This window comes from Pristis pectinata, chromosome 2 (genome assembly GCF_009764475.1).
Source record: "Pristis pectinata isolate sPriPec2 chromosome 2, sPriPec2.1.pri, whole genome shotgun sequence".
Taxonomy (NCBI): Eukaryota; Metazoa; Chordata; class Chondrichthyes; order Rhinopristiformes; family Pristidae; genus Pristis; species Pristis pectinata.
In genome coordinates this window covers 79,158,393-79,286,262 of record NC_067406.1, presented here as the reverse complement: position 1 = coordinate 79,286,262, position 127,870 = coordinate 79,158,393, and the positions used below count along the sequence as shown (strand labels likewise).

The window sequence follows — 127,870 nt, the reverse complement described above, 5'->3', positions numbered from 1 at the left end:
TCTTGTGCCTCTGTCTGTAATCAGATTCAACAGCATTCTGCTGGGAAAAGCTGATATTTTGCTCTCCTGGGTCCAAACTGACAGAAATTTCTCCTACTTAAGGATTCAATATCGAAAGGCAGTGAAAAGGTAGCCATCAGCTTTGGCTATTTCACAAAATGGGCATGGATGAATAACAGCTGTTTGGAATTTTGATTCATAAGTTTTATATTCTCAGCATATTGCTGTATGGTAGTGAAATATGGACTAGACATAGCTGCCAAACAACTTCAAGATCTTATATCTTTGATGTCTGCTCTGTATTCTTGGCCAATCCTGGAAGGAAAAATTTCCATAATGATAGCCCTCTCAAAACATAATGCCAAGCACTACAGCATTCGTCTAGAAAATAAGATTTTACCAGCTTGGGCATGTGACAGGACTAAGGGTGCCTGTATCCCCAAGGATGCACTTCACAAGGAGGTATCCTGAACCAGAAGGCCAGTAGGTTGACCAATGCTCTGTATTCAGGATGCTACTACAGGAGAAAGGCTTTAACGCTGATGTGAAAGCTGTAGCTGATGATGGAAGTGAATGCGACATTGGCTGCGGGGAAGGCTATGCCCCCGTGACAGTGAATGGTTTCAATAGCTCCATTAAGGATGCCATTGCTTCAAAACCATAGAAAACCTCAATATCATCAGCCCTTCAATTGTCAATCTAGAATCAGCTTATTCAGTCATCAATGGAAATACAGTACAAACAAAGTTTGAAAGGTGCCGTCTGTCATCTGATGTGGACAGAAAGATGCCAACTGAATTTTCAAAAAAATTTCAATGAGGCACAAAGCAATAGATTTTTATAAAGATTAGAGCTTGTGGAGTCATAGATTCATTGAAATGGAAATGTAGAAACATATCATCATAGACTTTCTCAACTTTAATCAGTTGTGCCCATTGCTGGCTCCTTGAAAGTGCGGTTGTGCTTGGTTTGGCATCCTTGCATTTTTGAAACATGGGACTTGGATTTATAAATAGAGGCCAAGCTGGAACTTTATATCTCACAGATTAGACTTCAGCTGGAATACCGTAGACAATCCTGGGCACCACACTTGAGGAAAGACACAAAGGCCTTAGAATGGGCACAGAGTACGTTGTAACAACTTCATCTCATACACCGGCCAATATCTCTTAAATGTAATTCTGGAATCAGCTTCCTCAATCCTTTCCAGCAGATGTCCCAGATCACAACAAAAGTGAAAAAAACCCATCTATATCTTTTGGTAAATTCTAAAATCTACAACCTCTGGTTATTGAAATTTTTCCTCTATTTACATCATCACAACCTGTCATCTTGAAAAACCTCTTATTTTTTTCCTCTTTGCTAAGGAGAACAGTCTGACTTGAACAACCTGTCCTCAAATCTTAAAACACTGTGGGAAGAGGCTTGGCACGTTTTAAAACAGAAGCCCTGTGACTTTAAAGGTAGCACAAGAACAAAGGCTCGGTGAGTTTAAGGTATGTGCAGCTGTCAGCAGAGTGCTTGGAAAAGAAGCTAGCTCTGTTGGTAAGTATCTGTTGAGTGGTTCAGGTCTATTCTATGCCTAAGGTTTGAAATAGTACAGAACTGATGGTAAGATAATAAAAATACACAACAAAGAAAAATAACTATTTGTATAATTAAGTAGCAAATTAACGTACATTAAGGATGGCAGGATAGGTGATGTGTAATGGCTCCAGCAATGTGGGAGCTCCCGGACACCTGTGTAATCCAGGGCAAACACAACTGCAGTGTTAGTAGCTCATGGAATTTCAGCTGAGTCATTGAGCTAGAGGTCAAGCTACAGACACTATGACAATGCATCAAGCTGGGTGAAAATTACATGGTAGTCATACCCCTTAAGAAAGGGTCTTCTGATTTTGTCAGCGGTGAGGGATAAGGGGGTGTGACCGTGAGTGAGGCAGGAGTCTCACTCTTTGCAATTGTCCAGTGAGTTTGAGATTCTTTCAGCTTGTTTGTATGATAGTAGAGGCTGCAGGGCAGATGAACTAAGTGATCAAGACACCATGGTGCAGGAAGTCATTGAAAAGGTGGGGGTGGGGGTAAGCAATCAAGAAAGCAGAAGTGGGAGGGAGCAGTATAGTGAGGAGAATTGATTCTTTCCTTGCAGAAAAAACGCAGAAGCACACAAGGTTGTGTTGTCTGCCCAGTGCCAGGAACATCTGCTCAGGGCTGGAGGGGAACTTGCTGTGGGAGGGGGACGATCCAGTTATCACAATGCATACAGGTATCAATGACACAGGGAGCATAAACAAAGAGGTTCTGCATAGTTGGTATGAAGAGCTGGTCACCTAATTATGAAGAAGAACCTCAAAGGTAATAATCTCTGGATTATTACCTGAGCCACAAGCAAACTGGCACAGGGCAAATAAGATTAGACAAATGAATGTGTGATTGAAAGTCTGGTGGTTCAGAAGTAAGTACTGATTCATGGGCAGTGCCACTGGTATTGGGAGCTATGCACTTTGGAAGCTTTACATCTGAACTGTGCTGGTACCAGTGTTCTAATGAGCCACATACTTAGGAAAATAGAAATTTTAAACTAAATAGAGAAGAAAGTTGGGAAGATATTTAAAATCAAGGACTAACAGACAGGATACAGAGAAAGGTATTAACATGGGAAATGATAGAAAGGGAGGTGGCAGGAAGGGGTAGATAAGAGTATAAAACTGAGAGTAAATTAGCAGGTAAAGCCAGAGATTACAAAAAATAACAAAATAACAAAACTAAAGGCTCTGAAGCTGAATGCATGTAGCATTCAAAATAAGACAGATGAACTGAGAGTGCACGATGAAATAAATATGACCTGATAGCCAATGTCATGGCTACAGGACGACATAGATTGGGATCTGAATATTAAAGGGACCTGATATCTAGGAAGGACAGGAAGCCACGAGAAGTCACATTAAGGATGGCAGGATAAGTGATATGGGCAGGTGTAGAGGAAAGGCTCTGCTAATTAATGATATTCCTGGTACAGCAGAGAGAAATGACCTAAGTTCAGGAAACCAGGATGTAGTTTGTAGCAGTTTGGATGGAGGCGAGAAAAAATAATGAAGTCACTTGTGGGAGTGAGGTGCAGATGCTAAAGGCAATCACGTGGTAGGATGAAGTATAAAACAAGAAATAAACTAGCTTGTCAGAAAGTTACAGATTATCACAGAGGATTTTAGTGCTTGTATACACTGGAAAAAATCAGACAGGTTAGAGGTAGCAAAGAGTGTGTTCAGCATAGTTTCTTAGAACTGCACATTCTGCAGCCAAACAGGTAGCAGACTAGACTAGACCTAGTGTTGTGCAATGAGATAGAAAGGTGCCAATAGATAGAAATGATTATAATTGTAAGCAATCTTATATATATTCAGATTGAGGAAGAGAAAAATGAGTCCACAACTAGTATCTTAAATTTAATTACAGACAATTATGAAGGCATGAAAGCAGAGTTAGATCAAATGAACAGGCAAATTTGGTTAAGGGATCCATCGATCGAAATGCAGTGCCAGACATTGAAAGAGATCTTTCAGAACACACAGGATATATTCCAAAGAGAAATTCTAAGTGGAGGACCCACCTTGGGAAAACTAAATATAAAGAAAAAGCATATGACTGCTCAAAGATGGGGAGCTGACCAGAAGATAAGGTAACATGCCTTAATGACAACCGCCCGGTGGCTCTGACATCCACCATCATGAAGTGCTTCGAGAGGCTGGTCATGGCATGCATCAACTCCAGCCTCCCAGACAACCTCGACCCACTGCAACTCGCCTGCCGAAATAGGTCCATGGCAGATGCCATTTCCCTGGCACTACACTCATCGTTGGAGCATCTGGACAGTAAATACACCTATGTTAGACTATTGTTTATTGACTAAAGTTCTGCCTTCAATGCTATAATTCCAAGCAAACTCATCTCCAAACTCCTAGACCTGGAACTCAACACTTCCCTTTGCAAATGGATCCTTGACTTCCTGACCAATAGACCATAATTAATAGGGATAGGCAGCAACAAATCTGCCATGATAATTCTGAACACTGGTGCCCCACAAGGCTGTGTCCTCAGCCCCCTACTTTACTCCCCATACATTCACGACTGTGTGGCTGGATTCTGCTCTAACTCCACCTACAAGTTTGCAGATGACACCACCGAGTGGGCCATATCTCAAATAACAATGAGTCAGAGCAAAGGAAGGAGACAGAGAGCCTAGTAGAATGGTGTCATGACAACCTTTCCCTCAATCTCAGCAAAAGAAAAGAGCTGGTCATTGACTTCTGGGTGGGGGGGGGGGGGGGGGGGGGGTGGGGTGGGGTGGGTACACATGTTCCTGTTTACATCAATGCCGCTGAGATTAAGAGGGTTGAGAGCTTCAAGTTTCTAGGAGTGAACATCACCAATAGTCTGTCCTGGTCCAACCAAGTAGACGCCATGGCCAAGAAAGCTCACCAGCACCTCTACTTCCTCAGGAGGCTAAAGAAATTTGGTATTTCCCCTTTGACCCTCACCAATTTTATCGATGCACCACAGAAAGCATCCTACCCGGATGCATCACAGTTTGGTATGGCAACTGCTCTGCCCGAGACTGCAAGAAACTGTAGAGTTGTGGACACAGCCCAGCACATTACGGAAACCAGCCTCCCCTCCATGGACTCTGTCTACACTTTTTGCTGCCTTGGTAAAACAGGCAATGTGATCAAAGACCCCACCCACCCCGGACATTCATTCTTCTCCCCCCTCCCATCAAGCAGAAGATACAAGAGCCTGAAAGCATGTACCACTAGGCTGAAGGATAGCTTCTATCCCGCTGTTATAAGACTATTGAATGGTCCCCTCGTATGATAAGATGGATTCTTAACCTTACAATCTACCTCATTATGACCTTGCACCTTTATTGTCTGCCTGCACTGCACTTTCTCTGTAACTCTAACACTTTATTCTGCATTCTGTTACTGTTTTCCTCTACTACCTCAATGCACTGTTGTAATGTAATGATCTGTATGGATGGCATGCAAAACAAAGCTTTTCCCTGTACCTCGGTACATGTGACGATAATAAACCAATTTACCAGAAAATGAAAAATTACAAAAATATGACTGAAAACTTAATAAAGGAAAAATTAAGAATATGAGGCAAAGCTGGATAGAAGTACAAAAACAGAAAATAAACGTTTCTATAGATACTGTACTTAAAAATGAAAACTTAAATTGTGTGTTAGTCCAACAGGAAATGAATCTGGAAATAATGAAAAACAATGAAATGGCAGATGAATGAGAGGATACACGTTACATCCCATAAATTGCTGGAATTGAAGAGAGGGTTGAACTTCAGATAATTACAATCACTGGGGCAGAGGCAGTGAACAAAATGTTGGAACTGCTGGTTGTTGAATGCCGATGGATTTCATTCTAGGATCTTAAAAGTGTTAGTGAGATGATTGATATGTGGATTTTAATGTTTCAAAATTCCTTAGATTCAGGGAAGGTTCCATTCGACTGGATAATAGCAAATGTAACTTTCTTTTTCCAAAAAGGGGAGACAGAAAGCAGGAAACTACTAGCCACTTAACATCTGAGTACAGAAAATATTAGAAACTATTATTAAAATGTTATAACAAGGCATTTGGAAACATTCAAGGTAATTTGGCAAAATCATAGGGAAATTATATTTGACAAATTTATTGGAGTTCCTTTAAGAAGTAACATGCTATGGATAAACAGGATGGTCGTATTATATTTAAATTTCCAGAAGGTATTTGATAAGGTTATTGTGGAAAATAAAAGCTCATGTTGCAGGTAACATATTGGCATGGATAGACAGGCTGGCTAATGGAAAATGAAGAGTAACATGAGGCGGTGATTCATGCTGGCTCTTACAGAGGCTACTATAAAGGATGATATTATAGGACACAGACAATTAGAAAAGTCAACATAGAATACTGGAATAAAAATTGTTGATAAATATACTTAATTTTTGAGGATGAAACTACTAGAATATACAAAGGAGAACCACTGGAACTGTTAATACTTGAATTTTCAGGACGCTCTTGATAAAGCCCCACATAATAGGTTGGTGTGTTAGAGCGCATGTAAGGGGGTGGGGGGGGGGGAATGCATTGGCATGGATTGAAAATTAGTTGACAGACAGGAATAGGAATAAATGGGTCTTTTTCAAAATGGAAGGTAGTAACTAGTAGAGTACCACAGAAGTCAGAGCTTGAACTTCAGCTATTCATTATATATTAAAATGATTTGGATGAGGGAACCAGATGTTATATTTCCAAAGTTTTCCACTGATATGAGGTGGGTGAGATTGTGAACAGGATGCAAAGAGATTTCAACATTGAATATGTGGGGTGGGGGGCATGGCAGATGCGGTATAATATGGTTAAATGTGAAATAATCCACCCTGGAAAGAAAACAGAAAGGTAACATTATTTGGAAATGTTGATGAACAGAAAGACTTGAGTGACCTTGTATACCAGTGTAGGTCCATCAAGCAATTAAAATGGCAAATGGTGTGTTGGCCTACTTAGTAAGAGGATTTAAGTAAAGGAGCAATGATGCCTTGCTATCATTATACAGGACCTTGGTGAGATCACACCTGGAGTATTGTGTACAGTTTGTCTCCTTACCTAAGAAAGAACATCCTTGCTGTAGAAGGAGTGTAGCAAAGGTTCTCCAAAGACTGATTTGTGGGTTGGTGGAACTGCCTGATTAAGAGGGAGTAAGTCAACTTGGTTTGTATTTACCAGTGTAGAAAAATTAAAAGGGCCTGTAACTTCCAAAATTTTGACAGCACAAGACAGACTGGATTGGAGGTGGAGAAGTCAGATACTTCCCTGGCTGGGGTGCATAGAACAATGGGTCAGGGCAAGAGAGTATGAATACTTCCTTGCCCTGAATTTTGAGATAGATGAAGAGCTGTGATTGTATTGAATGGCAGAGTAGGGGCAAAGAACCAAATGGCCTACTCTTGCCCCAGTTTTCCACTTCCCAGCAGAGCCATCCCACTCCCCCTCTTTATTTCCCTCTACCCTTTATTTTCTCTTTCATGCCCATCAACACCCCTTGATTCTTTTGTCGCTTATCTGCACTCAGGAGTAATTTACATTCAACAATTAACCTATGTGTACCTCTGGGATGTGAGAAGACTGGAGGACCTGGCAGAAACCTACATGGTTGTGGGAAGAACTTGCAAGCTCCACAAAGACAGCACTTAAGGTCAGGATCCAACCCAGGTCTCTGAGGCACTAACTGCTACACAACCAAATTGAGTGGTGTGTAATTTTATTGCAAGTGTAAATTAATACAATGGTAGAGAGTTTATACTTCAGTTATAAAGTGTCCAGTATTGTTTTTCTTGTTTATGGAACAATATTAATGCATTTGATGTAGTTCAGTGGTTTACTGGGCCATTATTTGGAATGGGCAGGTTGTCATACGAGGAAAGGTTAGGCAAGTTAGGCCTGTATCTGCTGGAGATTAGAAGCGATTTAATTGAAATGTATAAGATACTGAGGGGTCTTGGCAGGGTGATGTGGAAATGTTTCCTTGCGGAGAATCTAGAATTACAGGTCACTTTTAAAAATAAGGTGTCGCGCGTTGAAGGTATTGATGGAAGCACTCTTCGAATAATTTTATGGAAGGGATTGATAAGCAAGAAGGTGAAAGGTTATTATGTGTAATCAGGAATGTGGAGTAGAGGTTACAATCAATCAGCCATGATCTTATTGATGGCAGAGTAGTTTACAGCTGCTCCTAATTCATACCTTCATACAGAATTTCTAATACCCTGCAGATCCATTCTAAGACCATCTTTCCTGTAGTCTTTCTAGCAAGCAATTAGGAAGGCAAATGTAATGTTGACCTCTTTTGCAAGAGGGTGAAGTATACAGCTAGAGTAATCTTGCTACAACTGTACAGGACAGATTACACCTGGGTATGATGCACAGTTTTGGTCTCCTTATTTAACGAAAGATATACTTACCTTGGAGGCAATGCAGAGAGGGCTCAATAGATCTCATGATTGTTCTCCGGTGATCCTGGGTGTTCAGGTTAGGGAACAATTCAACTATGCTGCCTCCAGCATTTCCCTTCATTGTAATTTGCCTTTATTACTCAGGATGAAGACTTAGATATGGAGAATTTTCTCTTGGGAAAGTAACTGGAAGAACCTGAACTGCACTATGACAGGAGTCTAACACCCTTGAGGAGAGAATAATTGGTGATGGAAAGAAGTACCTGCTGAGATCCCTTAGAAGCAGCTTACTATAAACATGAAAGACAAAACTGATGGCATATGGATGTTTAGGTTAATGAAATATTAAATAAAAGGAACAGTGACTAGTGATTAATGGATGTTTAACTGGGCGATGGAAAGCAGTTGAGTTCCCCATGGGCCTGCTGTAAGGTTCTCACTGTTCATAATCTATTAAGTGCTCAATTAGTGTACAGAAAGTGAAATACAATATTGCATTGCATGATGTTCTGAATCAAGATGTTTTGTAGAAAGTGATTCTGTTCAAAGATATTTACTGGATCAAGCAATTAAATATTAGACAAACAGCATTTACTGGTGTTGTACAAGATACTACGCACCAGTGCAAGAAAAATAGTAAGTGATTAGCATATTGTTAAATGTAGTGGACCAATAAACTTGGGAAAAATAATCATTCCTTCAGAACTGGGTGGGAGATGGTCTGTTGAATTTCATGGGCAGATTTATGATCTCTTCTTAGACCACCTTTTGTGTAATCTTTCCAGCAAGCAATTAGAAAAGCAAATGTTATGATCACCTCTTTTGCAGGTACATAGATGGAGAAATCTAAAGATAGGGCTATATAAAACAGTTGAAAATGCAAAGAAGATTATACTGAGAGTTGTGAATGACTTTGGGCTACAGATTCTATTAAGATTCTTATAGATTTTAGAAAGGTCAATATAGATAACTCCAGATCCACTATCAATAATCTCAGAAACTTACTGGCCTCCACTTGCTTTCATTTAGGATTGGGGTGGGTAGTTAAAGAAGAGAGAAGAAGGACCCTGTTGCAATTAAAGACGGTGGGTTTTGACCTTCGACAGAGATATCACAAAAGTCACTGATAGGAAGACAACATGGAAGCGCCATTTTCATAAGGGCAGTTAAAAAGAAGATACATACTTATTGCTAAGTATTTAAGAATACATAGAAATGCATATATTTATATTCCTTTGCTGTACTAGAATGACTTTACACTGAGGTAGGAGGAAATATATGATGATCTACATTAAGGACCTAAATAATGGATGGACCTTTGGCAGACAATATTAACTAGCTTTTTTGGAGGGGGTTTATCCTTTGTGTCATTAATCATAAAAATATGCATTAATAGTTTCAAAAACAAATATGTAGCACATATTTGGAACAACAAAGTAGTATTTATAAGCTTAGAAAAAGACTAAGTAATGGGGTCCAGATAAAACTAGAAAACCATCAATTTAATTTCGCTGAGGAATGTATTGAGATTATAAAGAATAATAAACAATAAAGAAATGATGAAAGACTTATTTTTATTTTATCACCAAGCCAAAAATATCTCATTCAAGTTGAGAGAAAGTGAATACTGTACAGCAAATTAGGACTGAAATTTTACAGCTTATTAGGCAGTAAACAGATGAACTGCCCATTGCTGTAAATATTTAAAGAAAAGGCCCTGCAGACAGATTTTGTTCTACAGGTTATCACATTCAGAGTAGTAACATTTTACCACAGGGCACTCTACCAGACTGAATAATCTGGAGACAAAGCACAAGTTTTATTTTCCCTGAGTTAAATGTCACTGAAGAAAAGCACTGACAAAAGATTGTATACCTAGGCCTTGTACAACAATGACCAGTTCTTTCAGGCCTGCAACTAATTCACTGTTGTTGAGATTTGCACAATCAAATGAAGCAGATACCAGTGTCTACACATAATATATCTATGAACCCCACTCCCCCATAAAGAAAAGTTTAAAATATGCTCAATAGTTTGAGGTAGTTTTACTCCTGCAACAAGAACTGTTTCCATTAAAGGACAATTTGAACTATTTAAAATTTTGAGAACTTATCAAACTACATTGATACAAATTTATATATAAAAAATTACAACACAATATACACAGAAAATTACTAAAGTGTAATGTAAGTTGAGTACAATAACTGAAGTGCCTTGCTTTCCAAAAACATGGACAGTGAAAATAAATCATATTCCATAATTTCCCTTTCAAAACAAGTAATACAAACTTTGAATGGATTATGATTTACAACTGTATATGATTTGGTGAAAATAAAGTTTTGAACAGAAAAGCTTAAAAAGAATGAATAATTAATCAGCTGATGCTATTGTTATATACATGTATGAGAACTAGTAGTAATCCAAAGGAACATTAATTTGTAGATACTCTAATGGGTTCTTGCAAGGCAATAAGCATGAGATTTTTTTGTATAAAGAGAATTAGTGCAACTCTGATATCTACAACATTGTTCAGACAGCTTCAGGTTTTAGCTAGAAAGCAGCAAACACAAAAAGATACTGCTAAATACATTCAACCTGAATCAGTAGGCTGAATATTAAGGCACTAATTAAATAGATTCTGAATGAGATAAGACAACTTTCTTCTTAAAATTCCAAATTTACAGTAAGATGTGCCAAGTCTTGGTAGCAATGATGTGTAATTCCAGCCATCCATTATAAAGGTATAATTCCGCATCAAGTGGAGTTGCCTATATATAAAAATTTAAACAAATTAAAACATGCCAAAATATGTGTATAAACTTTCCAGTATCATTCAACGGCAGTTCTATTCTAGAAAAGGGGCTTTATCTATTCACTGATTTTCTTCAAATGAAACTGATGTTGTTGTCCAAGAAACAAAGGGAAAATCAGGATTTTTTCCCCATTATTTTGCTGTGCCCTCAGCAACCCACTTTTTTGAAAAATGAACTATTTTACTTAATTTGACCAAGAAAGCCAAACAGTTATATTTTCTCTGATGACCAACTATAGAAAGGAAGCATAGAATTTCTATGGTACATAAGACCCATTGAATATAACCAAGTCCATAGTGGGGCAATTTCACATCAGATCCATTTCCCATTCTTTTCCCAATTCCTTTAAAGACACCAATCAATTATGTTTCCAAAGGCAGTGAATTCCACAACATAAGTACTCTCTATATAAAGTGTTTCCTCGCATTCAGCTTATATTATTTTGCCCCAAATTTTCAAACTTGTGCCTCTGATTCTTGAATCATCCGCTAAGTGGAGCAGCTCCTCTTCTTCTATCCAATTTAAACCAATCATGATCCAATACACCTCTATAAAATATCTTAACCATCTTTGTTCAGTGAGAAGAACCCCAGTTTCTCCAGTATGCTTAAAGCTGAAATCCCCCTTTGCTGGAACCATTCTGGTAATCTGTTTCTCTGTCTTATCTAGGATCATCATATTCTTCTTAAAATTATATAACGAGAATTAGATGCAATACTCTAATAACTCCCTAACCAAATTTCCTTGTACAAACTTTCCTTGGTTCTGTATTCTACGCATCTATTTATAAATCCAAGGATTTCAAATACTTTAGTAACCACTGTCTCAACCTGTGCCATTATTTTAAAGGATTAATGTACATATACACCAAGTCCCTGTTTCTGCACATCCTTAAGAACTATGCTATTTGCTCTGCATTGCTCTCATTCTTTGTGGCAAATTTAATTCCACAGGCCTTAGTTTTGTAGCTAGCCTTTTGTGTAGAGCTTTATCAAATGTCTTCTGAAAATGCATGTAGGTGGCATTTACTATACACCCTTCCCAAATTTCCCTATTTTATTGATTTCCTTCAAAAATAGCTACAATGTGCTTGAATTCTGTAACTCTTCTGTGATATTGGTTACCATGCTGGATTGTTATACAATGCTAGATATATTCCTTTTCCTATGGAAAATAGCTATGACTTAGTTTATTCCCTCATAACATCACTTCAGATCAATTACATTATAAGTGTTCTCTCATTACTGAGTCTTCTACCACTGAGAAGTTTCTCCTTATTTACTCTATCAAAATGGTTCACCAGTTTGAACACCTCTATCAAAAATGCCCTTAATCCTCTCTGCCATGGAGAACCACCCTGTTTACTTTTGTATTTCCATGTGACTAAAGCAATCTCATTTACATTCTAAGCCAACATCCTACCAGAATCAGACGCTGTGTTCCAGCTGGTTTCTAACCCAAGTTTTGTAAGTGTTTAGCACAATGCCCTTGTTTTCACACTCGTTGTCTTTGTTTAAAAAGGTAAGAACTTTGGATGCCTTTTTAAAGACCTTTTTCAACAATGTGCTGAAACCTTCAAAGCCTTGTGTAGATACACCCTCAGGAGACAGTGTTCATTATAATCACTTATTTTCTCATTTCTATGCTGAATTTTTATCTGCCATGTGTCTACTCATTTTACCAGTCTGGCACTATACTTTTCATTTTATATTACAGTTCTAAGCTTCATCTGCAAAGTTCAAAATTTTGACCTGTATGCCCAAGTCATTTATCAGAAAGAACAGTGATACCAACACCAACTACCGTGGAATACCACTGTTAACTTCCTTCCAGTGTGTAAAATAATCATTTATCACTATTTTCTGCCTCTACCTAATAACACAACCACCGATTCTTTAATCCTCTGGACATCAATTTTGCTAACCTTTATTACATGGCACTTTATCAATTGCTTTTTAGACACAGAATTAGCTGACTTACCTCACCTGCATTCCGTCACATCATCAACAATTTTAAGTTAGTCAGACATGATTTGCCATTAACAAACCTAGACCAGGATCAGGTTGCTTTTCTATTTTGTGCCGTCCCAAAATTTTTAGAACCTCTACTTTTAGTCTATCCAACCTATCTGCCAACTCTGTTACTGTGATATTGACAATATCCTCTACATGTAGAATATAAAGCACAGAGAGAAGCTATTCAGTACAAACAGTCTATTCTTCCTCACCTAGTTATTAGCATTTCCCTTTATCTTCATATCTTTAACTAGCTTTCCCTTAATTCCATTCAGAATGTTTGCCTCAACAACTCCTTTGGTAGCGAGTTCCACATTCTCAACATTCACTGGCTGAAGAAGGTTCTTCTAAATTCCCTATTTGATATCCTGGTGACTATCTTACATTGGTGTTCTCTGGTTTTGTTTGTTCCTAAAAGTAGAAACACTATCAAAACCTTTCGTAACTCAAGGTCGCTATTGTGTTATACTTTGGCCTCCTCTTTCTAAGAGAAAGGAGACCAAGTCTATTCCTTTGATTTTTCATTCATTATTGTCTATAAGACTTTATACTTACCCACTTTGTATTTACCCAATAACCTATTCTCATTTATTCCCTGCTTATCACATTTCTTTAAAATATTTCCCCTCTACTTTTTCTTTGCAGCTAGATTTGTACTAACCTATATGATATTTATCATTAAGTTTCTTTCTCTTTTCATTTTAATCTATACATTTATTTATGTAGCTCCTGCCGTGGATGTTAGTTCTTTTCTCCTCAAGGGAATAGATCTAGCTTGCACCTGAAACATCTCTGCTTTGAAGGCCTAGCACTGAAGGTAAAACTAAATCTTTGATCCAATTATCTTGGCCAAACCACATTAAAATTGGCCCTCCTTAATTTGAATATCATAAACTGAATTTTCCTCATTTTTTTTCTAAATCTGATATCTGATACTTTTTCCATGAAAACATGCTCCCTTGGCCCTCCACATCCCAGAACTAGATCCAGTACTGCTTCCTTCTTTGGGCTAGCAACACAATGATTAAGAAAGTTCTTTTGTATGTTTCAGAGAATTCCTACTCCCTTTGGTCGTTATGTGACTTATCTTTTTCCAGTCTACATTGGGATAACTGAAAGTCCCCATTATCTTTACAAAAAGTTGAGGACTGTAATTTGTCTGGAAATTCACTCACCCTTCTCTTTCCTACTATTTGGTGGCCTTTATTATGTACCACTTCTATTGTTCTTTAATTTGAACTTCCTTTTTTAATTTTCCTTTTCTAATGCTATAACAGTTCCTTTTGTCAAATATTGCCAGCCTCGGGTTTTTGTCCTTCTATATCATTCCTGAATATCCTGTACACAAGAACATTTAAGTCTACATTCCCCTTCCTTTTTGAGCCACATCTCCCTAACTGCCACCATTTCATAACCTCAAGCAGGTACTTTTGGCTGCAGCTCGCCAAATTTATTTATCACCCCATGCATTTACATACATGCATTCTAAACCCATTTTCATCTGCCTTACAATTCCCTTCTTTTGGATCCTGCTCATTTCTGAACAAATCTTTATTCTCCCAGTCCCTAGGGATGTCGGACATTCTCATGTTCTTTGCCCGGTTAAATTAGTTTTAACAATTCACTAAGATGTCTGCTCATCTCTTGGGAGAATTTTGGTCCCTGTCTGCAGAACTGTAATCGGTCTCTCTCGACATGGACCTTGTTGCTCTAGAATGAGGCCTACCAATGATGTGATTTCAGTAAAGTAAGGGAGAGGTGTACATCATTTAGTATTGGTGCTAGTGAGTTCAGGGCCATAGGAAGGACAGAGAGGGATGAAGATTTATAGTAGTAATGGATAGACGGCATTTTATTTGGTTATTTTTGGAGATAAGTATTGAATCATACAGTACAAAAAAAGGCTATATATCTCAGTGAGTCCAAGATTTCAATTGCAAACATTATCTTGCTCTTTTCGCACTGCCCTGCAAAATTTTCCTATAAAACATCATCCATCCGGTCAAAGTAACTCTAGATTCTTTTTTTAAATGAGGCAAACCACACATGACTAAACAAGAATAAAACATATTTATAATTAGACTTCAAAACAAATCTCAGTAAAAATCCACAAGAAACTAAGTAACAAGAGAAAAGTAAGATCTCTGTTCTTGAATTGTTAGAAATATTCAGTGCAGTATCTTCATTGCATTAGTATTTCATAAGATTGGATACAATCAACTTAAGTTGTCAGAGCAGCTTATAAGTACTATAAAACTTGTCACAGTTGCACCTTTTCCACCTGTAATTTAAACTTTCTCCGACCATGTCCCTTCTGTATACAGAATGCCAAATGGGCACAATACACCAGGCATCTTGGCTTCATATTCAAATTACCCAACATCAAGTGTTGCTATAATTAATCAATTAGTTGTGTGACCTTTTTATTGTTGAATACTATCAATGATGTCAATGCCAATCAGAGTAAACAGCTTGTGCATAAATCATGAGACTAAAGGGGTGGTCATGCAAATTTGTAGTTATATAAAGCTGGGTACACGTGGATTGCAGACTGGAAATGAATGTACCCTATACTGTACCAGCAGCACCCCACTTCCCACTGAACAATTTTTATTTCTTTGCATTTTTTGCACACAGACACTTCCCACGAGTAGCAATGTGGTGACAAGTCAACCTTTGTTTTATTGGCCTCATTTGCCATTACAGGACAGAACAAACACTTTGGTGATGCAGAACGATAGTAAAGTGATAAGCAATCATATTTTTATATTCAGTGATTTTTTTTTAAAACTAGCATTTCTTTAAGTAACATAATAGGACTCCAAAGTAAAAAAAAAGACTTCACAATGAATAAAAATTTTGACAGAATGACAGGGGAATTCACTTTCCTATTATAATAAAACTTAAATAATTCAATCTTACCGATTTGGAACTGTAATTGATTACACGACAATCTTTGTTCAACAGATTGTCTCATCCTCTTCAATGATGTTGCATCTGTGTTGACATCTGTATGCCTTTTTACTTTTCCTGCATTAGCCTTCACTATTTCTGCATTTTCCTTTTGTGAACTCTTTTCATTTACTGAGTTACTGTTTGTATCCAACGAAGGGAGGCAATTGCTGTTGACTTGGCAAATCGACTGCTTGCTTGCAAAATACTTAACTTTTTTAGATGGTGAACAACTTAGCCCATTCTCATTATTTGTTCTTTCTGTGTACTTTCTCTTCCCTTTTGGTTCACATGGATTATGACCTACAGGGTTTAAACTTTGTGTTTCAAAGGTACTAACAGCAGGGATATTCATTTCAGTACATGGATCTGTATTTACTTCAGTGTACCTCTGAAGGTTATCTGTGCCTTTACTATTGGATGAGCTATTTTTGGACGGAGTCCATACACCATTATTTCTGAAATGGCTCTGATCCAGGGAGTTGATCTTCCTTAGAAATACCCTGCATTCTTTAAAGTTTGCCAGTTTCCAGTTCACGTTTCTACAAATAATTTCTTGCTGCCCACCCACAACAGACGCTTCTTTTTCGGAATCCTTTGTTGTACTTTCAGTTCTTTTACATTCTGAGCTTTTCAATGAATTTAAATTCTGTTCATCTGCACAACTAGATAAAGCAGCACTCGCGTTATTCCGAGTTATTATTTTATCTTGGTTTTCATTTTCCTTTCCATTGTTCAGTAATATGGATTCTTTTGCAGTTGAAAAGCTATTTACTTCAGACTCTTTTTTTTGACTGTTTTTGCTTTCTACGTTCACTGAGTCATGTTGGAATGGTGGAATTTCATTTAAATGCTTCCAAGCAGACTTCCATTGCTTGTACTGAACTCTATGGTGGTGCAACAATTTCTTGTGGTGTGGTTTACAACAAACCCTTTTGTTATGTTCTACCAGAAGCCTTTTAGGTTTATAAACTTTAAACTTTGACATCCTGTTTGACAGATGGAATTGCCCTCTTGGCCTTACAGGGGATTCTAGTGCAAATTTTTTAAGGTGCTTTTTCAAATGTTCTGCCTGAGGGTTGGAGGCAGAATCAACTTGATTTCCTGATGCAGTAATTCCTTTAGCATTCAGAACCTCAATGGGATCACGGGCATTTTCTTTTCTTACAATTGCTAAAGAATGAGTTTCTGTTGTTTGCATAAACCATGCACGAATTTTATCCATATTACAATGCCCCTGAAACAACATTTGGATAGGGGAAATTTGAACCCGATTCTTATTATCTGCAATCATCACTGATTTAGTGATGCCTTCAAAGTGAATTGGATGTTTTCTTTTGTCAGAAGAAATCATCAATTCTGCGGCATCAACAGGATGCCAACCACTGTTGATTTGTTCAAATCGCAGATCAAGTTCCTCCTGCAAAGTTTGTTTTGAAGTGGAGCTGTGCCACCACCTGAGTGAAGTGCCTGATACAAAAACTGGATCTGCTGACATTTCAAAACCACAGTCAAATTCATCTATTTCATTCTTGGTTTCCTCCTCTTTGCTCTCCAATGTAACATTTGAGGCGATATTTTCAGCTGCCATTTTAAGACCCAACTTCCTGCTTTTAGCAAGTTCATTCCCCGCTTTGTTTAAAAGCAGCTTTCGAGATTTACGTATTAGGGCACTGCTTTGAGAAAGTGAGCAAGAGTTTGCAAAGGAATGCAAGAAGTACAGAGATGGCTTTCTAATTCTAACTGAATGCCTCAGGGGCAGAGTATGTTTTACTTTCTTTTCAACAGGATTTTCCTTTGATCTTGCTTCACAGTTATTTGGAATGCTCAAAGACATCTCTCTACTTAAGTTACTGTCTTTGATAGTTGTATCTTCGGATTGCTTATATGAAGGTGGGGACTCCTGTTCTAATGGAGGTAGTATACTATTAATACAGACTTTTCTTTCCCGCGGTGATACTGCATTAACAGTCACAGATATACCCGAAATCTTCACTTTAGCAGGACGTCCAGGTTTTCGTTGTCCACCTTTGCAAGTTTTAGTTGACGGAGGCTTGCTACTTGGACAAACAGCATTGCCAGTGGTATGAAGTGAAACAGGTTTATCCTTTATGGGCCTAACTAAATCATATCCATATTCACATTCAGTCACTGACGATGCAGAACTATCAGTTTTGCCTTCAAATTCCTCTGCAGTGGAATTTTGCACACTTTCACTGCACTGCACTATTTGATTTTCACAATTTTGTTTTAAATTACTTTCATTAGCATTTCTGAGGTGATTATTTGTTAAAATTTTATCATTCTCAGATACAAGTCTTTTGAACCTTCTTGATCTTCCATAGACAACAGTAATTTTAATGTTACGGCTATCATCTGTGGAAGGGGGATTGAGTTTTTCAGTATGTGCATCTTCAGTCGTATACTCAACAGGTTCTGATAATTCCACTTTAGGCTTCGGTGGTCTGCCCTTGGGCCTTTTAATCTGCTTTTCCACTGGTGGGCCCAGTTTTTTGGGTCGACCAGGTTTTCTTTTAAGAATGGATTCAGCCACTTCCTTTGAAGCCAATGTTATTTCTACCATCTGACTGGTATTACCACCTGTATAATTATTTGAACAACAAGGAGAACCATTACAGCTGAATGCATCTAGGTTGCAATTTATATCCTCACAGGTTTTAGAAGAACTTTCTGAACAACTGTCCAAACATTCTGCTGCATTACCACTGTTAGAAGCAGACAGATTTTGGAAATATGCCGCTGTATTAACACTTTCAGAAGCAGGTGGATTTTGGATATATTCTGTTGTTTTATCACTTTCACAAGCTGGCAGATTTTGGAAATGCTCTGTTGCATTATCATTTTCAGAACCAGATGAATTGCTTACCTCTGGTCCTTTAAGGTAAATTTCTTCAGGATGAACTTTTGAAAGAGGATTATTGGTGTCAAGCTTTGAAGAAGAGGTCACAGACGTCAGAGTATATTTAACTCCTTTATCACTGTTTATCTCAGAAAGAAACATAAGCTTTATGGGACTGTTGTAATAAATGGAGCAATTCTTACTCATGTCTATTCCGTTTAGAGAATCAGTATTCTTATGAACCAAGCTATCACAAATTGCATGATGTAGACACCTCTGCTGCAATGGAGGATTCACACTCAGACAGCCACTTGCCAAGAATGAACTGGAGTCAAGTATGGCACCAGAATTAGGGCTACTAGAAAATAAATTATTTACTGCATTCTCCAACGTTTCCCATTTGGCAACAAACTTTGAGTTACCATTGTTACAAACATCAGGGTCATTATGTTCCATGGAACAAACAGCTTTCAATGAATCAGCATTTAACACTGTAGGTGTTATTTCCTTTCTATTATTGTATTGATCCACGAGTTCATCTGTTTTTTGTGATGCATGAAGTATTATGTCAGGTGAATTATGCTTAGTTGTATGTTCTTCCATTGCTAATAAATCATCAGTTCTTTTACTGTTACTGTCTATGCCCTTCAGGAGCTCACACTGAGTAGAGGAAGTTGCTTCCAAACCTTCAGCAACTTCATATACAACTACATTGTCTTGCTCTTCACTATGGAGTGTTATCTTCATGGAATTGGCAACATTAGGCATTTCACAAGCATTACTCTCACACTCCATATCAGATTTTTTTGCCTTAATAGGTTTTCGCTGGAAATTTTCAGGAAAACAGGCAGCATAGAACATTTTTCTAGGCTCAGTAATATATATAGAAAATCTTTCTGGAGGCAGAATTTTTCGTTTGGCCCTCCCAATTTTAGATTTATAATCCATTTTGTTAGAATCTTGTAAGCACAAAGGAAATTCCTGAAAATCATAATCAGGTTTCTTGGTATTCTTCATTGGAATCCCCATTCTAATTTCATCCAGGTCAGGAATGTAGAACAGATCTGCATTTGAACTTTCTTTTGAATTGGCACACTCTGTCACATCTCTGGTTTCATTTACAAGAAGTTCTAAAGATGGTGTTAACTCACTAAATTCAGCTTCACATTGGCCAGGCAAACTACTGGATTGCAAAATAACATTATCAACATTCTCCAAATCTTTACTGAATAGTAAAGATTCTTCTTCTGGGGAAGTTTCTTTAATATAATGTTCTATAAGTGTAGATTCTTTTTCTGGTGAACTTTTATATTTATGACAACTCTTTGCTGACTTCCTTCCAAATTTTTCACATGTTGATTCCTTATTTAAAAATAGTTGATCAAGATTTGCAAGGTCTCTTTTTATTTGTACCGTCTGACGTCGAGATGATGGCGAATCTGGAGAATTATGCAGAGCAATTAAGGTCTCCTGCCGCTTCCGGAAACGAGTTTGAATAATTCTGTTTTCCCTGTTTTTCTCATGTTGCTTAAGTAATTCCATTAGGCTATAATCACTGACTTTTGCTTTGTGTGTTAAAGAAGATGTGATTTCTCTCAATTTAAGACTGTCATTATGATTACAAGAATCATCATTGGAAAGGTTTGCCAAAACTTGGCCTTCATCTGATGTTTCAATTGATTTCAATTTTTCATTTATCCGCTCCATTACCTCCTGAAATGAAGCAGAATGCTCACCTTGTTCCAAGTCATTCGCAGATTCTGATGACCTACTAATTTCATTATGGACTACTTCAAATTCATACATTCCCGGTTGGAGTTGATCTGCTGACTTTGGTCTGGTCTGAGTTTGGTTTGAGACCCCAGGGTTACAACATTCTTCCTCTTCTGGTGAAAGAGAGGGAGGCTGGTTGATGATAAGTTCAATACTATTGGCATCTAAGGTAGAAATGGCTTTGTTCATCCTATCAACTTCAAAACTGTCAGTTTCTACTGGCGATAAAGGCGGAGGAGAAGGACTTCGTGGTTTACTGTAATCTTTGATGCCATATGTCAGGATAGGAGATTCTGCTGCTGTTGTGTTGGAAATCTCTTCAACTGGAAGTTCACTGTAAACTTGAACAGCTCCTCGGCCATAAATGCCTCCAGAAAAATGTTTATATGACCCAGTGCAAACTTGGTATACATTGATCTTGTTACATTTTTTGCAAATTCCATTACTTATTATTGTAAAGCACTCGAGTGTGCCCTTTTTGCATGATGAACAATGTACGTCTTTCATATAACTATGGCGAGGAACCCATGGAAGAGGAACTGATCGTACAGTCTGCGTGGAGCAACTTTCACACCATTGGAATCTAGTACAATTACATGATTCCTCATTTGCTTTATTTTCACTGGAATTAAATGAGGAATTTTGAAGTTGTGAATATCTTTGTTCTCTGCATTGTATATTGAAAGCACCTTTTTCTTGAATTAGACACTTCAGCATTGCTGTAAGAAGTTTCTGATGAACATGGCACAATGTAGATAAAATTTCATTCAATGTCGTTACTTTGTAGCTTACGCAACCAGTTTTGTTGGTAGAGTCAAATATTCTTCCTGCATCAGCTTCTATGCCATTACTGTAAAGATAAAATAAATATAAGTAAAACATAGCATTGCAATTTTTTCTAAAAAGCAACAATTCATTAAATTAATTGTTAACGTTTAATTGCTTAAATGCATCACTCTAACATTGATGTAATGAAGATTCAAATGTTCAAAATCTTCTTGAAGTATATGTTTACTCAAAGTTGGATAACTTTTGACATAGAATACCATGCCAAACTTTTTAGACCTATGCATGCAAATAAGAAATAAAAGCTATTTTTTTGTTTTAAGAACAATTTCTGCTTAGAATTAAAAGAACTTTGTCATACACAAATAAATACAAGAAAAGGAAATTAAACTGGAAAAAAACCAGAAGATGTCAATGTGATTGGGCTGAGTTATTTAGAAAGACCTACAAAGAAATATCTTCAAGATTTTCATTCTATTTTGAGTGGCTATACATCTTTTGTACATTTAAATAGTTTGTTTTGGAGGAATAAACAGTAGCCCAATGTGATATTTGGCATGCTAGCATCAACTACAATTACTGTATATAAAATTCAGTTAACATCAGCAGTTTACACTGAACTAAAATAAACCTATATAATTACATTAGTTTCCAATTATGTTGATAACATTAATAGGAGGGGCTCTTAACCAAGCTGTTCTTCAACATAATAGAGATTAAAGAGATGCTGTAAAAATGTCATATCTGAAAAATGTAATCACAAATTGAACTTTTACTCATTTATTAATCAAAACATCTTAATTTTCTTCTCTAACTTCATTTTAAAGAAGCATCCAGCCTCAGAAAACTTCTTTGAACGGAAATTGGATAGCATTGACTGAAGGTTGGTGAGAAGCACTTATTGGATGAAAATCTGTTCACACTACTTAACAATTACATAACACTGCCTGAGTTTTACATTCCAGAACAGTCAGGTGTTTATAGCATTCAAGCAGTTTTGTAATGTCAAATGATTAATCTTTATCTTTTCTGACCAGTGATGGAGCCATCAGCAGGCAATAGAGAAACATTTTAGAACATCACTCCAGTGATTAACGTTTTTGTTTTAAGATACAGTGATTCATTTATGATGATCACATTTACATTTGCCGGGCAACTAAATATTTGCTATTAACTAGAATAAAAGCTACTCAGCATCAAAAGCATCCCGGCTTTGGTAAAACAAGTACAATGATGCTAGATTAAACTAAAGCAAGAGATACCAAAAAAACTTCAACTCTAAACTCAAGAACTACTATTGCCTTTCCATTCTGTCACATACTATATTTTATACATGTTTTACATTGGGTTTGTATTGCTAATTTATTACCAACTTATGAGTAGTAATGAACAATAAAGCTATTATAAATAAGATTAAGAAAAATATAAAACTAATTTCAATTAGTGCTCCGGGGGGGGGGGGGGGGAATAATTGAAACATCCATTCATCTTGAGCCCTTAAACTTTTTAAAACCAGAATCTACAATACTGCACCATCTAATCCCCAGGGTATAATAATTTTATTTGCTAAAAATATTATTCATATCTTATATCTGTCTATTACTGTGCAAATCTCATTACTTAATTCACCTACATGCAAACGGAGAAATGTTTGTGCTGAATTTTAAGTTAAACAAAATCTATTAGTGGTAGTTCATTGAAAAATAGGTTAGAACAACTGTCTGTGCCAAAGGATTGCAACAATTCACTAACCTAATCTTCCAAGAACTTGGCCAAAAATAGAGACAAGTTGATCTAGAATGGAGCTATGGCAAGGCTTGTTACTAAGTTGAGGCTGTGGTAGTGTAGATTCCTGTAAATAAGATAATGAAATCAAAAATATTCTTTGAATTTGCTATAATGCATGGCTGAAAAACCTAAAAAACATTTCTATTATAAATTCTAAAACCTTGTATCTTGCACTTCAAATTGTGTGCATATAATTTTTAAATACAGGAACTGGACTGCTTGTAATTAATCTTCACAAAAGAACTATAGGAACATACCTTAATTTTTTTTTAAGCTTAAAACTTAATTTGAAAAAGCATAAAAGCATTCAGAGGATAATTAAGATTACCCAGGAATTTTAAAAATAATTGGTTTATACCTGCAGGGAGTTACAAAAGCTAGATCGACTAGTGGCATCTTTTATTACATATAGTTCTTACAAAAATCATACTGCGTACACAGAATACTTCTCTTTACATTATACAACGTGCAGTGCCTTTGACATAGCTAGGTGCTTCCATACCTTCTCACAATCTCTCTGACTGCACTGAGATAAAAATAATCAATGACAGAGTACTTCCTCTGTATTAAGACATATCTCTAAAGTTCATGACAGAGGAGCAAATAAAGCAACTTTACTACCTGTTAACATTTTTAAAGGTATTAGCGGCTGAAGTACTGTTAACAAGGGTGGCTTAGCATTTTCTAATTGTGTTTACCTCGCCATATATACATCATCCTAGTTCAAAGGCATCCTACAGAAATGCAGCAGAATCACTTGAGTCATTTCATATATTTTGAATTGAAGAGGGACCATTTTAAGTTAGTACACTTGCCCCACCCCTAAATAGTGAAGCATCTGTAATTCAGTAAACTTTATTAATCATTGTTAGCAACATCAAAATGTATATTGTACAGTGATTGTCTAAGTAACCCTTTCATAGTGGAATAGAAATGTAAACTCATTGATCAAAGATGTACAGATGTGAGTTAGTCAACATAACTCTTCTAAAAATCTACATTTAGTGTGATTTCCTTTTATTGTGTTAATGTCAGTACCATTCTAACCACACTTATTATGGGTCTCCTCTGGTAAGAAATTTACAGAAAACTTTTAAGATTGTTGTGTTAGATTTGAAAACAATGATTCAATAAACCAGTGGCACTAATGAGAAGACATAGCATCCAAGCACATTTTTCAACATGGTGAATGAACTTATTGATCTAGAACACTGCTGATATGATGCACCCTCAAGGTTTGGGATGTTGAAATTGCTGAGAGAGCCTCATCCAAAATTCACGAGTTCAATGTGGGCTTAAAGGTGAAAGTGGAACAGTTCTGGTTGCTCTTTACCTCACCAAGAATCCATTGAATAATTACAGTTTAGTTAATAATAATTTATCATAGGGGTTGTAATTCAGCAGGCTATCAACTGCTGAAGATGTGATTAACCAAGTGTTCTCCGCTGACTATCAGTATGCATGAGGTGTACTTGCATTCAAATGAAACAAGTTCTAAATAAAGTAATAAGTAGGAAATGTTAATTAAGTTTTTGGATGAAATGCCCAAAAGCTTAAGATTAATACTTGCTTCTCAGTTTTTATTAATTAAAATCTTTGTTTAAAAGCATTAAACTCAACTTATTTAGGTTGCAATTTATCTGACATCGCTGCTGTCTCATCTTAAAAAATAACTTCCTATCATCCTTCCTGTGCTCATAATGCCAGTAATGGTGCACATTTCCTATTTTTTAGCAACTACATTTCACTTGTATTTTTCTTTTGTTGGTGCTATTGGACTTCATTCATCAAATTTACAAATTCATCCTCAAGAAGGGATGTGATTGTTAATAACACTATTTTACAACTAGTATTTTCAATTAAGAATTGGTAAAAAAAAAAGTGGCATTATCATAGTTATATTGCATGGGAATAGGCCCTTCAGCCCAACAAGTCTGTGCCAACCATCAACTACCCATTTACACTAATCCTACATAAATCCTTTTTCTTATTCTCCCCACACTCTTATCAACTCTCCCTGGATTCTACCACTCACCTACACACTCGGGGCAATTTCCAGTAGCCAATTAACCTACCAAACCATATCTTTGGGATATGGGAGGAAACTCATGTGGTCACCAGGAGAACAGGTTAACTCCACAGAGACAGTACCGAGGTCAGAATTGAACTGGGGTCTCTGGCACTGTGAGGAATTGGTTTTCATGAGTAGTATTTAACAGTTCTTGCACTATAAGGATAGATGGAACTTAACAGAATTTTATTGTGTTATCTGAAAATAACTGAGAAAAGTGTGCTGACTTCCTATCAAAAATTATCTAGCAAGTATAAATTCTTGACATAAAATATAACTTCTCTGTGACAAGAGCTACAATGACTATCTTCATTTCAAACTGTCCACTGTCTTATTAAATTTTATTACATGTTCTGTTTTCAATTTGTATATGGTCCACACTCTAAAAGTTAATCTAGCATCTGTCTTCAGAATTTCAACAGACCTACAATGTATCTGCAGCAGTCACGAACACTTTCTATTTGTATTATTGTTTCATTTGATCCCACTATCTTCCATGAAAGTCAGCTTTCTTCTTCAGTTGGAGACTATTGACTTGAGCTTCTTTGTAGGACACAACTGGGAAAGTAGATAGAAGTACAACATAATACTGCACCCAATTAGATGATGTTCTCAAGATCACAAGACAAAGGAGCAGAAGTAGGCCATTCGGCCCATCGAGTCTGCTCCACCTTAGTACCTTCCTAATCTAATTAAAATAGCCCTGATCTTAAAATGAGCATAAATCAGCAAAAGCAACAAGAGCCCAGAGAAATGCCCAAAATGCATTACTTTATTTCTTTGAGTCTCTTTCTTTCTTTTATTACTGCTATTGGACTTCGTCAATCATGCCAAGTTTACAAATTCCCTCACGTTAAAGAGTTTGAAATTTAAACTCATTTAATAATCATTAGGTACATCATATGAATCAGATCAGCTTCTCAATTTTTAGTATGCCATGCCACAAAAATGCATTATTGGAGGATACTTGATTCTGAGAATTGAAGTTACAGCAAGTTTTATGGGAAGAGGTTCATTCAAAAGGAGTGATTAATGAACTGATGTAAAAGATCAAGGTGATTTAGGTGTATTGCTGCTGTGTGCATTGCTAATCTATATTCAGTTGGAGATTTTAAGGCACAAAGGTTGATCAAACCCAGTTAAGGGGATATCTATGTGAAAATATGGAGGAAACTCCTTATTTGTCAAGAACTGGATATTCAGACTTATCAAGACCAACCTCCAACTCCAAATAATTCTATTAAGTTTCACCTTTCTTTGGATCTACTTAAGATCACAGATCTCAATGGTAATCACTTAGAACATTTCGTACATTGCATCATGTTGCTGGAACGGCACTGACTCAGCAACTTCATCTATCCTCAATCAACAAAAATAACTTTTTCCTCCTTTCATATACCAAGAACTACATTCACGTGTACCCTGGAGGTCAGTGATTTCCTCCTTTAACCATATCTTGTCCAGCCACTGAACCATCTTTTATTAGCAAGGTCCTCCATTTCGTTTCTCAATGCCACATCAAACATTTCCAGATTAAGATGATATAAACCTTATACATCATCATTGCCTGAATTTTCTTCTTTTGGAAGTTACTCAGTTGCTCAAAGTGAGAACAAATTCTACTAAGTGGAGAACACGAGTGACTTGGAACAGTTTGATTGTTCAAAGCAGATACGGTGATTGTCACTGCATGGGAAAAGGAAAGGAACCAAGGCCAGAGTTCCAGAAATTATGAAACAAAAAGGATATTAGGTGATAAAGAATCAAAGGAATTTATGGCAGAGTCAGCCTCCATTCAACCTTGCCCATGCTGGCCAAAGAGAACTATTTAATCCTACTTCTTAGCTCTCAGTCCTTAAACTTGTAGGTATTAAGTGCTTATCCAAATCATTATTAAATATGCCTAGGGTTTCTCATTCCATCACTCTTTCAGGCACCCACATCCGTACATCCACCAAATTCAGAAATTAATTCCCTTTCAACTCTACCAATTATTTTAAATTTATGCCCCTCAGATATTGACCTCTCTGCTAAAGTAAATAGGTGCTCCCTCTTCACTCTTCTGAAGCTTCTCATTTCTTATTTCCCCTTATTAACTTTCCTCTCAGCCCTCACAGTCCTAAAGAACCCCAAGCTTTGTCATTCTTTCCTCATAATCACCACCCCAGCAACAACCTTGAAAATTTCAACTGTACTCTCTCTAATGCTATATTCTATATTCTTTTAACATCATGTCAAGAAATGCACATAATACTCTAACTTTAGCCTTGTTAATGTTTACATAGTTCTAATATGATCAAACAGCTTGTAGATTGTAAGTCTTAGCCAAGAGAGCTATCTTATATCTTAAATACCCATCCTGATGGATCTGTGGGTATGCACCCAAAAGTCCCTCTTTTCTTCCATATTTCTCAAATTATACATGTTCATTGCACATTTTCTTGCCTTACTTAAATGCACTATTTTATACACTATTTTGCACTATTTTATACAGCCACATATAGGTTGAAAAGAACTAGGTCTAAAAAGACAGTAGTTTGGTTTGACAGTGTCGAAAACTTGCATCATTCCTAATGCAGGGTTTCAACCCCAAACGTCATCAATTCCTTCCCACCAACGCCTCCCCCCCCCCCCCCCCCCCCCCCAAACACACACAGATGCTACTCGACCTGCTGAGTTCTTCCAGCAGATTGTTTGTTGCTCCAGATTCTAGCATCTGCAGTCTCTAGTGTTTGGCATTATCAGTCTAGGTTGATATTGATTTGTATAGTTCTTAAGAGGCCCTTTTGCTTAAAATAATGCCCTTGTCAGGAAGTTAAATGCCATTCATGAGATTGACTGTAATCCCAAAAAAACAGAAGCTTCCTTACAAGTATCTAAACTTTTCTACCATCTCAGCCCTTCCTTCTGTACTTTTTAAAGCTTTTCCATGAGATATTTCACACCAATTTCAGCTAATTTTGGCAAGACAGAGCATATACATTGCTCTGGTTTTATTTCTAGCCAGGAATCTTTGCAATCTCCTCTTCATGACTTCTCATCTTCCTGAGTTAATAGCCTTCAATTCCAATTTTCAATGTAGCCCTTTCATACTCCACCATTTTTCCCTTCACTTCTCTCATTTATGGCTGAGTTTTCAAACCTATGATATTTTTAGAACTATCTGGATTATGCTTCATACTTTATCCTGCTTTGTATAAAGACCTTATTTCCTGCTCAGCTAGTTTTTCGTCAGGTTTGCTATGATGACATTGAATAGAATTTCCAATATATCCCTTTTCAAGAGTCATTTTCTATGCTTAGTGAACAGGGACCCTCAATACATCATTCCCATTTGCCAAAACAAAAGCAGAAAATGTTGGAAATACTTAGGAGATCTGGCACAACTTGCAAAGAGAGAGTTAACATTTCAGGATGATGATCATTCTTCAGTACTTGAGTCATCAACCTGAAATGTTAACTCTTGTGTCTCCCTCCACAGAGGCTGCTTGACCTGGTGAGTAGTTCCAGCATTTTCTGTTTTTATTTTGGATTTCCAGCATCTGCAATTTTGCCTTCTAATTTTCTCATTTCCTTCACGTCTACTTCTATTTTCCATTACAGTTTGCTTTTTTTGTGCTTACCTTCTATCCATTAGTCTTTTCACTTGTCAGTTCATTTTCTACTATGTATGATATGATCCCACTTCCAAGCACAACTTTCCCTTGTTTACTTCAGTCCTATTAAGGCGGCAATTTCTTTGCAGTTTCCTTTGTATATACATTTAAAACACAAAGCTGCTTTTTCATTACAAATACTCACTGACTTATTGTGACACAGGATAGAATTGAGAAGTTTCTTTGCCCTGAAGGTAGTGAATCTTTGGAATCATCCACTAAAGAGGGCAGTGGAGGTTCAATCACTAAATATACTCAAGACAGAGATCAATAGAATTTTAGATATCAAGGGAATCGAGGGATAAGTGATTAATGAAGAAAAACTGTGCTGAGGTAAAGGTCAGCCATGATTATTGAAAAGCAGAGCAGGCACGAGGGGCTGATTGGCTTATGTATACTTTTATTTCTTGTTAGGTTCTATTCCATAATTCCAATATTTTGTTTAAATTTCTCTTCATTACAGAACAGACTCTTCTCCAATCTATCAAAATATTCAATTTTTACCATCACAAAAAAATTAAAAACAGAGGAAATTTTCAGCTGAATATTCAGGTCAGGCCTAATGAAATAAAATGCTCAGAGTGATTATGCCTCCACATGTTTATAAGATTATTCCAAGACAACTTAAAATTTATCCTTCAGCATGCAAGCACAGAACTTCTGCTACTCCAAGTTGAGAAAATGTAAAGATGTAACTGAAAGCAAAGCTATCTTTAATTCTTACCGCAAAGTGTCTGTCTCCTAATCAGGGATGCATCTTCTCAGCAATTCCCTTGCCACCCCGCTGCTGAAAGCAATGAAACAATGCAGGGTTGGGGAAGGGGTGGTGGGAGGATAAGGAAGGGAAAGGAGCAAGAAGAGAACAGAGGAGAAGAGAAGAATATCAGGAACAAAGGTGAATGCCAAATTTGTTTTGCCACCCAATCTCATACTAAATGAAGTTTTCTTGATCAGGAGATAGCCTCTACATGGTCAACTGTTTGCAATAAATACTTCAGAAACCCATCGCGAGGCACTGTTTTGAAGAAATTGTTTTCATTTTGCACTGGAAAATCTGCAGTTTGGTTATATTTAGAATAAGATTCCAACTGCACCAACATAATAATAAATATAGGCACATGCAAAAGGAATTACGTTTGATATATCCACATTTATGGAATCTAATTGTATAACTAGAAAACAGAATCATGGAATGACATGACACAGTAGACCACTTGAGTCAGTGTCCAAGCTGAATCTTGAAAGAGCTATCCATTTAATCCCACATCTCTGTTCTTTCTTCTTGGCCCTAAATTTTGTCTCTTTTCAAGTGTTTATCTAATTTTATTATTGAATTTATTTCCAGCATTCTTTCAAATAATGAATTGCAGAGAAGTAGTTGTTCTGTTAATTATTTTTCCTCATGTGATATCAGGTTTGTTTGTCAATTACCTTAAACATGTAGCTTCTGGCTATTTTGAACACTGCAATCAAATTCCCCCCTTAATCTTCACTGCTGCAAGGAGGAAAAACCTCAGTTTATATGAACCTCTCACAAAATTTTAAGTCCCTCATGCCTGGTAAAATCATTGCAAATCTACTCTACTCTCCTGTGTCCTTGACATTCTTCCTAAAATGTGATGCCCAGAGGTTGGCACAATATTCTAGCTGGGCTTTTGTGAATTTAAGTTTGCTTCCTTGCTTTTATACTCCATGCCTCCATTTGTAAAATCAAGGATCATGTATGCTTTTTATCAATCCCATCTACAAAGACCCACTGTTCCTGTGCCCTCTTTCAAATAATTCCATTTACTTTATATTGTACCTCATTCTTCCTATCAAAATGAGCCACTTGACACTCTCTGCATTAAATTTCATCTTTCATGCACCTGCCAAGTTCATCAGGTTTGTTAAAATCCCATTTATAGTTTAAAATTTTACAGATTTCAAACTTTGAAATTATATAGAAGAAAGCCTAGGTAATTTCTATAAATCACAAAGAGCAATGGTCCCAATACTGACTTCTGAGGATATCGCTGCATATACTTCAGAAAGGAAAAACAAACCATTCTACTTTATGCCACTTAGCCATTATCCATGCGATTAATTATCTTTTAATGTCGTAGGTTTCAATTTTTTGAAATTTCATGTACATGTCAATCACAATACTCTCACCATATCATTCCAAGAATTCAAGCACACTCTAAGTTTGTCCTTTTTAATTTAACAATCATGGATGTTATGCTGATTAATAATTACCAAGTTTGAACTTTTTTTTTGTTTATGGGGTTTATACAGTCTTTGCAATCCTCCAATCTTCTGGTACCACTCTCATGTCTAGCATTGGAAGAGCTTTTATGATTTCTACTTTTACTGCCCTCAATAACCAAGGATGTATTTTATCAAGAGGAGGTAATATTTTTATATTCGGCATTGAAAATCTTTAAGGTATTTCCTTCTCCTACTTTCATTCTTTCAATTTCTCTATACCTCCTCCTCTACCTATTTGAAGCCTACTTCTCTTTGGTGAAGACAAATGTAAAATACTTATTCAGCACTTCAGCCATGCCTTCTGCTTTCACAAAGTGGTCACTTGTTTGGCCTTGCCTACCAGGGCATTATACAAATTAATAGACAAAGACCTTTTGGTTACTTTTTATGTTACCTACTAATGTATTTTCATAAATTCACAATGTTTATCCATTACTTTCTCAGCAAATCTTTTTTTTAATTGTTTATTTTTACATTGAATTATGTTCATGCACTTATGACCTCAAGGTCAAATATGACAGCGAGATCAAACAACCTAGGTCTGTTTCAAACACTTGGGAGTGGAATTTGGTCCTTACCACTGATTCCATTCCCTCCATGCTTTTTCATTTTCACATGGCAAATTGATCACGAAAGTAAAAGCCTATGGAACCCAAGTTAAGACGATAACCGAGAGCAATAGTTGGCTCAGTGGAGGGAGGGCAAAGGGTAATGGTCAATAAGAGTTTTAGTCATTTGAGCATTGTGTGCTTTGAAGTTCTGCATGGCTCAGTTCTATTGTCTTTTGCTTTCCATGTATTTATTAACAACTTGAACTCAAATATTGGGGCTAAGATTTAAGTTTGCAAAATTGAAAGCATGATTGATAGTGAAGTATTTGGCTAAAGAAAAATACGAATAGACTGCTTAGGACGGTACAGAAGTGGCAAATGGATTTCAATCCAGAGAAGTGTGAGGTAATGAATTTGGGAAGGGCAAACAAGGCAAGTTAATAGACAATGAATGGAAAGACACTAGTAAGTGTAGAGAAACAGATAGATCCAGAAACACACACCCAAAGATCCCTGAAGGTGGCTGGTCAATTAACTAAGGTAGTTCAGATGGCATCAGGGTTACTTGCCTTGATCAGAGAAATGTAAGAGAAGGGTCATTATGCTAGGACTGTATAAATCATTAGTTAGGCTACAGCTTGAATGTTGTGTAGAGATCCTGTCACCAATATGGAAGAATGTGATAGCATTGGAGAATGAGTAGAGAAGAATTACAAGGATGCTGTAGGGGCTAGACTGGACTTTTTTTTTGGAACAAAGGAAACTGACAGGAGATTTAATTGAGGTGCACGTAATCATGAAATACCTAAACAGGGGAAAGGACCTATTTCCCTTGGGACAGATGTTAGTTATTAGGGTTCATACAGTTAAATTAATTGGTAGAAGGATTAGAAGGAAATTAAGTGAATATTTGTTTCATCCAAAGAACAGCTGAAGTATGAAACACACTGTGGATCTGGAACTCGCTGCTGAAAGGGTGATGGAAGCAAGAAACTTTTATCATATGTAAAAAGTACCTGAGCACTTGAAGAGCTGTAGCCTACAAGGTTACACCTAAAGAACTAGGAAATAGAAGTAACCTAAGTAACTCCATTATTGACCTGCATGGACAAAATGTAATAAAGCCTTCTCCTGTCCAGCGATACTGTAAATGTACGTCACTCATTGTCCAGACCACTCTCTGAAATTCATAGTCGCTTCAAGCTTCTGTATTACTTTTATCCTGCCAAGTGGTATTACTCCCTCATCGTCTTCTTCAATATCCTCTTAATTTAAAGGCTGCAAACTTTATCTGATAGCAATATCCACAATTCTACCAACATAGATTTATATTGAAAATACAAAGGGACTTGAGGGTTAATAAGGGTTTATATTCCCTCAGGTTTTGAAAATAGTGAGGAAACCTTCAATTAAACGAAGATATGGATAACCATATTCTTCAGAAGAGAAATTAAGAATAAGGGCAGATAAATAGGCACAATATGAGAAAGAATGTTCTCACACAGAGGACGCTCTTAAAAGGCTGCAGATATAGGGAAGACAAATTGTTAAGAATGTCAGGTAGATTCTACTAGATTGGGGTATCTAACGTTGAGGGAGTAAAAAGAGATAAACTGAGGTACAAATCAGCCATGACTGAACTGTATGGTAGAGCAGACTCAAGAGACTGAAAGGTATGTTCCTGTTCCTAATATATTGATATTTAACAATAAACTGTTTTATACTTTCTTTTTTGTACCTTGATACTTATTTAATAAGAGTGCAGATCAGCACCTCTATTTGATATGTACATGCTTTTCCACAGTCCATCTTGAAAAGTATTAACAGTTTCTAATACAACACATGACTGTAAAATAAGCATTATTTATCTTCAACATAAAATATAAATACTTTTGACTTTTCAGTGAAATACTATGTACACAAGAAGAAATTATGGACGTTCACAGAAATGAACACTGGCCCATTTCTACTGATTACACTTCAAAATAAAACTATGACACTGCTTCAGTACCCTCTACACCCAAGTTTACTATTGTACATCTTAAGATCATGGAATAGTTACAGCATGGAAGGACATTATTTGGACCACTGAGCACCCTCCACCCCCAATTACCTACAAGAACAAACCAGTTTCACTTCAAAGCTACATTAGCTCCAGAAAAACAAAAATTCCTCAGATGATCTCAATTCTTAATCTTCAAATGTGATATGATAAATAATGTACAACTATGACTATTCAACTATAAACAATATGGACAAGTGGGTTTAAAGAAGTAACATTTGTAGATTTTCTTAGATATATGGATGACTCCACAACTTCTTTGTAAAATTAATAATTATTATGCTTCAAAAGCAAATGAAAAACTCCTTCACTAATGCATGCAAAAGCATGCATACAGTCAATAATGCTTGCAGTGCAGTGAGATTCTATTGTTGTCAAGGTGCTTTTGTTAGTATAACTGGACAACAGAAGGAAAAGGAAACTTTAGTATTAGTCACGTTAAATAGTTTCAACTATTAATTTTCTTCTCTTCTATTAGGATGAAGAATAAAGAACACGGAAGACAAAATTTTACGATCTACTGTACATAAAAAAGACAACAATCACATTTTACTAGTTTTCAATTTTATGTGCAAAAGCATCAAAGTGCTTTACTACAAATTACAACCTATAAACACAATTAAAACAGCTGAAATCTGTACAGATTGAGGATTATTAAACAACACATCATAGGAAAACAGAATCACAGTAAATGTATAACACCACAAGACACATTGTCCAGATAACATTGTTTTCATTAGAAAATATTGTAATAAATAATTCATGAATATAGTGCAATTGATTTATGCATAAATATAACTAATCATCTAAAATCAGTTTTACATTAACCAATTTTTAAAATCAAGGCAGCCACAGAGTTTAGCTATATTACTGTGATAATGGAAATACTGCACTGCAATTTGAAAATAAACAGGTGATAAATCTGTATTTACTGTAAACTAAAAATTAGTTTTAATAAACATAATATACAATATAAAATTTCCCCATTATCTACCAGAAAATGGTTTTGAACATTACTGAGCAGTAGTTCTAAAAACAGAGGCACTGTTTTGCAATACAAAATTTTTTTCAGAAACATTCTTAAGTACTAAAATTGGTTGTCACGATATTAACATTATGGGGAAATCTAATTAAAAACAGATAGTGGCACAGTAGTCAAACATGTAGTGTTTCAAAAATCTATTTTCCTACCACTAAAGATAATCAAAAAATTGTGTTTTATACACATTACAAAAGGCTAAAGAGCTCTCATAAAGTTAAGAAAAATGTAATATCACTAAATTTGTTTTATTCAATTTTAAGAACTTATTTCAATTAATAATGCCAGTAATCTTTTAAAACTTTAAATATTTTCCTTATTTTAAATTATGCATTCTCTCCATTCAACCTAAAACTGCTTTAATTTCTTGGTTATTTTAATTTTTTGCTTTAAAAATAAAAATTGAAATGCCATTGAAATGTTTGACCATAAAAGGGTGACATTTCCTGTTATTTAATTCAAGTTACTATTAGACTTACAATGTAAAACAGCATGAAATGATTTAAAGGAAAAAGGGAACATTAACCATCCATGTTACAAGACAACATAATATCGTGACATCCCTAGTACTAAGCTGGAACTATATCTTAAAGGGCTTTTGTAATACTTGCACTTAAATTGTGACCAAATTCTAAAAATTATTAAACTGAACAATGTCACTTTTGCTTTTTATGGCAAGTTAGCAGAATGTTGCCATGTCTATACTGCCGAAGCAAAGTAAGCCCAATCTTTCATACTATTTGAGATATTTTAATGAGAAAAGGTAACTTCATCTAATCCTTATAATTCTGAATGGCATCTCTTAACTGTTTCAAAAACTTCCGTATGAACTACAAAGGCATGACCTTAAATCCAAATCCACACAAAAGTTTTTTTTGTTAGATCTTCCCTATTCTAAATCACAAATTAGAAAACTGGATCATTAGCAACACAAGAGACTTAAAACTGTTCAAAGCTTTTCTTATCTAATCATACAGAGACCCTGAATTCAAAAAGCTGTTTTCTATTAAATCTATATCAAAATGCAACAGCTGAATTTGGTACTCTTTCAATGACAATGCATACGATCAACAAAAACTGAATGAATGGATTAGCTTTGTAAAACTAGAAGAAAAGCAGCTGTTGGTTTTGTACTGAGAATGATGTATGGACGCAAGAATTGAAATGGTTGGATTATATTTGTAAAATTTGAAGCATTTTCAAAATCTCCAACAAGAACACACTTAACTTAGCAGCAGGTAGGTTTACAGTTAGCAAAATTCCGCCTTGGGAGTGTGAAAAATGCAATCTTGTTATCACATACTATACCTACATTTTTCATTAAATACAGACTAACAAGAGGAATAAAACATACTATTTTCTTCAGTGCATCTTATGCATCATGCTCTGTACAGTGCTATCAATTTGTTAGTCATTTTGTTCACACCTATAGCTTATCCAAGTCTCAATAAAACTAAGTGTTTTTCAAATTTTCAATTTTCATATATTGGAGCATCATAAAATTGGAGCATCTATTTAGGGATTGCTTCCCTTCTCAAACTTGAGGCATGTCACATTATAGACCGTTTCCTCTTACAACTAATTATGGTGGGTACCTAACTGCTGACTAAAAATGGAAACTTTAAACTTTTGTCATTTGTTAATATTGGGCACTCTGAAGCATCAATGCTTTAAGCATGGACACAGAACGTCTAATCTCCCATTTTACCGAAATGCCAATTTCATCCACTGTGTTTCCATGCAAGACCGATGGGGGAAGGATAGAGAGTGGGGGGAAAAGAAAAGTCTTCTCATGATTGCAGTGAAGTCAGCCAGTGGAAGGCACGAAACTTGAGAGCGGACTGTTGCCTGCAAAGTAGCACATGGTTAAGTGGACTGGGGAAATTACATGGGGCAGAAGGAGGAAACGATAGCCTCGTGAAATAAATAAATAAATATCTTGCCAACAGGACTGATTACTTAGTACAGAACTTTACAGCTCTTAAAAAACATATTATGTTTTAACCAGCCAATCCACTGTTGGCACTCTCTAATTTTGCACTTTAAAATGTGAAATGAATATCTGTATTACTACACAATTTGAAACATACAGCTGAACTGTGTAACTTATACACAATGGCCCAGACTTAAACATAGCACACAAATGTGCTCCAACATCTTCACTGATTAAAACGTTTACATTTATCTTTACGTTTATGAATTTACTGTACCTTTCAGTTGGCAGGTTGATTTTGTACTTAAGAATTGAATTTTCTTACCCATTTTAGGTAGTAAGACTGGTCAGTTCGTTTCTATTCCTGACTTGGGCTCAGCGAGCCAATCCTATAAAATAATGCTGTGTTTGACTACTATTTGTGTCTTTCAAATGAATCACTGAAAACACATATAATGTGGCAATTTTCTTACTACAACTTTTCTAAACACAATCAATTAGTATTATTCTACAAGAGCATTAAGATGAGAACTAGCAAATATGACTGCACTTAAGTATATTCCTTTTGAAGTACAGTCAGATCCCTGCTTGAAACTATGCTTTGCCTGAAGGCCAAAGGGTGGTTTTACAATACTAGTTAAATAGCATTTACTGTATGGTGAAGTCCATCTGAGTTACATCCCTTTAGGAGGATTTATGTAGACTTGTTGCTACTTTTGGAGCTGCTTGTCCCTGAATTTGTCATACTGAACAACCCAGTGTCTGTTAATCTGAGCTTCTTCTTCGGAGGTGTCTTCAGCGTCCCAGATCGTTCTTTTACTTTATATTCTAAAGTGCTGTGAGGTACACCATAAATCCCTTGTGCTTTAGAGACACTCATTTTTCCACTCATTACCATTGTAATAGCTTCTTCCAAAATGTCATGATCATATTGCCGGTAGCGGCCACGCTTTTTTCTCGGTTGTTTACTGTCTTTTAGGCTAATATGATCCTGACTATCGTTTTCAGATGGCACATCAATTGTGCCATTTTTTACATTAAGACATAGCGGAGAAAGGTCTCCATGCAGTAGGTAGGAATCAACACTAGAATGAGTCAAAGGTAAAGAACATTCAATTTTACTCTGCTTGGGCAGGATAGTTTTGAGTTTTTGAAGAGCTGATCCTTCCAGCAGCGAGGAGGTTTTTGATACCTGGTACATAACATCGAGGAGGCCACAGCTGTCAGACTGGGATTTGGGCACAGAGCTTGCTCGTACCTGAGGGATTTTTAACTGAACAACAGAGCTACTAACGCTTTCATTATGAAGGTTGTCATCTTTTTCTTTTAGCTGCGTAACCATTCTTTGCAGGGTTAACTGATGGAGGTAACTGGAAGCAGTGGGGAATTTCAGCTCTGAGGTTTCTAGATGTGAGAGTTTTCGGTATGTGCTGCATTGATCAGGACTACGTTCTGCCTGAGCTCTAGCCCACAATGCAACTTTTTGTAGAAGAGCATTAGGTTCCCCAAAGGTCTTTGAGAAACAACCTTCTCTGGTGTCTCTTGTTTTACTTTTCAATGGTGCTGCTCCTCCTGATAAGGCTTCCAAATGAAAAAGTAAAGTCTGGTGAGGTATTCCATAAAGTATGGCTGCTTTGTTCATGTCCAATGCCCCTGACTGAATGTCTTTCAAGGCCTTTGAAAGCAAACCATCTGCAAATTCAGCACTTCGTTTCACGTGCTCTTCAGTGTTTTTCTGTAGTCTCCTAGGATGGATGGAATGAAACGATGGTAAGCTGACGCATGAGACTGGCACACAGCTATGGAAGGATAGGGTCCACTCCTTTATTACAGGCTTGCTTGGGTAACATCACTGCTTCTCTCACTGTTTAAGTCTTTGAGTTCTGGCTGTTATTGCTTAAAGTTGCAAAAGGTTACAGTTCTGGTGGGCAGTGCAAATATTTGATTGCACTTCTAAAGCAGTCTCGGCAAGAGCTTTATGTTACAGTTCAATATTTGTGTTAATGTTTCTTGAAGTTGTTATCTCGTGATAGTTGCTTGCAAAACAAAAATACAACTTTCACAGTTTTAGAGCTTCAATTAATGTCCTTTTCAATTTACTAAGTCCTAAAGCAATGTGTTAGTAGAAACGTGACGTTACCGCTAAACAAGTAATAAAAGAGTCAACCCTCTTTTGTTTCCAGGCAGGGTATTGCAATCACAACATGCTAAGAACTTTTTTTTTCCAAAATATTGCACAAAACATAAAGCACAAGCCACAGTAACACTGCACAATAACAATTCACAATGACAATCCAAATGTGACATTTTAGAACTAATAATTTTAAACACATCCAAGTTAAACAGATAAGGATGCAATTCTGGTTTTGGCCACATGCCATTGCAGTAAACAATATTATTTGTTTTGCACTCTTTTTTTTAAAAAGAAAGTCACACAAAGTCTTTACAAGTGTTCAGATATTAGTACAATTGTCCTAGAAGTACAACTTTCTTCGAGGTTGCTTAGAAATACCTTAAGTGCCAGAAGTGTCAATACAAATTAAATTAGTTACATTAGTGTGTAAATACGAAAGAGTGCATTACAATTATTTAACATAAACTTGTATGCTTCTAACTCAAGGAAATGTAATAATATTAATAGGCATTCCTCTTAAAGAATATTCATAGCTACTTATAGTTAAGTTTTATTTGAGTTCAATTTTATAAAATAATGTTCTTAACTGATGATACAAATATTACATTGTCAGTCTATTGATTATTGAGTAGAAAAGTGTAATAGGTAATGATTAGAGCGAGAGAGATACAGCATGGCAACAGGCACTTTGGCCCACCGAATCGACGTCGACCATCAACCATCCATTTATTAACTCTACATTAATCCCATTTTATTATCCCCATATTCCAATCATTCCCCCCACCCATATTCTACCACTCACTTACACACAAGGGGCAATTTACAATGACCATCAAACCCAGACATCTTTGGAATGTGGAAGGATGCAGACCACCTGGGGAAACCGCACACGGTTATAGGGAGAACCTGCAAACTCCACACAGACAGCAGAGCTCAGGATTAAACCCAGGTCTCCGGTGCTGTGAGGCAGCAGCTCTATAAGCTGCAACACCACGCCACACAAATATCAAGTTGGAAAGAATCCCAATTGCTGGCACATCTGATTTAAGTTCTTTTCAACATGATCAATGTTAATATCACAATACTAACGAATTTTTAATCATCAATGCCTGTATTGATTTTGCACCTCCTACAGGGATAGGGAAATAAAAACAGAGAAAATCATTTTCTTTCCTTATAAATAACTTTTGATATTTTAAATGGGAGGATCAAAATGCTCTGAATTGACCTGGATGAGCTTTCCTGCAATTGAGGTAATTCAACATTAAACTTCGTGGAAATTTGATTGAAGATACAATGTAATCAAGTCTTATGTTTGGAGTTCCCTTCATGGTTCTCCAAGTAAATGTACCTCCCTGACAAAATGTTTTTTGACCTGAAAACGCTATTTCTCTTTTCATGTATGTTTCCTGACCTGCTGAATGTTTTTAGCACTTTGTTTTTTATTTATTATAAATGTATCACATGATGCTATACTGAATTATACAATCCTGGAAAGACAAATAAAAACACAAGGAAAAGTAGGAGTAAGCCACCTGATCCCTTGAGCTTGCTATGCTATTCGGTAAGATAATTTCTGATTTTCAACCGTGATTCCATTTTCCTTGCCCATTTCTTATACCTCTTGATGCTCTTAAAGCCTAAAAATATAATTATCTTTCTAAAAATAGACACAAGAATTGAGTATCCACTGTCCTCTCAAAGGATCAGGATACATAATTCTTGATTACTGGTGAACTAACAGGAGCATTTTGATGGTGGCTCGAGAGTTGTGCAGTGACTGGAATATGGTACTAGAATAGCACACTTGGTGAAAACCAATCAAGAGGATTACTAATATAAACAGAAATATTACAGAACTGGCATAACTGAAGCAGGAAAAGACTGGAAGGCGGCAAGACAAAAAATACACTGTTTACATAATCTCTCTCCTCTGAACCTCAAATTTAAACAAGGAACAAATAAACACACAATTCAAAACCTAGACATATTTAGGCTAGCACACTTTGAAATTGTCTAAGAGAAATAGTTACTTAAACACCTTGCACCAATTTACTATTACTTTCTGCATAAAATGCAGTGGACCCTTCAAATGTAGATTTGGTGATCACATTGCTGAATACCAATAATGAGTCCACAACACTACCATGAGCTTCTGGTTATTCTCCACTTTAATTCTCTGCACTTCTCCCACCCTAATCCCTCTGTCCTTGTCTTCATATACTGTTTCACTGAAGTTCAAATTCAAGGAACAAGAGTTCTTTCTACAGCATTCTGATATAGACACTGAGTTTTACAGATTCAGATCTAATCACCCCAACACCTTCCAACAGTAGGTGCCGGTTATGGAAGATATTTGTACCAGTCACTCTACCAGAAATGTTGTGGGCTAGTGCCTGCACTGAGGTCCCATTTTGATACACAGTACATGGGTCGAACACTCTAACAAACTTCTGCTCTGCAGATGTACTGTTCAAAGTATTCTGACTGGTTGCATCAGGGTCTAGTACAGCAATTCAAATGCACAGGAATGTAAGAAGCTACAGAGACTAGTGAACTCAGCCCAATACATCACTGGCACATCCCTCCCCATCATCGGTAGAATCTATGAGGCACTGCCTCAAGAAGGCAACATCTATCATTAAAGATCTGCACCATCTGGGCCACGCCATCTTCTTGCAGCTACCATCGGACAGGAGGTACAGAAGCCTGAAGCCCCACATCACTAGGTTGAAGAACAGCTACTTCCCTTCAACCATTTGGTTTTTGAACCAACCTGCCCAATCCTAATCACTACCTCAGTAATAGCAACACTATGACCACTTTGCACTACAATGGACTTTTTTTTGTTCTAATTGTGTTCTTGTATAATTTTGTGTAATTTATGTTTAAAATGTTTTTTTTTGTCAATGTTGTGTATCTGAAGCTATGTGCCTGTGATGCTGCTGCAAGTAAGTTTTTCATTGCACCTGTGCATACATATATTTGTGCATATGACAATAAACTCAACTTTGACCGACGTTTCACCCTCCATATTCATGGGTTACAGTGACTCTGCTTTGCTAGTCTTTCCAACGTTTCCCTTCCCTCGACTATTCTGCCTGTGACCATTTATATTTTATTTGGGCCTCTCTTGTTTCGACTCAATGTGCTTAAACTCTATTTTCTCTTTTATCACTTCTGCTTTCCACTCTACCACAAAAATTTTCCTTTAACTACTGCTGCAACAACTCATCCCCCTCCCCTGCCCCAATTCATCTGTTTTCCTTGACTCTGTTTGCACTTAATAACTACCCTAGAAAATCTTCCAATTCTGACAAGCAGTCACATTGGCTCTCCATAAATATTGCCTGATATGCAGCACCACTGCGTCTTAGCAATAATTTTACCACCTCAGAAACCATTGTAATTCCCCAAGTAAAACTAACAGTCAAAATAGAGAGAAAAAAATCAATCCAGAGGTGCAGACAGGAAAGCATTTGTGAAGGGAAAGCAACAAATCTTTGCCCACTCCTTTTGAAATGCAGCTTCCTAGTGACAGCTTGGAATTGGAATATTTGCCTTGGAATGATGAACTATAACTCTGTGTGCTGTTGACATGCATTCATTGGCACAGTTAATTTCATATAGGATACATGTATCTAAAACAGAAAGAGGGATAATTAGACCTACACAGCTAGGTTGGATTTAAAAACTCTTACGAGAATTGACAGAGGTGTTATTAATTCAGTGTTGCACCCATATTTTTACTTTCATTCTCAAAACATACATTCAAAAATTTTATTAAAGGAACTACAATTTTAAACAGCTAATGATTTTATGAAATAGATATATAATAATGGGACAAATCTTCTGCTGAAATCTTATGGAATGAACAGAGCAGCATGAACTTCCACAGATTTTCCACCTCTTAGGCTGAGAGTGTACTCACTAAACCTGCACTAGGTTAACTTGATGAGAGTATGGAGAGCCCTTTGAAATCAATGGACTTTGAATGCGAATGCTTGTGACTTTACTCATTATTTTTAAAAACAATTAAAACATTTTTAACAATATATTTAATTCTTGATGGGTCTTGAATGAATGTGAATGTTTGTGAACATCAAAGATATTCACAAACATTCAACTTAAACTGCAGAGTTGACAGCCGGCAAGCTGGGGCCAGAGCCTCACTGTTCTATGTCTGTTCCATTTTGTGTATATTTTATGTGTACTTCTTAGACCTAAAAATGCATATGCAAAAGTATCCTGATCAACTGTCCTTCTTATGAAACTGCTATAAAATTATCAAAACTAAAGCCAGTAAACAGTATATGCTCAGCAGAAGCAAAAGTATCTAAATTTTCTTCTTGAAATTGGCTAATGGCAGACATAATGAATGAGGGCAAAGATCTGATAAATCAATGCTTAATTACTAGTGAAAAAAATGAAAAAGTGGTGTAACTAATGGATGGATACAAATATAGCATTAAAAATACAATATAAACTAATGCCTCCAGTTGGAGACAAGAGTGCAACATACTCCAAAGTATGGCAAGTATCCTGTATTTACAGAACTAGAGTGGATATAGTTTAAAGAATCATTATGGAACTATGACAGAATTCTCCATTTGATTGTTACCAATCCTATACTATGGAAGAATAGTATGAAAAAATGTACTGTTTTCTTTTTTTGACCAGACACAAGTTCATATTTAAATTTGAGCTGAGAATACAGTTTGGCTCTACTTTTTTTAAAAACTTGGCAGTTGTCAACTCTTCTGAAAGCAATTGTATTGACAAAAAATACTGCTTACCATCTAAGGAAATATAATTCAATACAGAACCCAAGCACACTAAAACTATGATAATGTGAGCATTGATTATTTCAACTTTTTAAACTGGTCTAGCTATCCATATATCAACAGTGGGGCTGTAAGGGCTAGAGCATGAGCTTGTATTAAGAAAGTACCAATTTTGTTCTTCATGGCTAATTAGTTTTGTGTTCCCACTGTTCCCACTCACCTCCTTTTATCTTCCCCAGATGCAGGGGGTCAATCTTGCTAATCTTCAATATTTGGCTGGCAAGGTAGCAAATAGGCTACGACTGGCATTTTGTCAAGGTCCTGTTCCAGAATGCTCTGACAATAAAAGCTGGCTGAAGCTTTGTCATCATTTGAAACAATCTGAGGCTTTTTATCAGAAATAAAAATTAATGCCCCTGTTATTCAGAGACATCTTAAAGCTATTAATTACCACAAATAATGAAAAATAAATATTTTAAATAAATAGAAAATTATCTAAAAATACTAATCAATATGTTAAACTGAAGTAAAATAATTTAAAATTACCTTCCCTGCCTTCTAAGCTGTGATTCCCCAGTGAAATGAATGGCATCTCTGATCACATGCAAGGCCTGACTGGTGTAGGATCGGAGAAGCTGATTCCCCAACATACTGCTGGGAAATCCGAGCAAGATGTTCTCTGCTGGTGGACTCCATGTGGAGTCCAGCAAAGGAGTGGAGCAAGAGATATAGAAGCATCTATCATTCAGTAAATCTTAGACGTAGTAGTCTATGCAAGCTTGAAACTTACTTTAATATAATGCCACACTTGCGTATGTAGGTAGGCGTGGTAGATAATTTTATACGGTGAAAGTCCATACCCATGAGATATGATGAGTTTTTTTTAATGAGAATGCTGGTTGAGGATTGAATGCTGTTGAGGAATTCTAACCCTTTCTCTGAATACCATGACAAGATTCTTTCCCTATCTGAAAAGACAAATGAGCTCTTGTTTGATAACTCATTTGAAATTCAATAATTTTTCAAAGTAATATTCCCTTGTAACTAATAAAAACATGCCTAAAAATAAAACTTGCTTCTCAGATTAATAGGCAAGGAATGCAGAGCATCACTTTTAAAGAAACTACTCTTCTTTAATAATCTTACCCAAATTTGTACCTAGAGCAGCTGCAGCATTTTGCTCGAGCTGAGATTAAGATTTGAAAATTTACATTATAAAATTACATAAAGAATATCTAGAAGTCCAACTGTGAGCAAAATACAAGTTTTTTTCCCCCACAGACAAATTAAAATGAAATGCAGTAGGGGTTGGGGTAGAGGGAAGAAACAGGGTAAAGAGGGAACCAGAAAAATACGGTAATCAGCCTGGGGATTTGGGGTGAGTCATAGCTGGAAAGTGAATTTGTCCAAGAACAGAGATCAGAGTGGGCAAGTGAGTGAGAACAAGGAGACTAAAAAAAAAGGGCACAACATCTAAAAGATAAAAGTTCAACATATTAGAACTCCAGTGATTTTGGAGACTATAAAATAACTTTCTCTTCAAAATAGAAAGTTACAAACTTCATTGTAAAAAGCTCCCTGTCAGAATCTCACGTTTTGCCCTTAGAAATTCTCATCAAGATCTCATGAAGAACCCCTATATGTAAAAGGAAATGCCATCTCAATTGACTCTGAACAGTAGCACATTTGATGTGAATATACAAACCAGTAAAGATAAAAAAAAATTGTTCCTGGTTCGCCCCTTCAGGCACGAACCTTTCTACCCTCTAAAATATTGGAACATTATATGCCTTGTCAAGTTTAATTACTTTTGTGAGAACACCTAAATCTACCTCTCATCTTTCAAATCTACATCATTCTATGACCTGCTGTGATTATGAATGTAATGATTATGCCCACACTTGAGTTTGGGCAAATTCCTTCACTGTCTTGATTCTGATATAGTTTCAATCTATAATGGTATGTGAATTGCATTATATGAGTGCCTGGAACAGAACATTTAAGAACTAACAAAGGAACAACAAAGTTAAAGTGCTTAATGATCAATTACAATTCAAGCCATGAGCCTGAAAGGAAAACAAAACATATGGGATAATACGTATTAGCATCTTTTATTTCAATACACCTCGCAAGAAGGAAACCTGTAACAGTATTATTTTAAAAACACAATGGAAATATCAACAAACTGGCTAAACAAATTAGCACTGATATTTGACACTTCTGGCACTTTAAAAGTTTTCAGATGCTGCACTAGTAAGATGTTCCAAAATAATTCTGTGAATGTGGAAGAACCATAAATAGCAATTTTTGTGTATTCCTTGTGCACAAAAGAAACCACCAACATAGTGGAGTACAAAGTTGTTCGATGATCTATCATATGAGTTTCCTTCAACAAATTCTCAAATATGCTATACAATTTTGGTCAGTAAAAGGTTAGAAATTGTTTTTTTAATGTTCATTGCAATCAAATCTACTGGCAGTATATCTGTCCCTGCTTCAGAATATGATGCCTATATAACAAAGCAAACAAAACATAATAGCATTTAAGTTTAACTTGTCAGTTAGAAATCTATCAGTAAAAATTCACATCACAGAATTCCTTTTTAAGCAAAATTAAAACTAACTCAAACCAGTCTATCTTGTCACTAGAAATTTCCTTTTGTAATAATGAACTTGGGTCTATTCAATTACTAGTTACATATAGTTCTCATGGCTTGTTTTTGCAGATTCTACACCCATGCCCACCCCAACAATCTTTGCATCTGCCTGTACCAAACTTCCAGAGTTTTTACATGCTGTAAATATTAACCATTGCACATCTTCCAGAGGATGGAATAGATCAGATATTAAAAGTTTTAAGAAGCCTTAGCAAATAATATTCAACCTACAAAGATTAAAAGTATTACACAGGAAGATTAGGCATATAACTTTCTGAGACTTATTAATTTATAATTGAATCCAGATGCATGAAAATCAGATATGCCAACTATTAAGCAGGCATAATTCTGATGACTTGGCAACATCACGTCTAGCTGGTTTGAAGAAGTTTTTGACTGATTCTTCAAATTTCTTAATGACAAGTATTCCCGTAAATGCTTTCATAAGTATGAAGATTTTCAGTATGACAAGTGTTCTGCAAATCTGTGTTAAAATCAAAATGTACCAAATACTTTCTAAATCCCGCAGACAATCAGATATCTGGATAAAGGCTGCCGGACATGAACAACTGGCCATATACCAAATCAAAACTGTTTCGTTAGGAAGATACAGTACTTTCAGCTACTATGTTGCAACACCCATAGAGATTTTACGTATTAATGTAACTCAAAGTGATAGAAAATTAACACGTCCATAAACAGAGCTATTTCACTCTCAATATTTAAATCTTATTTCAGAAGCAAATACAATCCACAACCACTAAGTCCTGTAAATAACTGACAACATGGATTGTTTATCAAAGTACACATATTTTAAACTTAATTGGTTTGAAGAGATGCATGAAAATTGACTATTCCCTTTTAATATGGAACCTACAAAAAAGTCATAATGGTAATGCAGAAGGGTGATGTAACATTGTTTTGTATGAATGGAGCAAAACACTTGTTTAAGACAGAAGAAACAGAAAAAATAGGTTTTGTGTACATGGTTTAAATGTAAATCCTTTGGGTCTATTTCTTTAATGATACTTACCCTGATAATTTGGTAGTGGTTGATGTAGGACAAGATCCAGTTGATAGTGTGGAATTTATACTATTCTTCTTTGTTGACAGATCAAGCACTCCATCTGCTAACAGAAAATTTTGTTTAATTTTTCTACAATAAAGGTCTTTAAGGTGTTTAAACTTCAGCAATATTGACAGTTTGCTTTTTATTAAATAATAAAACCAAACCTGTCAACTCAGGTCTTCAGATAAAATTCCTGTTAATGACTGAGGATGCCATCTTCTTTATAGATGCCAACTGATAATTTCAAAACTCTTTTTTAAAATAGTAGAAACATCTTTGAATTATAAATAAAACTGAATGTGTATTAAAAAACAATAGATAGGGACCCAAAATATCACCAACAATCTGAGGAACTCCAACATGACCAACCTCCCTGGATGAAAAGGAAGGAACTGAACATTTAGCTTTCACTCTTTACAAAGAAAAATGGGGTCTCCCCCATTGGTGAGCTCTTATTAAAGCAGAAAGAATGCTAAAACATTCAACATAACCAAAATAAGCCTAATATGTAGTACACAAGGATGGTGTAAGTGCAAGCAGAGAAAGCAAATATCCACCTCTGACTGAAAATATTTTCTCCATCAAATCCATGAAAATCTATCACTAGCTTTCTTGCCCCAAAGTAAGATAACTTCATATGGGTTATTCGTTTCACTTGAAATTTAATAACTAAAATCATTCATAACATTGGTGAAAAATTGAAATGCCTGATATTAAAATAAAATTAAAGAAAATTTTAATCTGTTTTGAAGAAAAATTATGTGAAAGTTCAATGAAAATAATTTTGTTTTGGAAAGATGAACAATATGAAGACGAATATACAGTATTCCTAAATCATTACTACTTGGGCTCATCAGTGTTGCTAACTTGCAAAATAGTTACTACACTGCCAGAACTTCTACATGAATGAAAAAAAGAGAACATTAATAGAACAACGGGGTTCCTCTCCAAGTTCACGGGAATGCCAATGTAACAGTGGCACTCATCAATTTTATCAATTTCGCCACTAATTCCCATCCTGTTCTCAAATTTACTTGGACTATTTCTAACACTTCTCTCCCTTTGAGACCTCTGTCTCTATCTCAGGAGACAAACGAGCCACTGATATTTACTATAAATCCAAAACTCCCACAGTCCACTAGACTATACCTCTTCCCACACTGTCTCTTGTAAGGATGCCATCCCTTTCTCCCAGTTTTTCCGTCTCCATAGCATCTGCTCTCAAAGTGAGGCATTTCATTCCAGAACATCTGAAATGTCCTCCTTTTTCAGAAAACGTGGCTTCCCTTCAACTGTGGTTAATCAAGCCTTCTTTCATATTTCCTCTGCTTTTCAGACTTCTGCTCCTACCCCAACTCCCTCCAGACAGAGATAGAGATCCCCTAGTCCTCATCATCGTCATTTCTGCTGGCTACAACACGATCCCACCAACAGCCACATCTTCTCCTCCCCACCCCTTTCCACCTTCCGCAGGGACCATTCCCTCCGTAACTCCCTGGTCCGGTCATCCCTCCCCACCCATCCTTCCCTGACTGCTGGTACTATCCCCTGCAACGGCAGAAGGTGTAACACTTGTTCTTACACCTCCTCCTTCACCACCATCCAGGGACTTAAGCATCCCTTCCAGGCGAGACAAAGATTCACGTGCACCTCCTCCAACCTCGTCTACTGCATTTGGTGCTCCCGATGTGGTCTGCTTTACATTGGCGAGACCAATGCAGACTAGGTGATCGATTTGCAGAACGTGTGCTCTGTCCACAATGGCCGTCCTGAGCTCCCAGCTGCATGCCATTTCAATTCTCTTTCCCATTCCCACACTGACCTGTCATCGACCCTGCCTTCTCTACTGCCAGGGTGAGGTCCAACTCAAACTAGAGGAACTTCATACCTGGGTAGTCTACAACCCAATTCCACCTGGGTAGTCTACAACCCAATGGTATGCCACCGCCACCCCCCACCACCCTCCTGGTTCCATCCACCCAGAACACACACAGTTCACCCACTGGCTTACCCCCCCCCCCCCCCCAACTCTTCTGGTTCTGGTTCTGGTTCCATCTGCCTACTCTTGCCTAATGGTTTCCATTATCACCTTCTTCATCTGATTCCAGCACAGGTAGCCTTTGTGTTCCTGCTTATCACCCTCCCAGCTGTCTCAATCTTCACCCTCTCCTTCCCCAACCTGGCTCCACCTGCCTCCTTTTTTTTTGTCTGTCTCCATCTATCATCCACCTGCCTCTGTCTTCAAACTTCACCCACCCTCCTCCCCTGCCTGGCTCAATCTGCCCGTCATCCTTCACCTCTCCTCGGTCCAGCAATCATCTGTGACCGCTGTCTCACTGCTCCCCTTCTCCGCTTTCTACTAGCTATTACCCGTCTCCACTCTCAGTCCTAATGCAGGGTTTCAACCCAAAACATCGACAATTCCTCTCCCCCTACAGATGCTGCCTGACCTGCTGAGTTCCTCCAGCAGATTGTTCATTGCCCCAGATTCCAGCATCTGTAGTCTCTTTTGTCTGCCTGAGTAATCCCACTGCATTTCCCTCTCTCTTACCCTAAGAATAAGGACCTAAAACCTGGAAATCCTCAAAAGTATCAATAGACTTTACCTAGAGTGAGACACGCACCAAAAGAAGCCCCAAGGCTCATCAGCCTGCATCCAGAATGGCCTAATTTCAATCTTTAGGGCTTTTTATTGCAAGAAGCTTCAAGGCTTAGCAGGAAAAAGAATCATTCAAATAAATCACTCAACTGTGGCAAATCCTGTTGTTCCTGTGACCAATAATACTTCATCTATGGTTGTGCACTGCTCTTCAATATTCATGATCATTTCCAGAACCCACTTGTTGCAATTAAAACTATGCAATAATTAACTCCATTATAACTAGCTCTCCCCATAAACATAATTTACTTCGACTGCACTCAGTCACTGCACTGCATGGAACTTTTTTTCAATACTGGAAAAGTGATTCTTGTACCCTGGAGCTCAACAGATGGGAACATCAATTATCTTCATCTTTAACACTTTTAAGAGAGGCCCTATTCAAATCTCGCTACTGCACAATTTATTAAAACAAGTGTGCCTCAAGACAGATAAGCAACAGTCAAGCCTCACCACCAGTTTTCTCAGCAAAGGTTACAAGAAACACAAATGGCTCAAACAACAACATCAAACCTAATCCAGACCACATTTAACCTTCTGTCTATTGTCTGCAGCGTCATAACTTTACACTTCAAGCAATAAGTGCATCTTTCAACTTCAGTGCAATTCACTGGCTGCACCTGAGGGCCGCATTCCATATTATTTCTTGAAGAGGAATGGGTGTGAAGGTCCTAGGTAAGCATCGTGTAAATGTTTTAAATTGTTTTGAAGTATTTGTTTAGTCAACAGTTTCTTTTTTAATCTCTACAGTCTTTGCTCATCCTTTATTATGTGGCTGTACCTTCTCACCATGCTCACCCCACCTTTTCTATTTTACCTATACAGAAACATTTAGTCCCAAAATTTTATCACTCTGAAATGTCTCTGTAATGGCTGTTAGTCAAACTTTTATTTCAATCCACCCCATTAACTGATTCACTCTGCCGTAAATGCTTTATGCATCAAGATAGTGCTTTAAGCTTAAACTTCTTTTATTTTTGACCAGCTTAGTTTCAAATGCCTAAAGACCCTTTTGTAAGCTTGTCCCTTCATACTGTGCTTTTTTTTACCCAAACCACTATCCTGTCTTAAGATTTCAGAAAATCACATAAATCTTACAGCACAGAAAGTGATCACCCAGCCCATTAAGTCCATGCAGGTTCTGTGCAACAATAATCTAGCAAGGTTCCCTCCCCACAGCCCTTTCTGGAAACAGCAGTATTTCATTTACTGTTACTAATTTTACCTTCTCCAGAATCCTCCTATACCACCGTCTTCATTAACTTATAACCTTTTACTAGTTCCTCGATTTGTCAGAACTCATCCAGACATGGTTAAGATGAAGATTGTCCCATCCATGCTTCCTATTAACCCAGTAACAGTGCCGATTGCTCTATAAATCTTAATGCCTGTCCCACCCACCTCTTTCAGCTACACACTTAACCTTCTAACTTTTTCTTGGCCCATTGTCAATTATCACTTTGATAAATTTATTTTTCTGATGTGGGCAGTGTTGGCAAGGACAGCATTTTTTGCCTATCCGTAATTACTCTTGGGAAGTTGGTGATAAGTCATCTTCATGAGCTGATGCTGTCCTTTAGGTGAAGATACTCCCTCACTGTTGCTGGGTAGGAAATTACAGTATTTAGACTCAGTGATGATGAAAGAGCAGTGATATATTTTCAAGTCAGGATGGTTTGTGTCTTGAAGAGGTATCTTTAGGTAGGGCATTCTCATGGTCTTAGGAGTTCATGTACACAGGCAGCAAAAACCTTTAAGCTGATGGATAACAGCTTCATGTAGTTGAGATTTTAATCAGAAAATTTTGACTCCTCCAGCATTACACCTGCCTGACCCATATGAGATCCTTCTGTCTGACTATTAATCCGATCTGTAACACCACTTAACCTACGATTGACTCCACAATCAAAGTGCTTGAGTAACTTCCTTCTCACCAAGCCTCAAAATACCTACACCTTGGACTCTAGATTAAACACTCTTCCCTAAAGATCATTGCACTGCCATTCTTTTAAAACATATTCATTGAAGGCATATGGGTGTCAACGGCACCTAGCACTTATTATTCATCCCCCCTAAGAACAATCTAAGAGTGGTTATGAGTCACAAAGAGACTAGACAGAGAAAATACATTAATTCCTTTTCCTGTAGGATATTAGTGAAATTAATACGTTTTTACAACAATCCAACAGTTTTATGATCATCGTATTAACAATAGCTTTTTAATTCCAGATTTAATTATGTGAACTTAAATTCCCCAGCTGTCATGGTGGAATTCAAACATTTCTCTCTGGATTTATTACAGTAAATCTCTGGACACTAGTCCAATAACTACAATCCTACCCCTAGCCAATAACCTTGTTGTATTTAACTTAGATAAATAATAGCTTAATGTTTCCTACTTTTTAAAAAAATTGATTTTGCTATATACAGCTTCAATTATGTTGCTGCAATTTACTTGCACCAACACCCCACTGCCTGTGTGTACATACCACTATTTGCACCCTTTTCATCTATTTCTTATTCTTTCTATCTCCTTTATTTTATGTTACAAAAGACAAAATTTCAAGGCAAAAATAAAAGACTTTCTTCAAACAAAATATGCATTTTCTGTGAACATCCTTTTGCCTTTTAACCATTACTCAGAAGTAATGAGGGCCAATTTTGTAGTCAAGGAAACTCAGCATGGAAATTATGAAATCTTAAAAAAGATCAAGTTGCTTTTGACCCCTCATTCTGAGCTTGCATATAGTCATACAGCACAGAAACATCCCCTTCAGCCGACCACCTGCATGCCAACTATCAAGTACCCATCTACATGACATGCAAGAGACGGCAGATGCCGGAATAGGCTGCCACTACAGCTATCTATCCTTCCTCAGTACTCGTCTTCCCCAGCAGATTGTTTGTTGCACCCATCTGTGTTAATCCCATTTACTAGCTCTTGGTCTGCTGCCTTCTATGCCTTGGTGATTCCAGTGTTTGTCCAGATTTGTGAGAATACCTGTCTCTACCACCCACTCAGGTAGTGCATTCTAGATTCCAACCACCCTCTGGGTGAACAAGTTCTTTTTCAGATCCCCTCTAAGGTCTTATCCCTGATCAGAGACGTCAAAGGTTCCTATCTGTCTCCCTTGTAATTTTGTATACCTCAAGCATACGTGTAGTCCGCCAACATAGCCCTACTACATTAAAGAACAGTCAAAAGCATTTTCCGTTATATTTGAATTGTGAGATAAGTATGTTGAGAAATAAAATTATTTTTGTCATGCCACATCTCCCCAATTGCATTCTATTTTTAAACAAGATACATTCAATCTCATTCAACTTGCTCCAACATGCCACGTTTTAACCCCACAGCAAACCAATACTAACCTAAGCGAGCACTTGAATCACCTTGACATAGAAGCTACGAACCAAGTGCTGATGAATGGGATTAGTATAGATGGATACTTGATAGTTGGCATGAGTCTGGTGGGCCAAGGGGTCTGTTCTGTGCCGTATCACTCCGTATGAGTTAAGAACGAGTGATCTGAAGCAACTTGATTTTTTTTTAAGAAAGCTTTCATAATTTGACTTTTTCTCAGTTATTTAATAAACCAAATACATATAGTCCTTGCACAAGACTGTCAATTTACTGTCTAAAATTTGACACATTTACTCAGAATAAGGTTGAGGCAATGACTTTCATGACATCAATTTTGACCTGGCTTTGAAACCAAGCTGCAAATGACAAGATGGTAACTTGAGTAAGTTTCCATTAAATTACTTCCATAATGAGCATCCGAAACACCTGTGCAAATCTCACCATTCTCCACCCCCCCCCCCCTCCAATTGCCCCAATTAAAGTGGAAATTTAATTACCTTGTTGAAAACATTTCTGTTGATTTTTATTCACAGTGAGGTCTAATGGTCCCTCCTGCTCCTGATGAAAGGAGTTCTGGGTTTGGTTGGCAGGAGGATCATCTGGGATTGAAACAGATTCATCGGCTGATCCAGTTTGAGTTCCATGAACACGATTACTTCTGGATATATATTCAATTGCAAACTGACGAATCATTCTTTTCATTATTTCCTGAGCAACTAAAGGAATGTTGCGATCACAGTTCTGAGGAAGGTCTAAAAAAAAGATACATTAAAATAGAAATTTATGATGTGTTCATTTTCAATTAGAGGTATATAACATCAAATTAGATGTTTCCCTCTTTCCAAAAATACAATAAACATAATGACATAAACATTTCTCGAAATTTAGGCCAAAAGAAAGGCCCAAGTTCAGCATAATTGCAATTTAAATTTGCCATCTAAATTGTTTGTACTGGATTTACACTAGTCCTGCCCAAACCTTTTCTACCACTTTCACTCTCAGCTGTTCATTCACAGGACTTATCCCTCCATTCAAAAATGCAACTTGTTGGCACTCTATAAGAAATAGTAGAAGGCCATTCAGTGACATAGTAGTTGATCTTCAACCTCAGCGCCACTTTCCTATGTTAGCAGCACAAGACTTGATCATTTTTGAACATAAAGGGAATCAATCACTCTTTGTCACAGAGCCTTCGTGGCCCTTGTGTAGAGAACCCTGAAGTTACACTACCCTCTAAATGAAGAGATTTCTTCTCACCCGAGTCCTGAATTGGCTGATCCTATGCTTTCAGGCCATTACCCCTGGATCTAGATACCCCAGCCAAGATAAACCATTCCAGCATCTACCCTATTAAGCCCAATAAAAATATTGTATATTTCAGTATTAGCACCTTTCATTCTTTTAAACACAAGGGAATAAAGACCCAATTTATTTTAAATCTCCTCATAGAACAATTCCTCATCCTAGTTATCAATCTGGTGAACCTTCATTGCATCCGTCTGTCGTAAGTATATATTTCCTTAAGTAAGGCGGCCTAACTTGTACATAATTGTCCAAATACGGTCTCACCAGGGCCCCATACAATTTCAGAGAAATGTTATGATTTTTCCACTTAAATCCTCGTGATAAAGGCCAACTTCCGGTTTGCCTTCTTAATTTCCTTCTGTACCTATATACTAACTTTATGATTTATATACAAGGACACACAAGTCTCTACATCACTGCTTTTAAATCTATTACCATTCAATCATCACATTATCTTTCCATATTTTTAAACCAAAGTGGATAACTTCATTTTCCATATTCTATTCTATCTACTATCACCTATCCTATTTCATTTATCCTGTCTCCATCTTCCTGAAGCCTCACTTCATAACACACTGCCACCCAGCTTTGCATCATCGGCAAATTTTGATTGGTAAATGGGTTTATTATTGTCACATGCACCAAGGTACAGTGAAAAACTATTTTGCATGCCATCCATACTGATCATTTCATTACAATAGTGCATTAAGGTAGTACAATGGAAAACAATAAGAGAATGCAGAATAACGTGTTACAGTTACAGAGAAAGTACAGTGCAGGCAGACAATAAGGTGCAAGGCCATATCAAGGTATAATGTGATATATTACACTTGATCCCTTCATCCAAATCAATGACACAGTGCCATCAGCTGGTGCCCTAACACTGATCTCTGGGCTACGCCACCAGTTACAAGCTCCAAACAAGAGAATTATATTAACTCCTACTGGTTTCTGTCTGTTAATCAATCCTCATTGACTCCAGTATATCATCTCCAATCCCATGTGTTCTAATTTTGTTTAATAACCTTGTGTGGTTCCTTAAAGGCCCCGTGAAAGTCTAATACACCATATTAGTTGGGTCCCCCTTAACCATCCAATTAGTTACAATCTCAGGAAATAAAAAGATTTGCCTTTCAGAAATATGCATTGACTGTCCAATCTTTTACATTACAAGTGCACAGTTCCCACTTCCTTGAATAAGATCCTACCAATTTTCACACTATTGATGTCAGGTCAACAACAATGAAGAAATATAGTTCCCCATTTTCTCACTCTCTAACTAGTGGGATCAAATTTGCAACCAATATGTGGGAACCATTCTTCAATTTATGGGCCTCAAGAAAATGATAACCACTATTGCCATAACCTGCAAACCTTTGGAACAGATGGTAATTACATCTGCATTTGGACCCAATGCTCTTCTCAACACCCCCAATTAATATTAATTTCTTTTAATTCCATATGCACTCTGGCTCTTATTTCTGGGAGGTATTTTTACATCCTTTGAAGGCAGGTAAAATATTTCCTTAATTTCTCTGCCATTTATTCCTCTAATTTCTTCAGTTAAGTTTTGCTAATCTTCATTTTTACCCATCTTTTGTAACTTTTATTAATTATTCCCATATTCCACATGGCCCTTCCTTATCAGTGCCTTGGTCCTCAAATGCTGTTCTCAATCCTCAGACTCATTTCTCCTATTGGCAACATAAGCCTTTCCCTAATACTTTGTTTAGCTTCCTTACTTTCCTTAAGTTGTTATTCACAGTTGGACCATTTTTCCTGTTGGATTTTTGTACCTTAAAATTTGTTGCAGACTATGTATTAACTCTTTACATGTTACACTGTAGATCCCTGACCTACCATAGCGAATTCAAGTTTTTGTTTAGATGCAAGACCCTGGTCTTGTATTGAACCAAATCATTTTCAAATCTTAATATTCTACCATGATCATTCTTCCCCAAAAGAGACCCTTATCAAATTTAATTAGCCCTTTCCCATTGCACAATATTCAATTTAAACCAACCTGTTCCTCAACAAAATCAATCTACAATATTATTTTGCATACATTTCATGAAGTTTTCCTGCAAACTAGTCTACATAAACTAGGCAAAACAAATTAAAGTCCCCCCATAATTGTTGCTATACACTTTACCCAGCCCTCTAAATTTCTGATTTGTATTCTGCCTTACATTACCTTTGGTTTTTGGGATGTTTTATCCTCCTTGCTGTTTCTTAGCGCCATCAAAACTGATTCTATTACTTGATTTTGCAAGCCCAGTCTTCTCCCTCTCCACTGCCTTTATCATCAGGGTCAAACCTCATCCTTTTTGCTATTTGCTGGAGTATGAAGAACACCTATACCAATGACATTTATGACTACTTTTAAGCAATGAATTTCACACTTGTACCTTCAGTTCTGCAGCAATTTGTTTTGTTCTCCAAAATATTTTGAATGCATTAAGCTGCTAATGTTATGCCCAAGTCTTCCTCCATTTAATTTTAAATGCAAAACAAACAGCAGCATTTTAAAATATCTGGCAAAGAAGGGCAGCAGGCACTAGCATGAGCCACTGATAAAAAGTTACAGTGCTCAGTATTATTCCCTTGTACCTAGAGGATGTAAAGATCATGTTGAAGGAACACATGAATTTCTACACAAGTAGAAAATATGGTCATGTGCAAAGTTATACATTTAGACCCAGAACTCCAGACTACTCAAATGTTATCAATCGAGATGAACATTAGATTGGCTGTCCATTTTAATACCTCCAAACTGTTCCATCTCCCACCGCAGATGAGCTAGGGAGCTACAAGACTGGTAGGGACCACAACCAAGTCCCTTAAACAATCAGGTGTCCAGAAGTACATGCTATAAAAGGATATCAAGGATGGTAGCTTTCTGTACACAGGACAATTTGGCTTTGCAGAATAGCTTAGCTTAGACATGCAAGAACCCAAGGGATTAGAAGATCCCAACATGGCCCATTTCCATGGAATCAACACCAGGAAAGGCAGACGGCTGTTCCTAGCAGAGATATTTAGCAACTCATTTCCACACCTTCAGAGCTCCATCAACAACTAATAACCACAAGGGTGGACTGTTCCCTCTGGGAAAAGTAGCCATAAAGACAACATCAGGCAATGCAAGACACAATTTAATGTTTATTCAACAGTAGAACACAGACATGCTTTGAACCTCAATAAGTGAATGTTCAAACTGAAAATACTGATGAGTTCTATAATTGTTCTGCAAAAGGTGCAACATATACCCACATAGAACATTTTAATGTGAACCTCACAGCTGTGGCTGTGCCTAAAGGGTAGCAATGACAGCACTACTGGTTAAATATCAAACTAAAAATTATTGCAACTTCAAATGCACTTTACTGTAAACATTTGTGTTTATTCATTCTTAAACATTGTAAACAATCAGCTGCAGTAACTCAATATAGATAACATTTTAACAATTTATAGTAACTTATAAAGGCAAAAAAACTAAAACAAAAAAGTTAACCATAAACTGGTCACACTTTTGTCACATCATACTATAGCCCTAGAATGAGAAAGTACAGCAGTAAAGGTGCTCAGCAAGTGCACATTGTTACTAATCCTTGTCCTTTTGCTTGGTGCCAAGATTAAATTCTTGTTTACAATAATATTTTGCCAACAATTTTTTTTTAAAAAAAGTCAAGAACATGATGGCCAAGAACTTAATGCAAAAGGGATGTCAAGCTGAGCTGCTATTCAATGTATAGCAGTTTGCACCTGGAATGTAGCTGATGCTTACTGCACCTCTGAAGCAACCTCAGTCTGTTCTATGCTGGTTCTGGGGTTGGAGTGGTAAATGTGGGAGGCATCAAATGATATGACACTAGACATGTAGCTGTGATTGTCAGCCAACTTGCCAATGCCAAAATTTTCCATGCCCTCCAACTACACCAACTCTTTAATTGGTCAAGGATACCATTGATGGCTTGATGAAATGGTTGTAATTCACAAAAGTGCCCTTAGTGACCACATTATAAATGGCTCCAAATAATTGGTGACACAGCCCAAATTATGCATTTACTTGGCATGCTCCTGAAGCATTTGCCTTTCCAAATGCAAACATTTAAATCTGGGTGGTATTCCCCATCTTTCCTTGGATGCCTTCAAGCCTTTGCCAGTGGAGAAGTGGCAATTATCATCCTCAAACTCCATCTGACCACTTTCTGGCCTCTGAATTGGCAGTCAGCCAAGTTGCTTACTAGGCTTTGCCACTACAGCTGCTCCATGTTTGGATCAGCACTACTGCCCAAGACAGAAGAGTGTAGTAATTTGGGGGTCGGGCTGTTGGAGCCAGGATACAGCAAAAAGTATTCCTACGAGCAAGGGGATGCATTCTTTCCCGCCACATCAGAATCTGCATGGTGATATGCAGGGATGAGAAGAGACAGCCTTTTTCACCATTTTGCTTGGAGGTATTCATCCTCCTCCTGTCTTGCTTGTAATTCTTTCCTTCTAGGACAGGATGCTTTGGCTTTGCTGGACCTGAGAGGATAAAAACATAGGGTGAGAATGGATGCAGTTTCCATTTTAAGAGGAGAGTTAGAATGGGTCTATGATCTGAAGTTCTGCTCTGCTGTTGCACTTCAAGTCTTGGTATAATAAAATTCACCTCAACACTTGGTGCTGCTGACCACAGCTGTCATCCAGGGTAGGTCTGCAGATGACATGAAAATCGGTGGAATTGAGGATAGTAAGGAAGGTTGTCAAATGATAGTGCAGGATATAGATCAGTTGGAAATTTGGGCCAAGAAACAGCAGATGGAGTTTGTGTAAGGTGTTGTGTTTTGGAGGTCAAATGCAAGAGGAAAGTATATATTAAATTGCAGGACCCTTGAGAGAATTGATGTACAGAAGGATCTTGGGGTACAAGTCCATAGCTCTCTGAAAGTGGCAACACAAGTGGATAGCATGGCAATGGCAGCATATAGTATGCTTGCTTTCATCAGTTGGGGCATTGAGTACAAAAGTCAGGAAGTCACATAGAATTTCTATAAAACTTGGTTAGGCCACATTTGTACAGTGTGCAGTTCTGGTTGCCACACTATAGGAAGAATGGGGAGGTTTTGGAGAGGTATACTGGGATGTTGCCTGGATTGGTGTATTAGCTGTGAGAAATTGGACAGACTTGGATTGTCTTCGCTGAAGCATCTGTTAGGTTGCCTGTCAATGTCTGAAGTATATATAATTATGAGGTATAGATAAGGTAGATAGAATCTTTGCCCCAGGATGGAAAGGTCAAATACTAGAGATGGGGAATGTTTAAAAGGAAATGTGCAAGGCAGGTTTGTTTTAACAATGGCAGGTGACTGGAATGCCCTGCCAGGGGAGGTGGTAGAAGCAGATACATTAGTGAAGTTTAAACAGCATTCAGACAGACATGAACAAATCATGGAAGGGAAGGATATACACCACATGCAAGCAGATGGGAGTGGTTTAGACTGGCATCATGGTTGGCACACACATTCTATGAAACACTAGGGACTCAAAGCTTTTCCTCATGGGAGGTCAAGATTGTGGTGTACAAGGTACTCCACCAGTGCATCTCTCTCACATGCACAATACCAACATGTCCTGAAAAGGCACAGGAGAATGTAGGAAGAGTATGTAGTTTGCCTACTTCATGTAGAAAAGGCATCAGTGCCAATTAGGAGCCATCTTAGTCTCTGAGGGAATAAATGATCACAAGATTAGGTGATTAATGTGCCCTTATTACTCAATGTCCTAGTGTTAAAAAACTCTACTTCAGAAATAAAACAAAATCCTGATGTCTTCCAAGTAGAGACAGTTACCACTACAGCTAGCCATCACCTGCTTTTGCAGGTACTAGGCAGTGGCTGATGATACTGCAATGTTAATACCAGATATTGCTCAAAAATTAATCTTAAAATTTATGTTCAACTTTGACATCTGAAAGGGAGAGATCAGGGCAGGTGTCTTACCTCATCAGCCTTGATCAGGTTGCTGAACTTCTCACAACACCGTTTAGGATATGCATGGTCACAAAAATTTCTACAAAGAGCAAGTGAGGCCTCCTTCAGGCACTCTGGCTAACTTTTGAGGAGGCTACATCCTTGCCACCAAGCAACTCATCTTTCTACAGCTTGACTTTCTCCAAGACAGCCTGCAACTAAGCAGTAGCAGCAGGCCTAATCTCACTGCATGCCCCATCTCACTGCATGCCCCTGCCAAAACAAAAAAGAACAAACTTGAGAGATAGGAAACAACCTTTACAGTAAATTATATCAAAGATTGGTTGACAAAAAAAAATTGTCCACTCACCATAAATACCATGCCTCAAATGTTGGTTGTTAGTCTATTTTGACTTTTTTGGTACTGCTTCTGTTGCCCAGGGGCTGCAATTACTTACACCTCTTCTGAGCTTCTTGCTTATACCAGATTATGTGCTCCAGCATATGCTAATAAGATTCTCTGGAAATTGTACTGCAAGTTGCCGTCTGTAAGATTAGTGTGGAGACTTGTGTAAATTTTGGCCTAACTTGCCTTTTATGCCAATGCCAATCCAGGTACTTCAAGGCCTATTAAGCCATTAAAAATGACAATAAACAAAAGTGAAGTTATTTTGCAAACAACCAGTAGATGGTGTTGGTGTGTCTTTAATAATAAAAAAAATTTAAACTTGGAATGTAAAGCACAGTTTGGAATATGTAAACGATTGACCCAAAGTGTTTTATTCCTTGGAAGGTACCAGACACAATGTTAAATGAGGATGCACGTTTCATGCACCTCTCAGTATATACTTTTATGCATGTACATTGATTGCAATAAAAATCTGAACATATTTAATTCAAACAACATTGCAAATTAGAATATTTTTGGTCAACAAAACTGAAGATTCAAGTAGTCTTAAGAAATCAAAGCATAAATATTATACCTTTTTTATGAAAGATAGCATTAAGAAATTTGTCTGCTTGGCATTCAAGCTGTTCAGTGTGGGACTGCCCCTGAGATAGAGATTCCTCAGTAGATGTCAGTGTTGGAGGTGCATTCACAGATGAGATATGCTCCTAGAAATAGTAATGAATTATGCTCAGAAATATCTTAAAATAAATGAAACAACAATGAAAAAGATTCAGATTTCACATTGAAAACATGCCATATTTAATCACTAGTTTCTATTTTTAGTCGATTATAAATGAACCTAAAGATTTAGCTCCTTGTACATAATGAATTTACAATTATAAAGTCACATACAACTAAACAATTTTAATTAATAGATAAATAGGCTTAAGGGACTGTATGCCCCATTCCTGCTATTGTTTTATCTTTTTATCCAGATGCTTGGTCATCCTTGTTTATGTTCCAATTTATTACTTTTTTAAAAACCTATTTAATGGTAACACAAGTCCTCTGGAGAACTAAAAAGTTCTAAAGGCATGGATTAGCAGAGTTTCTCTTTATAATCTTTACATTTTCCATTTGACTTCAAAAATTCTGGGATGCATAATTCTAGGCCTGATTTTCATCTTTCAATTCTACTGTTGCATTACACCCTTATTCTCGCCCCTTTATTAGTTACACCATCTGAGAACTGAAGTGTTTAGTGTCTGAAGTGTTTAGTTTACTCCAATATCTTTATATTTAAACCACTTTTACTTTGTATTTTTCCCCCCAAATGGTTTTGTTTCACTTTGTAATCTCTAGCCGTTGTCAATGTCAGCTTTCTAAATTATCTTCATTTTTCCATCTACTTACATTTGATTTGCTTAATTTTGATTCAGATGAAACCCATCATGACACTATGTATAGGCTTATTAATATCTCTACTTGTACAAGAAACCTCAGCCTTCACCATACCACCTTTACAAATGAGATCTTCACATCAACCTTAATTATCTTGTGTGAAGATTTCCCCATTTATCATTTTTCTTTTCAATTTATCAGAGAAAGTTCCTCTTTGTCATTGATTAAATTTTTAGAGAAAACTCAAAGTATGATATGGTTACTGTTTTTATGTGTTCATCCAGCTCCTTATACAGCCCATTTCCTAAACCTAGGCTGAATTGTTTCTTCATTTATTTAAAAACATATTGAAAGTTCTTACTGGTTTTCTCTAAGTCATTTAATTCTTCCTCTAGCACAGTTCCTCATTTGGCAGTGTATATTTCACTCCCAACTGTGTAACAGCTTGCCCCTTATTCCTCAAGGATTCAGCTTTTGGACCATTCTTGTCATTTCTATGCTGTACGAAATCTTTTGATTAACACCTCGCACCTTCTCCTAGAGACCAAATTTATTCCTCCCAAAAGTTTTAAGCACAAATATTCTGCTCCCAGTTGTAACCTGGTCCAAACTAGCTAACCAACATTCATTGGCACTTTGTCAATGCCTACAGCAAATTTGTGTTATTTCCTCACCCATTTTATTCACTGCTCTGTGCATTTATGCACAAACCAATCAAGCAGATCTGAGCAATTCATCTTTCTGGTTCTCGATTTGCAAGAAAGGAAGTGAATTTGCCAACGATTGCCAACAGATGCTATGTATCAGTTATTTCATAAAACATCAGGCAATTAACTTCACCCAGAACAGTTAAGTGATGGCCCCACTAAAAATTCAAAGAGTGGGAGCACACTGAACTTCGTGAAGATTTTACCTTTATGCAAGACCAATAACATTTGTAGGGGTAAGAGTGGAGGTTTTCAAGGAAAGTTCCCAAGTTTAACACTGGTTCTCAAAGATTGTTCCAGTGGGGGTGGTAGAGTAGCAAAGCAATGAATTACTGCCTTGGTTCGTATGATCAAGGCAAAAAAAAAGATACTATTTCTTGGGAATTCCAAAACATTTCAATGTTCACAGTAATAGGAGTTTGCTCAACTCCTGTTTTTGAGTTATTGAATGAACACCATGTCCAGTTTTCCTCATTCAGAACAGTCAAACAGTTTTCAGGGTCATGTCTGAAGAAATCTCAAACTGCCCACCTTTTCTCCCTTTATACTGGGCTCGTGTGAATAGAAATAGCATCATCTTATCACTCATAAAATGTTTTCTGAAATCTCTAATTTTCAATGTTAATACACTTTGGCTGGATGCCTCTTCCAGATCCTCATCTATATTTCCTGAACTGTTGGTCCAATAAGTTCCTCAGACCTAGTTTTCTTAATACAATTAAAAAAAAAATGTTATGGTCAAAAATCCTGAAGAGTGACTAATTCTACTGATAACCAAGGAGATCATACAAGTGGCTCATGTTATAATGGAGAATCCAAAGTACACCACTTTCTGCAGAGCAAGCACAGTTGACAGTACTGTACAGGTGACCAACTCAGTAGTTGATAATTAGGAAGTTCATGCAAGTGTCTGTGACTAAAAGCAGAAACCATTGTCAACTGCAGAGCATTTTATACAGGCAGCCTAACACTGAAGCAACAAAATGCCAACTGACATCTGTTTTCATAAAACTTTACTGTTTGGATTGAAAACAGGAAATGCAGCCAAGACTCCATTGGTCAGGGAGCATCTGTGGAGGGAAAAAGTTAACATTCCAGGTCCTTGGGAAAAAACAAGCAACTGCAGATGCTAGAAATCCAAAAAATGCTGCAGGTACTCAGTCAGCATCTGTGGAGAGATAAAGAGTTAACGTTTCAGGTTGCTGACCTTTCATTCCAACTGGGCAATGTTGGAGACATAACAGGTTTTAAGGAGTACAGAAAAATGAAAAGGGAGCAGAGAATAAAAGGGTAGACATGTGGTAGGGTGAAGGGCTAAGATTAAGAGACAAAAGGGTATAATTTGTCCCAGATGAAAGGAGATCATAATGAGATCAAAGATAAAAGATCAATCTGAAGAGGTGTAAACAGGAGAACCAGAATCATTATCTGCAGTTATCGTCATGTTGGCCAATCCCCTCGCCATCAGATTTCTGAACAGTCCATGAACACTACTTCGTTATTCACTTTTTTTGCACTATTTTGTAATTTTACAGTAATTTTAATGTCTTTGCACTGTACTGCTGCCACAAAACAAATCTCACAACACAAGTTAGTGATAATAAACCTAATTCGGAATTGTTTGGGGGAGCGGGTGGGGTGTACAACTCACAGCAGAGCCTATTGTACAGGAGAGGGTCTATTATACTGCAAATAAATTCAATTTAGTAAATAGTATTTAGAGAGAATTTAAGAAACTAACAACTTTTTCCAGCTAAAGCAGAGTTCTTTTCAGAAAAACTAAGCGAAACAGTGTAACAATGTCATTTCAGTCACCTAGAGCAGAGGGGAGAAGCAGTGTGGGGTGGCAGTCACTAAGCCTAATTAACAGGGAGTTGCCCTATATTCTCCTCTCAGGCTGGCAACAGCATTGCCATCATGTCCAACCTTAAATTATTGAAGGGGCAATTACTGTGGATGCCGGAAATCTAAAACAAAGACATTATACTTCAGATTTCTAGCATCCACATCATATTTTTGGGTAATTTTAGACAATAAATCTGCATCTCCAATATATACTTCCCCTGGCCAACCTTATTTGGAATATGTAGAATGAATGGGTTACCTCAAACGGTTGGACAGACATCACTTGTATCCTCTAGTGCTTGAAAAGATAGTGATTCTCAAATAATGTAGGCATACAATTCAAAGTTTGTTCCTTTAAATTAGGATACTGCCATTCTGAAGTGATCACAATAAAAGATAACAATGTTTCCGAGTGTTAGGTTTGCATGAAATAGAGCTGTGTGTAGAAATTAACTCACTATGAAATATATTATGAATGTTCCCACACTAGGCTTGCAATCTATACAGTTGAATTGCTGTTTTGGAAAGTGATACAGTTGGTGTTTATTTCTTCCAGAGAAAATGATGATCTATACAAATTCAGTTTGGAATCAGTAAGATGGTATGTAGTGGCGAACAGATTAGGGGCCAGCAAATACATTTTACAAGAACATATCTGCAAATGCACTTACTCATACATTCACTTATTAATTCATTCCATTCCACCATGGCAACTATTAAGAAAAAAACTTCATAACTCAGCTTTATACAATAGCACAGGCAAACTCCAAGGACAGTTTCCAATCTCACCCAAAAACGTGCAGTGGCGCAAGGGTGAAAGATGAAACTCAACATTCACTGCAGTGCTGGTGGCAGGCCCTCTTGAACAGTTAGAATCCAGCCGATTTTGTTTTTTTTAATTGAGATTCACATAAAAGTAATGTAGCACTAATTTATGCTAACTATTGTAGCAGCTAGTTTGAAAAGAGCAGGACACACAATCAGCATTTGGTGATGTTTGTGGGTGGAATATTGGCGAGGTAAATGGTTGATAATGAGCAAATAATGCCACTGATTTTCCAAGAAATGGCATGCTGGGAGTCAGTTTAATGTTGACTAAAAATTGACACTTCCATTACACAGCATTCCTCCACTGCTGCATTATTATATTGATAATGTTCTTGTGCCCCAATTTCTAAATGTTAATTCTCTACCTTACTTCCTACAAAAAGTTAGAATGCACTCTGTATGGATTGAATGATTTATTTACTTTGGGCAATACTGGAATTTGTCATCTCATCAATTTACACTCCATTCATTTACTCTATTACCCCCCTTACCAGTGAGATTTTAGCAACATTCAGTTTTTTTTTAAAAACCATGAGAAAGTACTGAAGTATTCCAGCCACATATTCTACCTTTATCAATTGATCATTTCCGCAGCCCCAAATGGACCACCTCTCCCAAAGTCACGTAAATAATAGGCAGGTAGCAAAAGACTTTCAGGTTCATTTTTTTGTAAAAAAAAAATGTGCCATCCTATTCTCACACTTCCTGCTCATCTATTTTCCTCTTCACCCTACTTTTCAGTTTACTTAGTTCTCACTAAGACTCACTTAACATGCACTAACTGCTGAGAAACAAGCAGTTCACCTGATCAACTATCACCAAATATTGATCATGCCCTTTGCAAAAATCCCAGTTTGCAAATAAAATGAAAGTCTGGATATAGTAAGATAAATAAAGGTGAAAGTCGTATGTTATATAGTTCATCAAGGCAAACTTAACTTTCATTTGGAATGATCATACAGTGTTTGACTTACCTTGACTTTCTCTCTCCTTATGCAACAAAATGAACAGTTTTCATTCATAGACCAGTCAGTCACTTCTTCAGGTTCACAGTCTTAGATTAAAATAAAGATATTTTAATCTATTATACAGCACAAATCAAATGCATTTTCTGTAACTACTAAAAGGCCGTTCAATCAATAATTATGTAGGTGACAATATGTTACAATCAGCCCTGCAGCAAAACATTATATCTGCAATTATGACAATGTTTTAAAATTAAACAAATCTTCCATGAACAAATGGACAGAGCTGCAACATTTATTTTGAGACACTGGTCACTAAAGACTTGAGCACTGCCCAATACCCCCTTGCTAGCAAATCTTTTCCAGATACCAAAGGGGGGTGGGGGGGCACGGTGGGGGTATATATATATATAAAAAAAATCAGCAAAATCATACTAAATACAAAAACTTTGATCCAGAATTTCCAGGAACTATAGAAGTCAGATGGTGCACTAGGTTGACAATTGAGCCTGCCAAAGTTTCATTTCTATTAGAATTAATTTTCATCACAACAGCAAACTCATGTGCCAATAGAGTCCTTTCCCAGAATGACAACACTGACAAAAAACTGTTCTGATGACTTAATTATTTCAAAATAGTCAACTAATAAGCATTAGAAATTTTTCAGTATCTGCATATTCTTTTCTGTACCTGCACATCACAGCATTAGTAGAAATCAAAAATTGTGGCCTAATCTTGTCCAGGCATGCTACCCACAATGGGAATATATCAATATGTCCTCTTTGACACTATAATGGTCAGAACACCTTTCCTAGGCTGTTTCAATTACAAAAGTGGGCCATCCTTCACCACCATAGCCATTGACAGCCAAAGATGGAGTCACTATCACTTCTTCAGATACCAGCAAATGAATTGTACTCAACCTGGTAACACGAGCACAAGTGTCATCTAGAGTCAGAGTCATACAGCACTGAAACAGGCTCTTCAGCCCAACTGGTCCATGCCATCCAACCTAGTCCTGTTTACCAGCAATGGGTCCACATCCTTCTAAACATTTCCTATCCATGGACCTGTCCAACTGTCTTTTAAAATTTGTTATTAAACCTGCCTCAACCACTTCCTCTGACAGCTCATTCCATATACATACCACTGTGTAAAAATATTCCCCCTCAAATTCTTGTTAAATCTTTCCCCCCTCACCTTAAACCTATGCCCTCTAACTCTCGATTCCCCAACCCCAAGTGAATTCACCCCATCTGTGCCCCTCATTATTTTATGCACATCTATAAGATAACTTCAAGTCTCCTACAAGCCAAGGAATAAAGAACTTAAAAAAAATTTTACTCAGTGCCCTTGCTGGTGAAGGATTTTGGCACACTGGCCTTCATCTGTCTACCTGCGACTCCACTCTCAGGGAACCACGTACTCGAATTCCAAAATCCGTGTTCTACAACACTCCCCCGGGCCTTGCCCTTTACTGTGAAAGTCCTACCTTGATTTGACTTTCCAAAATGCAATGCCTTGCACTTATCTGAAACAAATTCCATTTGCCATTCTTTGGCCCACTCAGCTGCTCAAGATCCCCCCGTAATTTTTGACAACCTTCTTCGCTGTCCATTACACCACCTATTTCAGTGTCATTTGTAAACTTAGTAACCATGCCCTTTACATTCTTATCCAAACTGTTGATATAGATGACAAATAATGGGTCCAGCACCGATCCGAGGCACATCCCTTGTCACGGGCCTCTAGTTGGAGAAACAACCTTCCATCACCCTTTGCTTCCTACCATCAAGCCAATTGTGTATCCAATTAGCCAGATTCCATGCAATCTCACCTTCCTGAGTAGCCTACCATGTGGAACCTTAAAAGGCCTTACTGAAGTCCATATAGACCACATCTACTCACCTGCCCTCATAGACCTTCTTGGTCACATCAAAAAAACTCAATCAAGTTCGTAAGACACAATCTCTCATTCACAAAGCTGTATGGACTACACCTAATCAACCTGTCTTTCCAGAGGCATGTACATCTTATTCCTCAAAATCCTCTCCACTAACTTACCTAGCACAGACTTACTGGTCTGTAGTTCCTACAATTTACTTTGCAGCCCTTCTTAAAAGGGCACACCATTCACTACCCTCCAGTCTACTAGCACCTCACCTGTGGCTAACAATGATGCAAGTATCTTAGCCAGGGCTCCCACAATTTCTTTTCTAGCCTGTGTTCTTGGATATACCTAGTCAGGCCCCAGAGATTTGTCTACCTTCATACGTTAAGATGTCCAGCACCTCCTCTACTGTAATACGGACTACCCCCAGTAACTTTCCCTAGTTCCAAAGTCTCCATGTCTTTCTCCATGGTAAAAAAACAGAAATATTTATTGAAGACCTCACCCATCTCCTGTGGCTCCACACAAAGATGTCCACTTTGGTCTTTGATGGGCCCTATTCTCTTCGGTTTCGCCTTAATCTTCTCTGCCAAAGCCATCCGTCTCAAACAAGAGTAAAGATTGTGTGAGAGGGCAGCATAAAGGTAGCAGTTCCAAGAATCTTACAGCCCATTGTGCCTGTAACAACTCATTAAGAGAACTCTAATTTCACATTTGATGCTGGAGAAGGCTGCCTAAGACTGACACCAAGTGGGCCTAATTGAAATTCAAAACTCTCACCCCGCCCCCCCCCCCCCCCCCCCCCCCACCCCATCTTGCCTACTAGATACACAGTCCCACAAGTACAGGCTTCAGGTGAAGAAGCCAGCGACTCCAACATCTACAGCTATCTGCCAGGTCATCAGGGTAAACTGGATGACAACTTCTCTTCCTGGTACAGAAGCCCCATACAATACATGACTGTTGGCAACCCAAGTGATTAGTACAGTTATTTATAAATTCTATGCTTGTGGTAAATTAGACGGCATTAAACTCAGTACTACCATAAATGAGATTGGAAGGCAGGAAATAGAAAATAAACTTTTTGCAGAATTACAGCATGCACCATGTGAGAGTTTCCAGGAAATTTTTATCCATTAATTTCTTCAAAGCCAAGATACAAGAAAAACTTCCACAATTAGGAAATGCTTGAGATAAATTGCCCAAATCTCTTTTTTTTCTTTATTTAATGCATTGACTGTACCATACTAATAAACTAATCAGGAACTGAATGATGAGAGAATCTTAAGAAAAATATTTTCAGAAACAATCAATTAATTGCAAATCATCCACATTTGGTGATAATAGGGAGACTATTTCAGGGCATTTATACCAGAAATCTTCGAGTAACCATATAACAATTGGAACCACCTTTGCATACCAAGGCATCTCTCATTAAACCTCAGTTCAAGATTATTTCCAGTGATCTACATTAACCATATTTAGCAGATATTCCAAATACAAAAGGCATAAAAAGTGTACATGTTTTATACTTGCTTTAATTTCTTGCAGACTTACTAAACTTCTAAAATCCAAAGTATTGATTTTATAACTAATGATACAAAAGGGAAGACAAATCACTCGAGCAGGATACAATCTTCAGATGGCATCAGGACAAGTTACTAATTGATTCAGCACAATCCTTTTTCAGCCTTTATTCGAAAAAATGTGTTATATCACTTAGAGTAACTGAATACCTTACTAATCCTTCTGGGCAAAAACAAAGCCATTATCACTGCAGTATATCATGTGACATGAGAATTATACATGCAGTATATCTGTTAATGAGAATTATTCAATCACAGAAATTGTTCAATGAGAATCTGAATATACTGCACTACTAATTCCAAGTTTCCAACAGAAAGATCATAAGTTGCCTTCTATAAATTTTCTTTAAACTATGTTAGGGGAGAAGGCTGGGGGCAAGAAACATGGGAGACACTCTTAAGATTGATGCATATTCTAAATGCCCATCATAGTCAGTGGCACAATTTATATTGAAGGACAAGCTCAAGCAACTGGGATACTTCTGGCCTGAATCAAAGCATTGCAGGTACATAGTGAAGCTTTTGCATCTTTGTATACTACAGATTAATTCACATGGCTATGGCTTCGGCTTCAAACTTCAATATTCTTATTATTCCCCCAGCCTGCAAGGTATTCATGACCATTTCAGGGGTACTTTCTTAGAAATCCTTGATGGGTAATAAAAGTTGCCATGCAGAATATTATCCACCCAGGAGTAGTAAGAGTACAACACCTTGACTAAGCCAGTTAATAAGCAAGCTATTGAAAGCCTTAAGTGAGAATGAAATGATCAGCAGGACCATGTACCAGACCTTTATTGTAGTCCAAAACTTAATCAAATTGGAAAACCCAAGGAAGTATATAATTATCTCCTGCTTGCGTAAATGACTCCTCAAAATGTGGCACTGGTAAAAGTGGAGCACTGTCAATCAGTTGCTTTCCATTCTTTTTCAGACCAACACTAGTGAAGCAGCTTTACATTTCTAATAGCTTGGAGTAGAGATTCAATTTCAACATTAGTATTACTGAAGAATACTCTTTGGATGCAATTTGAAGTTAACACAAACTTCAAGGTGAAGATGGTTCTAAACTGGAGCAGGCTAATTTTGGGAGAATTATGCAGGATCTAACAGATGTCAATTGGGTGAGCCTGTTTGAAGGGAAAGGAATGAATAGCAAGTGGGAGGATTTTAAGAGTGTGATATCAAAAGTCCAGGTGCAGCACGTCCCTGTTAGGCTGAAGGGTAAACCTGGCAAGTTTAGGGAACCTTGGCTGATGAGAAATATTGAGGCCCTGGTCCAGAAAAAGCATATATTGGGATTTAGAAATCAGGTATGAGCGAATCCCTTGGTGACTATAAAAGATTAAAAATACTCTCGAGGAGGAAATCAGGATTTCCTGGTGGGTGGGTGGGGATTGTTAAACAAATATTTCTCTTATGTTTACTGAGAAAATCATGGTTGCTCAAGAGATAAAAGGAAACGAGTGGTGGTGTTTTGGAGGATATTTGTATTACCAAGGAGAAGGTATTTGCAGCCTTACAGCACATTAAGGTTGGTAAATCCCCAGGGCCTCATTAAGTGCATCCTCAGACTTTATGGGAGGCCAGAGAAGAAATGTGGAGGCCCTTACGGAGATTTTTGCTTCATTGTTAGTCACTGGTGAAGATCCCGAAGACTGAAAGGTGGCTAATGTTGTGCTGTTGTTTAAAGAGGATATCAAGGACAAGCCAGGGAACTACAGGCTGGTCAGCCTGATATTGGTAGTAGGTAAGTTACTGGAGGGCGTTCCGAGGGACAGGATCTACCAGCATTTAGTAGGTAAGTTACTGGAGGGAATTCCGAGGGACAGGATCTACCAGCATTTGATAGGGTTACACAAATCAAAACTTTCATGTGAAAACATTATAGACAAGTACACTGAGCTCTCAGATGAGAGTTGAGGATAAGAAATAAGAGCAGGATTAGGCCGTTTGGCCCCTCAACGTCATTCCACCATTCAACAAGATCATGGCTGATCTTCTACCTTAAAATCATTTTATATTCCTATCCCTAGATTCCATGATGACTCTAATAGCCGAAATCTAACCCAGTCCAAATGAAGTCAAGGAGTTTTTATTGCCCTCTGGGCCAGAGAATTCAACATCTTCCAAGTGAAGAAATTTCTCCTTATTTCATTACTAAATGACCTACTCATTTTAGAATACACACCAGTCCTCATTGAGGGATCAGCAGTAGAAAGGGTGTACAGCTTCAAGTTCCTGAGCATCAATATCTCAGAAGATTGATCCTGAGGTCAACACATTGATGCAATCACAAAGGTAGCATGCCAGTGCCTCTACTTCATTAGGAGTTTGAGGAGATTCAGTACATCACAAAGACTCTTGAAAAATTTTTTTTTTTTTTTTTTTAAATAGATGTTTTATACAGAACATTCTGACTGGTTGTATCACAGCCTGGTATGGAGGCTCCAATGCACAGGATCACAAGCTGCAGAGGGTTGTAGACTCAACCAGCTCCATCACAGGCACAACCCTCCCCACCATCGAGGACATCTTCAAGTGGGGTGCCTTAAGGCAGCAGCATACATCACACATCACTAAGGACCCTCACCATCCAGACATGCCCCCTTCTCATTACTACCATCACTGAGGTGGTACAGGAACCCGAAGACCCACACTCAACGATTCAGAAACCACTTCTTCCCTTCCGCTATCAGATTTCTGAACAGTCCATGAACACTGCTTTGTTATTTTTTTAAATCCACTTTTATCTTTGTAATTTATAGTAATCTTGTGTCTTTGCACTGCAAAAACAACAAATTTCACGTCATATGTCAGTGATAATAAATCAGATATCCCTTATTTTGACTCCTGGTTCTAGACTCCTCATCCAGGGGGTAAAAAAAAAATCATCAAATCATCTTGTATCTACCCTGCTAGGTACTCTGAATGGAGGAACACAAGCCTAATAGCTTCGAAGTACATATGATAGCTATGAGAATGAAGGCATGTTTTAAAAGGGAATATTTTAAAATACAGCACAAAAATTATATGACTGGCCTAAGCAGATCTGCATCACCTCACAAACCTCTTTACAAAGGACATTTCTTTTCACATTGCATACCAGTGGTACTCTTGTCTACAAGCTACAACCTAAATGCTTTACAGAAACTTTTTTTTTTGAACATTAAACATGCCTCAACCCAATGGAAAGGATGATAAAAGAGCAACAGGCTGTTGAGGAAAATGGACTTCTATTTTGTAGCATGGACCCAATTTAAAAAAAAGTTTTTCATTACAGCCATGTTCAAAACAATTTTAGAAATAATGTACCATGTGACTAGGAATTTGCTTAGTGTTGCTCATGTTCCACTGGTGTAACTTCACTAGAATGGTGGAACGCCATTCATTTAAATGGGATTTCTTTTGCAAATTACAGAACGGGAACGGCTCAAAGGAAATTTTCAGCAAATGAATCAAATAACACATTTAATCCTACACCCAAACTGCTGACCACCAACTTCTATCCTCCTAACCAATATTGTTAACAGTTAGATATTGTCCCACTCCCTCATAATCTTAACAAAATCCATAGTCAGCCCCTTCTACTACTGTTTTGTTACCGTCTCCAGATCCTCAATCCTCTCCAAGCCCTTAAATTTGCAAGGTAATGACACTTTCATGGTCTACATTTATACATAGACTGTTATCCCAGTATGGTACCAAAGCTGCCCAAAGTTACAAATAACATACTATATGACTGTAACCACAAATTATTCAATCTTTATACCATCTGACATTTGACTACATCCTTCCCTCTTCCATTGTCCACCTGGATGGAATTACATAACTATCCAATTGAAACCAAATAATCTCCAAAGGTTACACTTCTCACACCGGCACCATTTCCACGAGCATTCTTCAAGATCTATTCCCCCCACCCCTATTTCTCATCTATATACTTGCCACACCCAAAATACAAGTACCAGGTTTCATAAACAGTTGTCATCACCAGTTCTACCTTACCATTGCCAATTGAACCCTCCACGAGTCAGGTTTCTTCCAACTAAGTATCTAGGAGAGAAGCCACTGTCTTCAGTCCCTAGCACCTAGTCTACCTTTCCCCTTAGCAAGTGCCCTATGTTGAATGAGATGTTAGTACCAAGTACCATATCTGACACAAATGGGAGGTGCAAAACATACTATCTGCACAAACAGCCACTTCATTCCAATTCCATCGCTACCTTATCTGTGGATGAAACCCCCAAAAGTCTTGGCTTTGTCTGTATTTAGCTGCTCCAATACAGTCCTGTTCAATCTCCCAAATGTGGGATCATTCATTGCTGCAGAATTCCCAATTAAATGAAGTTCCATTTATTTATTCTCTTTAATTTTTGCTGATGTATCTCTTGTTCCTGATCATGCAATCTCCACATTTTGAAATGATTATTTGCTGTTTTAAGTTCCATGAAGGCCTCATCCCTGCTCACTTTCATAAATTCCTCCTGCCCTCTAACAACGCTGCACTCCAGTTTTGGCCTCAAAACTCACAAGAAATAGGAGACTAAGGGAGAGCCAAAATTTAATTGATAGCAATATTCTCTAATGAAAATCAAACTTTTTTTCTTGCCTTTTAGGATCACTTCAGAGAATGGTATAGAAACAATAATTCAAGTGCCAATTAAAATCTCTACGTAACTGCCTAGATAAAAGAGCTTGGTTTATGAATTTAGTCATGCTTATCACCCTCGGCTTATGTGCAAAACTTGGGAACCAAGAAACTTTGCCAAATAAATCAATTTTGTACCAAATTTCAGAAAAGCAATTTAAAATAGACTGAAAGGTAGACACCAATCCATAATGGAAGGAATTAAACAAACTCCTATTTATTGATGATAGCTCCACCTTCTATACCATAATTCCAAACAAACTAGTCTTCAAACTCCTAGACCCAGGACTCAGCACCTCCTTCTGCAACTAGACCTTCGACTTCCTGACCAACAGACCACAATCAAAAATAGGTAACACCTCCACCACAATTATCCTCAACACTGGTGCCTCGCAAGGCTATATCCTCAGCCCTTTCACTCCCTATATACTCACAGATCTGTGCCCAGATTCTACACTAACTCCATCTATAAGTTTATAGATGACACCATAGTGGGCCAGATCTCAAACAACGATGAGATGGAGTACTGGAAGGAGATAGAGAACCTAGTGCCATGGTGTCAAGAAAACAACCTTTTCCCCCCAATATCAGCAAAACAAAAGAGCTGGTCATTGACTTCAGGAAGTGGGGCAGGGTACAGGCCCTGGTGCTGGTCAATGGTGCTGAGGTGGAAATGGTTGAGCGCTTCAAGTTCCTAGGTGTAACTATAACCAACAGCTTGTCCTGGTGCAATGTAGATGCTATGGACAAGAAAACACTAGTGCCTCTACTTCCTCAGAAGGCCAAGGAAATTCAGCATGTCCCCATTGACCCTTACATCTAGTAGTAAGTGTCCAATTCAACATCTATAAAATCCAAAGTCCCCAACAGTTCTATTGCTCTCCTAGTCAAATGGCAAATTAGATTATCTGCATTCTAGGCATCCTATTTGGTCTTGAACTGAGACCTCAGACTGTCACCAAAACCATTTCCTTCTGCCACACCTTCAACTTTGCCTTAATAATTTGACCAGAAACCAAATAATTTATGCACATTTCCTTCAGGCCTTGCCACACCAACAACTTTCTATTAGAAACTCGATTCAAGGCAGACCAACTTGTTGATTACCCATGTCTTCTATCTCTCTATCCAATTAAAGTTGTGGGTTAGAAATTTTTGTGCCCCTCAAAAGCTGTTAAACCATCATTCCTCTCCCCAAATTCCTGTAGCACATGAAACATTAGGTATGTTGCAGAAAGCCCTTACGTGGACAAACACCTGCATGTACACTCATGCATTTTCTCCATTAATTTGTAATGTTCTGTAACCAGAAGAAATGAGCTGAAAATAAAATAAAAATTAGCACAAATTTTCATTCTACATCAGCTGTTTTTGGTAGAGATTTGAGAATTCCTAAAAGGGTGAATTTTTATTATCTGCACTGCTATAACTGGAGGGGGGGGGGGGGGGTCACCCTTATTACCAAGTTCAAATCATCATTACTAAAAAGAGAATAATAGTTTCACACATCTTTCCTCCATCACCCAAAATGCCATAACTGCACTTCCTTTAGCCATCCATTAATGAATCAATGAGTACTTCCAGCACCTTTTATTTCAAATTGTCAGTATTTCTTCAAAAATTCATAAGGCCAAATTTGAAGGAAATACTTGGACTAATGGTAGCAAACCCACCAGTTAAAACCTGGATAAACATTTTCAAAAACAAAAGCAAAACTAGAGTGCCTAAGTTTAAGGTGAGGGGGAAAAGATTTAAAGGGGACCAGAGGGGCAAGTTTTCACACAGAGGCTGGTGGATATATGGAACATGTTGTCAGGGGCAGCTACAATGACAACATTTAAAAGACATTTTGTTCAGGTACATGGATAGGAAAGCTTTAGAGGTATATGGGCCAAATGCAAGCAAATGGGATTAGCTCAGGTAGGCACTGTGATTGGCATGGACAAGTTGGACTGAAGGGCCTGCTGCCTTGCTGTACAGCTGACTATTGAGATACTGAACTAATACCTTGTTCAAGAACAAACCTGTCTGGCATGTCCAGAACACGAAGCTCAGAAGAGGCAACAAACTGCACTAAATTTTACTGCACCCGTATCATATTTTCACCAATAGTCATGTTGCTTACTAATGCAACATGGAAAAAGTGCAAAAGATTGCAGCTTCCTTTCCATACTGTTAGAGCTCAAGGATTGCAGAGTTCACCAAACATGGACCCGGAGAGAAAAAAAAATTTCATTATAAACCCTGAAATACACCAATATAGCAGCTTCTTTTGCTGCATGTTGTTCAGTTTAGGAAAAATGGTTAGTCAACTTGGATCAAAGTTATTCTGGAACTTGGGCCATGCTTGCATTAGGTTTCCCTGTTGAGAATTCTCAAAAGCCAGTGGTAATATTGCGAAGGATGGTTACAGACAGTGGCTAATTCAAGAGAAATTATTATTTCCGATGTTTCTCCCTCCCTTCGACAAGTCAGTTAACCAAACAACCACAGGGTTTCAACCAGGTTCTCAGCTGAGTAAAGAGGCCAGACAAATAGTGGCGATTTTTTGGCTAACATGACTCAGTATTGTATCATGGAATTTTTTTTGTCAAAGACTTAAAACTTTAAAAGGCAGGTATTACTCAGAACATTTTCCCTTTCAGGTTTTAAGAGATGAATTTTGTTTGAATGGTGGAAAATTACAATGCATATTACATGTGTAGAAATTGAAAGTGATGTGGAAATGTTACACTACATGTATGAATGCTGCCATTAATAACTTACAGAAACGTGTGGACAGAAAATGCTTGTTAAATATCAATGGAGGAAAGTAACTATACTGCAAACAGAATGGCAGTACTTGGAACATTTTAGGATAGTTAAATAACCAGCATTACAAACTTTTCAAAAATTAACATAATTGTTAATTACATGCCTAATTAGCTAAACATTTATTGAAGTGCCCTAGTTAGATACATTGCTCAAATACAAGAAAATACTTGATGAGAGAAACAAACTTTGTTTCAAGAACTTGCAACTCTTATGGAGATTTAAGTCAATTGGAATCTATAGTTAATGAAATCCAAAAACTGAAAATGGATCAATCACATACTTTAACATTTTCACAACAATATTCATTACTATGGTGATATTTAGAAAACAAAACACATTTTACCATCAAATAAACTGAGGTCTCTGAGTAACCTTGGTCCATAAAGCCCTTCTAAGATGCTTTCGAACCCTGTAAATATAAAATACCAATACATTAGTTCAGACTTGCAAGCATTTTGATAAAATAAGACTAAAAATAAGCTCATCTCCAAGCCGGTGGACCTTGGCCTTGGGGTCCCCATGTAAAACTGACTTCCAGACATCCTGACCAACAAACATAGTCGGTTAGAATTGGTCGTAACATTTCAATTCTGGCATTCAACACTGTTGCTCCTCAGGGTTGTATGCTCAGTCCCCTGCTCTACTCCCTGTGTACCCATGACTGTGGGGCCAGGTGCAGTTCCAACTATTTTTATGTTCGCCCATTACACCACTTTTATCGGCTGGATCAACAACAATGATGAGACTGAGTACAAAAAAAACGAGATCACAAACCTTGTCTCATTGTGTGAGAACAACCTAGCCCTTAACACCAGCATGACAAAAGAGTGTTGTTGACCCAAGGAAGCAAGGTGAATACAACCCTCATCAATGGAGCTGCTGTAGAGATAGTTGACAGCTTCAAGTTCCTTGGCATCCAGATCACCAGCAACCTCACTTGGTCCCTTTGTACTGATGCCATGATCAAGAAAGTGCTTGTATTCACTTTCTTAAACATCCAAGATTCGGTATGTCCACAAGCATTCTCTCAAACTTCTACAGAGGCGCTATGGTATTTTAATGGGTCACATCTCAGCCTGGTATGGCAACTGCTCTGTTCTTGACCAACTGATCCTAGAGGGGTATACACAGCCCAGTCCATCGCAGGCTCCTCACTTACTTCCATCCAGTCCAGCTTCATGATGCATTGCTTCAAGCCAGCTAGCAGTGTTGTCAAGGGTTCCTGCCACTGTGGCCATTCCTTTTCCTCTCCCCTATATTCTGGAAGAAGATACAGGAGCTTGAAAGCTTGGATGTCCAGACTTATGAACAGCTTCTTCTGCAGTGCTCTCAAGACTCCACCTTTCTCAGTTATTCCATTGTTGTCTCTAGTTTTTTTTGCACTACTTCAGATTGCACCACAATCTACGCAATATTGGTCAACTAATTTGGAATGAGTCGTGGAAGTAGAGGTTCAGGATCAAACTCCATTCCTAAAGCATCAGTTGGGTGGAAAAGAGTCAACATATAGGGTCATGGACCATTTAGAACTGGAAAAGGAATCAAGCATGTTAAGTTGCAGAAAGGGGAAGAAAAAAGCAAATATCTGTAATAGGGTGTACATCAAAATTGCCAAGGTAACAATTACTTTAAAAACTTGCAACTGGAAACAAAAGATAAAAAGAATCAAATTGAATCAAAAGATACAGCCATCTCCAGAGAAAGGAAAAAAAAGTGGTTAAATGAAATTGTTAAATTCAATTATTAAGTTCCAAGGATTTCAACCTTCTCATATGGAAGATGAGGTGCTGTTCCTCAAACTTACTTTGGGCACTTTTGCAGAAATGTGGAGGCCAAAGAGGGAGTTGGGCAGACAATTAACGTGACAGCCTTTTCTGGTGAAGCAGCTACTTCCGACTTAATGCACTATATTTAGGGATTACAATAAGGTCTGTAACTACCAGCTTTTAAGTAATTGTTGCCTTGACAACTCTGACTGCTCCCCTTCACAGATATCCCATTCTCTATAATAGATTTGTTCTCTTATTTTATCCAGTTCAAATAAAGGACCGCTGACCTTAATGGCATTTGACCTGCTGAGTGCCTCTAGCATTTTCTGGTTTTGTTCTGGATTTCTAGTATTTGCTGGGTTTTTTTGCTCCCATAGGCAAATTGGAGCAAAATAAAACACAGCATTGTCTTGAAATTTATTTAATCTCACTGACTGATTTCTAATGCCTGCACAGAAAAGCTAGTTTGCAGTGGAAAACATCCAGAATAATACAAAAATTGAGTTGGACATTTAATGAACCAGAACTTAAAGAATGGCCTGGCTACATTAAGTGACTAGACCAATTTCCTACATACATGATCTACTATAGTGTACTTTTGAATTTCCAACTATAAATTCAACAATCCGGTGTCTAATACCAGGGATGATTTGTTTTTGCAGAAATCCAATAAGTTGTTCAATGAAGAACAAGGTTCACAGATCGCAACATCCCAACTGCACAGTCTCACCATCAACTATCTATTTGCCTCCAGATGCTGCTTAACCCGCTAAGCTCCTCCAGCAATTTGTTTTTTGCTTCAGATTCCAGCATATGCAGACTCTTGTGTCAACACCATAATTGCAGTGCTGAAGATGCACCAACACTGGTCCAACCTTAAAACTCCAGTGGAAAATTGCCTAGGTGCAAAATACAGGACCATTTCAATCCAGAAAATTGCCATCTAATCAACCTACTGAGAACCATCAGTGAAGTGACAAAGTAGATAACAGTGCTGTCAAGCTCTACTACCACATTCAGTTTAAAGCCTGCAAGGACAATTGAGTTCAAACCGCATTGCAGTCTTGCCCCAAGACGTGAATTCCAAAGGTAACCCAAGAGTGATGCCACGCAACTCCCAGAACCTATATATTTTCTGTGTCAAATGCAAGACCTGCCACTTATTCATGCCTGAAATCTGACCGTTTTTGAGAGCAATGCACTTCTTTAAAGAGGGTGTAATTACTTTCTTAGCTTAAAAACTCGAAAGCAACACTAAGCCATGCAGGAAAAACACAGATAAGCCACTTTTCTTTATTTAAAAAAGGTAGATATTCACATCTGCTTCTCAGAAAAAACATTTCAGATTTCCCCCCGAGTCAGGAACTTGGACACATTTTCTTCCATCTTCAATAACCACTGCAATTTGCAGCATCTGCTTTATCTGGGAATCCATAAATGCACATGCACAAGCCCTTCTCTAACAAGAGACAATCCTGAGCTGGAGGCTGGGCAGCAATAGCAATTCAAAACAAAAAAATTGTTTACAGCGTATTGTATCAATAACAGCTCTTCAAAACACCTTTGAAATGGCAGCCAGCATAAGCAAGAGACCTTTGACCACCGATATATTTGAGTATTATACAGTGGAAGACCCATGCCCTACAAGACCCTGAAGTCTAAAGTTGTATATCAACACAAATCTAGACTTCAACCAACAAGAGCACAGCAGTCTCAACATGGTCACAGCTCCTCCAGTTCCAGGTGCGAGTGGGGACCAACGACCCAACATCAGTTAAGCCCTGAGACTGGGCAGGTAGCAGGAGAAGCAGTGTTCTTATTCTGGATCATCAGCCATAACCTCTCCCTGGTTACTTGGCACAAAGTTTCAAGATAAACAGGGTGAAGTCACCAGTCATTCCATTTAAAAGAGTAAGATCGTTTGGTGACTTTTGGCCTTTCCCCAACAGCCTCTTGGTTTTAGTGAGAAAATTGACATCACACGTGTTGTACAACTAGTTAGTTAACTTTGCTGCCAGATTACAGGAAGCCCAACACCACGAGATTGTCAACATTTGTACTCAAGTTTCACTTTGACAGTCTGATGTTGGTGTCAATATTGCAACTTGAGCTGATGGTAACTACATTAACCAAAACAAATCTCTAAAATCAACCCAAACTGAAAGAAACTGCAGAATCATTACTCTAGAACATGCCACCAGTGACGAGATGCCACATTCACCTCAAAGGCAAGTACATTCTTCCTTTTGCATATCTGTTGTGAACTAATTCTTGAAAGATGTACGAATCCCAAATGGCAAGACCCTGCATGGTCTCAGAGCCTTGGACCACAAACTGCCATGGCCCAAAAAACCAAGAGATAAAAAACAATTCCCAATTCATGACATTCAAAGTGCATTTAAAAACTATTAAGCAATGAAATAACAAACATAAAAATTATTAAAAATGTACATGATCTAATACTTACTTAGGTCCCTCATACCTGTTCCTCTCCACTGAGGTGAATGGGTTTGCTGTTTCCAAGTCAGGTCTAACCTGGTGCAGGTTTATCAGGTAGATTCCTTAGCATCCTGAACATGGCAGCCCTAGGGTGAAGGGCAGCAGTTCTACAAGGAACTGTCAGCATTTCACAGCATGCTCTGATCCAATGCAGCACATTCTGGGAAACCTGACTTCTAAGCTCCTACAATGAAGTCAATCTTGTCAACCCAGAATAGTGTGAAGTGATACACTTTGGAAGACAATTTGAAGGCAGAATACAAGGTTAATGGCAGGACTGTTAACAGTGTAGAGGAACAGAAGAATCTTGGGCTCCATGTCTATAGATCCCTCAAGGTTGCTGCACAGATTGATAGGGTTGTTAAGGCAATGTATGGTGTGATGGCCTTCAATAGTTGGGGTACTGAGTGCAAGAGCTGCCGGGTAACATCACAGCTCTATAAAACTCTGGTTAGACCACATTTGGAGTAGTGTGTTCAGTTCTGGTCGCCTCATTATAGGAAGGATGTGGAAGCTTTAGAGGGTGCAGAGGAGATTTACCAGGATGCTGCCTGGATTGGAGAGGATGCTGCCATGTCTTATGAGAATAGGTTGAGTAAGCTAGGGCTTCTCTCTTTGGAGTGAAGGATGAAAGGTGACTTGATAGAGGTGTACAAGATGATAAAAGGCATCGATCGAGTGGACAGTCAGACTTCCCCAGGGCAAAAATGGCTCACATGAGGGGGCATAATTTTAAGGTGATTGGAGGAAGGTATGGGGGGAGAGATGTCAGAGGCATGCTTTTTTTTCCCCCAAAACAGTGGTGGGTGTGTGGAACGCACTGCTGGCAGAGGCAGATACATTAGGGAAATTTGACAGACAATTGGACAGGCATGGTAGTGTAGCGGTTAGTGTAACACTTTACAGAGCCAGCCACCTGGGTCAATTCCGGCCTGTCTGTAAGGAGTTTGTACATTCTCCGTGTCTGCGTGGGTTTCCTCCAGGTACCGGTTTCCTCCCACATTCCAAAGACATACGGGTTAGGAAGTTGTGGGCATGCTATGTTGGTGCCCGAAGCATGGTGACACTTGTGGGCTGCCCCCAGAACACTACGCAAAAAGATGCATTTCACTGTGTTTTTCGATGTACATGTGACTAATAAAGAAATCTTATCTTAGATAAATGGAAGGCTATGTGGGAGGGAAGGGTTAGATAGATCTTAGAGCAGGATAAAATGTCAGCACAACATCATGGGCCGAAGGGCCTATACTGTGCTGTAATGTTCTATTACAACCTCAAGGAGGATTGCAAGGATCAAAATATCTTTAATCTACTACCCCTAACTCAGTAACACACAAAATGGTTATCTGCTCTAACTCAGCCAACTTGTTGGCTGACAATTGTGGATGATAGTCTTCAATTAGATGTCAAAATATTGTTTGTCACAATTTCTTCTGAGCACTAATAAAATTCATAAGCATCTGACAGTTTAAATCGCAAGTAGTATGATGGCTTAGAATTTAGTTAATTTCCTTGTAAAGTCACAAGAAAGCTGTTCTTGTCAAAAGTACATTGCATCTTTACAGAAAATTCAGTGTGACTGGGGAGAATCCCATTTCCATGTTATAAACCTGTTGTGTTCTGCTTTCTGTTCTTCAACCTTCCCCTACCTTGCCCACCGTTTTCTCTACTTCCATTTAGGTGAGAATTAGTTCATCCTGGAGAATGCCTTTTTTGATGAATACACATGGAAATACAGCTGAAAGTGTTTTTTTTCCTGCCTCTTTTTTTTAAAGCAAGCATTTCCATTGAATCCCCTACACACCACCCATTTTTTAATTACTACAATTCTGTGTGTCAACCTGAGCATCCGCCACTTTATCCTGCTGTTACTCACCCCACATTTTGTTCCTAATCCCCAGCAGGTGGCAGTCTATTACTCTGCTTGACTTCTTCAAAAAAGGTTTTGGTTCTTTACAAAATTGAACTTTTAAAAAGAATTTCCATTTAGAATTTTGCAATGACAATCATATATTTGTTTAAAGCCTTAATTTGGTCATAAGCAAAAGAATAAATGAGACATCCACCCACCCCCCCACCACCCCACCCCAGAAAGCACTGAGCAAGTTTGTGGATAGTAAAATCTACATGGCTCTTAATAAAAAGGAAACTACAAGGAGGTTTAGTTTTAAAAGCAAGTACATAATTAATCATAGAAAAGTTAAAACAACACAGACAAACCACCATGGCATTACTTTTAAGGCTGAAATTCACATTCAGCAGTGGCACAAAATAGATGTTAGTACATTGAATACCCTCAAAACTCCTACTCAAATTTCACAAAGTAAAGGAAAAGCTGGAGAGGTGTACAACTGGTGTTCAGTCCCATTAGCTTGATTGCCAAATGGGTGATAAAGTTCAATTTCAATTCAAGATTTTTCAGTATTCATCAACTCGTTTGATCATTTAAAAAAAACACTTTTGTTTTTCAATTATATGCATCTACTGAGGACTTCAAATATCAGGCTTATCCTTCTCCATTCCCTTAAAACAATCTTTCCTGGATCAGCTCATTTTGTTCCACATTTTTCTTTTCTACAAATACTCTAATGTCTCATAAAATAACCTAGATGAGCTTAAAAGTATGCACTGGTTTCAAACAAATATGATAGTGTTTGTAATATGGAACAAAATGAACTGATCAAGATTGCTTTAAGGGAATGGAGGATAAGGCTGATAGATATTTGAAGTCCTCAGTAGATGCATACATTTTAAAACCAAGAAAAATAGTGATTGGTAAAAAGGCATTAAACATCTCAAGCAAAGGATATATTGGGCACTGCAGCACTTCCATGCTGCTACTGTACACTGAAATGTACATCCACAACTGTCTCAGAAGTGAAAACTCAAGAGCAACCAATGTGTCCTAAATTTAAAACTGCATCCTGCAGCAACTATTTAAAATCAAGATGCTGGTATGCAAGGAAATGTGTAATATACTATTTGCAAATAGTTTCATTCCTTTCCTGCACATCATATGCTAAATCAAGGGAGCAAACTGCCTGCCTGAACTGCATTTTGGTATAGATGCACTTAGATTCTAGAAAAAAAACTGTGGCTGAGTTCTTAATACAAACCCTCAAACTCTTGAAACAATTAATTCTGTATTTGAATTTATTGTGAATGTTTTAGACAAACACTTAGGAATCTGAAAAAGTTTGGAGCCATACAACATCACGTTTCCAGCAGTTTCTCCTGATGTCCAAATTTGTAGATACAATATGCAAGCCATGTTTTAATTTACCTGTCCAAAGGTTTAGGAATAGAATTATTACAAACTGCTGACAAGATACACTCCCCAATCCTTGTTTTGCAATTCAGGATAAGCAGAAGCATTTTGGTATAAATCACAATCCTAATACAAATATTATTTTTTCACTTCTAATAAACATCAACTGTCAATGAGCTAATTAGGTTTGTCATACAAATTTTGTTAGTTTTTCATTTTGGGTTATTTATTTCATGCCCACATCCAAAATTTTACTGTTTTCACATTTTTAATAACCAAATTTCTCAGCAATCAGAATAGACTGAAATTACTGCAGACCTAATTAATCTAATTACTATCACTGGAGAAAAGTGGTATGTTTTACCACAAGAGTTGAGAGACACAAGGCCATGTGGATTTTCCCAAAAGATTGTCTAAAGTATCCTAAAAGAGGTGTGTTAGAAAGAAAAGCAGAAAACAGAACAAGCTGCTGAACAGCCACATTGATATGGTAGATTTTGCTTCGCAGATAAGCAGGGAGAATGAAGGGTTGGAAGAGGTGTGACATAGAATCAAGATGAGAACAATAAGCAATACATGGATGTGTTCCTACTGATCACATGCAAACCAGTGGCAAAAGTTGTCATGTCAAAAAAAGGACATTTACAGTCCAGCCTATTGTTACACAATTCATTAATATTCTCCTTTAACTAATGCATACCTGCCACCATCCAGCAACACCTTTATGATGTCATTATAAATATAATCAAGGATAATGAAACATGATTACCTGAATATGAAATTAAAAGCACTCTAACATCCATAAAAAAAAAATCAGACAGTATGTGGCAAAAAAAGCACTATTCACGATTCAGATCAATGAAAGATTATTGATCTGAAATGTCACTATTTTCTGTCCATAGAAAAGTCAATAGGTTTGATTTTATAATTCTGTGCTGAGGTTTTGGTTTGCTAAATATCTTACAAAGTACACAAGGATGCTTCCCACACCCACCCCCCCCAACAAAAAAAAGGCAAGAAATCAGCATCTGTATTCAGAGGGCAATGGGGATGGGGGCAGGGGGTAAATGGGAAGACACTAAACAATGTACCTGTCCAATACCATGCTATGGGGCCTAGAAACAAAAAACATGCAATCCCTCCCCCTTGTGCCCCCCCCCCAATAAAACCAATGGGGGCAAGTTTTCCTTGAAGCATTAGAATTTGAACTAGAAAAAGGTAGATAATTTTTCTTAAAATGTAAAGGTTACCAGTTTAGCACAGGTCCAAAATCAACTTCTATTCAAAACACCAATTCAAAACTGAAGAGTAAAAATAATCCCCTCATTATAGGTACTACCACAACAGTTTTACAGAAGAACCCACTTGCCATAAAATGAATGCTAATGGTCAACAGTTCATAATACAAGACGAATGACACTACCATAGATGCCAATTCCGAAAGGTGGCACTTAAACTACATTAAGCCTGCTGACTATTTCAGGCAGATCAAGCAGCTGCTCACGCCTCTTTACTGAGATTACCCCATTATCAAATGCTTTCAAGCAGCTCCACCACCTTTCTAGTCTCTACAATTCCTGCTAACAAATATCTATCAGCTGCAAAACTGACCAGAAATGAAATAGACTAATCATTACATACTTCAGTTTTAAACAGCTGAACCTAATAACAATGCTTCCTCTGGGCCCACAGAATAGCAGATCTGGAGTAAACTTTCACCAATGTACTCCTTAATTTGTGAACATTTGATTTTAAAATTTTGCAATCCCAAGAGTCATTGGTGTACTAATTTATTTTGGCTATAATGAATAACATGCCACTCCTCGCCCAGAAGGGCATATAACACCAAAAATCCCATAATGCATTTTGCCCAGCTTTTCTGATTTACAAAAATTTCGTTTAATGAAACACTTACCAGGAACATGCTGCTTTCATAAAACTGGGGGAAATGGCCTCAATGCCAGCTTTTGTAGCTCTTAAGAATTAAGGCTGATTCAGTGTATCCTTTACCAGAAAACACATCTATGTTGCATTAAGAATTGGCAGAAGACCATGAAGAGTAACGTCTGTTACTTCACCCACTACATTCCCAATTTCCGTTGCCCTAAACCTAGTCACTTGCCCTTGCAGTACAATATTTGTTCCACTGTGGCCCCCTCTACAGCCTCTTCAAGACATTGGCACAGACTAAAAAAGGATAGGGGGCTGCCTTAACACAGGCAGCCAAAGGTGTCATGGTTACTGATTAAATGTTTTTGACAAATACTGTAACACTTTGGACCAGTTAAATTAAAAAAGTCTATAAATATTTACAATAAAAATAAACAACTTAAATAAAAAATACTTAATCTCCCCTTCCCACCTTGACAGCAGACTTCTCCTAATCATTTGAACAGCAACTGCTATGCTAGTGTCTGGATAAATTTGTCACAGGCTTAGCAGGTAGGTTTGAGCGTGATCTGAGAAGCCTGCAATAGATTCAGCTTCCATGTTGGACTCTCTTCTTCTTACAATATTTTTATTAATTCCACAAAGAAAATACAGAGTATATGAATCAAAAAAGGTAAAAGTACTACTAAATACATTGTTAAATCATACTTGAAATCACAATACTCTATTAATAATCGCATGATAGTTAATTAATCACACACACAAAACAAGGGAGCAGAAGCAGGCCATTCGGCCCATCGAGTCTGCTCCAAGGAAAAGGGAAAAAATGAGAAATGAGAAATGGGGGGGGGGGGGTGGAGAAGAAAAAGAAAAAAACAATAACAGATAAATTGGAATAATTTTATTATTAAAAAAATCTAAACCCACTACCAAGACCAAAGCTGTTTAATAAAGAAAACTGACAAGGAAAAACCCTTGACACATTGCGATATCAGCCAATATCTGTACTTTAGCCACCAAATCAAAGGTTTTGAAAATAATTCAAAAAAGGTCCCCACAGCGTTTAAAAGTCTAAGTTAGATTCAGAAATTGAACAGCAGATCTTCTCTAAATTTAGGTATGACATAACATCCTGCATGTTGGACTCAACACAGCAGGTTCAGCCCAACTCCAGTGCTAGAAACCAGGATGCCCACATGGATATCTGGTCAAGTCCAAGCAACAGTCTGACAACAGGATAGAGACCTGCCTCTATAACTGTAATGTTAAAGAGTATGTAAAACAAGCCAGCTGCCACCCCCAGGATCTCAGCCTTTAGGTAATGACATATACTCCCTACTATTGCTGTTTCCTTTATAAGCATATATTAAATCTTATCCAGAGAACTTATAAAACTTTGATGTAGCATTGATTTGCTTAGTGTAGATATCTAATTTATTGGTATTGGTTTATTATTGTCACTTGTACCGAGGTACAGTGAAAAGCTTGTCTTACAAACCGATCATACAGGTCAATTCATTACACAGTGCAGTTACATTGAGTTAGTACAGAGTGCATTGATGTAGTACAGGTAAAAACAATAACAGTACAGAGTAAAGTGTCACAGCTACAGAGAAAGTGCAGTGCAATAAGGTGCAAGGTCACAACAAGGTCATAGTCCACCTCATATCTTATCAATTTCAGATGAAGATTTTCTATAGATGAGCCACTGGTCAATTTATTTGGCCATTCTGTACAATTGGAAAGCTGCCTTCCTGGGTGGGTGCCTTTTTTGCATCAGCCTTTTCCACTTCCAGTGTTATAGTCAACATTTTCTAATTGCATCCTTGCAATTATCGGATAAAATCAGGTAATCTCAGAGTCTTCTTGAACTAGAAATATACATTTTCAGGAAACAGTCCTGGATGCATTCTAAGATGATACTAAACTTCAGCCATGAAAGTGGACTTAAATTCAACTCTCCTGGGTTAGTCCAAGTCACACTGAACAGTCTTGCTCCATTTCTATTGTTTGATAAACTGTAGTGCAAAATAATTGTATTATTCTCCTCCACTATATGGATGCAAGCTCTTGGTATGTTTTTACATCATCTTTCTTACATTTTTCAGGATGTGTACATCACTGGCTAGGGTGGTAGTAAACCATCTGCCTGAATAGCTGATGCAATTCTGGTGAAGGCAACTTCACAGGTGGGAGGGACTTCCAGGATTTAGACTCAGTAACAATGAAAGAAAATATCAAACCAGGATTGCATGCAACTTGGAAGAAATCCTGTACAATAATGTCTCCATATACTAGTACTGTGAGCTTCATGAGCAAAAAATTTTAATTGCATCCTGGTATATATGACAATAAATTGATCCAAATCCCTAGTGGTATAAGTTGAGGTTAACAGGTGCTGCCAGAGTAAATCAGGAGAACAACTACAGTGCATCTCGTAAATGAGACATTTGTATAGATGCTGGAAATAATAAGCAGTGAAGGCAGCGGATGAGGTGCCTACCAAGTAGACTGTTTTCCACTGTATGGTATCAAGCATCTCAGCTATTATTAGAGCTGCATTCATCCAGACAAGTGGATAGTATTACATTCTGCACGTGACTTGTACCTTGCAGATGGTCTTACGGCCCAAAGGCAAATCACCAAAGGATAACCACTCCTGACCTACTCGCAATCACGGTGTGTGCTTTGGCAATGGTAACTTCCTAGAAGAAAAATATGATGCTGGAGGAACTCAGCAGGACAGGCAGCATCCGTGGAGAAAAGCAGGAGGTCAATGTTTCGGATCAGGACCCTTCTTCAGGACTGAAGATAGGAAGAGGGGAAGCACGATATAGGAGGGAAAAGTAAAGCAGTGATAGGTAGACAAAAGAGGGGAGGTGATAGGTAGATACAGTTAAGAAATAGTGATAGGCAGATGCAGGGGTCGGGGGGGGGGGGGTAGAAGGAGGGAGAGCAGATCCACCAGGGGATGGGTAAAAGGCAAGAAGAGAGGGAAAGAAAAGGGGGAATAGGAAAGGGAAGAAGAGAAGCAGCATGGTGGTGGTGGTGGTATGACCTAAAGTGGGAGAATTCAATATTCATGCAGTTAGGCTGCAAGATTCCAAGATGGAAAATGAGGTGCTGTTCCTCCAGTTATTTCAAGGTCAAACTGGAGGAACAGCACCTCATTTTCTGTCTTGGAACCTTGCAGCCTAACAGCATGAACATAGAATTCTCCCATTTTAGGTAATTTCCCCCCGCCGCGCCCCCCCCCCCCCCCATGTTTCTCTTCTTCCCTTTCCTAGCCCCCTCCCCCACACCTTTGACCCATCCCCCAGTGGATCTGCTCTCTCCTCCCCCGCACCTGCCTATCCCTATCTCTTACCTGCATCTACCTATCACCTCCCTGAGCCCACCCCACCTCCCCTCTTTTGTCCACCTATTACTGCTCTGCTTTTCCCTCCTATATATTGGGCTTCCCCCTTTCCTATCTTCAGTCCTGAAGGATCCAAGCTGAAACATTGACTGCCTGCTTTTCTCCACGGATGCTGCCTGGCCCGCTGAGTTCCTCCAGCATCATTGTGTTTTTCATCCAGAACTCAGCATCTGCAGTCTTTTGTTTCTCTTTGGTAACTTCCTTGGATGTTGGGAAGGGAATCAGTGATGGCAGTGCCATTGACTATCAAGGCAAGTGCTTAAGCCCTATCGTGTTGGAAATGGTCATTTCCTAGAACTCGTATGATGCAAATGATAAGATATCTTTATTAGTCACATGTACATCAAAACACAGTGAAATACATCTTGTGTGTAGAGTGTTCTAGGAGCAGCCCGCAAGTGTCGCCACTCTTCCAGCGCCAACAGAGCATGCCCACAACTTCCTAACCTGTACGTCTTTGGAATGTGGGAGGAAACCGGAGCACCCGGAGGAAACCCACGCAGACATGGGGAGAACATACAAACTCCTTACAGACAGTGGCCAGAATTGAACCCAGGTCACTGGCGCTGTAAAGCGTTATGCTAACCGCTACACTACCATGCCTATTTGCCACATGGCAGCCCATGTATGAATATTGCCTAGGTTTTGTTCCATGCAGTCTAGGACTGCTTAATTTTCTGAGAAGCTGCAAGTGAAAATGAACATTATGCAATTATCAGCAAACAACTTCACTTCAGACCTCGTGACAGAAGGAGTGTCACTGACGACAAAGTAGGTGAAGGTGGTTAGTGCTGGAGAACAGCCTCAAGAACTCCTGCAGTAATGTTTTGGGGATTGGATAACTGACATCTAACACCACAGCCATTCCCCCTTGTGCAATGCACAATACCAACCAGGACTCCCTGATGCCACTATCACATGTTGTGCTGTAATGGCATTAATAAGACAAAATTTAATCTACTTTTCCAAAGGATTCTTTGTTTTGAGAAGAAAACTCAACCAACAAAATGATGTTTACGAGCCAAAGCTACCATGATTTAAAGTCCAAAAGGATGTACGAGCAGGAGTAGATCATTTGTTTCATTGATTCTGCTATTAAATTAGACCCTGACCAATGCTCACTGAATTCTGAAGTTTTCAAAATAACAATGATCGAAAAGCTGGAAGTGTTCCAAATTGTCACTATTCTTTGTGTAACTAAGATCTTCCTGATATTAACCTGCAATGGCCTTGCTCTAGATATTGACTTTGGTTCCCTTAGAGTCTCAACATCAGGGCAAAAATGAAGTGCCAATTATCACCTGTGGCCCCACCTACTGATGGAGAAAGAAGAAATTTGATCATCCTTATCATTCCATCTACCACAGATAAACCTGCTCAATATTGAGATGTGACCACTGCACATGAAAATGAAGCCCTTTCTTCACAATCACCCACATCCGAGGGCATGTACCACCAGACTTAAGGACAGCTTCTACCCCACTGTTATAAGACTATTGAACCCTTATACGATAAGATGGACTATGACTTCATGATCTACCTTGTTGTGACCTTGCACCTTATTGCACTGCACTTTCTCTGTAGCTGTGACACTTTGTACTTTTATTGTTTTTACCTGTACTACATCAATGCACTCCGTACTAACTCAATGTAACTGCACTGTATAATGAATTGACCTGTACAATTGGTATGCAAGACAAGTTTTTCACTGTACCTCAGTACAAGTGACAATAATAAACCAATACCAATGTGACACCAGAAACATGATAGAGGAGCAGATTTATCAGGTTTTAAGTGGGCAAATTAGAGGCAGTGTAGGATACTACAACAAAGTTTGCATTCTACTACATCACAGCTATGTCAGGTGATAACAATGGTTCAATGAAGAGCACTGAAGAATATCCCAGGAGCAGCACTTAATATATCATCAAATGAGGTGACAAACCTGATGAACAGATGATATACAACTACATGAACATTTAGCCGTGATGTAGCAGCTGCAAGTAGAGCTAAGTAATCCTAGAACCAACAGCTCAGACTAAAGCTCTCTAGTCCTGCTATTAGTCATAAATAATGGAGGACAATTAAACAACTATCAAGGCTTACTCAGACAGCAGTGCTTCAAGACTAAGTGTTGAAATATTCACAACAATCTTCAGAAGAAATGGATCATTCATCTCAGCCATAGTGCAAGGTCTCCAACATTACACAAGAATATTCAGCCAACTCTCAGGGAGACCTGATTAGAAGTCTATAAAATTATGAGAGGTATAATTAGGGTAGACAGTCAGAGTCTTTTTCCCCTCCAGGGTGGAAATGTCAAACACCAGAAGGCATAGCTTTAAGGTGAGGGGTGGAGGGAAGTTTAAAGGAGTTTTCTTTACACAAATAGTGGTAGGAGCCTGGAATTGCTGCCAGGAGAAGTGGTGGAAACAGATACAAGACTGATATTTAAGAGGCATTTAGCCAGACACATGAACAGGCAGGGAATGGAGGGATATCGACCATGTGCAGGCAGATGTGAAGTTTGAATTGGCATCATGGTTGGCACAGATTGTGGGCCGAAGGGCCTGTTCCTGCGCTGTACTGTTCTATAACTCAATTCTAAAGAAATTGCTGAATGTATTAGATACATGAAACACCATTAAAGTCAGACAACTACCAAGTCTAATTCACATTTCCTCAGATACCAAAACAGCCATGTGCACATGCAACAAGACTGGCACAAATCAGGTTTTAGCCTGATGAGTAGCACACTACCATTTATTTGGCATGGATCCAAAGTTAAAGTCCAATGATAGTGTCTAATCATTATATTACAATCAACTCCACCCCAAAAAAAAGGATCCTGGGCAGGGGAGGGAAGTGGAACAAGGAGAGAGGACCTCCATTAGCTAGAAGCTAAAGTGGACCAGCCACAAACATCAGAAGCTACAAGAGATGGTCAGAATTTGGTTATTCTGTGCAATTGACATTTCCTAACTAACAGTGTGATGGACTTGCCTAATTAGTCAGAACAGTTATGAAGCTAGTCTCCTTCCAAGCCAAGGCAGCCCACTTGATGGACAATCCATCCATGACATCTAACATTCACTCCTTCATCCATTGGCATAATGTGGCTGCACTGCATGCTATCCATAAAATGCACTGGAACAAGCAGGTTTCAACAATGACCCCAAACCCACAAGTCCAGTGAAACCCAGTCAAAGAGCAACAACAGACATATAAGAACATTACAACCTCTAAATTAAACTGAGAAAAATATTGTTCCTCCATCACCACCAAGCTAAAAACTAGAAATTTTCTACCAAACAGAACCATGAGTGGATTCACAAGAACTGCTGCAGTTGAAGAACCACTACCATCACCCTCAAGGACAACTATAAACAGGTGACAAGTGCTCACCTAGCCAGCAATAGCAATCATTCTTAGAAGAAATTAATAATAAAACCAGCCTTCAATGTAACTGCATTGCAATATCTAGATTTACGTACCCATCCATTATTTCAGTGACTTCTGTATACAACCTCCCAAGTCTCTCTGCTGCATATTAATACGACTCAAAACAAGTAGAAACATTAAGTTTTAAACATTAAGTGATCATGCAGATGTATTTAACTTTTCCTCCCATTTAATACATTTTACAAGAATAAGTTTAGAAACAAAAATGCACTGACACCAAAAATATACCCATTACTGAAATAATCTTCTTCCTAGGCAGTCCTGAGGACCAAGGGCGACTTGTTTCCAATGAGTAATGGAACAGGCCTTAGTGTGACTTTTTAAAATGTGGGATAGCCATTGCACACCAGCTACCACACTCTTGACACGACTGATGTATTGGACCAAGGCAAGTAGGTTAAAGACAATTAGAGAATAGACTCTGCTGCAAAGACCTGGCACCTACATGTGCCAAGTTCACCCAAATATACTCTGAACACCCACTCACTTTGAATGACCGATACAATCCTGAACACTTCCCACTTCCTCAACTCCCTTCCCCAAAGCTGATCTCCTCCCCCAGTCTCCTAACTCTTTTGGTCCTCATTCCTCTTGGCTCTCTCCCGCTTCCATCACCAACCTTCTGGTTAGCTCATTTCCTCATGCTTCTCATACAACCATTGTGCCCATTGCTCCACTGCCTCCAGATGCTGGCTGTTCATTTTTGCCAAGGGCACATGTAGGTGCCAGGTCTTTGCAGCAGAGTCTATTCTCTAATTGTCTTTAACCTACTCGCCTTGGTCCAATACATCAGTCGTGTCAAGAGTGTGGTAGCTGGTGTGCAATGGCTATCCCACATTTTAAAAAGTCACACTAAGGCCTGTTCCATTACTCATTGGAAACAAGTCGCCCTTGGTCCTCAGGACTGCCTAGGAAGAAGATTATTTCAGTAATGGGTATATTTTTGGTGTCAGTGCATTTTTGATGTGGTTCATCCTCTTCTGGGGTCATACCCCAATTGCTAAGCCACCAAAGCCTGCCCCCAACCCTCAGCCCCAAAGGTGGAATCTAGGAGTTGATAAGAATATGCAGAGAATAATCATACTGTAAATGGGTGCCCGATGGTTGTCATAAACTAATTGGGCTGAAGGGCCTGTTCCATGCTGTATGACTATAAATGTGCCAAAGCTGTGTTGTGGCAAGACAAGGCTTGGCAAAAATTAACCCTAACATCCTTGGAAACACTCATGGATTAGCTTCAAGTGTGATAAGTAGGTATAAAGGCTATGCTACTGACTTGTAATTAGACTGCACCAAATCTAGACCATACAACTTAACATACCAAAATAATCTCATCCTTCCATACTAGCCCAATGAAACTTAGTGAAAGAAAGGAACAACAGCTCTTCCTTCCATTAAACACATCAGGCTTCCAAACTCATCTAGTTCAAAAACTTCAATTCCTCTAAAACCATCTTGGGTGCTTTTACTACCATGTCATCTTTTTCACCCAATGCTAAAATGCTGTGTTAATTAATTGCATCTGCCTTCCATTCCCTCCAACCTTCTCTATTTGGTTGAACCTTTCCTCCATACTTTGCACAATTCTGATAAAGATCATCAAACTAGAATAATACTCATTACAGGTACTGCCAACTAAATGTTTTCAGCATTCTACATTTACATTCTCTGCAACTTAACCACTTAGGATAATCACCAATTGTTTTTTGTGTGACCTCACCATTATCTGGTTTCAAAAATAATTTTTAAAGATGTTCCCCTTAAAACTGGTGGTTTTTTTTTACCTTTTTAGCCACACAGAAGCTTGGGACTCCCAATGAAAACAAATGATCTTAACACCTGACAGCAGATCAGAGCTTTTGAGACAACTCTACTCTGCTTTAAGGTTCAAAATACAATTCAACAGGTGAGGGAAGGAGAGTGCTGCAGACCTCCAGATTCCCCAGTACTGCACTGGGAAATCCTCATGTTAAGTGCAATTCTAACAAGCCCACCCATTTTAAAAGGGAAGTAACAACTGCAGAGATGCAATTTAGTTTATAGTTAATATTTTCTTTAAAAATGGTTTCATGGTGTTAAACAGGTAATGTTTAGTTTAAAATTTTAGTATTGCCAGCATTCATTCAGATATTCAAAATTTTGGACAGCTTTAAACAGCCAGTAAGCCTGCCAGTGTGGCTCAACCAGTTCAAAGAATTTGCTGCTTATGCCTGGAAAGACCCCAACCTGCACTGAGACCTGACAATTAGCCAGAAGGTGGCTTCCTAGTGAAGATTACATCTGCGGACAGACTTCAGGAATGAATGGGTTTCAGCAACAGGCAGACAAGCTTGGACAGCTTCTCAGTTAGAGATCTGAGCCATTAAAGGTAACAAACTCCAGTTTAAGGCAAACAGTTTGAGCATAACAGCAAGGAAGCAACATTCAGTTCTTAGAAGAAAAAAGATTTGAGATAGTATGTTAAGAAAAGTAAATGATATTCAATTTACCTGATTTAATAACAACTTTTTTTGAAGGAGCCATCGTTGATTAATGTCAATAAGCAACATTATATTTAGGTGGAACCATACTCATCTGGTTTTGTTCTTATTTATTCAACCGTGACCAAAGAATTACTTGCAATGGATTCGCTTGCTTCTCTCATTATGTCACTTCTGGATTCCTCACTAATTCCTACCAGGTCCATCTTCACCCCTAGCCTCTCACTTCTCATCTACATGCTGGTCCTCAGCAACCAGATTTTAGATCTACGCCAAGTAACACCCAACTCTACCGCATGATGTGTTGTGACCTCTCCATGGCATCCAAGTTGTCAGACTCCTTGTCTAATTTCCAGTACTGTGCAAATACAAATTCCCTTCAAATAAATTGAAGGATTACCAAAGTCACTGCCTTAGTCCCAATCAAGTTTTATTCATTCACCAATACCTCTGACCATTTCTTCTGGATTTCACCAAAACTTGAATCCAACTGCTCTCAATCTTGGTATTACTTTACGATGAACTACAAGCCACATGTTCACAATATCATCAAGAATATGGTGATTCCACCTCCATAACATTGCCCAACTCCATTCTTCAATCAAGCTTTAATAATCAAACTTTAAAATCTCCTTGTGTCAAAATTCACTCAATAATGATGCTATGAAATGAACATTTGCTATGTTAAAGACACATTAAAACTACAAGCTGTGATTACTTAAGGAATGTTGAGTTAACAGGCGATGGGAATAGAGACATGGGTCAATACAGAATGAGGAAGATTCAGCATATGGAACAGACAAATCACTAATTAGGGAAACAGGGACCAAGTAAACAGGAGATTAGGGTAGAGAAGGATCAGAGGCATTGGAGACAACAGTACTTTAAATAAATTGGTATCAGGTCCTAGTAGTTTCCAAGAATGGTGATACAAATTCAAAAGAAACTGATTACTTGCAAAGAATAAGCTCAATAGAATATTCCACGGAAGTAACATTAGGTAGTTGACAACCAATGCATTTACAACAAGCACTTACGACTTTCACTAAACAGATGTGCATGCATACAGTACTGTGAGACAACTTGACGTTATGACAGGTAACCTACAGGCACTGAAGTTTAAGATTTTGCACACAAAAAAAACTCCTTTACACAGCAATGCAACAATAACCAGGTAGTCTGTCTTAGTGATTAAATCTGACATTAATTCTGTCTGACCAACATACAGGGAATTCTTCAAACACTCAAAAGAGATCTAATATCCCCAAGAGAATAGACTTTCTAACTTTTCCCAAGTCCTGATGAAAGACCAAGAACCTGAAATATTAACTACATTTGTTTCTCTGCCCATGGATGCTGCCTAGCTATTCCCAGCAATTTTTTCCTCTCAGATTTCCAACATCTGCAGTATTTTTACTTTAAGATAGATTGATTTTCAGTTTAATAAAAGACAGACAGCACTTCTGATAAGGTAGTCTACTGTAGAAATACTCCTGAATATCACCCAAGATGTTTGCTTTCAAATGTCTGGAAATGGATTTGAATGAATTTCTAAATCAATAAAACACAAGTGGTAAGGAACCAAACCACAAGGGCACAAATGAGGCACCTCACAGCAAGTAACAACCTACACTCTCCCAATGAAAGAACATGGATAGAGTATTTTTAAGATCACACAAAGGCTTGCATGCACTCTTCTGAAATGTAACAATGGTTGATGGATTAAATGTTAACGATAATATAGACTTGTTCTAGTTCAAGAATGGATTTTTATTTCCAAAATGGTTACTGGAAAATTTGAGGCATCCAGTGATAACACAAGGTACTATGTTAAATGTAAAAGAAAACATATTGCTTCTGCTGGATGTCTAAACAAAAATCCTGGGGTTAAAGAAAGAAAGTTGCTGCTTTAGATCAATGACCTTCCATCAATTTTACTAATAACATTATAAAATAGAGCAGATGTAGACCACACAGCCACTCACGTCTACTGCACCAATTTATGATTGAACCAGTTTTGGCTGCCCTACTCCCCTGCCTGTTCCCCCATTACCCTCAATTCCCTTACTGTCCAGAATCCATTTAAACCTTCAACGTACTCATTGATACACCTTCCACAGCTCCATGGGTAACCCAAGGTTCATGATGTTGAGAAAAATTCCTCCTGATCTCCATCTTAAATGGATAGCCTCTTGATCTGAAGCTATGCACCCTGATTCTGGATTCCCTTAAGAGGCGAAATATCCTGTCAGCATTAAGTAATTCTCTTCTAAGAAACCAACAGGTGTGTACAGATTTTGCTTTAACTCCAGTAAGAAACATGGTGATGCTTTGTTATGCATGTCTGGTGTTTTCTTCTCCACAATAACGTCTTTTTAAAAAAATGGCCGTCATATAAAGTAGTAAATCTACTTAAGTCACAGAAACAATGGTCATCCACCAGGCTTCATGATGGAAGCAATAACCGAAGTCTGCAGAAATTAAGAGACTACAACACTACAAGCCAATTGTTTTAAATTAAAAGACAGCTGCCAGTAGAATAAAGCTACCTAACACTGTTGGGTGAAACGGAGAATGCTACTGTAAGTGCTTCTGCAAGTTAAGCTCCAGCCTTGTGATCTGGTGAACATCGAGAGTTAAGACTCGGGACAAAAGCGCGCAGCGAAATGGCGTGCGGGGGCAACACCGGAACGGCGCTGGGCTGTCAGAGCCGACACATCCCGCCCGATGCAAAAACACCCGAAGCAGTGCGCGAACCAGGAGACCGCACGAACGGCGAATTTAAAAAACTTCACCAAAAAAAAAGTTCATGCAGAATCATAAAGTTCAAAACCGCTCAAAATATCGGCTGGCGACCGAGAACAAAAAGAAACGGATGGAAGTGAGTGAGTGGAGCAGAGCGAGTCCGGGAAGGGGGTGGGGGGGGGGTGGGGGGAGGCTGCCCAGTCGGAAGTGAGGGCTCGGTCACTGCAGGGGGAGGGAGTGGGGGTGAGAAGGGGCTATTTATAACCACAGCGGCGTCACGTGACTTGTTTTTTCTGTCCGGCCGTTGGGTCTGGGGCCGCCACTCCCACAACAGTCGGGGTGTCTGCTGACAAAGGCTGGCGCCGCCGCCAACTCGCCGGAGTTTGGCCGCCAAACTTCCCAGCCCAACCGCCACGCCACCAACCGTCATCCTCGCATCAACTCCCGCTCGCCGCCGCCGCACCAGAGAAAGGAGGAGAAGAATCAGAAGAAGGAGTCTGCAAGAGGCGCCAACAGCAACAGAGAGGGAGATGGAAAAAAAATAACCCCAAAGCACCTCCAACAAGAAACCTGCCACCGTGCCTTTACCTCTCCTCACGTCCCTCCCCACACCACCACCACCCCCCCCCCCCACTACCTTGCTCACACATTTACGGGCAAACTCCCGAGGGTGTGTTGGACGGACACCCGACAGAATGGCGAGGGCTCTCGGAGTCAAACAAAAGAAAATGGAGCCAGGTACCTCCGGAGGAGCAACTTCAGGGCCAATTCACCAGCAACATATTCTCACTCGCCCGCCCCGCCAAAGAGTCGCCAAAACAGCGAGGCAAACGCAGCGCCGGAAATTCAAAGCAGAGACGTCATCCTTACCTACACAGTGTATCAGTTTATACCGCCAGGAATCTAGTTCCCGCCGAAAACCTCTTCTTTCTGCCGTACATCTGGGGCTACCGCACTGACTCGCCATTCTGTCTTAGCCCTGGTGTGCGTCTGACGTCACCCCGCCGCTATTTACATAGGCCGTTGCGCGCGCCGGTGTGATTGGCGTGTGTCAGCAGCCCGGTGGGTGGAAGTGGGCACTGGAACTGCAGCCTGCTGTCCGAGGGACACGCTGCTTGCACGGTGGTGGGTGGGGTGTGGACAAAAGAGGTAGTAGCTTTGACCTTATCGCTTTAGTCCTTTTTTATAAAAATGCACTTGTACAGTGGTATTTTTTATTTCTTGCAGAGATAAGTGTGGTCCCAACCTGTTTTTTTCCCCCTCTTTTGGTACGGTTTGATAATTTACGTTGGGGTTAAGTAAGTGGTAAACCTTTCAAAAGAAACGGGAGGGCCCATGCAATTTTCTTTTCCTTCGTTTTGATGTCAAGAACAAGTAACAACTTGAATATAAGGATTTTCTGACAATCTGTACTCGCGAATGTAGGTAAATAACGCTATAGAGCCTGCCCTAAATTCAAGAATAGATAATACTATAAATATGTCACTTGTAGGCATCCCAAGACCTTACAGCAATAAATCAATAAATTCTAATAATTCTGCATGATTGCGCCAGTATGATTCAAATTTAGTTTATTTTTTTGAGGAAAGCTGTGTGTCATGATTATTAGAGATCATAATCCGAACATTATGAAATAATTTTATTTCCGTGAGCGAGAGGCAATGAATTAATCCATGCTGATAGAGTTGTAATCAGCATCTGACTGGAAATCTAATATCGTGTTTTACTGGAAGGAAAGAAAAATGTTATATTTCTGCGAATGTGATTAAAAATTAATTCTGTCATTTCGTTTTGTTGACTTGTTAAGGATGGAAAAGCAGAGAAGACAAAGCAGACACATATCAGAATGACGTAGGAGATGTGAAAACATTCCCAGTTGTCAATGGCCGCAAGTGTAACAAAAGACTAAGACTATTAGAATCCCAATAAAAGAAAGTGGATTCTCCTGCATTCACACAATTGGGTGAATTTTTCCTCACGTTAGTCAGTATCGCCTGCCTGCAGTTAATCAACTGACAATGGATGTATGGCTGCACATGCATATGTTTGCTGACGGAAGCGCATCCCAAAACTCGTGAAATAATTTCACTCATCCTGCCGCGTAGTTTCAATTTATTCTGCTTTTGTTTTAGATTTCTATAATTTTCAATATTTTCTGTTTAGTTTGCACGTAAATATGAGTTTCATAGAAGCAGGGGATATGGGACACGCTAATTTATATCGCAAGAATACTTCCTGTTTATTAACTTAATGAAATTATTTATCCATTTTCGTATTTCAACTATATGGTTAAGAGTTGTAATTAAAAATTATATTGATGGCTGGGACTCATTGATGGTTGCACTGAGGATAGGGTCGTTTCCTGGCATTTTCGGATGTGCATGTTATTCCCTGCTTATCGGCCAATGCCTGAATGTTGTCTAAGTGTGGCTGTATCCAAGCATGGACTACTTCATTTTCTGAGGAATTGCAAGACAAGTTGAACATTGAGCAATCTTAAGCAAGCATCACCCCCTCTGACTTTATGAACCATTGGGCCCTGGATGCTGTCCTGAGAACCTGCTGCAGCAAAGTCCTGAGGGTGGAATGATTCACCTCCAACAACCACTAACCACCTTCCTTTGAGTGAGATGTAATTCCAAACATCGATGTGCTTTCTCCTTGGTCCACAAAGAAATTCAATGTTACACTGGATCCTTGATACCAAATGCTGCCTTAAGGTCGAGGGCTGTCACTCACATGCAGAATTCTGTTATTTGTTCCATGTTTAGATCAAGGCTGCAATGAGGTCTTTTTTGTTCATTTGTGTCTGTTTAGAAAACAGTTTTTTTTAATTACTTTTCTTGTCTCAGGAATACAGCAGAAAAGGAACAAAGCCCTTAAAGACGCATCAAAGAGTTTCTTTTGATGTTCTCCTAATCAACAACAATTAATCATTGGAAAATGTTTAAATGAGGGTTAGGAATGGTTACAATCCAAAGATTTTCTTTTGGAAATAATCACATGACAAAACAAAAAAGCAACAGTTGACAGAGAAAGGAAAAAAAATAAAATAAAAAGTACTTAGAAATTTGAAATTGCAGATCTGGTTTTATTGGCTGTCTTAGTTTTTTATTTGTTTTCTCCTATTTGATTTTATGAGATCTATGAAATGAAGTACTAATCATGATTTAATTTAAAACAATCATATATGAGAAAATAGTTTTAACTATTGCTAACTGATATCAGAAAATATAACCTTCTGTTCTGCGAGAAAAGGTGACTGATTCCATTTTTATAAAATTGATTTTGTCTAGTGGTGTAATAAAACCAATATTGACTACAATGTTCAGCCCAGAGCTAGTTTCCCCACAGGTGCTGAATTGACCTCAGCTGTGCACACTTTACAATGTACTCAGTCATGTTTGGGTCAATGGGTTACTGTTCCATTTCTCAATTACAATCTGTATTACTGAAGTATGGGGAACTTTGTATTAAGGAAACTAATCCAATATCTCACAGTGTTGAGTGTCCCCAGCACTTTACTTAGACCTGCCAGAAAGGACAACCAAAGTGCATAGACCAACATAAACACTGACAAAAAGAGTATGAGAGTGAAGACAAACAGCAAGGAGAGGGATATGAAAGATATTAAAGAGCAGGAGATGATCACTGAGGCAGTAATTGAAGAGTGACACAATTTTGTTCATGAAGCAAGGGGTATCAACTATTGTTTATAAAAAATGTGAACATTTTCACACTTTTGAATTTGCTTCTGCTCCCTCTCACTTTTGACTTCTCACTTCCAATGGCGGATTGCAAATGTGTATGGAATGATTTAATAGTCCATTCCCATTAACCATTACTAATAATTTCCCTTATATAAATTTAAAATTGATGATTTAGCTTATTTAAATATCTGAGCATTCCTTAGATCAACATGATTGCCATATATCTGTAGTTGTCTTCATATCAGTAGCACTTTAGCAAATATCCTTGTATTTTCAAAACTTCCAAATTACAAAAGTCAGAACTTACCCTTGGCTTATAATGAACAAGGCTACCAATAAAGGAATAACAGAAAATTTTATATACCTTTTTCCTTTGAAGTAATTTCGGGATCAGAATTATATATCTATTACTACACTGGAGAATATGCCCTTTTCAAGTCATAGAATTGTACAGCACAGAAATGGGCCCTTTGGCCCACCATAACCATGCTGACCCTTTTGCCCATTTACATTAATCACATTTGCACATGAGGTCCATATCCTTCTATGTCTTGCCTATTTATGTACCTGTCTAAATGGTTCTTAAATATGGTGATTTGAACTGACCACCATTTCTTCTGTCAGCAACTTCTAGATTTCAACCACCCTCTGTATAAAAAAAACTTTCCCCTCAAATGCCATTTAAAATTACGTCCTCTCCATTTAAAACTCTGCCCTCTTGTTTTTCATAACTTACCAGGGGAGAAAGATTCTGACAATCTACCCTATCTGTCCCTCTTATAGTTTTATATAGCACTGTTAGGTCACTCCTCAGCCTCCTTTGCTCCAGGGAGAACAAGCCCAGCCTATCCAATCTCTCCCCATAACTAAAGTCCTCCAATCCTGGTAATAGCCTGATGAATCTCCTCTGCACTCTCTCCAGCACATCCTTCCTATAGTGTGGTGACCAGAAGTGCTCACAGTACTCCCAGTGTGGTCTAAACAATGTTTTGTAAAGTTGAAGCATAACCTCCCAACTTTTATATTCTTTGGGGAACTATGGACTTGAACCCTAAGGTCCCTCTGTTCATAAACATTCCTTAGCACCCTACATATGTCCTACCCCCATTTGATTTCCCAAAATGAATTATCTTGCACTTGTTGAGAGTAAATTTCATTTGCCAATGCTCTATCCAACTATCCATCTAATCTATCTTCTTCTGTGGCCTTAGACAATCTTCCTGGCTATCCACAACACCAGTAACTTTTGTGTCATCTTTTGTGTATTTGTTTTGTCAATTAGGCCTGATCAAATTACGGATTGGTTTACTAAAGATATGCAAAGCATATTTTAATACGCTGTGTTATCCCATGAATTTCCCCTGTAAAGATCAATTGTGTGTACAAAGCTTTGCAGATTATTTGCAAAGCAATTTGCTGTGTTGGTATTCTCTAAGATAATATCACAAAATTTACATTACTTGTAATTAAATTTTAATAATCCAAATCTTTTGATGAATATGTGACAAAATTCATATATGTTAATGTTTATGACAGAAATGCTAAATTTTAACATTTTAGAGGTTCTTTCAGTTGTAGACTTATATTTTAATTAACATTTATAACATATTGTGGGGTTCTAAAAGTCTTTGAAGACAATATTTGCTCTTCAGGCCCAAACAATATGCAGAGCCTGAAATTGGTGGGTTGGCTTTGAGGTATTTTATATGATTGGTTGATTGCAACTACAAGTCAATACCATTTTATCATATTTGATATGAAATGGAAAATAATCTTTGGCTATCAGGTCAGTTTAAAAACATTCATCTAAGTATTTTGCATGGTGGTGGATATATGATGGAGGTGGTGTCCTCTGAAGAGTAAGGAAAACATGGAATGAAAATACAGAATTGTAAAGAGTAGTCACTTCAGTTTGTTTCATAATGCCTAAGATTATTTTGTATCTCTAAATGCACACTATACCATTGATACATGTGGGGCCAGTGCATGTTTCATGCAGAGGCCCCCAGGAACAATTTCTGCAAAAGGGAAATTGCATGCAATGGCATGAGCTTTATTCCCGAAAACATCCAAAAAGTAGCCAGTGGGAGGGCAGAAACGGTTAAGTGGTGGAATCGAGAGCTGGGGATGTGATGGTTCAGAAGACTTGGATGAAAGGGAGAGGGGTATGTGGCAGTGGATCAGCCTCTCCAAGGTCAGGTTGGGGAAATGATTAGCTTGAGTCCATCTGGTGATAGATTGAGGTAGGAGGAAGAAACATCTGTTTGAAGGATGGGTGCATTGGAACCGAAGGATAAGTAATAAACTTATGGACCTACCTGAAGGGGAACCATGTGTCGGACTCCACACAAGGCGAAACAGGAACCAATTCAGTGGATGACTGTACCTGGCGTATGCAGTAAGTACCTGACTGCATGCAGCAATCATATTTTTGATGAAACTCCATAACATAGCGGATAGAAAGGTGAAAGAATTTCCAGGCCCTAAAACTTGGTGTTAAGGATATTCCCTAATACATATCTGTTACCATGAAACACTTTGAGAGGGGTTAAAAGCCCCAAATCTTTCCAACCCCCTTCTCCATGTCTGTGATCTACATCCTGGCTAAGAATCAGTCAAGCTCAGGTTGAAGGTATACAGCACAAACTACTGTTCCTGAGTTGGCAACTTTTTCTAAAACCCTATTTTCTGGGAACTGAAGGTACATGCTCCAAAAGACATAACCAGTATGCAAAACAGTTTTCTGGAAGATAAAACTCATAAAATAAATATTTTATATGCTCCTTATAGGAAAAATTTTAAGTCTAGCGATCCATGAATATAACTTTGTTAATGTTTGTAACATAATGAGAAATTCCAATTTGAACAATATGAATTTTGTTTGGTTAAAGTCATTGATCTAAAATGACCTCTTTATTGGTAAGATCATAAAGTCTGTGGTTCCCTCGAGCAAAGACCAGTAGTTTGTTTTTCTTTTAGTTATTTCTTTCAGGATGAATGAAGAGCTTTGTGTGTTTTTCATTGTCTGTCAATTAAAATGGTGAATGAAGACACATTTTGTCTTTTTAGTATAATTCATTTTTATTGGTGGGAATAACAAAGGATCAGTTAGAATATACATTTAATAATTCTCCTCTCTTGCTTTTATCATATTTCTTATAACACATAAGGCGGCCATTCAATCCAATTATCTATGCTAGCTCTCAGACCATTCCTATCAGTACCACTCCTTTTGCCTCGTTCAGTTTGTTGATTCAATTGTAAAGTATATATTAATTTCACAATGGTATCTAGGAAAACCCCACTTTAAATACTGTGCCAATCTGTTTCTTGTGGTTACTCAATGGAAGACAGGGCTGTCCTCCTTAGTGTGGTACAGCAATCCACAAGTAATGGAGCTCATCAATATGTCACATAGTATTTACTCAGAAACAGGATGTGTGGCAGAACCAAAAAAAAGCACAGAAGAACAAAATTACTTATTAGGAAACCGTTTGATTGTAAGGTACAATTATAAACAAGGATATAAAAAAAATGAAAAACAGGACCTACTCAGTAAAATGAATATGTTTTGAAGTGTAAAATCAGCATTTCTTAATATGAAGTGTGGTTAAAATTATAAAGGAACAAAATGCAGAGTGCAAACAGTGAAATTAATGATTTTCTAGATGTTAATCTACACTGTACTTACTTTCATAGACTAGTTCAAAATAAAATGATGTTCAATTCAACAATTTGTAGGTTCTCTCAGGTGGTTCTTTCACCTAATAGCAACATAGAATTATAAAATTAATAGAGAGAAAGACTCTCTTAATCATTGTGCATGATAATATTGGGCAAGCCTGGAGGTTGGTAGATAATATATTCTGTAGTTTTCAAAACACACATACATTGTATCCTTCCTTACTGATTATGACAACAATGTAATATCTAACTGATAAACACAAAAATAGCCTATCCATTCTCACCATAGACCTAAGAGAGCCAGCTGGTCTACAGCTTCCATTTGAACAGTACTGGCTACCATAACAACCAGCATTGCCACCCCCACCTGAAGCAAGCAGCTGAACAAATACAGGCAAATAGGATACTGCACTGGTACAGATTGGAGTTGAAGAGAGATGAACAGTTGCAAGACTTAGACCTTACATCTGCATAGCTTTCTTTGGTTATATTTGGATATTTCCTTTTTTACCTTGTTGGGTCTACTCCTTAGCTGAGGATGTTATAATGCACAAACTGGGCAGTTATTTACCTTCATATATTCAATACACTCAGCCTCAGAAGGTGCTAATGATTAAGATTAATCTGGCAGTCATGTTCAGCTTCAGCCATTGGGTAAATGTTTACAAATGACCATCAGAAAGAAACATTCAAACCTATTCACTGCTCAGAGAAATCAATGGGAATGGCGTGGATATGCCCTCCAGTGGCATGTATGGAGAAGCACAATACTAGATGGTTACCACTCATGTCATGACTGCTCTATGCCATTATGCACTACCGCAGAGGTTTTCAACCTGTGGTCTGCGGACCCCTGAGGGTCTGCGGCGGGTTGCCAGGGCAAGCCAAGAAAAAAATGGAAAAGCGACCTGTTAAAAAGACGTAGCTTACTTGCTTGCTCCAGTTTTCCACTATTCAGAAAATCGGCCATATTTATTCTATCTGTTCTATTCTATCTGTTATAGGCAACAATCTTAGAGACTTAGACAGTGTTCCCTTCTGGTAAGCTGCCGCTTAATATTCGATTTGTGTAGTCAGAGTAGTCAGCAGTGTTCACTACTCACTACTATTCTGTTGTGCACTGTAGTGTTAGCGAGATTGAGTGACATTGTTGGTGTGCCTTAATAATATTGCTTACTTACCGTGCATTTATGCCACAGTGATGTCACTGTTAAACGAAAAGTGCGCAAGCGTGTAAATTTTAGATTAGTTTTGATAATTTTGTTTATCAGTAATAGTAATTAAGGTGTCCAGCATGTATTGTTGAGTATGGAGAAACTTCTGAAGAGAAAAGCTGACCAGAAACCAGAAGATTCTGATGACGAAGGGGATAAGGGTGACCAAAAGAGAAAACAACGCAAGTACGATCCAGAATACGTTTCATATGGCTTCATTGCAGTGGGGACAAATGCGGACCAACCTCTCTGTGTTGTGTGTTTGCAAACACTGTCCAACGATGCAATGAAACCAGTGAAATTGAAGCGCCATTTAACAACAGTGCATCCAGATAATGCCAGTAAGCCAAAGGAATATTTTGAGTGACAAAAGGAGCTGTACCTCAAGCAGAAAGGCAAAATGACAGCCTGTGCCACTGTAAATGAGAAGGCTCTTCGCGCATCATATTTGGTAGCATTACGAGTAGCACGTTCCAGAAAGCCTCACACAATTGGAAAAGAGCTTATACTGCCTGCAGCAGTAGATATGTGTGAAGTTGTACTGGGAAAAGAATCCAGTCAAAAACTGAAAGCCATTTCAATGTCTAATAACACAGTAAGCAGAAGAATTGGCGATATGGCGGAAGATGTACAGAGCCAGCTGATAGCACGTCTTCAGCAAGTCAGATTTGCGATTCAGCTCAATGAAAGTACTGATGTTGCCAGTGCTGCGCAGTTGTTGGTTTATATTCGATATTGCTGGGAAGGAGAGGCTTTGGAAGACTTTTTGTTTTGAAAGGCGCTCCCAGGGCGTACAACCGGTGAAGAACTTTTCCGTGTGCTTGACACTTATTTTGTACGATTGGCATTGGCGTGGACACAGTGTATTGGAGTATGCACAGATGGTGCTGCTGCAACAATGGGACGGAAGTTGGGTCTAGTCGCACGAGTGAAAGAAGTAGCTCCACATGTAGCAGCAACCCACTGCATGATTCACCGTGAGGCTTTTGCTGCAAAGGATATGGATGAAAATCTTGCGGATGTATTTTCCACGTGCATTAAAATCGTCAACTTTATCAAAGCCAGGCTGCTCAATCATCGTTTGTTTGAAAACATATGCCATGAAATGGAAGCTGAGCATATTTGTTGCTACATACAGAGGCCGCGTTGTGCAGGGTGTATATGAATTGCGAGATGAACTGATCATTTTTCTAAATGAGCATAACGGACCATTGGCACTTCTTGACAGATGAGACATGGGTTGCCGGATTAGCTTACCTTGCAGATATTTTCAACATTTTGAACAGCTTAAATCTATCATTGCAAGGACCTGGCACAAATGTTCTGAAAACACATGACAAAATCAATGCCTTCCAGAAAAAACTCCGTATCTGGAAGGGAAGATGTGAGCAAGGCATCTATGATATGTTTCTGTTTCTGGCTGACTTTCTGACGGTGAACGAGACTAAGACAGAGGCCATTGCGAGCACCGTTTGGAACCGTATTCAACAGCTGTCACATTATTTCCATGAGTATTTTGGCGACAATGACATGAGCATGTTTGATTGGATTCGAAATCCGTTTGAATGCATGCTTACTGATTTAACTGGACATGAACAAGAAGAATTGGCTGAACTGTCATCTGACAGGACTTCGTGCTTGCAGTTCAACCGAATGTCACTGTTGTCGTTCTGGATAGCACGTTCCCAAGAGTATCCACTGCTGTCTGGCAAAGCCGTCAATGTTCTGTTACCATTTGCAACCACTTATTTGTGCGAAATAGCCTTTTCTACAGTCACTGCCACGAAAACCAAATACAGATCAAGACTGAATATTGAGGATGACATATGCGTATGTTTGTCGCACTTACCACCACGTTTGGACAAACTCTGCAAAACATGCACAACCTTCACATTGAACTGAACACTGAAAGACACCGCTGGTAATTATCGGTGATTGCAATAGTCACTATTTCAATAGGGCCTATGTGCAGTAATTTAAGTGTTGTATGCATGAATTATCGATTGTTTGATTTCGTGGATTTTGGGGATCCGCCATCTAACAAGGACATGTTCTGGGAGTCCGCAGCATGAGAAAGGTTGAAAACCACTGTACTACTGGACAAGTGAAAGTGGGTGAGTCTCTGAAAGCAGCGATCCTCGTCATATGTCAAAAGGAGACTGCTGGTGCTGTTTTAAGTATAACAGAGATGATACAAATACAGGTAGTAGAATGTCTAAATCTCTTGTAGCTTGCTAGGTGAATGAACAGCCATGCACTAATCATTTTGAAATCATGGCACTTCTACACGAATGACGCATAAGTGCATGACTCAAAAGGAGTTTAGGAAACCAGAAAGTGACAACAAATGCTTGCATCAGATGCACTCAAAGATATTCCTGATATACCATTTTTGTGCCTGTCATTCCGTTGTCATGAAATGAAAACAATGCTCTTCTTCCACAAGGATGCATACATCATTCTATCCAATTGAACAAGAAAGAAATTTTGGACATCACCTACTTATATGAGAATTCCAGCTCTTTCTCTGTGTTTGTAACATTAACTTAGCAGTGATACTGGGGATCTTTGCAAACAGCCTTTTTGTTTTGATGTGACTTCAAGAAACAGGATTGGTATGTTGATGTTATCCAGCAAAATTCATATCTTTAATGCCTCTGATGCCCTCATCACGAGTTTCTCCATATTGCTCTTTTCTAACCAAATTGATACAAACTTTCTTGTTAGTGGGAGGAGAAGGTTCCCTAATTACACTACATCAATCCAAAATATGCGAATTCTCTGATGATACACAAAAACACAATCATTGAAAAATTATGTCTAACTTGTTAATTGCCCAAAACTAAAGCTAGTTAAACATATTTAATTCACAGCAAGGCAGTAAGCAAGTAATGAAATGAAAAATATGTTCAATATACAGCTGAAGTGACAATCTGCAGAGTTTGTTGCAGGAAGTCTGCAATAAGACGTATATCAAGTGGTTAGTTTGATTGAATTGTGGATCTCCAGTATCCACAGTGTTGTGGATCACCTATCTTCCCGCCTATGTAGCACTAACAGAAAGCTGATAAAAGCAATCCACCTGTAATATGGGTTGTAAGTTTCTCTGAATAAGTCAAAAATAATTTAAAATTTCTTGGCTAACTCAGACAATTTGGTAGGCCACTCAAAACCTCCAACATAAAAAGCAATCATATTAGGACCCCATGCCATCTGATCTACCAGTATAAAGGCTTACTGCAGCCTTTAAAACCCAACACATTTACAACAAGTTGTTAGTCCATATTTTGCCATTCAGTGATATGAATTTCTCTTATTTATTCCCTTTCTAGTGCAGGGTGTCTACTCTGAATATTTCACCAATGACCCCCAAGGAATCTGGGCACAGTTACTGGGTGATAAGGTTCATGAAGGAAACTTACCTCCCTGTAAGGGATTGCAGAAGTTCTTAGCTCTGAACTTAATTTTCATTCATATTCCCTGCTGTGCAATTCTGCCTTAGTTTCACATGAACTGTATTTAACAAACCTTTAACAAGCCTCCACTGAGAACTGTTCTGTTAATTGTCATTAACACAGTATAGGATGGGGCCAATGCCTGATAGAGTAAATTTTCCAAAGCTGTCAATATTTAGCTGTGAACGACCAGAAATGCAGTGATGATTGCGTGCAATTCTCTGTGGTTAGTTGATTTAAATAATTATTTATAACTCGCTGTGCAACTTTGGCCTTGTGCAGGGAGCTAACCTAAATAAAAGAGGATATAGGCTGGATAATCAGGCCTCGTATGAATCTTAAAGACTAAAGCTAAGTGGGGCTTGGGGAGCTCAAATTCCTTTAGACTTTAGAATGACAAAAGAAGTATTTCATGTGTTGGTGGCCTTTGCCAATCTTTAGGGGAAGGAGATGCCAGACAAAATGAAATGAAAAGAAACCCTACATGATGGCATAAAATGGAACTGCAAAACCACATTTCTGTTTCATGAAGTGGACATGCTGATAAACTGCAGTCAGGATGGATCTGTTTGGCATCCTATAGTAACCTTCTTTTTGACAGCAGTGCAGTATTTCTGCAATGAGTCTGAGGCCTAACAATGAGCCATAGCCAGTACCATACACTTTGCGCAGAGTGGAACTTAGCAAGCAACCCCACTGTCATTGCCACCCTGATAAATTGAGAAGCTTTGTTCATAGTTTAAATCTGTGGTAGTGATTGTGGATAGGTGGGTAAGACTTGATAGCTGCAGCTATTGTGCTATATCACCTGCCAAGATTCACTTTATAACTCTTCACCCACCTCCAAAAGCATAAAATTTATTGCTCAAATTTTTAAAACCTAAAGATAGAAGCATTAGAATATATGGTGCAAAACTAAGTGGGCAAAGGAAATATAAATTGAAAGAGAACAACATACAACAGGATAAACTTATAAAGCATTATTTTAAAAATATTGTTTACCTTCCTCTGTTATAACTTCCATTTCTAACAACTTCCCTGCATTTGTGGGACCCTTATTTATAATGGCATGTTGGTGACCAAGAACCACATCTTAAGTCCACTGAGAAGATATTAGTCGTATCTTCCTTTTGTTATGACATTGAAATTAAGTTTTGGCAGGAACTTTCTGCTCCAGTGAGAACACTAATGGGAAATGCTTAATGACCACAGTTACAGTCAAAACGTGGCATAACTGATCACTGTGTATATATGTGCTCCATTATGTCCTTATTATGTCTGTTTATAGGGTAGAGTGGCACAGAGAATTCTGACTAGTTGAAATACAAAAAGACAAAATAGTTCTTATTGTTTTCTAGCAGGCCAGCTCCCTATTTACTGATGTCTATTTTGTTTCTTAAAATCAATACATGCAGGAAAGAAATCCCCCCAAGTGGGAAAATTAGAACTCATCAGTGGCTCTATTTAAACTGTAGTCACTTTACTTCCTATTGTAACTATGTGAGAGTACGGATGTCACCAACACAGCAAGGCCAGTTCAGCACAGCGAGTAATGCTTTCAGAAATGTCAGCCTAACCTAATGCTTACTTAAACCAAGGATATAAACATTCATTATCAGTAAACTGATAAACAAGGCTTTGGATTTCTGTTTTTGCACTTCACTGAACAATATGGTGTTGCTAAACACCATAAGGGTATAACATTTATGCAACCTTTCCCTAAGACAGCATCTTAGGCACTCTCAAATCACAGAATTCCAGGGTGCAATGGATATACTAAATCTCTTGGCTTGTTGGCTTGCACTTGATATGAATTAGCCACGTCAACAGTAGAGGTATAATCAACTGTGACATTTCCTATTTGTATACATGGAGTATCCCAACTATCAGGATAGTTAACTTCATTTGCTAAAGCATACTAAGAGGAAAATACAGCATGTTATGGAATAAAATTAAAACCTCTGCAGCTGATGAGCCAATGTTGCACATTTTCCTTGGCATGCTATAGAACATGGGGCTTAGTTCAGGGGAACTGGAGGCAAGGAAAGAGCCAGATTGTAACCTGGTTTGCACAGTGGGGTGGTAATGGTGGCTTAGCAGAGGGGCAGTTAGGGTCTGGGGTGGTTGAGTGTGGAAGGGTAATGGCAGTGGTTGGCTGCTACAGGGGGCCTAACTGGGGCACAGCAGGACTGGAGAGCAGCACCACGCGGAATGGCAGAGGGGAACTGAGGATTGGAATAATGAGCAATGGGACTTAACTGAGTGGGTCTCAGCCCAGAGCAGGTTTATTAAAACCTGGTTGTTCAAGCAGTGATCAATGACAGGTGCTTCTTGGAACAACATGCACTAATTTCCCTGGCAATGCTTCAAAAGGAGCATTGCTTAGGGAGTGATGTTATTTGATGCACATCTGATGTAGAAAATGTTAGATGCACAGGGTGATTCTTGGCTGGAAGTGCCTGGTTGAATTTCTGAGAAGGGTGCGATTTGACCAGGAAATGGGAACAATTATGTTCAACGCTGGGAAAAAACAATTTTCAGTTATGTAGTACGGCCAAAAACAATGCAATCTATTCAATCTTTTAGCTCTTTATATAATAAATACTTTTAGAAAATAATGGTATAATCCATGTGTATTTTATTACTCATAATTTCACTGAGTTCTTGGTTCCCATCTATCTGCCAGCACTGTTAAATACATTGTTGGAAAATTAAGTCAAATTAGAATGACACCATGAAATAAGAAAAACACCATGTGAAATCGTTAGTCCCATTCTCCACCATCAGATTTCTGAACGGTTCATGAACCCATGAACATTGCCTCGTTATTCCTTTTTTTTGCACTATTTATTTATTTTTGTAACTTATAGTAACTTATAGTAACCTTATGTCTTGCACTGTGCTGCTCCGCAAAAGAACACAATTCACATCAAATAAGTCAGTGAAATTAAATCTGATTCTGATTCTGATATGACAAGTTATGAATATTCTATCTTACCTAAGCTCCAACCAATGTCCTTTAGCTCATGAAGGCAAACTTTCCAAGAAGTAGAATTTCAGAATTATTTCCCTATTAGGAAAAAGATCAAAAATCAGTTGAACTTTAAGTTTATATTATTATTCAACCATCATCTATCTATTTAGCAGGTGATACATCATGGTCACAATATACTGCAAATAAAGCATCACCAGAAAATTTAGTCATCTATGCCCATAGTTATAATTTTGGATCAAGTTCTTAATTAAAAATTATTTTAAAATGTGTTCAATGTAAAATTTGTGGGTTTTTATGAAATATTGCCTTTACTGAAGGTAAATTTCTTCTATTCTTACACAGGTTTATGATCATTGTTTAAATTAAGTAACATATTATTCTACATCTTTATGTTTTTAAAAAGCCAGCTATGGTTTAGTCAGTTGTATTTGCTAGTAAAGTTAAATTCAATTACATCATCATGCAAGATGTCTCAAGATCACCTATGCTGCATCTTTTTTGAACCCTCTCCTTTGTACCAATGACACTTTAAGGGTTGTAGTTAATATTTCAAGCCTAGCCCTGTCATATGGTTCAGAAAACATACTTTAACTATCTTAAAAACAAAACCATTCGCACTCTTACAGTGATTACTTCTAATGAAGACAATTCTGTATTTAGATGTAGATAACGGCATGATTCAAGTTCGTTCTGAAGATAAATTTGTATACTAAGTTGTGGAACACTAATAGAGCAGCTAAATAAATTGAATATGATATGCATGCTTTTCTCATCCCAGGCAATTTCCATCTCAGTTAATTCTCTCTTTTTTTCCTGGGCCATAAGGTTTTTGCTTTCCTGTGGTGCAGGCCCAGATGTTGCCCCATTAAAGCTATCAGTTTATACATGATTGCATCACTGATAATAAAGACTGTGATTTGTTTTGTTCAATCACTTTTCAGCTACATCAAGGATACACATTCAACAAACAGTTTCATCTCCATTCACCATTGTACAAGATCCACTGAGTTTTATTTTGCCTACACACTTGCGATGGCTTAATAATAATTTTAGTTTTAGAAGTATTTATTTTGAAACATTGCTTAATTACAGCAATTCATTGTGAGAGTCAATCAAAATCTTTACAGAATGTTAGTAAACACTGGAAATCTTGAAGATATTTGCTGTATTCTGCCTCACAATTATTCAATGATTTAAAGAGAATAAATGCTTTAAGGATAACAAGCCAGAATTTGCTAGGAAATCCATGCAGTCTTGCTAGCATCTAGCCCTGAAAATGCCACAGGTTCAGCAAGTTTTGTAGGATGCTCCCAGGCTGGGATATTCCAGAACACACAAAGCTCAAGGTGTTGTGTGAAGTAGAATGGACAAAAAAGCTTTTCTGTGCTATCTTCCCAGATCCTCCATACAGATAGTCAAGCTCTTGAGGAAGTGAGTTTGAAACTGAACTGAGGATGCGAGGGTGGGAGGAGGTGATATGGTGTGGAGTCTGTTGAAGAGATTCGCAATGGAGAGGTGTCAACTGGGGAGGCAATCAAGTGGTGGTGATGGAGGGGAGGGGATGAGGGTGCTGGGAGATCAAATTGAAATCAGTCATGATGATCAAGAGTTGGTTGAGGAGACAGTGGGGTGGAGGTTAGGGACATACGTAGCTGGGGGCCCTGATAACATTAGCACAAGCTGAACTGGGAATGAATGATAAGGAATACATCTACCTGAAGAAAGATGGATGCCCTCAGGATCCCCTGGCCAGGGCCAAGGTAAGTTGGAACCATTTGATATCTCCAAAGCTGGCCTAAACCCACTGGTTAAGACTAGTTTGGAAAGTGAGGCCCCTGCTATATGCAGGTCTGCACAGTTCACTTCTACGAAGGTGCCATTAAAGCATAAAGATGTTGTGCTACAATGGTAATTTTAGGCCAATAACTTGCGTGAGATGAAAATTTTAAATTTTCTACAGTAATATATGAATTGGATCATAAACTCAGTTTTTAAAGTACATTCTAACTAAATTAACCTGCTAATTATATAAAAAATAAATACTATGTTGTAGGTAATAGGTTTATGAATCCTCCTTGCATCCATCTATCAATGCATACCATATGTGTTCATTGCTGCATCGTGATAACCTGGGAAAGGAATTTTTAGCAATTTTACCTAATAGCATTTTATTGATAAAACCACTGCTGGAAATGTTAAAGATTTTTAGCAGCATTATATTTTGATATACTTTTAAATTATAATAGCTGTAGCTTGTACTGTAATGAAACTTCTGAGTATTTTTGAAAGTTGCATCAATCCACTATAGTTTTGCAGGGAGATTGATGGAACCCACAAGAAAATGCGAAAGATCTCTGTGAGTTTGCATTGATTTTCTCTCTGTGAATTGTACTAGATTGTGGTGGAAAAGCCAGGGACATCCAGCACTTAGTGTTCTTGATTTTAGACTTGATTGGAACCAATGGAGGCTAGCACACCTACAGAATGGAACAAAGGCACTTGTAGACTTCCGGCTTGATTGGACAAACAGAACTTCAAGACAGGCACATCTCCAACACCTAGTTGCCCTTTTCTATTGGAGAATTTCAGGCTTGACCCTCTGCCAGGGAGATTGGTGGCAGAACCCTATTTACATGAGAAGCATTTGTACTCACAGAGACAAACATCTCAGCATGCTAGCCTGTACTAAATGCTAGTCTCACTGAAGCTGCAAAGGCCTATGGTTTAATTCCTGGTTTTCACTAGCCTGAGACAGGCTAAAGGAAAGGTCCAGAAGCTAAAAGGTAATTAGGAAATCCCTGAAAAAATGTGATGACTGGAGAAGAGCAGAATCTACAGGGAATTTTAGGGCCTATTCCCTTTAGAAAGTCACAGTCATGACAGTGTGGTGTCCGTGCTTAACCTGAAAGGTCCATTTTGAATTTATTTGAGCAATGAAAAACCACAAGAAGTAAAAATTGCGTGCAATCAGAAGAAAATGTTTTGGAGTATTTTTTTAAATTCTTATTAAAGTAGTAAGTATTGAAAAAAAAGGTTAGAGCTCATTGAATCCTGGAGCCTCCTTGTAAATCCCATTTCTGTGACCATGTCTCTGACTAATCTCTCCCTCTCCACCTTTACAGTTTGAAGCAGCTTGAGAAATTTTACTACTTAAACATGAGTTGGTGAAATTTCTAGTGATTTAGTTTGTGTTGAAACCTGAGTTGTTGCATTAACCATATATTTAAATGGGTAAAAATTTGGATGGAAGTTGAAAATTCTGTCTTATTTTCCATCAGTTTAATGCAGTAAAATGCCTTGTCTTTGCTAGACACAATATGATCTGCTGGAAAAAGAGAGATTCCCATTGGTGAATGAGGAAAAAAAAGTTTAAAAATGTTAGCTTTCCAGATGGAAATCTGATTATTGTGATATTCCAGAGAAGTTGAGCCAAGTATTGGAAATAGCAGGCCCCATGCTCCACACATAAGATATAGTTTAGAACTGAGACATTTGTCATGTGCTAAGCATCACATACATCCAGGTGGGCTGAGCACAGCCACCCTTGCCCACCCTCGGATCTGCCCTCTGCATGATCCCTCTCACCCTTGGCCCTCCCTGAATCTCTTCTCTTCAGTTTTCCTACCCCTCAACCCCTAACTTGCTTCCAACTTCCCTCCATCCCCCTTCCTCCAACCATTACTCTCACCATCTCTCTTTTGCAACCTGAAGCCCTCTTCTTCCTTCCTATGCTTGCCCCCTTCCCCTCTGCTCTCTCCACTCCCTATATTCTCTACCCCCAACTTTACCTGTGGCCCCTCCCAAGTTCTCTCCACACTCTTCTTCACTCTGCAACCCAGAGGAAAACCTCAGGAGAAAGTTTGATTCTCAGCCAGCTTCTAGCCTTGGTGGAGGCCTGAATTGCTCCCTTGGCATGATGCAGAATCTGCCCCTATTGTCTGGTAAGAGATGAGTTGGGACTTGGGAACCTAGCTGTAGCATTTTGGGAGATCAACACTCCATCCTTGCGCAGTATTGAATAAGCGACTGCAGATTTAACACTGTTTTCAAGAAGACCTGGAAGGGATCCCTTTAGCCCCCACAAGGTGTGACCTTAGGACCTGGGTAGCAGTTGCTTAGCCCCACTTTTGTGTGTGTATTACTGTCCATACAGCAGAGCATGGTTTACAGTTGACTAGGAAGCCTTGCCACTATATCAAAGCTTTGCTTTGCCAAGCACAGATGTCAAACCGGTGTATAATTGTCATCCCACATTAAAAGAAGTCATGCTCAGCAACTTCCACTCCTCAATATGAAGTTTGGGATCTGGAACATCAGGACTACCATGGAACGTCTCAACAGCAACAAACCTGGGAGTTGTTCTTCAATCAGAGCCTGGGAACATGAGTGCATTGACATTGGCGGTAGATGATCTGCTCAAAGAACAAAGAGGTGGATACAACTTCTTCTGGAAGGGCAAGAGGAAGAGGAACACAATCCCCACAGACTGCTGTCAAGAATGATCTAGCCTGGCATCTCTGGCTCACCCTAACACGGAACAAGCATACTACAATCATCAGTGCATACAACCCAACACTGGAAGGCATGAATGAAGGCATGAAGAAAGGCTACGCCAACCTTGGGAAAAACCCAGGGCTTCATCCCAGAGAGAGACAAAGTGACCCTCTTGGACAATTTCAATTCTGTTGTTGAAAAGGATGCATACCTCTCAAAGGTATGACAAGGAGAGAATAGAGGAAGCTAGCTCTTCATCTGACAGATTGCTGTGATCCCGACGTAACCAATTCCTGGTTTTATTGGAAACCTCATGACAACATCCCAGATTCGGGTATTAGCACCTGACACCCTATATGGCACAGTGGTGCTGCAGGTAATGCAGCTGTCACACAACTCCTGCTACCCAGTTTTGATTCAGATTTCCAGTGGTGTTCATGTGGAGTTTGCATGTTCTCCTTGTGGGTTTCCCCCCCACACCAAAAATTTGTGTAGGTTGGTGGTGAGAGAATCAGGGCGCTGTTAATGAGTATGTGTGAGAGGAGCAATAGGATTGATGGGATGGTTCTGAGAGCTGGCATAGCCTCAATGGGACAAATGGTCTCTTTCTATGCTGTTGAAAAATTCAGAGCTAAGACAGATGATATCATTATCTAAGTAAGAGATCAGAAGGATGTTTGCATCACCCTGACATGACATCTACCAATGACAGTTGGACTGACAGTTTAATCTGCTCCATTATCTCCATCAATCTGGGCCCAGGACATCATTGGCAACAGAAACAACAAACAGTCTGCTGGAGGAGCTCAGCAGGTCGAGCAGCATCTGTGGGAGGAAGGGAGTCGTCAATGTTTCAGGTTGAAACCCTGCACCAGGTCCTGATGCAGGGTTTCGATCCAAAATGCCAACAATTCCTTTCCTCCCACAGATGCTGCTCGACCTGCTGAGTTCCCCCAGTAGATTGTTTGTTGTTCCAGATTCCGGCATCTGCTGCCTGTGTGTCTTCAATGGCAACAGAAACGTTGCCACAAGAAAATCAATGTTAAAGGTCTGAAGAACTCCACAAAGAAAGTACTTCCCTGACAGGTGTCGAGTTACAACCTGATAATCCCTTATAACAGGAATCACAGAGTAACCAGAATGCCTCGACTACCCTGAGGTCCACTGTAATTAGGAAAGGTTTGGGCCATAGATAGGAAAGGTTTAGAGGGATAGGGACCAAATGCAGGCAAATGGGACTAGTTTAGATGAGTATGTTGGTTGATGTGGATGAGTTGGGCTAAAGGGCCTGTTTCCGTGCTGTATTACTCCATGACTCTATAATTATCACCTGTGAAGAGACTCTTGGTTATCCAACCGGGAAACACCATGACAAGAGATCCAGGAGCTAAATAAGCAGAACCACAAGGTGTGCTGAGATCGGAAACTCCATCTTGCCTCACTAGAAAAGAAACAGCTTCACAGGCACCTAAAGGCCGAGATTCAGCAGAAAATAAGTGATTTAAGTTTTGATGATGATTGGAAAGAGTGAAGGAGGATCAGCGACTCACTGATAACCATGACGTGTTGATTCTTCAGCACCGTCAAGGTCACCTATAGCCCAGACACCAGGCGATTTTCTTAAAATCTCCTTGAAAAAGTTTAACATTTTCACCAACTCATGGAAATCCCTACCCATGGCAGCTCAAAATGGAGAAGAGCATTCAAGGTACTATTGAGCCCCCTTCCTCAGAAGCATGCCAAACCCATCGTAAACAGTGGAAGGACTGCATCACCTCTCATACTACACATTTGCCAGTCCCACCAAGAACCTTCCACCCTATGTATAGCAGCATCTGTAGGTCTCACATTGGCTTCATTGGTCACTGCAGATCTCACAGAACTGGAATGGAAGCAGGTCATCCTCAGCCTCGAGTGACTGCCCAAGAAGAAGAAGTGGGCGCTAATGTTAATTTGACACCACAGCGAGCAAAGATATACGAGTAATATCTTCTCAAAGCAATTGGCTTGAACTGCAAGCGAAGTATTCTGATAATCCATGCATATTTTTATGGTCTTCAGTATTCAGCTTGCCTCTGTACATAATGAGTGTAAAGCTCTGCCTTCATAACTTTACAAGTATATCAAGGACAGTGGAGCTGATCTTCTTCTCCTCTGCTTGGTAGCAACTGAAACTGAATGTCAGCAGGAGTGGGTTGGTGAACTACTCATCACACAACTTTTGCTGATATTCAATTTAGGTCATTTTAGTGGCAGCACAGGTTCCCACTGGGAATAGAAAGGAGTCTCATTAGCCCATACAAATCAAAGTCCTATGATATTAATGGAAGTAAAAAAATTATATGCTTTATAAAAGTTGAATACAGACCCCTAACCCATTTTCAAGATTACAGTTCATGAGAATACCACTATCTTCAACATCCCCTTCAACTCATGCACCTTTCTGATAAGGAAATTAAAATTGCCAACCTCTTCTCATCACTGGGTCAAAATCCTTGAATTTTAGACCTAACAATACTATGCTTCATCACACACATAGCAGTGTTTCAAGAATTGACTACCTAACGGTAAACAGGAATGGTCAATCAGTGCTGGATTTGCCAATGGCTAATGTTCTAATAATGAACAAAAATAAAATCAAATGCTTAAAAGAAAAGGGTGTAAAGATGGGTAATTGTGATTATAACTGTTACTGGCATGGTGAGTAAACAGAAACATTGGATGTATGATTTGAAGGTGTTACAATGTCCATCTATTTCTAAGTGGTTCAGTCTGTTGGTTCAGTCTGTATACAGCCAGCTAGCTGTGTGGTATTTTACTTTTTCTGAGGCATTCACAAGCAAATTATGCACTTTGGGATTAATTGTTTGACCTGGGGTATGTTAACCTATACACTAGCGTAAAATAAATGTAGGCTAAAATCATAATTTTATGAACTCATTGAAACATATGACAAAGTTAATGAAATTAGCAATATACTAAATCATTAAAAAGATTTGTCAATTGTCAAAAGATTGTCAATTTTAACAATAGTTTAACTTTTGGAAAATAAAGTTGTCTGAATAACTTACATTAATTTATACTGTGTGGTTAATACACTATTTTAATTTGCAGTGAGTTGCATGACCCCTCCAAATCTTTATCTGACGTAGAGCTAGCAATAAAGACTCTACAAAAATATTGTTTGTAATTTAGCTAGAATAGCAACAAACTAAAGTTTCAGCTACTATATCTGATTCAAATGTAAGAGATTCAGTTTCACCTAAAATTCATATTTTCTACTATATGTTGATGATCAATAGATTTCATAATCTGAAGAGTACATACTTGTTAATCAGTCAAGGTACTGTCATGGCAAACAGGAATCAAATTGAGGAGGACAAGAATATCAACTTGGGAGGTAGAACAAAAGTAGAAGAAAATATGAGGCAGGAGTATGTAGTGGGAACAATGCAAATCAGCCCAATTTATGTAAAACAAAAGCTTCAGAAACTTTCCTTCCATACTTGCCTTAATTGGTTGGGGCTTTGAATATAATAGTCAGGAAGTCATGTTGCAGCTGTATGAAACTTTAGTTAGGCCACATTTAGAGTATTGTGTGCAGTTCTGATTACCACACTGCAGGAAGGATGTGGAGGCTTTAGAGTGAGTGCAAAAGAGGTTCACCAGGATGTTACCTGGATTGGAGAGCATTAGCTTTAAGGAGAAGTTGGACAAACTTGGATTGTTTTCTCTGTAGTGTTGGAGGCTGAGGGTGACCTGATAGAAATGTATAAGATTATGAGAGACATAGATAGAGTATTTTTCCAAGGGTGGAAATGTCAAATACTAGAGGGCATAGGTTTAAGGAGAAAGGAAGAAAGTTTAAAGGAGATGTGTAGTAGATGCTTGGAACGTGAGTTGGAAGTAGAGAGTAGTAGATGCTTGGAACGTGCTGCTAGGGGAGGTGGTGGAAGCAGATGCGATAGCAACATTTAAGAGGCATTTAGATATTCACATAAATAGGAAAGGAATAGAGGGATATGGGCCATGTGCAGGCAGATGGGTTTAGTTAGATTGGCTTCATGGTCGGCACAGACATGGTGCGCCAGAGGGCCAGTTCCTGTGCTGTACCATATTCTATGTCTTCTGTTCTCTGTTCTATGTCTCAGTCAATTTTTAACTGTGTAATTTAGTCAGACAAATGCAGACTGAACTTAATATTTTAAGAGAGTCTTTGTACCTCTTTCTCTGTCACCTTTGGAACTTTTCTACATCCAGTCTTCAGGATATCATAGAAATATGAAAAGTTCTGAGATTTACACACTTGTTAAATCAAGAGTAAATCCACTTTTTAAACCATGTCAGTTAAAATGAACTGTGATTAACAGCAATATTAATGTGTATAAATTATTGGTGTATTTATTTATAAACTCGTCTACTTTTGCAGAATTCCATACTTCAGAACTGTCATTTTATTTTGGAAAATTGGTAAATGGGTTTATTATTGTCACATGTAGTCAGACAAAGTGAAAAACTTGTCTTGCATACCGTTCATACAGATCAATTCATTACACAGTGCATTGAGGTAGTACAGGGTAAAAACAATAACAGACTGCAGAATAAAGTGTTACAGTTACAGAGAAAGTGCAGTGCAGGTAGACAATAAGGTGCAGGTTATAACGAGGTAGATTATGAGGTCAAGGGTCCATTTTATCGTACTAGGGAACTGTTCAATAGTCTTATAACAGTAAAATGTTGACTTTAAAAAATGGTGAATTATATATCATTCAAGATTTAACCTAATGAGCAACATTTTGAGACTTATACAAACCATAGGTATCTGTTGATTGTAGGTTGGTGACAGATATTGTTCGGAGGTGCTGAAGTATAGTTATTTAATTCATTTATCATTGTAACAAAATGTAAGACAAGGTTCTCTGGTCTGGAAAATGCAGGCTTGTCTTTGGCCTGGGTCATTGACCTCTTCAATGACGTGGACATTACTGATTTTACCAGGACCACAAAAGCTGCTGGGGTGATATTCTGTCAGGCTATCCCCTCAGTCATGGAGCACAACCTGAGAAGAAAGGAAAATGGCAGACAGCCCACACATCTCTTGTAGCATCACACAACTGGTGGATGGCAGGAGCATGCCAGTAGTTCCAGTATCCGCTAGGGCATGGTGTAATGGGAAAAAGTAAATTGGTGCTCTGGAAATCAATGTGTGCTCTAAAAGGCTTGCAACAGGTTCAGTGCACTGCATGGCAACACATGTTTTGACCTTAGGCCTACTCCTGCTTACTTCAGTAGTTTCTGAAGTCCACACTTTGCACTGAGTTTGTGAAGGATAAAGCCTCATCAGTCCAGATCCAGGTGCCTGGGGGCAAAATGTGGCTGGAGGCTGGGAGACTAAGTGGGGCCTGGAGAAAGAGGTGCAGGTTGGGTGGTTGGACTGAAGTTCAGTTGGGGCCCACATCTGAGAGGGATGATGGTGGTGATGGTGATGACTGACTAGATGGCTTGTTATTGTGACATTGGTGGAAACTGAGGCCTTAAATAGGGTGTTGAGTAGTTCAGGGGGTTGGAGAGGTCGAGATGTCAGGGAATCAGTGTGATTATGAAGCTTGGGGATCAAAGCAATTGGAGAGCCAAGGGGGTTGTGTAGTCAAGGGAGACCTCGGCTGATAAAAAGTTTGGAAATGGATAGGGCGGTGAGTGATGTGATGGGGGTTATTGGAGGTGGTAGATGTATTATTGTGGTGGTGGATATGTATTATTGTGGTGGGGGTGGGGGTGGAGTAGGGTGGGGTGGGGTGAGGGGGGAATGAAGTCCCGAAGCAGAGCAGGTAAGTGACGAGAATTACCTGCTTGGGGTACCAGCCCAGTCTAACATGGGAATGACATCATTTGATATGTGTCTAAAGTGACAACCTTGCAAAAGTCATTCTTGGCAGGAACTTCCCAGTTGAATTTCCTAAGTGGTGCAATTTGACTGAGGAATAGTCGCAATTTTTTAAAAATTTCACTTTGGATAAAAGTGATCTTCAGAAGCATGATGCTGAGAAATACAGAGCTGTTCATCCACTATCTAGGTTTTGTTATTTTGGGAAAGCACAGTCTGTGCTCCCATTTTCAGCAGAAAGCTATGTGGATTGTTGGTAGCTGGAAGTAAGGCTCCAAAATAATTTTCTTTTTTCATCAGCTGGAATGATAGTAAGAGGCCAGAAAGTCCTGACTATTACCGTAATAGATGATTCCATTTTACCTCAATTTCATTAAAATCCCCAACACAAACCATAATTTATTTTTTAATGACTTGTATATTTTGTGATTGCCACTAACTAGATGATACTGTTATTTTTAATAATGTATATATTTCCATGAACTTTAATGAGGCAGACTTGGAGAAAGAATTTACTGACGGAATATGAAATATGTTTAAATGGTAGCACTTAGTTATATTTGCTTTATGGAAATGTTCAAAATTTGAGATATTCTGCATATCAGATGTAGATTAAGGAAGGAATGATCAACCACTGAATAAAATGCAACACATGGCACTGTTAAACCACTTTCAAAATCACCCCTGCTGTAATTATGGCCCCACTCACTTTGTTAAATTCCACCCATGTGATCAGTAAATTAACAATAACTGGTACTTAGTGATATATCATTACACCAGTCTGATTCTAATCTTTCATAAATAAATTCAGGGTATAAATGCTGTTGGTGATGTCATGCATGTTTATCTCAAATTTCTTTCTACCCTTTATAATGAAAGCATAAACCTATTTACTGCATTTTTAAAGGTTAACCACTTCTATCAAAAAAGGGTGGGATTTGTCTTAAAGACATACGTTCCTACAACAGCATCACTGATTGTATTCGCTAATTCAAATGTTTATGCAGGTTTTAGCAATTTACAATGTGGAAAGCTGAGATTCTCTTTTTGGTGAGAGTGTTCATTGGGCGGTATAGTACTATGCTGTCATTCCATGCCTTAAATTCAGCCAGACTAATTAGAAGAAAAGTGTCCTATATTTGATGGCTGTGAGAGGTCTTAGATAATGTGAGTTTGGGCTGTTAAAATCCACTTCCACTATTGCAGAAATTGGAGTCATTTTTATTACTATTACAGGCTTACTGCTATCTGATTCCAGTTGTTCTCAGGGGAGCAATGTTAAAAGGGGTGAATGGAAGGAAAATCCATTAGGAACCTGAGCACTATTCCTCATCAGCCTTTAAATATGATAGGTGGGGAAGGGGCTTCTGCTGGCAGTCCCAGTGGGGGCTGGAGAACATAAATTTAGTTCAGGATGAGACCAAAGTGATAGGCCTTACCACCCGAACTTTGACCCTATATCCATTGCTATCTTGAATAGGAGAGGAGAGGAAAATCCATCTGATTGACTCTGGGAAAATTACAATTTAGAATTTCCTGTTCAGTTATTGCATTCTCTACCTTTGATTCCTGAAAAGGATTTAATTTACATTAAATTACATTTATTTTTATTCTCTACCCTTTTTAATGTGGTAACATGATTACTGAATACTCAGTATAATTCCTTGAAGATTAGGTGCATTCCAACCAACACAGAAATAATTAGAATGTGACTGGAGTGCAATTGCTCAGTATTTCAGTCCAGCTATTGCAGGCATAGTTTAAGCATTCTTTGAGTGAGCAAGTAGGACTTAGAAAATTTGCTTCACAAATAAGGTACCACAATTGGAAAGGTGCACCAAAAAAAGGTCACTTATCCTGCAGTCTATTTATAAGTGTAGCCATCAGCTATTTTTCATTGATATACTATAATATGTGTGCCATTTCCTTTTCTCTGTTCTATATTGATACCAGGAAGGTACAGGTAAAAGCGCCTTAATATTTATAAATTGTGAAAATACTTTTAAAATGGCTTACTTGGACTTTCAGATGGTGATTTATCAAAAAAAGGAAATATGTTCAGTTAAGGTGAAAAAGTAGGATCCAAGGATGTCTAAGGTTAGGTAGAGGGTGGGTAAGATAGTGTTTTGATGGGTGGAGGGGGCTGGGAAGGGAGAATTAGGGCTCTTAATTCTGGGGGCCCTAGATGTCAGTGGGTCAGGAGTGAGACTGGGGTTATGATAGCTTGAAGGATAAAAGATAAGAAAGGAACTTACTTTAGTGAGGTCCCGATCTAACATGGTGTTATTAAAACCTCCTTGTCCAAGGAGCACCCAACAACAGTCATTTCCAGGATAACTTGTCCTAATTTTCCCACATGCTCCAAAAGGAGCATTGCACAGGGGACTGATATTGTCCCATGTGTGAATGACATGGAATCATGTCAGATGCACAAGAATGGCAAGTGCCTAGTTGCATTTCTAGAGTGGCTCAGTTGGTCATTATTGCAGTTCATTCTGCAAAAATGGATTTTTTATTAAATAATCCTGAAAAATAGAACATTGCATGACTAAAGTTTTTGGTCACTCTCTTTTTGATTCAGACCCTCCAGTATCTAGCACCTGAAGTCTACACAGAAGAGACAAGACCTATTTCCATGCTCTGTGAGAATTAGCTTTTCTATTTGAATTCAGAATTCAAAGTTTCAGAAAAATAATTAACTCTGAATTATTCATTAAATTTAAGAAGGGATATTGGCTTAGAAATTAGACTTTGTAGTACTGGTATTTCAGTGCTAAGTGATTGAAAATGCACTTTGGAGAGAGTGAAACATGATAACTACTATTTTCAAGTTGTATTGTGTTGTTTTGGAAAGTTGACTGTGTACTTCTTGATGTAGATCACTCTTGTGTATATTTCATGACTTTAGAATGCCAGAAAAATTAGTTCACTTTGCCCTCCAATTACCTGGGTCCCCAGCCCGCCAAACTACCAAAGCCTCCTATCCTCTGATCCCTCAATATTCTCGATGATCTGATTGCTTTAACACCCCCAAGGAGGCCCTAATCTTCACTGTACCATGTGGTATCACACTACCGTCACTGTCCCATCCCGCTACTTCCCAACCTTGATCCTGATTGCTGACTCACCGTCCCTTGCTGGGTTCCAGATTACGAAATCTACCCCTCTCCCCCCGAATGTAATTGCTGACTCAATCTCCAATAATCCTCAGACATTGATTGGGCCACTGACCATAGGCCTTCCTGGCTCATCAAACCATGCCTCAGTCTCATACTGACCTTCACACATTCTGTAGTGGGCAAAGAAAAAAGTGCAGCACTCTTGAACTACTGGAGT

At 38.3% G+C, this 127,870-nt stretch overlaps 1 protein-coding gene across 19 annotated transcripts; it reads right to left on the bottom strand.

The window, feature by feature from the left end:
* Nucleotides 1-9,587: 9,587 nt before the first annotated feature.
* On the bottom strand, nucleotides 9,588-100,091 carry lcorl (ligand dependent nuclear receptor corepressor-like). Of its 19 annotated transcripts, none has more exons than XM_052038032.1 (10): nucleotides 99,969-100,010; nucleotides 77,911-77,976; nucleotides 69,022-69,119; nucleotides 66,635-66,714; nucleotides 61,472-61,604; nucleotides 58,897-59,061; nucleotides 53,724-53,978; nucleotides 47,168-47,264; nucleotides 15,761-21,273; nucleotides 9,588-10,778 (listed from the first exon to the last, which is right to left on the bottom strand). In XM_052038032.1, exons 3-10 carry the CDS (start codon nucleotides 69,113-69,115, stop codon nucleotides 10,765-10,767), a joined length of 6,351 nt encoding a protein of 2,116 aa, XP_051893992.1. In that variant the 5' UTR covers nucleotides 69,116-69,119; nucleotides 77,911-77,976; nucleotides 99,969-100,010; the 3' UTR covers nucleotides 9,588-10,764. The 19 variants fall into 19 exon arrangements, 17 of the variants coding, with proteins under 17 accessions (XP_051893992.1, XP_051893999.1, XP_051893979.1 ...); XM_052038039.1 differs by lacking the exon at nucleotides 99,969-100,010 and adding an exon at nucleotides 99,841-99,953; XM_052038019.1 differs by lacking the exon at nucleotides 69,022-69,119 and having other exon boundaries at nucleotides 99,969-100,091.
* Between the last annotated feature and the right edge of the window lie 27,779 nt (nucleotides 100,092-127,870).

Coding starts and splice junctions, on each gene's coding strand:
- lcorl (XM_052038019.1), bottom strand. CDS start 100,065: ATGGCGAGTCAGTGCGGTAGCCCCAGATGTACGGCAGAAAGAAGAGGT. Junction 77,977..99,968: donor TAAACTGATACACTGTGTAG/GTAAGGATGACG, acceptor TTATATTTACAG/GGTTCGAAAGCATCTTAGAA. Junction 61,605..66,634: donor TAAGGAGAGAGAAAGTCAAG/GTAAGTCAAACA, acceptor TACTATTTCTAG/GAGCATATCTCATCTGTGAA.